Genomic DNA, 144,179 nt, shown 5'->3' on the forward strand with positions numbered 1-144,179 from the left:
AAAGAGTGGAAGAACGAGAAACAGCCATAGAAATGGAAGTAGATGATTTAAAAAAGAAATTAGAAGAATCTAATAAAAAAGTTAAAGAGACACAAGAGCTGTTAGCTCAGAAGATAGATATAATGGAAAATTATAATAGAAGAAACAATATAAAGATAGTGGGCCTTAAGGAAGATGAAGAAGGCAAGAATATGAGAGAATTTATAAAAGATTGGATCCCCAGGGTCCTAGGAAGACCAGAATTACAGGAAGAAATGGAAATAGAAAGGGCACACAGAACATTATCCCCTAAACCACAACCACAACAAAAACCAAGATCCATTTTAGTAAAATTCCTAAGATATACAACAAGAGAAAGTATATTGGAGAAAGCAATGAAGAAAATAAGAGAAGACAGAAAGCCACTGGAATACAAAGGTCAAAAATTTTTTTCTATCCAGATATAAGTTTTGAACTCCTGAAGAAGAGGAAGGAGTTTAATACAGCAAAAGCGATCTTATGGAAAAAAGGATATAAATTTATGCTAAAGTACCCAGCGGTACTTAAAATAGTTATTCCAGGGGAGCAAAACAGACTATTCTCGGATCCGGAGGAAGCACGAAAATTTGCAGAACAACTACAAAACAGACAGAGAGATGAAGACATGTAACGAGAGCAAAAATTACTACGAACTATATGTATGTGTGTATATTGGTATATATATATATATATATATGTGTGTGTGTGTATGATATATGTGTGTATGTGTAAAAGAAAATATATAGAGTATAGATAAGAATTAATAAGGGAAAGAAAGGGAACAGAGGAAGTAAGGAGGGAATTAAGAGAGTGACCTTTGTTGTTTATGGAAATTAAAATCTTTTCTGAGTGGGTGGGGAGGAGATACGGTCACTGCAAAATCAGTTGACGCTTGCAAATGAATTCGCAAATCCAAATGGAGAGGGGAGATGTGGTTGCCCGACAAGGGATAAAGGGCAGCTCAGGAAGGGGAGGGGATAGTGGGGTTAAAGAAATTTTAGATAGGAGAATAAGGGGAATCTTTGATGTTTTAGAAATGTTGTCTTATAAAGTGTTCAAAAAAAAAAGCAGAAATGGATAAGAAGGAAAGGTGATGATGAGGAAACGGAAAGGAAAGATAAACAAAGTATGAAATGGCTATGTTGAACTATATGACTTTAAATATTAATGGAATACATAACCAAATCAAAAGGAAGAAACTGTTAAATTTACTGAAAAAAGAAAAAATTGATATAGCATTCGTGCAAGAAACACACTTAACTGAAGTGGAGCACAAGAAATTAAAGATAGATTGGATAGGACATGTAACAGCAGCGTCATATAATTCAAAAGCTAGAGGAGTAGCTATATTAATTAGTAAAAATGTACCAATTAAAATAGAAGAGGAAATAATAGATCCAGCAGGGATGAAATGTTAGATATATTCAGAGTTTTGGAATTTACTCAATGTATATTCACCTAACGTCGAAGATCAAAAACTTATGCAAGATATTTTTTTGAAGATAGCAGACACGTATGGGAACATACTAATAGGAGGGGATTTCAACCTTAATTTGGATTCAAACATGGATAAAATTGGGAAAAAAATTAACAGAAAGAACAAAGTAACCAAATTTATAATTAAATCGATGCAAGAAATGCAACTTTTGGATATATGGAGGAAACAACACCCAAAGGAAAAAGAATATTCATATTATTCAGGTAGACATAAAACATACTCAAGAATAGACCTATTCCTGTTATCAGCTCGCATGCAAGACAGAGTAAGAAAAACAGAATATAAAGCTAGAATACTATCGGACCACTCACCCCTGATATTGACAATAGAGTTAGAGGACATCCCTCCAAGAATGTATAGATAGAGATTAAACTCCATGCTACTTAAAAGGCAGGATTTTAGAGAATTCATTGAAAGACAAATTAAAATGTACTTTGAAATAAATACGGAATCAGTGAAAGATAAGTTTATACTATTGGACACAATGAAAGCGTTCATCAGAGGGCAAATAATAAGTTATGTAACCAAGATGAAGAAGGACTACAATCAGGAAACAGAGCAGTTGGAAAGGGAAATAGCAAATATAGAAAAAGAATTAGCAATGAAGGAAGACACAAGTAACAGAAGAGAATTGGCAGATAAAAAAATAAAATATGAAACACTATAAACATATAAGGTGGAGAAGAACATAATGAAGACAAAACAGAAATATTATGAACTAGGAGAAAAATCGCACAAAATTCTAGCGTGGCAGCTTAAGACAGAACAAACTAAGAGAATGGTATTGGCATCAAGGAAAAAAGACAAACAAATCACATATAATCCAATGGAGATTAATAAAAACTTCAGAGAATTCTACGAACAATTGTACCAAACTGAAAACGAAGGGAAAGAAGACAAAATAGATGAATTTTTAACTAAAATTGAACTACCAAAATTACAAACAGAGGAACAAAATAAATTAACAGAACCATTTGAAATAGTAAAAATAAAAGAGATAATAAAAAAACTACCGAATAATAAAACACCAGGAGAGGATGGATTCCCAATAGAATTCTATAAAACATTTAAAGATTTATTAATTCCTCCCCTCCTGGAAGTAATCAACCAGATTGATAAAACACAAAGCTTACCAGATTCATGCAAAACAGCAATAATTACAGTAATACCAAAGACAGGGAAAGATCCACTCGCACCAGCGTCATATAGTCCAATATCTTTGCTTAACACAGATTATAAGATAATAGCTAAACTATTAGCAAACAGATTAGCAGACTATGTACCTAAAATGGTAAATCTAGACCAAACTGGATTTATTATAAAAAGACGGACAACAGACAATATTTGTAAATTTATTAACTTAATTCATGCAGTAGAAGGAAATAAAGCTCCAACAGTAGCAGTTGCTTTAGACACAGAGAAGGCCTTTGACAGAGTAGAATGGAATTATTTATTCAAAGTACTACAAAAAATTCAGCTTACCAGAGAAATATATGAATTGGATTAAAGCATTATATAAGGGGCCATTGGCGAAAGTGACAGTAAATGGATATATATCAAAACAATTTAACTTAAGCAGATCAACAAGGCAGGGATGCCCACTATCGCCCTTATTGTTCGCATTAGCCATAGAACCACTAGCAGAACTAATAAGAACAGAAAATAAAATAAAAGGGATAAAAATAAAAGACAAGGAATATAATATCAGTTTATTTGCAGATGACGTTATAGTATACTTAACAGAACCAGAAATATCAATAAAAGAATTACATAAGAAATTGAAGGAAAATGGAAAAGTGTCGGGATACAAGATTAATGCAAATAAAAGTGAAGCAATGCCAATGAATAATGCGGATTTCTCAAAATTTAAGAAAGAATCACCATTCAGATGGCAAATGCAAGCAATGCAATACTTAGGTATACAAATAAATAAAAACCTCGGCCATCTATATAAACTCAGTTATTATCCACTAATGAAAAAATTACAGGACGACTTAGAGCATTGGAAAGACTTACCACTAACACTAATAGGAAGGATAAACTGTATTAAAATGAACATTTTCCCAAGAATACAATACCTATTTCAGACAGAGAAATTCTTCAAGGAGTTAAAGAAAATTATAAGGAAATTTTTATGGAAAGGGGGGAAACCGAGGATAGCACTAGATAAATTAACAGAATGGTATAAACAAGGAGGCTTACAACTGCCAAACTTAAAAAATTATTATCGAGCCGCACAATTAAGATACCTATCAGATTTTTATCAAACAAGGGAAAAGCCAGATTGGACTAAATTAGAACTAGATAAAATAGGGGAGAAGATACCCGAACATATATTATATAAATGGGATGAAAAATTGGTACAATGCAGGAATTCTCCAATATTACATCATCTGCTCAATATTTGGAAGAAGATTCATGTAGAAAGGAATAAAACAAATTACCAACTACCAAAACTAATACTGACACAAAATCAGCTAGTCCCTTTTACAATAGATAACCTTTCCTTTAGAGAATGGGAGAAAAAAGGGATCAAAAGAATAGAAAATTGCTTTTCAGGAAATAAATTATTATCCTTTGAACAAATGAAGGATAAATATAATATAACTCACGATACAGTGTTGGCATACTACCAACTGAAATCCTACTTGAAGGACAAATTGGGAAGCAGTCTGAGGTTACCAGAGGGAAGTAATTTTGAATATGTGATTACAGACACAATGATAATCAAAAAATTTATAACAAACATGTATATTAAACTACAAGAAAAGGAGAATGAGGAAACAAATGGTAAAACTAAACAAAAATGGGAACAAGATCTAAACATAAAGATAAAGAAGGAAACATGGGAGAAGTTATGCTCAGGAACTATGAGAAATACAATAAATACGAGGTTACGTATGATACAATATAACTGGATACACAGGCTATATATTACACCTCAAAAGTTAAATAAATGGGACCCAAAAGTATCTGACAGATGTTTTCGCTGTAAAAAGGAAATGGGAACAACAATTCATGCAATCTGGACATGTGAGAAAGTGAAAAAATTTTGGGAAGATCTAAACCAGATATTAAATAAAATCACAAAAAGCAATATACCAAAAAACCCAGAGATCTTCCTCCTAAGTAACATAAAAAACAAAGAATTTGGACTTGATTTGGATGGTACACAAAAAAGATTTGTTATGATAGCCCTAGCTGTAGCAAAAAAATGTATTATGTCAACCTGGAAATTAGAAGATAACTTGAGAATACAACAATGGTATATAGAAATGAATAAATGTATTCCATTAGAAAAAATAACATACAATTTAAGAAATAATATTACAATATTTGAACAAATATGGGAGCCATACATGAAACACAATAGAGAAAACCTACCGGGGACATCTACCGCCTAAAATGACAGAAGGAGAACGGAATGAAAAGAATTGACTCAGTGGAATTTCTTGTTTGTTTTTATTGAGTGACAACATTGTTTGACGGGTTTAATGTATCTTAGATTCTGAACTTTAAATGAATGGGAGGGGAGGTAGGGAGGGTGGGATGGGAAGGGGGGGAGAAAACTACACTGTATATATTTGAAAAGGAAAATGTATGTATCTTGATCAATGTGGTTTATAGTGTGAAAAATAAAAAATTTAAAAAAAACAAAAAAAAATTAGACATGAGCAGAGAAATGGTGGATTAGAACATAGAACATTACAGAACACTACAGGTCCTTTGGCCCACAATGTTGTGCTGACCAATATTAATCTACTCCAGCTATTCTCAACAGGGGCTCTTTGGCCCACCTGGGGGCCACAGCACATTTATGTAAAACCTGTATTTTCTTTTCTTCTCGCGTTTTTTTAAGGGTGACAGCGTAGAAGTATTGTGGAGGCAGTTTAGGGATCACTTGTGCAGGGTTCAAGATAAGTTTGTCCCACTGGGACAAGAAAAAGATGGTAGGAAAAGGGAACCATGGCTGATGAAACAAGTCTGGCAACTAGTCAAGAGGAAGAAGGAAGCATACATTAGATATATGAAGCAAGAAACAGGAAGGGCTCATGAAAAGTATATGATAGCCAGGAAGGATCTTAAGAATTCCAGTCACACTTTCTGGATTGAATTCAATCTGCCATTTCTCTGCCCAACTCTGCATCATTTATATCCTGTTGTAACCTACAACAATCCACTACATCATTCACAACACCTCCAATCTTTGTGCTATCTGCAAATTTACTGACCCCCACCTCCACTTCATCCTGCGTCATTTATAAAAATCAGAGCGGGGGGTTGGAGGTGTCCCAGAACAGATCCCTGTAGACCACCCCTGATCACCAAACTTTAGTCTGAATATGTTCCATCTAACACCATCTTCTTTGGGTAAATTAATTCTGAATCCATGCAGTGAAGTTTCCATGGATCCCATGTCTCTTGACTTTCAGATTGAAGGTAGGGCAGTAAGTATTGTCCATGAGTTACTGCGAGGTTGGCTGGTCTGTAAGGTCAAATTATATGGGATCACGAGTGAACTAGTCAAATGGATACTGAATTGATTTGGTTGTAGGCATCAGAGGGGTATTCCGATTGGAGTGGTGTGAAATAGAAATCATTGTTGGGGCATGATTTCAAAGGATAATGTAGTTTGGATAGTGAGTAAGTTTGTGGATTGGTAATATGGACAGAGGTTAGCTGAGATTACAACAGGATCTCAATCAGTGGTTTTCAAACTGCCCCTCTAAACTCACTATGCCTTCAGTGCTCTGTGATTAGTAAGGGAATGTGGGCTGAGAAAAGGCAGATCGAATTTAACTTGGACAAGTGCAAAGTGTTGCATTTTGGTTGTTTAAACCAGGGCAGGGCTGAGACAATGCATGGTAGAGCTCAGGACAGGGTTTTAGTGTAGAGAGACAGAGGGGTACAGGTATATTTCCATGAGAGAAGTGATACTGGGAGATAGGGTAGTGAAGACAGTATTTGGGATGCTGGCCGTCATGAGTTAGGGCATTATGTACAAGAGTTGGGGTGTAATGATTGTGGACTTAAGAAGAGGAAATCTGGAAAACACAAATCAGTTCTCATTGAGGCATCAGTGATGGAAATTCTTGGGTGTCAACATCTCTGCAGATCTGTCCTGGAGCCTTCACATTGATGCAATCATAAAGAAGGCTCGAGGGGTTTAGATTTGGTATGCGTGGGCAGGGTGGGCTACAGCAGGGTGGGCTGGACAGTGTGATCAAGGAGAGCAGGGCGGGGAGGGTAAATGGGGTGGATGGGGAGTGGGGGGTGTAGAGAGGGTGCGGAGGGGTGATGAGGGGCGAGCGGGAAGGTTGTATTAGGGCGGGGAGGGCAAAATCAGGTGGGGAGGATGTAGTGTGGTGGAGAGGGGGTAGTGGGGAAGGGAGGATGTAGTGGGGTGGGGAGAGGTGGGTGCAAAGGGGTTGTGGGGAGGGGGTAGTGGGGAGGAGATGAGAGGGGTGGGGAAAGTTGTAGTGGGGAAGGGAGGGATTGGTGGGTGAGTGAGGGTGGAGGGAGGTGTGGGTGGATGGGGAGGAGTAGTGGGGAGAGTGAAGGACGGCAGGGGAACCAGCTAGCAGGTAACCCCTCCGGTGTGCGGCACTGCGGCACCGGGGACTCGCAGCGGAAACAGGCCGGCAGCGAAAGTCCCGCCCTCCTGACCGCTGGTTGGTGGCGACCTCACATGCCCAGAGTTGATTGGTTTCTCTTGTTGTTAATCAGGAGGAGAACTTGGCGGATCCGCGAAGTGAACGGCGTCGGGGAGACGGAGGTGAAGGTGGGTCCGGTCGGGGGAGTGTAGTCCAGGGGCCCATGGGTGCAGTGGTGTGGAGCCCATGGGTCAGGGGTGTGGGGCCCAGGGGTCAGGGATGAGGATCCCATGGGTGCGGGGGTCGGTGGTGTGGACTCCTTGGGTGCAGGGGGAGGTCGGGGGTGCGGAGCCCATGGGGGTCGGGGAAGCGGAGCCCATGGTGGTCGGGGAAGCGGAGCCCATGGGGGTCGGGGTAGCGGAGCCCATGGGGGTCGGGGGAGCGGAGCCCATGGGGGTCGGGGGAGCGGAGCCCATGGGGGTCGGGGGAGCGGAGCCCATGGGGGTCGGGGGAGCGGAGCCCATGGGGGTCGGGGGAGCGGAGCCCATGGGGGGTCGGGGGAGCGGAGCCCATGGGGGTCGGGGGAGCGGAGGACATTGGGGGTCGGGGGAGCGGAGGACATTGGGGGTCGGGGGAGCGGAGGACATTGGGGGTCGGGGGAGCGGAGGACATTGGGGGTCGGGGGAGCGGAGGACATTGGGGGTCGGGGGAGCGGAGGACATTGGGGGTCGGGGGAGCGGAGGACATTGGGGGTCGGGGGAGCGGAGGACATTGGGGGTCGGGGGAGCGGAGGACATTGGGGGTCGGGGGAGCGGAGGACATTGGGGGTCGGGGGAGCGGAGGACATTGGGGGTCGGGGGAGCGGAGGACATTGGGGGTCGGGGGAGCGGAGGACATTGGGGGTCGGGGGAGCGGAGGACATTGGGGGTCGGGGGAGCGGAGGACATTGGGGGTCGGGGGAGCGGAGGACATTGGGGGTCGGGGGAGCGGAGGACATTGGGGGTCGGGGGAGCGGAGGACATTGGGGGTCGGGGGAGCGGAGGACATTGGGGGTCGGGGGAGCGGAGGACATTGGGGGTCGGGGGAGCGGAGGACATTGGGGGTCGGGGGAGCGGAGGACATTGGGGGTCGGGGGAGCGGAGGACATTGGGGGTCGGGGGAGCGGAGGACATTGGGGGTGTGTGTGACTCCCATGTGTCTGGAGAGAGGGAGTAAAGCCCATGGATCTGGGAGAGTGTGGGGAGTGTGTTTGTGAAACCCAATGGTCTCGGGGGTCTCAGGGTGCGCGCGCAAAGCCCACGGGCCTGGTGCGGGTGCGTGCGGAGCCTGTGTATCTGGGGCACCTGGGGATGCGGTGCCCGTGAGGGAGGAGGAGAGGGTGACTGGGGAAAGGGGGCTTAGGGAATTATTAGGAGGGTCTTTTTTGGGGAAAGGGTTGGGATTGGGAGGTCCAGGTCTCAGGCAGGGAGAAGATGGGGTGGGTGGAGGGAAGAAAAGTCCTGGGGGGGATGTGGTTGATTGAGGAGGGGGTCCCAGAGGGAATGGGTATGGTGAGTGGAGGAGGGGGTCCCAGTGGGGATGGGTAGGGTAATGAGAGGAGGGGGTCCCGGGGGGGGATGGAAGAGGGTGGGTTGTTGGGCCTGGGTCTGTGAGAAAGGATGGGTATAGTATGGGAGATGCATGAGGTTGGGGAAGGCAGGCAGGCAGGCAGGGGAGAGAGGGTGAATTGCAAGACAGGTGGGCCTACTTTGGAATAGAGGATGCAGTTGCACTCTGCTGACCTGTTACCCAGCCTTCTGACTTGGCTGAAGGCTGAATTGCTTCTCCTCTAACTATTCCCAAACTTCTTAGCTCACGGAATTCTTTTGGGGAGCACTTGTAAATCATGGAACCCTGTAGTTTCGAACCTGAAGCTGACTGGAAGTAGAATGACATCAACTTGTGGTTCGAGTGTAGTTGAGTCTAATTTAAATTATTTTCTATAAAAAGTAGATAATCTGAGGCAGTATTTGCAAAATCCCATTTCTTCAGAATTTGATTCGTTTGTTTCAACTGAATATTAACCAAATTTCAAATATAAATATCTCCTAGACGCCAAATAGCCACCATTACCAACCTTCCAGAAGTGAGTTTCCAACCTGTCTCCAGCCACCACTGGCTGGATCTCTCAACACCTCTGATGTGGGTATCCACCTCGGCCCTGGCTGCCCGCAGGTGGAGCTCCTGATGCCTCTGATGAGGATTGGCATCCTGGGCCCTTCTTCCCACAGGCCCAAGCTTCCAACACTTCCATCACTAACCTCCGTCCCTGCTGACCAGGTGCTGGACCCTGACTGAAAACATGCATAGCCCCCAACGCCTCTATCAACACAGCTCCCGGACCTGACCAAAACCTTTACGGTACCCACACCAACTCCATTACCAGTTCTCACACCAACCTCACGAGAGGGAGGAGAGAGGGCGCAAGTGAGCAGGGGGAGAGAGCAAGCGAAAGGGTGGGGATGGGGGGGGGGTGCGGGGAAGGCAGTTTAAATTTTAAAAATGTGGCCAGCCTCGTGCCAAAGGAAATCCGAGTCTCATTGGTTGAAAATGGAGTCTTGAGGCCTTTTGTCTGCGTTGCTGACATCAGGCTAAGATGCCATTTTGTTCTGTTAGCGTCAAGGCAACTGTTTTGAAACACAGGTAAAAAGTAATTTAAATAAAAACAGTTATTACAAGTTTTAGTTATTGTCACCCATTTCTTCCACGGAACCCAGTTTGCCATATGTTACTCTAATTCTCTCTCTCTCTCTCTCTCTCTCTCTCAAGAGTTGAAGATTTTGGTACACCTTGCACAATGAATGTGGCGAAGGGTGGCTACAGAGTATTTTCAGCTAATTCAAATGCTGCCTGCACTGAACTAGCCAAGCGCATCACTGAGTAAGTGGCACTGATGCTGTTGATGTTGGGCAAAGATGAATCTACACAGAACTCGTTCGCATTCAATGAGAGCCCAGTTTCATTGAACGATGGCTGATTCTGTCTGGTTGCATTACTACCTGATTAATTGTGGGGAGTGGAAGTGGTTGCAGGAAATTTGTTTTGTGAATTTTCTTAAGTGCAATGCTTGGCAGAGGTGTCTCCAAATGGATAGTACTTGTTCGTTTTAAACTGACAGTTTCTATTTGTGGTTACTGGGAAGAGACTATATGCGGCATAAAACTAATTGATCAGTTAAGGGCATTAAAACTAAGGAACTTCAAACAGTTTTCTTCACAAAATTGTATTTGGCAAACTAACAAGATGAAGCATCCAGTACCTCGCACCCTCCCTTTTCAGGCTCATTAACAGTGAACTTCCTCCTGAGTTGGTGGCTTCACCCTAATTGAGGTATGACTACACCGTCTTGCATTCCAATTTTAAAAGGTATATCTTTGCCAAAGTTTTTCTGTTTGTCCAATCCAATGATTTTCAAACTACTCCCCCCACCCCCCCACCCCCCAAACTCACATTCCACCTGAAGCTGACTCTGATACCCCTGTTTCTTTGTATTCAAATATATATCAAGGTAATATTTAAACATAATGCCTCCAGGACCTTTTCAGGTTGAGTCCCAGAGCCCATAACTACCTGTATGCATTTTTTTCTCTTTATTTCTTCAATAAACTTTCAACCAAATTCTTCACATCTATGCTCTCTGGTTTTTGACCCATTTGCTAATGAATCCAAACTATTTTCTCTAACTCACTTAAAAAATCTGCTGGGCATGGATGAGTTAGGCCCTGTGCTTTATTTTTGACACCTCCCCTTTAGCCTTGTCCACTAGTCTGTAAGATCATAGCTACTCCATTTCTTGCCCAGATCTACCTTCTTTTACCAGTATCATCCATTTCTAGAAATAGGTTTTCAAATTTTTAGCTGCCCCTCAGCCTCAATTATTTTTTTGTAGTTGAATACAGATCGTGTTTATGTAAGGAGCAGGGTAAGAGAAGGAGATCAACTGGATGTCATGTTTTTTGAACTTCCAATGACAATTAATGTTATCATGTGCTACGAGAAGAGTTCACGGGATTGGATCGACACAGCATTTGGCAGGCAAAACACATTTGGGAATAATAGATCAAATTCAGATTGTTGAGCTGCAACAGAGACCCGTGCAAGGATCTCAGATATTTAAAATCCATATTAGTGTCTTAGATGAGCTATGGATGTATTGGAGCCAATTTTGCTGATATGCGGATAAGTAGATGGGAAGGCAGAGTGTGAGGAGGACCCAACATCTGCAGCAAAAGTCTGCTCAGGTAAGATATCAATAACCAGTCCAACACGCTCTTGGCAAATCTGGATCCAACCATAAGGACGTAGATTTTACAGCCTAGAGGCATTTTGGACCAGCAGAAGAGGAAAGTTGCAGTGCTGTAAATAAACATTATTATTTAATCCAAAAAAGTAGAGTACTGAGTAAACAGAAGTTGGTAGGGGGGTGGGGGGGGGGGTGGTTGGGTGGTGGACTCAGCAAGAGAGGAAAATTCCATGGAGACAAACTCTCAATAAGGGTCACAACCTGAACCTGAGACTGACCATCTCCATCCACGGATGCTGCCTGACACAATGAGTCCCTCGAGCCTCTCTGTTCATTTGGGATTCCAGCACCTGCTGGTTTTGTTTTTCTAAGACCCATTGGGAAATGGTGGGCAAATCATCCTATCGCTGATAACGTTCTGAGGTATAGTATGCAAATAAGGTGGCAGGTCATTGACGGTCATAGAAAGTAAAAGGCAGTCGACGTTTCAGGCCTGAGCCCTTCTTCAGAAGTGCCAAAAATCATGCAGATGCCTGAATAAAAAGGTGATGGGGTGGGGGTGGAGAAGAGGAGGAGCACCCGCTTCGGGTTAGCAAGTTCGAGGCAATAGGTGGCTGCAGGTTGGAGAGTGATGACTGATAGAAGGAAGGGTGTAGGGAGAGGGGGAGAGAGTTAATGGAAATTGATGCCATTTTGATGGGGAGAGCTGAGACGGAATACAAGGTGTTGTTCCTTCAATTTGTGAGTGACCTCAATTTGGCAGAGCACAAGGCCACATGTCAGAGTGGCAGTGGTGTGTGGAATTAAATTGTTGGTCATTGGGAAGTCCTCGCTCTTGCAGCAGACAGAGCAAAATTGCTCAACAAAGCGATTTCCTCAGTCTGTGTTGAGTCTGGTATCTTTCCCTGTCCTCTGCCCCCTCCCCCTATCAGTTTTCAGCTTCTTTCTCTTCTACCCTCCCACCTGCATCCACCTATTCCCTCTTGCCTGTTACCATATGTTCCTCCATCTTCCTTTCCCCATGCTCTTCAACTTCACTTCCTTTCTAAGTCCAGGATGCGTCTGATATCAGATTATCAGATTGCATGCTTAAAATGTCATTTTTTTCTTTTTCTCACTAAAAGTTGTGTCTCTACATGCTAACCTAAGTCAGTTTGTCTCTCTTCGTGTACTACCTGACCAGCTAAGTATTTCACGACTTTTCTGTTTTTGGTTAACGTAGGCTATTTAACTGGTTTGTTGCTAACTTTCAAAGTTGTAAAAAAAAGTTACCAGAAATTGGAAATAAAAACACAAAATGTTGAAAACTCTGCAAGTCGTGCACTATCTGTGGAAAGAGTTAACACTTCAGATCCAAGATCTTCCATCAGATCTGAATAGTTAAAGTTCACTGTTTGTGTGGACTATGCTGTTGAGTATTTCCAATCCTGGTGTGTGGGAGTAGCTAAAGGAGAAATGATTGTCATCTAATTTTTAGGAGAATGCCACTCCTTGTGCGTCATTTATGGTGCTGCGCCCTAACGCCAGTGGAGAATTGCAGTGCTATTAATAATAAACTTAGTGCTCAGTTAATTAGATCCCACCCATTTAGTTTCCTTGGGAGCAATTCAGCTTTTTAAGAAGAATGACTAAACTATGGAGCTGCCACCCTCCAAGCAATAAACTTTGCTTTTTAATTCAGTTCCGATTAATTTGAACTCGTTTGTGTGGTTGAAATGGTCTGTGCAATTTTATCCACTTGCCCACTTAAGATTTGATGCAATCATTGCCTGGAAGTTAATTTGAAAGAAGTTGTATCTTCGGGTATTGTTTGGCCTTGGGTCATAGATTGGTTGCTTTCCTTCCCATTTGCAACTGCTATCAGTTGCTTGAGTCTGAAGCTTTGATGGTTATGCAACTGTGGCCGCAATTTCAGCAGGTGTATTTCCAATCCCCCCAGCAAATTGGATACTAGGGTAGTGGGTTTATATAAAAAGGGGTGATGAGTCAGTTTACAGGAGGGAGATTGAAAAGTTGGCTGAATGGTGCACTAACAACAACCTTGCACTCAATGTCACCAAAACCAAGGAGCTGATTGTTGACTTCAGGAAGGGAAAACCAGAGGGATACAGTCCAGTGATCATTGGGGGAATCAGAGATGGAGATGGAGAGGGTGAGCAAAGTTCTTGGAAGTCACTATCTTGGAGGATCTTTCCTGGACCCAACACACTAATGGCTTTGTGAATAAAGCACATCAGCACCTCTACTTCCTCAGGAGATTGCGGAGGTTTGGTATGACATCAGAAACCCTGGCAAATTTCTACAGATGTGGACTGACTGCATCACGGTCTAGTAAGGAGCACCAATACTTCGGAGCATAAAGCCCTGCAAAAGGTAGTCGACACAGCCCAGGACATCACAGGCAAAACCCTCTTCACTATAGAGAATGTCTAGGGGGAAACGGTGCCGTCAGACGGCAGCAGCAATCATCAAGGATTAACACCACCCAGCACACGGTTTGTTCTCGCTGCTACCATCAGGAAAGAGGTATAGATGCCTCAAGACTTGCACCACCAGCTTCAGGAACAGCTGCAACCCCTCCACCATCAGACTCCTCAACAACAAACTCAATCAGGAACTCATTTAAGGATGCCTACTTTTGCACTTCATTGATTTTTTTCTCTCTCTATATTGTAGTTTGTTTACATTTCTTTATCTGTTTACATGTGTACGTTGAATCAGTTTTTTTTTGCACTGCCATTAAGTGGTAATTCTACCTTGCCCGCAGAGAAAAGAATTTCAGGGCAGTGTGTGATGTACTCTGACAATAAATCTGAAACTTTTTTGTTTCTTCAGGCGTCTTGGAGTTGAACTTGGCAAAGCTGTGGTTTACCAGGAGCCAAACCGTGGTAAGCACACATGCTGTGCACGTATATTCACGTGCACATTGGGATACAGATCTGTGCCTGATTTACATTGCAAAATGGGGATAGTTGTCTACCATCCCAGTATTTAGTGAAGTCCTGTTTTCTTGCTCTAGGAACTGTGGGTGATTTGTCTGTGCATGGCCTTTGAAGTTACCCTGCTTGTTTGGATGAGTTCCCAATCAGCCTGCCAGAAGTAGCTATTACATTGCTAAAACTAACCTTGGGGGCTTGAGTCCTTGTGCATCATGCTGTTTATCTGGCCTCCTGTAATGCTGTATTTTCCTTGCAAATGGGTGGCAGTAGTCATTAGTGGCTTGGACATCCGTTTTAGAATCCATGTTGCTTGCAAATGCCAAACAATGTCTCCTAAATTAAGCTTTGCTCAATCACAGGCGACACAAAGGCTGCATCTGCTGGGGTTTGGAGCACAAAGCAAACTGCTGGAAGAACTCTTGAGCAACATCCATCAAGGCCCTGAATCAGGGCTGTGACTAGAAAGACAGTGGTACAACAAGGAGAGGAGGAGGGGGTGTGATGGACAAATAGATGGGAGGAAGAGTAAAGGGGCTGGACAGATGAAGGCAATGTGAGGAGAGTGAAGATGGCGATGGTTGCTGGAGATGATCAATGGGGGCACAAAGGCCGCTAGTGCTGGCGTCTGATGGATCAGGAAAGTGACAATGGGAATTATTAGGTGAACGATGAAGGCAGATGGAACCGGGTGGGAGGAGACCCAGTGCCTGAAATGTGAGTATCAGCAGGGGGTTGAAAATGGATGATGGAGGGGGCTTGGGAAAGAGAACAAAAATGGGAGGTGAATCAGGAGGGAGGGGAGGTAAGGGTTACCTGTTGAAAAATTTAGTGTTCATACCTTTGGGTTGTAGACGACTTGGGCGGAACATGAGGTGGTGTTCCTCTAGTTTACATTGGACCTCACCCTGGCTGAGAGAGGGGCGGCGATGGAGATCACAGTGTGGGAAGAAGAAAGGAAGTTGAAATGGTAACTGTCCCGAAACATTGATGATCCTTCACTCCCATGGATGCTCCCTTCCTCTAGCAGATTTTGCTCTCTAGAATTTTGTTGGGGGACTGGAGTCTTCTGAGATACACAGGAAATATTTAAACATCTTGCAATGACTGTTCACCACAAATGATGCTTAAAGCTGACTGAACCAAGAACAAGCTTCCTCATCCAGCTCCTGCATTCACTCACTAAGAAGCCTCACATAACTGGAAAGTGTGGAAGAGGCAAGTAATACTGTCGTGAGGTGGGAGCATTGGTGTGGATGTGTTATCTGAGCTGGAAGGGTACAGCCACTTGTGCCTGGAGGTGGAGGAGGGAATAAGGGAATACTTTACTTCAGTGTTCATCAGAGAGAGGGACCTTGGTCAATGTGAGGTCATTGTAAAACAAGCTTGTGAGCTGGAACATGTTGAGGTTAAGAAGGAGGAATTGCTGGATCTTCTTTAGGATGGGTCCCCAGGACCAGACAAGATGTATTCCAGGTTTACTGCAGGAAGGGAGGGAAGATAACTGGGCCATTGGCAATGATCTTTGCATCTTCTTTGGCCACAGGAGAGGTACCAGAGGATAGGAGAATACAAAATGTGGTCCCCTTGTTTAAAAAAGGCAATAGGGAGAATCTTGGGAATTATTGATTAGAAAGTCTTGTGCCAGTGGTGGGCAAATTATTAGAGAAGATTCTTAGGGACAGGAAATATACACATTTGGAGAATTAGTCTTCTCAGGGATAGTCAGCATGCCTTTGTGAAGGTCGTGACTCATGAGTCTAATTGAGTTTTTGAGGATGTAACAAAAGGAATTGATGGTAGCTGTGATGTGTATGAATTTTAGTAAGGCATTTGACAAGGTCCCCCATGATGGACTGGTTCAAAAAGTCATGAAGCATCAGATTCATGTTACCTTGGATTCAGAATTGACTTCCCTGCAGAAAGCAATTGAAAGTAGTAGATGGAATGTATTCTCCCTGGAGTTAAGTAGTGTTCTGCAGGTACTCCCACTCTTTGTGATTTTTATTGATGACCTTGGTGAAGAAGTACTGGAATGGGTCAGTAAGTTTGCGGATGGCATGAAGGTTGGAGGAGTTGTGGATGGTGCTGAAGGTTGTGTCGGTTACAACAGGATATTGACACGTTGCAGAGTTGGGCAGAAAAGTGACAGATGGTGTTCAATCCAGATAAGTATGAGGTGATATTTTGGAAGGTCAAACTTGAAGGTAGAGAACATGGTTAATGGCAGGATTTTTAACTGTGGAAGAACAGAGGAACCTTGTGGTCCAAGTCCATAGATCTCTCAAGGTTACCGCGCAGGTTGATAGGGTAGTTAAGAAGGCTCATTAATTTGGAGATTGAGTTCAAGAGTCGTGCAGCTCCAGAAGATTGATTAGACCACCCTTGGAATGTTGTGTCCAGTTCTGGTTGCCTCATTACAGGAAGGATGTGAAACCTATGAAGAGGGAGCAGAGGAGATTTACCAGGATGTGGCCTGGATTGGAGAAAGTGTTTTGTGAGGCAAAGTTAACCAAGTTTTGTCTTTTCTCTTTGGAGTCAAGAAAGATGAGAGTTTACAAGATTATGAGAGACCAAGGCAGGGTGGACCAGCCAGTTCTCGGGGTGAGATGAGCAAACACCAGAGGATATTTGTACGAAGCGAGGGGAGGAAAGTTTAGAGGAGAAATCGGGGGTAAAAGTTTTACGCTGAGTTGTGGGTGCCTGGAATGCCTTGCCAGGGTTGGTGGTGGAGGCTGGAACAACAGGAGCATTCACGAGAGCAAGCACATGGATACAAGAAATATAGAGGGTTATTGGTGTGAGGTAGGGAAGGTTTAGTTTGTTGAGTAGGTTTATACAAGTTGGCACAACTTCATGAGCTGAAAGGCCTGTACTGTGCTGGAATTTTCTATGCTCTAGCAGTGAGTGAGACTTGCACAGCTGCTGTAGATAGCTGTGAGGAAACATTGCAGTTTTGGTATGGGAGGAAGGGGTTGGAGTAAATTTTGTGGAACCCTGAATCACTGGGTATTTGGGATGAGCAGGTCCGCTGCAGAGGTTTGGAAGTGAGGAGTGTTGTGCTGGAGATTTAGGGTGAATGTGAAGGAGTCCTTCACTGTGAATAGGAGATGAGGGTGAGCATGATGGTGTGGGGAGGGGCTCTGGTGATGAAGGTGCAACAATTAGGTGGTCTGGAGAGGACCGAGTGCTGTGTGATGGGGCCGAGGGTCCCCCTCAGCGCTGGGGCAGTGATGGTGGGATCTCCCCCAGGGCGGAGGCGGGGGCGAGGTCCCCTCCTGGTCCGAGGCAGCGGGAGTGAGGGTCTCTAGTGGGAGGGCCCCTGTGATGATGATGGTGGTGGGATGGATTAGTGGTACAAATGAGTACCAACTGTCAGTAGGGTGACAAAGAGGAAGTGCTGAAGGACTGCTTCACTGTTGAAGATGCCATCTTTCAGGTGTGATGTTAAACCAAGCCCTGTTTGCCTATTCAGGTGATTGTGGAAGATGCAACACAGCTAGAAGTGCAGTGGTGTTTCCCTGGACTTGTCTGTTCCCTCCATGTTGAGTTGCAGCTCTTTAGGGGTTTGCCATTGCCTTGCTTCCTGATGTCTCCAGTACGTCCTGACTACACAGAAACTAATGTGACCCTTGCACAGCGTGGAAGTGTTCGCAGCTTCTGGGAACTTGCAGCAACTCGAGAAGCAACTTTGCATGTGGTGTTGCAGTCAGCAGTGGCACTCACTGGTCTGTTGTCTTGGTGCGTTTGGGATTGGTATAAGGCAGTCCTGGGAAGGGCTTGATAGACCCAAAGACATTAGGTGATGGCTGTTCAGTGGCCATTCCCTGCCTGATAAGGCAGGGCTTTTTACACAAGAAGCCCAATTTCCTCTGAGGTTTATTGCTAATTCCTGATATTCATGCCAGTGGAAAAAGATTCACTTTGGACACAACCAGATCTTAAAACTCTGTTCCAAGGGGTGCGTTCCCTCCACAGTACTGGTCCCTCATCCTAGAACTATTAAAGCACTTCTGTCACCAGTTCCAAAGTACAGTGGCTAGGATTGGACTTTGTACTCCAGCAGAGGCATAATCCACAGATCCAGCTTAACCCTCTTGCTGTTGTTCAAACTTTCTCAACTTGTTTCCTTCAATGTATGTGATGTGTCTTCATCTGATGAAAATCTAACCATGATATTTACATTCTTTTACCTGGTGTGTAAGAAGTTCTGGGGGAAATGAATGCTGAGTTGCTGGATAATACATCAGTTTTCTGATTTCTACATTTGAATAGTTTTGTTAGTCCTCCAGTCCCTGTCCTCTCTTGTCAAGCTAGTTCACCCACCTTGTACACATCTCTGCCTGACTTTCAGTTTGCCTTGACCCCTTTTATTGGGCCCTTCATTTTAATTCGGGCAAATAGAACGTGCAAAGCGTAACAGTGCATTGAACAGCCATGCATCACCGCTCCTGACAGTGATTGTCAATATCACCGCAGTCTAGTTTTACTGGTGGCCAAGGCACGGAGCTGAGCTCCCCTGCTCTTCAAGGCAGACCTATGGACCCATAGGAATGAAGTTGCTGGCTTGAGTGTTTCATCTGAAAGATCCCACTGCCCATGAGGTGCTGCTGGGGTTTGTCACCACAACCTTCTGATTTGGACAAGTGCTTTCTGGCAAGATGTTTGAACAATGTGAATCTTTCTGGGCATTTTACTACAGTTGATTCAGGTTTGCAAGACACATAATTAATAATTATTGATCAGTAAATGAGGTTTCTGGTTTTCTCCTTGTGTCAATTTCCATTTTGTGCCAAGTGCCCCAGGAGCCCACTGTGCTGTCACAAGTAAATCACCTGGAATGCAGAGATCCAGTGCCTTGTGTATTCTATTGCTGTGCAGAGTCCTCAGACCCCATGGCAAGAAGTGTGCCTTTATGATGAAGGTCAAGGGAAAAAAAAAAGTACAAACTGCTCTGTTGTTTGCACTCGCTTTCAAAAGATCAATCCTTGGAGGATTGACTTGTTGGCATTGGATGTTGTAATTTTACTTAAAGCATTGTGACTAATGAGCATTAGTTTTCTTTGAAGGCTGGTACACTTGTGCTACAAGATTCAGTGGCAGGACTTGATTGGGAGAAACTTCCAGTGGGGTGCGTGGTCCACATTGGTAGACACACTGGAGTTGTTGGATAGATCCTAGGATTATATTATTTTTGGTGTATCACTGTTTAGCTCCAATTTATGGATCTTCGAATCTGATTTTTGCCTTGTGTCTCATAGAAACAAGAGTGGAAATAAAAGAATCTGTTCGTGGGCAGGATATTTTCATCATACAGACCATCTCACGGTAAGTGTGGCCCAGAACAGACTCAAACTTTTGAGGCCAGAATGCAGCAGGTGTGTTGCTTCTGCATGTTTATTGGGTGATGGTGAGAATGTCACGGGATGTTGGATCAGTGGTTAGTGCCCAAATTCTTGCCTTGTACAGCGGTACTCGTGTGGGAGCGTTCTCCTTCCAGGATTGGGCAGAGAATCACAGATATATCACATGGAAATGAACCCTTTGGCCTGGCTTGTCCATGCCAACCAAATTGCCCATCTGACTACATCTCATTTGCCTATACATGGCCCATATTCCTCTAAATCTTTTCTATCCATGTACCTATTCGAAAGAGGTGATTTTACCTGCCTCTACCATCTCTCAGACAGTTTGTCCATACATGTGCCACATTCTTTGAAGAAAAGACCCCTCAGGTCCCTTTTAACACTGCCCCTTCCCCACCACTGCCTTAAAGCCATGTCCTCCAGGTGTGAACTCTTCCCTGAGAAAAGACTGACTTCATATAATCCTTGTCCCTGCTGATTTTTAAAAACCTCTATAAAGTCACCTCTCAACCTCGTACACGCTTGGCAAATAACTTCTAGCCTATCCAGCTTCTGATAAACTCGATCTAATTTTAGTGTAATCTGTAAACTTAATAACAATGTCACCTACAATATTGTCCAATCATTAATACAAACGATGAACTAAAGGGGGCCCAGCATTAACCCCTGCGGAATACCCCTTGTCACAATGCTCTGTCCTCCTGCCAAACTAATTTTGTATCCAAGCCCTCTTCCTTTCCAGCAGTTCTATTTTAGATGGTTCTCTTCCCTTTTCCATTGCTTAGCCAAATCTAATGGTACAATGATTACTCTTCCCCAAGTTTATTCTCACTAACTTGTGGCCCACTTCCGGCACAACACCAGACATAGTGATACCTCCTGGCTCGGTCCAGGTATATAATGATCCAGCAAGTTTTCCTGAGCTCTTTAGAAATTTCTTTTTTTTAAGCATTATCCCAATTGATTTTTTTTACTACATTAGAATCCACAATATTACCACTCTGGGGTACTTGCACATCTGTGTAATTTGCCTGCGGATTTGCTGCTCTATCTCCTTTTCACTATATATTTCTTTGGCTTGGCTTCGCGGATGAAGATTTATGGAGGGGGTAAAAGTCCACGTCAGCTGCAGGCTCGATTGTGGCTGACAAGTCCGATGCGGGACAGGCAGACACGGTTGCAGCGGTTGCAGGGGAAAATTGGTTGGTTGGGGTTAGGTGTTGGGTTTTTCCTCCTTTGTCTTTTGTCAGTGAGGTGGGCTCTGCGGTCTTCTTCAAAGGAGGTTGCTGCCCGCCGAACTGAGGCGCCAAGGTGCATGGTTTGAGGCGATATCAGCCCACTGGTGGTGGTCAATGTGACAGGCACCAAGAGATTTCTTTAGGCAGTCCTTGTACCTCTTTGGTGCACCTCTGTCACGTTGGCCAGTGGAGAGCTCGCCATATAACACGATCTATCTATATTTTATTTTTTTAATATATATCAAGAGTGTCCTCATTTTACATTGCCCTCTTTGATCTAACATTGCCGCTTCCTTTTCTCCTCCTTGTCTCCCTGAATATTTAATCTGTTGATGAAGTGCCCAGTCCTCAATAATTCAAGCTGTATTTCTATTCTAGCCTTGTCCTGTTCCCACATGGTTGATAGAGTTTGGAGGTCACTGACCTCATTTACCACACGTTGGGTATATATCTACTTGTATTCTTATCATGTCGTTTGTTCCTGGTATTCCTTTCCCCCTTCCTGGTGTGTTCTACCTAATGCCATATTTGCCTTCTCTTGTACAACCCAAAACTTGTTTTAAATTTTAAAAAATATTTAAATTTAGAGATGCAGCATGGTAACAGGCCCAATCGACCCACGAGCCGTGCCGCCCAATTGCACCCAATTAACATTCAACCCGGTACATTTTGAAGGATGGGAAGAAACCGGAGCCCCTGGAGAAAACCCATGGAGACAAAAGGAGAACATACAAACTCCTTACAGACAGCTGTGAGATTCTAACCCCAGTCGCCAGCACTAACCGCATGTAAAACTGTGTTTTAGGACCTTATTTTTCCTTTGCATTTGTCTATGTTCCCTTTCCAGTTTAATGTTGACCAGTCGTGGTGGTCATGCAATTGAATGTCCTTGCAAAGATGCCATTTTGATGCAATCCAACCCTTTGGAATAGGCATCACTTTCCTCAGAAACAGGTGCAATAATCTGGTTTCCTTCCTACATTGTTAATCAATGTCCTCCATCGATGATTGTATGTGACAGGCAACATTCTGGATATACAGTGAAACCTCATTAGAACGCGATTCGTTAATCCACAGAATTGCTTATAGCGCTGGTGTCTTTGGACCCCAAACTGCTAAGGGGTGGGCTGATGACAATCAGCCCGCGACCTCCCTTCCCTCGCCTGACAGCCGCCCTCCCTGCTGCCCCTGCCCCCCCGGCGCGAGACCAGCCACACCGACGTCCTGCGCTGGCCGCCCCTGCATCTGTTCTGCAAGTCAGCTGTAATGCGGTATGAAATCTTGGACCCCAACTACCGTGTACTAAAGAGGTTTTACTGTAACTGCTTCCAAGGTCAGACTCTACATTTCCAATCCGAACACTTGAAACTCTGTCAGGTCTCGGCATCTGCTCTCCCTGAATCATAAATTATAGTTTCTGATGTTGCTGTAACTTTGAGCTTGCTCCCTTCTTCCAAAATACTCTGCACCCCTTGGCCATATCTTTTACCTTGGTGCCACGAAGACATCTCACCACAGTGAACAGCAGAAATGTTGATGGGTGCACCATCCATTGGACTTTCTCTAATTTTCTTCCTGTTTTCTCTCTGTGCAATTCCTTGCCCATTGTTGGTGTGATCTGGACTATGCTCATGCCAATATCTGTCACTCCAAGCATCGAAGGAGCAGTCTGAAAGAATGAGGAATAGTCGGTAGTAGTTTCTTGTACACAGGGTTAATACCAGAGGGATGGAACTGTTACTTCCTATTCATAACAGGATCAAAAGATAAACCAAACATCTTAAAGCCAATTAGTTCCACCTCCGTGCTCGAGCAACTCAGCAGGGCATGCAGCTTTCAGAAGAAGGGGCAGAGGGGGAAAGGAGACAGGGATGTGGAAAGAGGGAGACTCAAGGGAGGAGGGGTTAATAGAAATTTATGTTAAAGTCTTGAGGTAACATATCTTGGCAGGGAGAATGAGGAGAGACAATGCGGAATGAAGGGTAGTGTTCTGTAAGAGATATAGGAGTGGAGGGACCTGGGGAATGGGTGCACAATCCATTAAGAATGGCAATGCAAGTTTGGGAAGTGGCTCACCCACATACACATTCTGCAGTTTATCAGTAGAGGCATTGAAAATAAAATAAAGGAAATCATTCTGAACTGTAAATAATAATAATAATAATAATAATGTCCTAGCCTTGTAAAATATTGTGTTCAAGTCTGCTTCTACATTGTATGAAGAAGAGTTTTTTTCCAGGTAAGTTGTAGAGGCTGGAACTTGGGCTGAGTGGAGGTGTGGGTAGTGGGAGGCTGTCAAAAGTTTGGGTGCCAGAAGGTGACAGCTATAAAAAGGGAAAGTGAATGAAGAGTGACATGAGGAAAATCCTATGCAATGTATAGTTGGAATCTACTGGTCGACTCCATTGTGGGCAAGAGGAAATTGGTTAAATGGTGAAAAAAAAATTGCAAGGCAACAGAGCAAGGTTCAGAATAAAAATCTGAACTTGCACAGCGCGAGCAGCTGAAAGATGCCCAACAGCAGGGCTCTCAGCTGGAAGAAGAGGAAACCAACAGGAAAGGGAGTGATAAGAAAGAAAAACAGCAACAGGAAACCCAACAGATAACTAGCCCAGAAGAAGACCAACAACAAGAAGCTATGCAAAAAAACACCCAACAAAATGAGGCAAGTAGCTCAACAAGAAAGTCAGAAGAGACACAGAAACAAGGAAGAGAAGTAGAAGACACAAACACAGGTGCAGACACAGAAGAAGAAGAAAAAGAAGACCAAGCTCTACACAGGAATAGAAGGTAAAATAGATGGACAGTATATAGATTTAAAAACATTTCAAGAACAAATGAAAACATTAAAAGAATGGTTGACATTAGAATTTAGTGAAATGAAAAGAAAAATGAAAAGTACAGAAGAAAAAGTGAGTAGAATAGAGCTGGTCATGACAGGAATAGGGAAAAGATGAGAAAATGTGGAAGAATAAGAAATGGCTGTAGAAATGGAAGTGAATGACTTAAGAAAATTGGAAGACAGTGACAAAAAAGTTAAGGAGTTGTTAGCTCAGAAGATGGATATATTGGAAAACTATAGTAGGCGAAACAATATAAAGATAGTGAGCCTAAAGGAAGATGAAGGCGGCAAAAATATGAAACAATTTATAAAAGAATGGATCCCAAAGGTCCTGGGAATGCCAGAAATACAGGAAGGAATGGAAATAGAAAGGGCACACAGAACACTAGCCCCGAAACCACAGTCACAACAAAAACGAAGATCAGTTTTAAGTAGAATTTATGAGATACACGACAAGAGAAAATATATTGGAGAGGGCAAGGATTAAAATTAGAGAAGACAAAAAACCATTGGAATATAAGGGTCAAAAAATATTTTTTTACCCAGACATAAGTTTTGAACTCCTAAAGAAGAGGAATGGTGTTTAACACAGTAAAATCGATCCTATGGAAAAAAGGTTATAAATTTAAGATATCCAGCTGTGCTTAAAATAGTTATCCTGGGGGAGCAAAACTGACTGTTCTCGGATCCGGAGAAAGCACGAGAATTTGCAGAACACCTGCAGGACAAGGAGAGATGAAGAGATGTAACAAGAACGAAGAACAACGACAAACTACATATAAAGATGTAAAAATAATGTATAAGTAAAAACTAAAGAAGGGGAAGTAAGGGAGAGGGGAAAAAAGAAAAGGGGGTGAGTTTTGTTAAATGTGAAGATAAAAGTTTTCTGGAGGGGGTTTGGTGGGAGAGAATAACAGTCACTGCGAAATCAGTTGACGCTTGCGAGCGGGTTCGCAATCCGAATGGAGAGGGGAGTTGTGGTTGCCCGGCAAGGGATAAAGAGCAACTCAGAGGTGGGGGGGAAACAGGGTTAAGGGAATTTTAGATGTGGGAGTTGTTGAAGTATTTTATGTTTTCGAAGTGTTGTCATACATTGAGTTCAAAAAGGGAAAACTGAGATGAAAAGGGGGAAAGGTGGTGGTGAGGAAGCGGAAATGAGGTGTAAACAGAGTATGAGATGGCCATGTTGAACTATATGACTATAAATATTAATGGAATACATAACCAAATTAAAAAAAGAAGAGGCTATTACATTTAATGTAAAAAGAAAAAATAGATATAGCATTCGTGCAGGAAACACATTTAACGGAAGTGGAAGATAATAAATTAAGGAGAGACTAGGTAGGGCACGTAACGGCAGCATCATATAATTCAAAAGCCAGAGGTGTAGCTATATTAATCAATAAAAATGTACCAATCAAAATAGAGGAGGAAATAATAGATCAGCAGGGAAGTATGTAATGATAAAGTGTCAGATATATTCAGAATTCTGGAATTTGGTCAATATATATGCAGCTAATGAAGAGGATCAAAAGTTTATGTGAGTTTTTTTTGAAGATTGTAGATACGCAGGGGAATATACTGTTAGGAGGGGATTTTAACCTTAATTTGGACCCAAAGGTGGATAAAACTGGACAAAAGACTAGCAAAAAGAATAAAATGGCCAAATTTTTGGTTAAATCGATGCAGGAAACGCAACTTTTGGATATATAAAGGAGGCAACACCCAAAGGAGAAGGAATACTCATATTATTCGAGTAGACATAAAACATACTCAAGGATTGACATGTTCCTGTTGTCAGCCCATATCCAAGGGAGAGTTAGGAAAATGGAATATAAAGCTAGATTGCTATCTGATCATTCACCCCTGTTATTACCAATAGAACTGGAGGACATCCCACCAAGAACAGAAAGATGGAGGATAAACTCCATGCTACTTAAAAGACAGGAATTTAGAGAGTTTATTGAACGTCAAATTAAAATTTACTTTGAAATAAATACGGAATCAGTGAAAGACAAATTTATATTATGGGATGCAACGAAAGCCTTCATTAGAGGGCAGATAATAAGTTATGTAACTAAGTTGAAAAAGGACTACAATCGGGAAATAGAACAGTTGGAAAGGGAAATAGTAAGTACAGAAAAAGAACTAGCAATTGGGGAAGATACAACAAAAAGAAGAGGATTGGCGGACAAAAAAAATACGAAACATTACAAACGCATAAGGTGGAGAAGAACATAATGAAAATAAAGTAGAAGTATTACGAGTAGGAGAAAAAACCCACAAAATATTAGCCTGGCAACTTAAAATAGAACAAGCTAAAAGAACTGTATTGGCATCAAGGAAAAAGGACAATCATATTACATATAACCCAACAGAGATCAATGAAAACTTTAAGGAATTCTCTGAACAATTATACTGAACTGAGAACGAAGGGAAAGAAGACAAAATAGATGAGTTTTTAGCTAAAATTGAACTGCCGAAATTGCAAGAAGAGGAACAAAACAAACTGATGAAAAAGCTGCCTGGGGAGGATGGATTCCCAATAGAATTCTATAAAACATTTCAAGAGTTATTAATTCCTCCTCTCCTGGAAGTAATGAACCAGAGAGAAGAAACCGAGGATAGCGCTAAATAAATTAACAGAATGGTACAAACAAGGTGGTTTGCAGCCAGACTCATGTAAAACAGCAATAATTACAGTAATACCAAAGACTGGGAAAAATCCACTAACACCAGCATCATATAGACCAATATCTCTACTTAATTCAGATTATAAGATAATAGCAAAACTATTAGCAAACTGATTGGCCGACTGTGTACCGAAAATAGTAAAACAAGATCAAACTGGATTTATTAAGAAAAGACGAACAACGGACAATGTCTGTAAGTTCATTAATTTAATCCATGTAGGACAAGGAAATAAGATACCAACAGTGGCTGTTGCTTTAGATGCAGAAAAAGCCTTTGACAGGGTAGAATGGAATTATTTACTCAAAGTATTACAGAGGTTCAACCTACCAGAAAAATATATTAATTGGATTAAAACATTATATAAGGGGCCATTGGAGAAGGTGACAGTAAATGGATATGTATCAAACTAATTTAAATTGAGTAGGTCAACTAGGCAGGAATGTCCACTATCTCCCTCACTGTTCGCTTTAGCAATAGAACCATTGGCAGAACTGATAAGAACAGAAAATAAAATAAAAGGAATAAAAATAAAGGAGAAGGAGTATAAAATCAGTTTATTTGCAGATGACATCATAGTATACTTAACAGAACCAGAAATATCAATAAAAGAACTACATAAGAAATTGAAGGAATGTGGAGAAATATCGGGGTACAAGATCAACGCAAATAAAAGTGAAGCAATGCCAATGAATAATGCGGATTACACAGAGTTTAAAAAAGAATCACCATTTAAATGGCAAACACAAGCAATCCGATACCTAGGTATTAGATAATAATTTAGGCCACCAATACAAATTAAATTATCAGCCATTAATGAAGAAATTACAGGATGACTTAGAACATTGGAAAGAATTGCCACTAACATTGATAGGGAGAGTAAATTGCATTAAAATGAATTTCTTCCCAAGGATACAATACCTATTGTTTCAATCGTTACCAATTCGCTTAACAGAGAAATTCTTCAATGAACTAAAGAAAATAATAAGGAAATTCTTATGGAAAGGGGAGAAACCGAGGATAGCGCTAAATAAATTAACAGAATGGTACAAACAAGGTGGTTTGCAGCTACCAAACTTTAAAAATTATTATAGACCAGCACAATTAAGGTATCTATCAGATTTTTATCAAACAAGGGAAAAACCAGATTGGACCAAGGTAGAGCTAGATAAAATAGGGGAGAAGGTACCAGAACATATACTTTATAAGTGGGATGAAAAACTGGTGCAATATAGAAGTTCACCAGTACTGCACCATTTACTCAACATATGGAGAAGATTCACGTAAAAAGGAAAAAACAAATTACCAACTACCAAAATTATTATTGACGCAAAATCAACTAATCCCTTTCATAATAGATAACCTTTCCTTTAGAGAATGGGAGAGAAAAGGAATTAAAAGAATAGAAAATTGTTTTTTGGGAAATAATTTATTATCATTTGAACAAATGAAGTACAAATGTGGAATAACTCATGGTACAATGTTTGCATACCACCAATTGAAAACCTACTTAAAGGACAAATTGGGAAGCAGACTGAGATTACCAGAAAGAAGCAGCTTTGAATATGTGATTACAGAAACAATGATAATAAAAAGATTTATAACAAACATGTACATCAAGCTACAAGACAAGGAAAATGATGAAATAAGCTATAAACCCAAACAAAGGTGGGAAAAAGATTTAAACATAAAGATAAAAAATGAAATATGGGAAAAGTTATGCTCTGGAACTGAGAAAAATATAATAAACATGAGGTTATGCATGATACAATATAATTGGTTACATCACGCCCCAAAAGTTAAATAAATTATCCAACATTATCAGATAGCTGTTTTCGCTATAAGAAGGAAACGGGAACAACAGTACATGCAATTTGGGCATGTGAGAAAGTGAAAAAGTTTTGGGAAGATCTAAATCAGGTATTAAATAAAATCACAAAAAGCAACATACCAAAAAATCCAGAGATCTTTCTTCTAAGAAATATAAGAAGTAAAGAATTAGGCCTCAAACCAGATGAAGTGCAAAAAAGATTTATTATGATCACCTTAGCTGTAGCAAAAAAATGTATAATGTCAACTTGGAAATCAGAAGAGAGTCTGAGAGTACAGCAATGGTACATGGAAATGAATAAATGTATTCCATTGAAAAAAATTAACATATAACTTAAAAAATAAAGTCACATTATTTGAACAAATTTGGAAACCGTACATGGAACACAACAGAGAGGGCTTACCGTGGACCTCCACCTCCTAAAATGATAAAATGAGAAGAAGACAAAATGAACTGACCCAGTGTGTAAAAGTAGATGACACAATTTTCTTGTTTATTTTCATTATGTGATGACATTGTTTAATGGTTTTATTGTATTATATATGTTGAACGTTTAATGGGTTTGGAGGGGGGTGGGAAGGAGGGAGAGAAGGTAGGGGGGAAAAGGGAGAAAATGCCACTGTATATTTAAGAGGGAAATGTTTGTATTTTAATTGATATGGTTCATAGGGTGAAAAATAAATTTAAAAATTTTTAAAAATGGAAACCTGGAGTAGATTCTATGGGCTGAATGGCCTCTGCTGTAATCATTCTGTGATTTTCTACGATGCAGGCTACTTGCCCCTTGTATCTGTTCTGCTCTCAAGGTCACTGAGACGGATCTTTACCTCTGCCACTTCCCTGCACTAACCCCACATTCTCTTCATATCCGGAATCATCTATGTCAAACATGACTTTTTCCATAAATCGCATCCATCATTTTCCCTATTCCTTCTTTCTTTGTTGTAGATTCTAACTTTTTATTGATAATCCCATTTTCTTTCTCCAATTTTTCTTGAGTTGTGATTTCATTTGGTACCTTCTTGTGAGAGCCATTTTAGAATGGATGGAGGTTTGGAAGATGATAGCCAGTGGATCCACCATCTCCTTGGGGTTTGATTGATGGGTGAAAGGAGGAGCTTCATCTCCTGGTCAGGGTCCAGGATACAGCCTCCTTGATGCCCCACAGTAGCCCCAGACCTTGAGTTGAAGCATCAGCAGACACACAGAATCTGTGAGCACAATTGCTCATCCACCAATGAAAACAATGTCTTCCTTCTTAGAATCTGGTAAGTATCTTTTTTAAACTATTAAATAGCTATCAGCTTTCCTTCGTCTCCATTCTCTCTGAGGGCTTGTTTTGAATCAGGACGCCATCTCTTGACTCACTGTATCTCTGCTTAGTAAATTACGAATTCCTTACTCTGTCGACCTGATTTTTTTGCGACTCATTTTTAATTGTTAAACAAGTGGGCTGTGCGGTCGGTTCCTGTTGTTGGTCTTGCTGAAGTTGAATGAAAATGCCCTAGATGATGCCCTGAGTAGGCTCACGAATGTCTGTCTTGCAGGGATGTTAACACAGCCGTGATGGAATTGCTGATCATGGCCTACGCCTGTAAGACCTCGTGTGCCCGGAACATAATTGGGGTTATTCCCTACTTCCCCTACAGCAAGCAGTGTAAAATGAGGAAGAGGGGCTCCATTGTTTGCAAATTGCTTGCGTGTATGTTGGCCAAAGCAGGTGAGCAGATTCTGGGGCAAAAGGAAGTGTTGGGCACAAAGTATGTAGTGGCTTGGGTTTGTATTGCAGCGAGAGAGAGTAACAATCATGGTCATAACCTCGGGTGATCTCTGGAGGGGGTGAGGGGTTGTTGGGGGAAGATGGTAACAGGGCTTGATGAAGCATGAACTTTGCTACGCACTAATGAACTAGTACATAGCCAAGTTTGTCTCTAATTAATCTGTAAATTTGTTGACAGCACCACTGTTGGCTGAATTACGGGAAATAATGAATCCAAATACAGGATGGGGATTGAGAATCTGATTAGGTGGTGCCAAGACAACATCTTGCTCTCACATCGCCAAGATGCAGGAATGTTATTGTGGATTTTTGGAAGGAGAAGCTGGGAGACCTCACACCTATCCGCATTGATGAACAGAGTGGAGAGTGTTAGGATCTTCATGTTTCTGGGAGGTAATATTTCAGAAGACCTGTCCTGGAGTCATAGGGTCAAAAGAGGTAGAATCCTTATGGCTTGAGTGAAGAAATGGCATGGGTAAAAGGACACTAATAGCAGTTGTATGTAGGCCCCCAAAACAGCAGCCGGGAGGTGGATTACGAGTTACAGCTGGAAATAGAAAAAGTGTGTCAGAAAGAAAATGTCAAAATAATTATCGGAATGTTATCATGAAAGGGGATTAGGAAAGTCAGGAAGGTACTGGATCTCAGGAGAGAGAGTTTGTAGAATGTCTACGGGATGGCTTTTTGGAGCAGCTCGTCGATAAGTCCACCAGGGATCAGTGGTTTTAGATTGGGTGCTATGTAATGAACCTGAAGGAACTAAAGGTAATTCAATCTTCAGAAGTAGTGATCATAACATGATTGCATTCAGTTTCAAATTTGAAAAGGAGAAGCTGATATCAAGTGTATCAATATTTCAGTGGAACAAAGGAAATAACGGTGGTATGAGGGAGGAACTGGCCCAATTTGACTGGAAAAGTAAGCTAGATAGAGGGACGGCAGAGCAGAATTGGATAATATTTCTACAATAAGGAAAGTGCAGGATAGATAGATTCTGAAAAAAGAAAATTATGAATGGAAAAATAGCACAATTGTGACTAACGAGAGGTCAAGGCTAAAATAAAAACAAAAGGGAGGGCATATGAGGAAGAAAAAATTAGTGGAAAAACAGAGGACTGAGAAACTTGTAAAAGCTTACAGAAACTAAGAAAGTCATTAGGAAAGAGATAAATTATGAAAGGAAGTTGGCAAATAACAAACAAAAAGATACTGTTTTCAAAAAATATGAATAAAGGAGACACGGGTAGATATAGGACTGATTGAAAATGATGCTGGAGAAATTATAATGGGTAACAAAGGGATGGCCAAGGAACTAAATGAGTATTTTGCATCAGTCTTCACTGTGGAAGACATTAGTAATATACCTGATAGTCAGAGGTCTCAGGGAATAGAATTAAGTACAGTCTAGATTACCAGAGAGAGAATGCTTAGTAAGCTGAATGGACTGAAGGTAGATAAGTCTCCTGGAACAGATGAGGTGCACCCACAGGTTCTGAAGGAGGTGGCTTTAGAGATTGTGAAGGCGTTGGAAATGCTTTCCCAGGAGGCAAAAGACTCTGGCATGGTTCCGAGTACTGGAAGGTTGGAAATGTCGTACCACTGTTTAAGAAAGGAGAGAGGCAGAAAAAAGAAAATTACATGCCTATTAGCCTGACATCAGTAGTTGGAAAGTTATTGGAGTTGATCCTAAAGGATGACGTTATGAAATACCTAGGTGTAAACCAGCATGGTTTCATGAAGGGAAGATTCTGCCTGACCAACCTATTAGAATTTTTTTAGGTAATCTCAAGTAGGATGGACAAGGGAGAGGCTGTGAATGATGTGCATATGGATTTTCAAAAGGCCTTCAATAAGGAGCCGCATAAGAGGCTGCTTAATAAGATGAGAGCCCATGGAATTACAGGAATGATATTAGATTGGTTGGAGCATTGGCTGATAGGCAAAAAGCAAAGGGTGGGAATAAAGGGGTCCAGTTCTGGTTGGTTGCTGGTTACTAGTGGTGTTCCGTCAGGGTCAATGTTGAGGCCACTTCTTTTTACAATGTATATTGATGATTTAGATTATAAATTGAATGGTTTTGTGGCCAGGTTTGCAGATGACACCAAGAAAGATGGAGGAGAGGAAGTGTTGAAGAAACCGAAAGGTTGCAGAGAGACTTAAACAGTTTATGAGAGCGGGCAAAGAAATGGCAGATGAGATAGAATGTTGAGAAATGTACGGTTGTACATTTTGGAAGAGGAAATAAACAGGCAGATTATTTAGAAGGGGAGAAAGTTCATAAGTGCATAGGGACATCGGGGTCCTTGTGCAGGATACCCACCAGATTGGATCGGCAGTAAAGAAAGCGAATGCTATGTTTGGCATTTGTTTCAAGAGGAATAGTGTACAAGAGCAAAGAGGTGTTGATGAAGCTCCATGGGTAAGATATCATTTGGAGCACTGTGTGCAGTTTTGGCCCCTTTATCTTAGAAGGGATATACTGATGTTGGAGAGAGTACAGAGAACATTTACTAGAATTATTCCTGGAATGCAAGGGCTAACATGTGAGGAGCATTTATTGACTCTTGGACTGTATTTATTGGAGTGTAGAAGAATGAGAGAGGATCTCATAAGGCTTTTTCAGGTGCATTCTACGCTAAGAATGTGCCTGAAGAAGCAGAAGCGGCCCTTTAAATTGCCGTTCAGGTGGCAGTGTTTAAAGCGCAACGCTGGCCACCTGAAGGACACAGCTGCACAGGATGCGGCTCTGAGCCCACTCTGGCTCCTGCCTGGTGTCAGCTATGATCAGCACCTGACCCTTTAACATCTGCTTTCAGCCAGCTGCATTGAGGTGGCTGGGAGAGCCACTGAGCTGAGCTGATTATCCCTCTTGGAGGGAGGGTTATGTAGCTCACCTCAAGAGCGCCTCCTGCACATTCAGGTGGCCTCAAAACAGCTGCATATTGCCTAAACATGCGGCTTTACATGCGGGGCAATTGGCCACCTAAAAGTCCCTATAGAGACATTTTGAATGCTGAAAGAATTGGACAGAGATGTGAATAAGATGTTTCTGTTGGTGGGTGAATCCAGGACAAGAGAGACTTAGAATTGGAGGGTACCTATTTAAAACAGATTTCTTCAGCCAGAGGGTGGTGGGTTTGTGGAATTTGTTGCCACATACAGATGTGGAGGCTTGATCAATGGGGGAGTTTAAGGAAGGGATTAATAGGTATATAATTAGTCAGGGTATCAAAGGATATGGGCAATAGGCCAGAAATTGGAACTAGATGTGAGAATGGTTTAGATTTGTCATGGTGGCGGAGCAGACTTGATGGGCTGAATGGCCTACTTCTGTACCTTTATTTTTATATATATGTGGCTCACAAAATCTCGTGAGCCAAGTATAACAAGGCCTCTGTGAAGAAGGCACACCAATATTTTCCAAGAAGTTTGAGGAGATTTGGCATGGATGTATCATCTTGTGAAAAGTATACTGACTGGTTGTATCACAGCCTGGTTTGGGAATTCGAGTGCCCAGGAATGCAGAAAGTAGCAAACACAGCCAGATCCATTACAGGTGCCTACCTCCTGTTCATTGAGGACATCTATGTGAGGCACTGCCTCAAGAAGGCAGCCAATGTCAAAAGGGATCCCTATCACAACCTCGCTGTGGATCAGCACCTGTGGGTCCAAGAACTGTTTCTTTTCAATGGCTGACAGCCTCTGAGCCTCCCCTTGTTACACTCATCCTGGGTGGCTCTGATGCCACAAAGATCTGTTTGCACTATTGTAACGCCTGCCGATGGTAATTGGATATTTATTATCTGTCAATCTTTTGTATTTCGTGTAACTTGCACTTGATTATTCTATTGGAGTTTTTTTTTCCCTGTTGGGCTGCAGGATTATGGACAATGTGATAATGACAAATGAGTTGATTGTCAACTGCATTTCACAATGTACATATTCACCAAAATTCTGTGCAGCCACAGGTACATTGTTAACAAACACTCCAATGTTATATATTCAGTTAAGAGATAATATTACAAAAGATTGGTAGATAATAAATATTCTGTTACCATAGTGCAAGAAAAGAAGGTGACAATACAATGTGCAGGCAGCCTTCTGTGGTGTCTGAGCAGTCCATGATTACTGCAACAAGGGGAGCTTCAAGACATGATAGCTGTTGAAAAGAAATTGCTCTTCAACCAAGAGGTGCTGATCTTCAAGCATCTGTACCTTCTGGGAGGCACGGGTTCAAATTCGTCACTGTCCATAAGTCCATTCTCACTGTGTCTGAGTGGGTTTCCTCCCACATTCCAAAACTACAGGGTTCAAGGTGAATTGGGTGGCATGGGTTTTAGCCGTATCGGTTTCTATCGTGTTGTACATAAAATTTTAAATTCTTCTTGAACATAACAGTAAGAAGAGGTTGTGTCCAGGGTGTTGGAGACCCTTTGTTTTTGGCTGTCTTCTTGTGGCAGTACCTCACATGTCTTCAGTGGATGGGATGGACCTGGCAATGTTTGCCATCTTCTGTGTTCCTGAGGATTCAAATGACCATTATACAGTGTTTATGACAGTAAACTCGTGATCAGGTTTAATCTTTGTTATCTGTCAACTCATCATTGGATGTTAAAGGTTGTTTGTGGTGTTTCCAGGATTAACCCATATTATCACCATGGACCTTCATCAGAAGGAAATCCAAGGTTTCTTCAACATTCCTGTTGACAACCTTCGAGCGTCACCATTTCTACTGCAGTACATCCAGGATGAGGTGAGATTGTGGATTATCAAGTTTATTATCATCCGATTGCACAAGTACAACCCGACAAAACAGCGTTCTCTGATCCTCGGTGCAAAAACACGCAGGCACACAACCAGACATAACACACATACAGACAAACAATACATATGCAGGACAAATATTTTATCTATACAAATAAATCATTCAATGTTAGATTATGTTCCATCTGGCCACATTAGCTCTCCACTGCTAATGTCTGTTTTTAGATTAGTTTGAATGATTTGCAACTCAGGCCATAAGCAGCATAGCACAGAAACAGGCTCTTCTTCCTATCACAGGCAACAAAAATCCCAATACTGATCTCTGTGATGCACCATTGTCACATTTCTACCCTCCACTATTCCAACGATGAATCCCATTTATCCAACTTGCCTTGGATACCGTGTGCCATAATGTTCTGGAGTGGGTCTTTGTCAATATAGATTGCATCTACCTCTGTTTTCATCAATCTCTTTAGCTACCTCCTCCAAAACATTCAATTTCAATGAGTGAGGCATGCTTTCCCTTCACAAGGTCATGCTTGCCATTCCTGGTCAGTCCCTTTTAATATGCAAGAAAATGCTATCCCTGGGATTTCCCTATCACTGGTATGTAGCTATTCTGTATTTTTCATCTCTGGCTAATGAAAATACAAATTTCCATTTCAGGGGCCCTAGTTACTTCCTGGGATGATAAATCAACCTTGTGTTCCATGATGTCTAACACTACTTCTTAATGTTAGCTGCTGCACACCATCAGTGTACTCAATATCTTCCATGTCCTTGCTCACATCACCCAGCTCCACACAGAGATTACCCCTTTTACACACTCTTTCCCTGGCCACCCTCTTGCTCCTGGTATGGAATGTCTTGAAATTCTCCTTAATTTTTCTTGCTAAGGGTATTTCATTCCATCTCTGGCCTCTTAATCTCCTTAGTTCCATTCTCCTCAAAAATCACGATTTCCTTTGCCTGTCATGTACTTCCATTTTTTCCCCCTGATTTGTGCAATGTTTTTTTTTGTGCTGGAGGTAAACAATGTCATGAGACTTCCAGAAGCACTTTATAATACTCTGATATTCAGTTGTCGAATCTGGTTTCTTCTTTGCAGTCTTTCATTCTAAAGAAGGACGTGAATCCAAATGAATAATTTTCTCCCTCCACACTAATGATGTCTAATGTGTGTTTGGAATTTTTGGTTTGTATCAGATTCCCTTCTTGTGTTCAACACAAGAATGTGCCCTGTGCCCCATGATGTCTATACTGAACATTATGCAGAATTAAACTAAATCTCGATCAGATTATTCAAGGTGTTAAGGAGGTGATAGACAGGAGTTACAAGGGCACAATCACATGTAGGAGGCAGGAGATTCTGTATTTAAATGCATGCAGCGCAAGAAATAAAGTGGATGACCTTGTAGTACAGCTACAGATTGGCAGGTATGATGTTGTGGTCATCATGGAGTTGTGGCTAAAGGATGGATGTCATTGGGAGCTGAATGTCCAAAGATAATGTATCAAATGGTAAGGCAGTTAAGCAGAGGGGGCAGCATGGCTCTTTTGGTAAGAAAACAACATTAAATCATTAGAAAGAGGTCACATAGGATCAGAAGATACAGAATCATTGTGGATTGAGTTCAGAAATAGCAAGGGTAAAAGACACTGTTGGCTGTTATATACAGACCTCCAAACGGTAGCCAGGATGTGGACAATAAATTACAACAGCAAATAGAAAAGGCGTGTCAGAAGGGCAATGTTATGGAAGTCATGGGGGATTTTAACATGCAAGTAGATTGGGAAAGCCAGGTTGGACTGGATCTCAAACGAGAATTTGTAGGAAGCCTGCAAGATGGCTTTTTAGAGCAACTTGTTGATGAGTCCACCATGGGATCAGCTAAACTGGATTGGGTGATTAGAGAGCTCGGAGTAAAGCAACCATGAGGGGACAGTGATCTTAATATGATTGCTTTGAGATTCAGCAAGGAGAAACTGAAATCAGATGTGTTGGGATTTCAGTGGAGTAAAGGGAATTACAGTGGCATGAGAGAGGAACTGGCAAAAGTAGATTGGAAGGGGGCACTAGTCGGGAAGATAACAGAGCAGCAATAGATAGAGTTTCTGCAAGAAATGGGGAAGGTGCAAGATAAATACATACCAAAAAAAATGGGAAAAATGTTGCAATTGTGGCTGATGAGAACTCAAAGCCAATGTAAAAGCGAAAGAGAGAGCATACAAGGAAGCAAAAATTAGTGGGTAGCTCGAGGATTGGGAAGTTTTTAAAAACCTGCAGAAGGTAACTAAAAAATCCTAAGGAGGGAAAGATGAAGTGTGAAAGTAGGCTAGCAAAGCTTTGTATAGAAAGAGTAAAAGAGGGGTAAGGAAAGATGTAGGACCATTAAAAAAAATGGAGATATAATAAAGGAAGATCAGGAGATGACAGAGGAGCTGAATTAATATTTTGCATCAGTCTTCACCGGGGAAGACATTAGCAGTGTGCTAGATGTCGAAAGGCATCAGGGAAGGGAAGTGAGTGCAGTCATTATTTCAAGGAAGAAGATGTTCTGAAAGCTGAATGCTCTAAGGATGGATGTTTCCCAAACCAGATGGATTGTCCCCTCAGTTCTGAAAGAAGTAGTGCTAGATATTTTGGAGGCATTGGTAATGATCTTTCAGCAATTAGTAGATACTGGTATAGTCCCGGAGAACTGGAAAATAGCAAATGACACCCCACTATTCAAGAAAGGAGTGAGGCAGCAGAAATTATAGACTGGCTAGCCTAAAGATGTTGGAGTTGATTGTAAACGATGAGATTACAGCGTATTTGGAGACACATGACAAGACAGGCCAAAGCCAACTTGGTTTCTTTGACACACCTTTGGAATTCTTTGAAGAAGTGACCAGCAGGCTAGGTAAAGGAGATGCAGTGGATATTGTGTATTTGACAAGGTACCGTACATGAGGCTACTTATATTAACAAGACAAAGAGTCCATGGTATAACAGGAAACCTACTCACGTGGGGAGAGCATTGACTGATTGAAAAGAAGCAGAGAATTGGAATACAAGGATAATAGATGTACAGGTACCATCTGGCTGAATGAAAACCTGTTGATCCATACATCTGAAGCACTTCCTCTGTCCCAGCTCCTTGGCCATATATTGAACTCCATAATCTCCCATTCTTGCCTCACTGGAATGACAGATGGCACCAAAGTTGGAGGTGTTGTAGTTAGTGTAGAAGGTTGATGTAGGTACAACAGAATACAGACAGGATACAAAGTTGGGCAGAGAAGTGGCAGATGGAGTTCAATCCGGATAAGTGTGAGGTGATGCATTTTGGTTAAGGTCAAACTTGAAGGCAGATTACATGGTACATCTGTACAAAGTGAAGGGAGGAAAGATTAGGGTTAAGTTATTTACAGAGTTGTGGGTGCCTGGAGTACATTGCCAGGGATGGTGGTGGAGGTTGAAACATTAGGGGCATTTAAGAGACTTAGACAGGTACTTGAATGAAAGAAAAATAGGTTATAAGGTAGGGAGAGTTTTTTTTTGGTAGGTATATGTATGAGTTGGCACAACACATGGGCCGAAGGGCCTATACTGTGCTGTTATGTTCTATGGTTAATGGCAGGACTCTTAACAGTGTGGAAGAACAGAGGGATCTTGAGTTCCATATCCACACATCTCAGGTTGATAAGGTAATTGAGAAGGCTTATGGTATGCTGGCCTTCATTAGTCTGGGGATTAAGTTGGAGTCGAGAGGTAAAACTCTTGTTAGACCACATTTGAAATATTGTATTCAGTTCTGGTCACCTCATTACCGGTGCATTGTGTGCAGAAGAGGTTACCAGACTGGATTGGAGAACATGTCTTATGAGGCAAGGTTGGCAGAGCTAGGGTTTTTCTCTTTGGAGTGAAGAAGGATAAGAGGTGACTTCATAGAGATCTACAAGATTATGATAAGCATAGATAAGATGGACAGACAGCACCATTTTCCCAGGGTGGAAGTAGTAAACATCAGAAGACATCTGTACAAGGCGAGGGGAGGAAAGAGTAGGGGAGACTTTTAAACAGGAACTTGGATGCATGAAATATAGAGGATTGTGGGTTTGAGGGAGGAAAGATTTAGATGGTTGAGTAGGTTTGTATAAGTCAGCACAACATCGTGGGCTGAAAGGCCTGTTCTATGCTGTAATATTCTACATTTTATGTAATGTGTCACTGATAGTAATTCTGAGTTCATAAGTTATTTTTAACTGCCTACCTAGCTTTCAAATGATTCTCCAGGACTTTGGCACCAAATGACAATGGCAGAATGGGAGACAATGTGGACCACGGCATCTGGATGCTTACCTTCCCCTTTATAACATCCCTTGCCCATTCAGAGAAGCAATGCCAAGTTTTCTGTTTTAGAATTTTTTTTATTTGTTGTGGTCATTAAAAATTGTTGACTGCTTTATCATTCAGCAGTTCATTTTCCTTCATTTCTCTTCAAATCTATCTTTGTTTTAAATGCTCCTGCACATTTTCCCTTGGCTTCTTTTCAAACTGGAGGTACAGACACTCAATTCACAATGTAATTCTTCAATTCACTCACCCTAACAGGAAATGATGACCACCTTGTATATTGATCCTTCATTCTCCATCCACACAAGTTCCCTGAAGTTCAATCAATCAACCTAAATTAATAAGTGGAATCAGATTGTCGCCAGAAAACCTTTTCTAAAATCGGTAGAATAATCAAAACAAACAGTGCTGAACTGGTGGCCACCTTGTATATGATGCTCTAATCACTGCTAATTCCATCTACCTACATTCGTTCTGCATCAGTCCGCTCCTTTCCTATCCAAATCCCTTTTAATGTTGTTATTGTATCTGCCTCCATTACCTCTTTGGCAGCTCAGTCCAAATATTCATTCCCCTTTCTGTGGACAAACTTTCCCCTTGGATCTTAAAATTACTCTCTTCTCACCTTAAATCTGTGTTCTCTTGTTCGAGACTCCCCTGCCCTGGGGAAAAGAAAGATTTGAACCATCCTATCTATGCCTTCATAATTTTATAAACTTCCATAACATTACTCAGCCCTTTGCATTCCAATGAAAATAAACTCAGTCTTTCCAATCTTTTATTGCAACTAAAACATCCATTTCAGGTAACATCCTGATGAGTATCTTTTGAACTTCATTGCAACCACATCCTTCCTTGAGAGTGACAACCACAACTGTACAGGGTACATCTAACCAATATTTTGTACATATGTATATGATGTGCCAGCCAACTCAATGCCTTGGCCTCTGAATGCATGCGTACCGACTGCCGCCTTCAGTATCCTCCCTCTCTGTTGCCACGTTCAGGGAGCTCTGGAGTAACGCCCAAGGATCCTGACATTTCCACTACATGTCCCGCCAGTTTGACTTTCCAAAGTGCATTGTCTCACACTTGTCTGGGTTTGCCATAGCTCTGCCCAAATTTCCAGATGAACTTTGTTCTGCTATGTCTTGAAACAACTTTGTTTTTGTGGCGCCACCTATTTCTATCATCTGCAAACTTAGTGATCAGCCTGTCTACCGTCCGACAACAGAAGGTCCCCGTACCAATTATTGTGGTACAGACCTCAGATTCCAGATACTCTGGGTATCTGCGTCCGATGGTTCAGAAGCAGCAAAAGCAGCAGGCAGGTGGACAAATGTAATTTGGCCTTCAACCTTGCTGAGATTGATCAAGGCTTTGATGATACCATATTTAGGCCACTGTGCTTAGTTTTAGTCTCTGCATCTAACAGAGGGTGTCCTGGCTTCTAAATAGGATGCAGAATGTCTGGAATGATTCTTATGAGGAAGAGGTACTTTCACAAAGAAAGATCAAGACAGTTCTATTGATATTGATGAAGTGGAATGAGAGATTAAATTGGGTCATGAGAGGAGTTGACAGGGTGAAAGTAGAGAAATCATTTCTTCTGGAGATCCTGGAACTAGGACATATGGTGTAAGGAGCCAGGTATTCAACTCCACAATCTGAGGTTTCTTTACCCAGCTCTCAGTAGTGACTATGTGAAAAGATGCGTGGCACAGCTGACGATGGTCAGTCCTTGGATATCTTCAGAGTTGAAATTGTATCCTTTTGATGTAAAAGAAAGTGGGATCGGGGAACTGGGCAGGAAGTGATGGAGTTCACTCTAGTTTCACTGAATAGTGGAGCAGGTGCTCAGCTTGTGGCCACATTATGCTTTCATTTCTTTCTCTAAATCTGTACCCATCACCAATTTGTAGCGATTTCCTTCGACTTCACAGCCCATTTCATTTCCATGATAACCCCCGTTGCATGGTTGTTCTTTTACAGATTCAGGATTACAGGAATGCAATCATTGTTGCAAAGTCCCCTGCTGCTGCAAAGAGGTAAGAACAGTGGGCTGAGTGTCCACTTTCTTGGGCAGCTTGTTCCATATACTCACAGACTGTGTTTCTGACCCTTGTGATTTTGTAAATCTTGAAGTTCCCCTCTCACTCTCCCACACACCGGGAACAAATGTTTCAGCCTCTCACAACTGAAATGCACTAGTCCCAGAACAGTCTTGTGAATATTTTTCTGCATGCCTTTCAGCTTAATAATAAAGTGACCAGAATTGTGTCCAATAATCCAAGTGTGGTTAGGCACAGTTGTAACATAATAAACATATCTTAGTCAAGGCTCTGACTGAATAGAGGATTGAGGTTGGGAGGGTTTCTTTGTTGGTAGTTATATACAGGTCAGCACAACAAGGTGGGCCAAAGGGCCTGTACTGTGCTGTAATGTTTTGTGTTCTATATGGTCAACTATGCCAAATGCCTCCTTCAGCACCCTATAATTCTATAACTCCACCTACCTGTGTACTATTTTTTTTGCGCCTCTCTGTTTGACATTACTCTCCTGGGCTTTTCTGTTGACTGTTTTAACTTACTAAAATGCAACATCTCACATGGGTCCAAGTAAAATTTCTTTGCTTATTTTCCAAGTTCATCTAGATCCTGAAACTTTTGTTTGCTCGTGTCAAACAATGCCATTTCTGTCAGATATTGAGCAAATTGGCATTAATTAAAATGTTTGACTATAATGGTGAAGGAAAGTCATTATTGCAACAGGGGTAGGTTTTTAGTGTTTGATATCTGGGATGTGCTGCCAGAGGAGGTGGCAGAATCTGATTGTCATTGGATTTGAGGTTTTCAGTCACTTACATTGGTCAGACACAGAAGGGTATTCATATAAGTGGGCAAATAGATTGGTATGGACCAAGGGGGCTTACAGACCCATTTCTGGGCTGTGCCACTCTACCTCTGCAAGATCTTAATGTTGCTTACTGGGTTTGGATTGTGCTTCGTCGACCTTGGGTGTCATCCATCTGTAGGCGTGGCTGGAAGTGCACTCCTGCTATTGATGCAAGTTGCTTGCTATTGATGCAATTCTTTGTGCTTTTGATTTGAATTGGAGATGTGCTTCATGCTGTATACAGTAATGCTAAACCTGTCAAGATCTTCCTTTCAGAGCACAGTCGTATGCTGAAAGACTGCGGCTGGGCCTGGCAGTGATACACGGAGAAGCTCAGTATGCCGAGTACGACATGGCGGATGGTCGGCACTCACCTCCGGCTGTGAAGAACACAATGATCCATTCTGGCCTGGAATTGCCACGTAAGGAATACACGGGGCTGGAGTTTGCAGAAAGCCTGCCTCAAAGCAAATGGATGTGAGCGTGTTGGAACCACTCGCGTAGTATTGTCCAGCCTGTGTGTGAGATCAGTGGGGCACTATTTTGGCTTGGCTGTTGCCATTGCTAAATTTTGTGTGTTTTCTTCGGACACTGAATGGTTTGTGTGACTGCAGGTAAAATGTTTGCTTTTTTTTGTTAACTAACTTGCAAGGAGATGCTGTTCTACCAGTTCTTCAGCCTGAAAGTGCTGTGCTGCCAACTCGTGTGCTTGAATCCGTCATGTTGGTTTCAGCCTGTTTGTCCAAACTTTGCCCACTTATTGTCCTGTGTGCAGTTTTCCTGATTCTTGCCATCTCTCAAATGTTTTCAGTTTGCTTCTTTCCTGGACGTACTACTACTTGCACATATGCTTCCTTTACACAAAGATGCAAACACTTGCTCTCCATCAGCAATGCCAACCCCTGAGTGCACCTACCTACCTCCAATTGTCCTGTCACTCAGTTACATACACTCTCCTCCTTGTGCAAGTGCTTGTTCATGAACACCATTGTTCTCCACAGCTTTGTACTCTTTTCCTTTCTTCCATTCCTTTCCACTGTGACTGAGCTTGAAGGATTGTGCCCAGTTGTCCTGTTCTGAATAACAACACTGTGACACAGCCTTAACCAGTTAAATCATGGGAATTGCCAATACAATTTAAGGAAGTGCCAACTGACTCCACTCAAGGATGTTGGATCTCCTGAAAGTGGTTTGCTTGTGTGATTCTGCTGACCACTGACATGGACTGTTAGAGTTGTGGTGTACTGACAGGAGATTGAAGTGACAAGCCTACAGCTGACACGGAAATGTGTTGGATCTGGTTGCTTGACATTGCACAGTGCGGAGGGATGTGACGTCACTCTCACCCCTGGCTCTGGCAGGAGTCTCTAAGCAGCATCCTTTCCTATTAGTCCGAGAGTTATATTGATGTGTACCTTGTTCTGTTTTGTTTTATTAATTTATTCTGCCTTTTGTACATTTTATGCTTTTAGCTGTACATATGCTGCAAGTTCCGTTTCCTGGTATTGAGCTTCCAAGTACGAGAGTATAATTTTCCCTTATACTGACGCCGGCCGGAATCTGGGACAGTTTGTGATTGCGGCTTGTTAACTGCATGTGTGAATGGAAAAGGTCCCCCACAGGGGCTTGATTGTCAGCCTGGGAACAATATGAAACAGAACCTCTCTCTTGCTCCGAACTTCTTGAAATCCAGCATCATTACAGCATGATTGGCTTTTTAAAAAACATTTTTAAATAACAGGTAGAAAAGATTTCAGATGAGACACAGGGAATTTTGACCCTGGATGTAATGTCAGCAAAGTTGAAACACATGATAGTCTGGTGGAGTGGGGGGGGGGGCAGGGCCAGGTCTGAGGAGGGGGCAGGGTGAGGTCTGGGCAATTGGGGAGTTGTAGGGGGCAGGGCTAGGTCTGGGTGATTGGGGAGGAAAAGGGGGCAGGGTCAGGTCTAGGGAGGGGGCAGGGTGAGGTCTGGGTGATTGGGGAGTTGTAGGGGGCAGGGCTAGGTCTGAGTGATTGGGGAGGTGAAGGGGGCAGGGTCAGGTCTGGGCGATTGGAGGGGAGGTGTAGGGGCCAGGGCCAGGTCTGTGAGATTGGAAGGGGTGCAGGTCAGGTCTGGGCGAGGAGTGGGGGACAGGTTTAGGAAGAACTTTGTCATTTTGGGCATTGTGGATAGATGGGTACATGTGGGGAGCCTATTGTCCTGAGCACCTGCTGTTACTTAGTCGTGGTGTAGATCAAAGGTACGTATTGACTTTATTCTCTTCCCGGCTGTCATTGAGCTCACGTGCTATTGCAGTGCCTGGTATTAGTCGAGACTTTATATTTTGTACCATGGGGAACCTTTTGAACTCTCGGTTGCTGCAGTGATTCTCGCAAGGAATCAGTCCCATCTCCAGGCTAATTGCATTTAATTCTCGTTTTTGAGCCATCTGCCTGCTCCACAAGATAGTTGCCTTGGGAGGGGATGTTTATGCAAATATAAATATTGAAATGCTTGTTTGATGAGGGTGGGCAGAAACAGATGGGAGCCATGCTGTATCCAGTGAGCCTCACTCTTGTGTGGCACACCAGAGAACATGGGACCATTGCCCAACCACAACAGTAATGAATATTCGACTACTTTGATTTTTTTATCTGGATGTGAATGTAGATTTGATGAGGAAGTCTTCAGATGACATGGAAGTTGCTATTGTCGTGAATAGTGAGGAAGATTGTGTAAGGCCACAACTGGGTAGAGATCACAGGAAGGTTGGGAAGATCTGGGATTTAATCTCTAAATATGAGGTGATGCATTTGCGAGAGTTGAATCAGGATAGGGCATGCACATAGCAGAGCATGATAAAAATGTTAATGAATAGGTCCTTTTGTTTCACGTCCCTTAAAAGTAAGAAGTAAATAGGCTGGCGAAGAAGGCATTGTGGCATGTTTGCCAACGTAGTTTGCGCAGAGAATGTGAAAGTTCAGATGTTCTGTTGAAGATGAAAGGGGAAAGCTTGTAGTGTTTATTTTTACATTGTAATGGTTGCTGGAATGGGCTGCCTGGGGATGTGATGGAGCTAACTCTTCCCTGACCCACCTCACAGGCACATTCTCAAGGATGTGACATTTTTTAATCTGAGAGATTCTGACTCTACCCTATCAATCCCTTTCACAATTACTTAAACTTCTATTAGGTCTTCCCTGAAACTGTAGAGGGGAAAAAAAATATGTTCACCTCAAAATCAAGCAACACCCTGGTAAATCTCTTTTCTGCCATTTCCAAAGACTCCACATCCTTCCTGTAATGCAGTGACTGCAGTTGACCACATTACTCCAAGTGTGGCATAACCAAATCTTTACAGAGCTGCAACATGCCTTCATTACTGTCTAACTCAACGCCCCTACCAATGAAGATAAGCGTACCAAACATTTTCTTTACCACCCAATCAACTTGCATGGCCACTTCCACCAATCTTTGGGCTTCAACCCCCAGATTCCTCTAAACATCAATGATTTCAAGAGTCCAGGCATTAACTGTATACATTCCCCTTCCATTTGACCTCCCAAAGTGCAACATCTCATACAGTCCAGATTAAACGCCATCTGCTGATTCTCTGTATATCTGTAAAAGATCCTGCTATATTTTTGATCTAACACCACCCTCCTCCACCTGGCAGAACTTGTCCTCACTTTAAACAACTTTTCCTTTTAACTCGCCTCACTTCCTCCAAATTAAAGGAGTAGCCATGGGTCCTAGCTACTTCTGCCTGTTTGTGGGCTTTGTTTTTAATATAAGTATAAAATGTCTTTGGATTCTCTTTATTACTACTTACCAAGGATATTTCAGGCACTTTTGGCCTTCCAAATGGCCCGTTTGAATCCTTTCCTACAAACTTTGTTCTTCAAGGCCCTCTCTGATTCTAGCTTCCTAAACCTTTCACATGGATCCTTTCCCTCTTTTTGACAATTCCTGCTCAATAACAGCATCTTCTAATTCACCCCATAAGCTCTTGTCCAATAATGTTTACCTTCCCCCAATTCAGCTGTTCCCACAAGCTCCAGAAATGATCACTGTTCCCAAACTCCAGTCACCTGGCCAGGCTAATTTTCTAGTGCAAAGTCTATTTTGGTCTCTCTTCAAGTTGGACTATCCACATACTGCTTCATGATACTCTCTTGGGTTCCCAAACTAGGGAACCTCCTTGTGAGGAAGTTGCTTTTCCAGTTTGGGCATAATTGGTTCCTTTTTCATAAATCCCACCTTCCCTGGAAGAGAGTTCAGTGATCTATGTATTTGAAGCTCTCCTTCCTTTCTTAAAATCCTGGGTGGTAGTGAGGAAAGAACTTTGGTAATTGCAAGGTTCCTTGTCATTGTTCACTTTAACGATAGCTACTGCCATGCCCTCTTCATTCCTCTTGGTGGCCTCCTCAAATAACTGTATTAAATTTGTGCAAGACAGTTTCCCATGCATAAAGCCAGATCGGCTCTCTCTAATCCAAATGGAGATGGATCAATAAAGGCACCACATTAGCCACCCTCACCGGTAACTATCAATGATGGTAGAAATCCCTGCCTGTGCTCCCACAATTTCCTGAAGTACATTTCATGCATTCTGAGTCCTCCAGCATCCCCTCATCAGTAATGTGGACTCTCTAAAACGTCATTCTGTACTTCCCCAAACTCCCGAGCATCCATAGCTTTCTCCACAGTAAATACAGATAAGAAATATTTGTTTCACCCTTGCCTGTCTCCAGTGGCTACGCACTCAGTTCAAGTTTAATATCATCTAACAGCCGGACAAAGCAGCATTTGTCCGAACCACAGTGCACACACAATACACAGCACATACTAATCATATATGCAAAAAGATATAATAAAATAAATATCTGGAAATATTTTGGAATCATTTACCCGTTTCATTTCTAACAGACCCAAGGGCACAGAATACAGTTCATCAATTTCACAACCTGCGATAAGGAGCTTTTTCCCCAGTCTGATTTTGATGCTCTTGTATTTCCTTCCTGATGGTAATGGGTCAAAGATACTATGTGCTGGATGGTAGGAGTCCTCACTAATTCTTTGAGCCTATTTAAGCAATGTACCTAGTGAATATTATCAATAGAGAAAAGGGAGATCCCAGTGATCTTAGCCATTTTGATGACCCTCTGTATTGACTTCTGGTCTGATGCTTTGCAGCTACTGTCCCACACAATGATGCAGCCAGACAGGACGCTCTCAATTGTGCTGTAAAATGTTGGCAAGATGAGGGCTGATAGCCTTGTCCTCTTCAACCTCCTTAGAAAGTGTAGACATAGCTGCTGCGCCTTCCTGACAAATGAGGTGGTGTGAGTCCAGGATAGGATATACATTATATGCACACCAAGGAACTTTGAGCTCTCCATGATGGAGTATTGATGAGTCATGGAGAGTAATTGGCCTTCATCCTTCTGAAATCCACTGTCATTTCCTTTGTCTTGTCCATGTTGAGATTCAGGTTGTCGTTCTTGCCCCATTTGATGCGCTTCCCAACCTCCCCTCTGTAAGCCGACTCATCATTGTTGCGATGAGACCAACACTGCCGTATCATCCACAAACTTGATTCCCTTTGAACCGCATCTGGGCAATGCCGTCATGAGTCAACACAGAAGACTGCATTGATTCTTAAGGGCCCCTCATCTCTCCCTGGTAACCTTTTTTTTGAATACTTTTAATTTTGTGGTCAAACATGTATCAAGAAATAACCATTACTTAAATGCATAAATTGAAAAAAATTAATGGTAAAAGTTGTCCATATTGGCAAACTACCCCATCCCCTCCCCCCCCCCCCCCCCCCAGCAAAACCCCAAAATAAAAATGGAAAGGAAAGAAAAAGAAAATAGATAAAAAGAGAAGAAACAAAAAAGCAGGAAAAGGGGAGAAACTGTCAGAATCTGGAATCCATTTCAGAGGATCTAATTCCTTTTCTTGCCTAGATCTCAAATAGGGGAAAGATCCAGGATGTAGAACTCAGGAACAGGATAAGTATTCCCTAAGTATTCAACTCTGTGTTCTGCAAGTAAGGCTGCCATAGCTGCAAAAACATGTTATACTTCCTTAGATTCTGTAATTTTCTCCAGGGGAGCACAACTGTGCATTTCCGCATTTCATCAGGCTAAATCCAGAAAGGAATCAGACTTAGAAGTAGCCACAATACATCTCCTAGCCACCACCAATGCAATTTTAAGAAATTCTAATTGATAGTTTGGCAGCCTCGTTTGGGGTCTTGCGTCCGCAGAATTTCTGAGGAGAAGCAATTCTGGACTTTGTGGCAATTGTTTCCCAACAATCTGGTCTAATAAAATTCTTACATTTTCCCAAAAAGGTTTCACTTTAGAACATGACCAGGTGGAATGTAAAAAGGTTCCCCTTCACCTCATCTAAAACATGTATCCAATATATTAGAATTTAATTTATGTAATTTCTATGGGGTAAGATATAGCTGATGCAAAAAATTATATTACACCAATCTGTATCTTGCATTAATTGTATTGGTTGTGCAGTCCTGACGAAAATCAGTCCAATCTTACCACCAATACTAAAATTCAAGCCTGATTCTAATCTTTGTTTTGATATATAACTCCTGCTTGAGAGTTCACGACTGAAGTAAGGAATACATTGCAGATGTAAACTTCCTTGTTTCCCTTTTTGAATCAAAATCTTCATTTCACTACATTCTGGTAACGTCATGGCCAGTCCAAATTCATCTCTGATAAAAGTTCTTTATTGAAAATAGCAGAAGATTGTGTTGTTAAGAATATTATATCTTTTTTAACTGTTCAAATGACATTAGTTGCCCTTGCACATAACAATCTTCCACAAACCTTATCCCTTTACCGGGACCATGTATGTAAAATTTTTTAAAGAATTCATCTATTTTGAGTCGAGAGCATTTTTGAAGCTATTTCTCCCTTTCCAATTAAATTATTCAACGTACCAAATATTCAAAATGTGGTTTGTTAAAAGTTCTTATTTTTCACCAGAAATAGATTTAGTATCCCATTTATATGAGATCTTCTGCTATTCTCTCTGACTTTGTACTGTTCAATTTCCACCCATGAAGGCTTGCATCTTCCATCAAAGAGGGATGTGACAAATTTCATCTGGGCCACCCAATAGTAATATTTAAAATTTGGGAATGACAAACCCCCTCACCCCTCCCCCCCTATGATATTTCCAAGTTAATTTTTCCATGGAGACTCTGACTAACTTACCTTTGCAAAGAAACTTCCTAACTAATTTATTCAAATTTTGGAAAAAAAATTCTGTGTAATGGTATTTGAAGAGACTGAAAAAGGTACTGTGCATGCAGGAATAAATTCATTTTAACACAATTAACTCTTCCAATCAAAGTTATCTGAAGAGTTATCCATTTATTTAAATCTTCAACTTAAGCAAGGGGAGGTGGTTCATTTTGTATAAAAGTTTCAAGTCATTATCCTTTTTGATCCGCAAATGCTTAATCTCATTCTTCAGCCTTCTAAATTGCGTATTTCTTTAAAAATTTGTATAATCCCCATCAATTAACGACATAATCTCACTTGTATTCCAATTTATTTTATACCCAGAAACCCTCCTGTAGTCTTCCAGTTGTAAATTCAATTTTGCAAAGAAGTTTCTAGTTCTGTCAGATATATTAATACATCATCTGCAAACAGACTGATTTTTATATCCATCTTGGTTGATCCTGAACCCCCTAATGTCTGGATCTCATCAAATAATTTCCGTCAAAGGTTCTATAGCCTATACGAAAAGAATCAGAGATAATGGACATCCTTGTCTGCTAGAGATACTTGCCCATTTATCACAACTCTGGCCTTAGGTTCGTTATATAGGGCTCGAATCCAATTTATAAAGTTTTGACCTAATCCAAATCTTTCCAGCACTTCAAATAAAAAATCCTACCCCAGTCTATCAAAAGCCTTTTCTGCATCCAAGGCAACTGCCACACCTAAGTCTCCACTTTTCTGGCCAAGTCAATTATACTAAGAAATCTACTTCCATTGTCCGGTGATTGACTTTTCTTAACAAGTCTTGTTTGATCCTTATTTATCAATTTTGACAAAAATCTCACTAATTTGTTTACTAAAGCTTTGGCTAGTATTTTAGTCTGTATTTAACAATGAAACAGTCATCATATAGACAAATTTCTATGGATCTCTATCATTTTTTGGGAATTACTGTTATTATTGCTGTTGAGAAAGAGTCCAGCAGGGAATGTGATCCAACCACTTGATTTACTATCTCCGTAAATAGAGCCATTAACAAGTCCTTAAATTCTTTATGGCATTTTGTGAGAAACCATCCTTGCTGGGAGATTATTAACGTGCAGTGAATTCAATGCCTCCTTTATCTCCAATTGAGTAAAAGATGCATTGAGTTCCATCTGCTCTACCAAGTCCAAATTTGGGAAGACCAATTGTGACAAAGAATCATTTATTTTATTAATATCTCCTTAAAATCCTAATTTGTATAATTTGGAAAATAATAATTTCAAATCCTTATTAATTTCCTGTGTCTTATAAGAGATTCTATTGGCTTCTTTCAATTGCATTAAATGTTCTAGAGACCTGCTCTGTTTTCAGTTGCCAAGATAGGACATCGTGAGCTTTCTCCCCCAGCGTGTAGTACCTTTGTTTTTTTCTCATTATTGCTTTCTCTATATTGTAAGTTTGTAACGTATTATACTCAAGCTTTTTATTAATAAGTACTCTTAGTTTCTATTCTGAGCTCCTCAACTGCAGGTCCTTTTCCAAATGATGTATCTCGTTCCAATTTATCTAATCCCCTCATGTATTCTTTTTTAGTTCTCGAAGTATAACTAATTATTCAACCCCTTAAATAAGATTTTAAGGTATCCCATTTCATAAATTTATTGGCAGTAGAATGACAGTCTCACAGAAGATCCCAATATTTCTTCTTATAAAGTCACAAAATTCAGATTTTCTCAACAACAATGTATTGAAACACCATCTATATACCTTGTCCTGCTTATCAGGCATAGTAGTTGATAATAATAGAGGTGAAGGGTCTGACAAAACTCTTGGCTCGTACTCAATTTCCATTATTCTATCCTGCAAAATATGGGCTGATAGTAAAAATAAATTTATTCTGGAGCACGAATCATTCTACTGGAGTAAAAGGAATAGTCTCTTTGTCTTGTATGTAATTTCCTCCAGGCATCCACTAAATTCAGCTCTCTCGTTGAAACTAAGGTGGCTCTAGCTATCCTTTCCCTAGCCACTGCTCTTGTTGTTTTGTCCAGAACGGGATCCAGACAAGAATTAAAATCCCCTGCCACTATTTTGATTTGCATCTGCCAATAAAGTTTCCTTTAAAAACTTTTCATCTACATTTGGGGCTTATAGATTTATCAGGGTCCAAGATTCAGAGTATATCGGACAGTATACCTTCACATACATACTTGCTGGGTCATTTACAACATTCTGTCTTACAACTGGAAGATTCTTCTTTATTAAGATCACCACTCCCTTTGCTTTAGAATTGAAGGATGATGCTGCAAACTGGCTTACCCAGGCCTTTTTTAATTTATGATGTTCCTTATCAAGTAAATGTGTTTCTTGAAGGAAGGCCAGTTCTGCTCCCATTTTCTTAATAAGCAAATATTCTCTTCCTTTTCACAGGGTTGTTTAAACCATTAAGATTAATACTAACATACTTTACCACATTTCCCATTATCACAGATAATTGTTATATTGATTTTTGTTGTCCTTTGTCCAATCTATCTATCCACTCTCCCTCCCCCAGAGATCAAAATTTCCTTTTATTCCACTGCTGGACCAAAATCTGCTAACAGTTCCTATAGAAAAAGATGGAATAGAAGAGTATATAGAAATAAAAAGATATAGATATTTTCATATCTATAAAAAAAATCAAATCAAAACTTAAATCCGCCCTATAAGTGTTGAGAGATGAGCTCAAAACACTACCCAACTTACTATCATGGGTTGTGACTAACGCACAAGTACACATCTGGTGTGACAAAGACAAACCCTGACCTCCCCCACCCCAATCTCCTGGAAATTAATATTATACAAATATTAATTTTGTTCCTTATTTAATGTTTCCAATATATTGCAATAATTACATACAAATGTAAAAATAACATTTTATTGCCATCTTCTGTTCTGTCATCCCTCAAATTCTGGCAGTTGATTAACAAAGTCTGTAGCACGTTTTCACCATTTGGTATCATGATCTTCGGGCTGGCAGGATGACGTAAAACAAAGTCATAACCCTTTTTCCATAAAGGATTCTTTATAGGGTTAAACTCCTGTCAACGTCTCAAGAGCGATGCATTGATGACCAGGTGGAAGAAAAGCTTTCCCCCACCCCTTTCATATTCAAGCGGTGCCCCCCTCCCCTTTCCTTTGCTTCATTGGCCACTGCTCTAAGAATTTTCTCATGATCCTGAAATCATAAACATTTAATTAACAAGGAATAGGGCTTCTGGCCTGGAAAGGTAGGGGGATGGGAGGGGGCAGCATAAGTGATCTGTACGCTCTCTCTATTTCAATGTTGTCTCCCACTTGTTCCAAAATTCTAGGTAGCCAGTTTTGAAAAGATGTAGCGAGTCAGCATCTTCAATGCCTTCCTTAAGGCCAACAATTTTAACATTATTTCTCCAACTAAAATTTTCTAGAACATTGACTTTTGTCCCAAAAATCTGACTTTTTCCTGGTCCCAGGTGCTAACATCTTCGTCCAAACTGGTTTCTTTATCCATTACTTTACATTTCTCTTCAACATTAACTCTTTCATTTAGCAACTCTATAGCCTCTTCCATCTTCATTATTACTTTTAAAATATTAAGTTTCTTATTTGTATTTTTCTCTTTTCTATCCAAAGCTTTTAAAACATCATCAAAATTATGTCTTGACTTAACTTTCTTTGCATTTTTTTTCTCCATTGCCCTGGCAGCTTCTTTTTCTTCTACTGAAGTTAATTTTTCCAAACTCTCATTGGAGTTGCCATTTTGTGATGACTCCTCTTCCTCGATTAGTTTGGACTTCTGCAGTCGATCTGTTGAGTCGCACATGTGCATAATAATGCACCTGTTCGTTGAGTCAAGGGTTCCCCTGCAATTGCTTCCATCACCAACACCATTGACATCGTAGCACTGGAACCAGGAAGAGATGTTTCCATTTGGGAGGTAGGGCAAACTTCATCCCCAGGCTTCTAACTGTGCGAGGGCCTTTGCTCCCTTGTTACTTCCTTCTGCCAATGTGTTCCAGAGGCTGCCAGGTGCATCTTGTTCTTCTTTGATCCCATTAATAAATAAGTTCAGCTATTGTTTCAGCAAAGAAGGTTATTAAAAAATTAATAAATTAAACCTGTTTTTTTACATATTCCTGGAGGCCTGAGAGTTCAATCTGATCTCTCACCACATCACGTGACTCCTCCCTGGTAACCCTTTTGCTCTTAATATAGTTATAGAATTTCTTGGCTTTGGCAGACAAGATAGAATCCTATCTTGTTTTCCCTTTCTGCTATCCTGATTTCCCTCTTGAGTGTACTCCTGCATCCCCTATATCTCTCAAGGGATTCATGATCCTAGCTGACATGCATTGGTTTTTTTTCATGACTAAAGGTTTAAAATACTGGTTAGATAGCAATTGGAGTATTGTGAGCAGTTCTAGCTGTTACACTATAGAGAGATTTAACGGCGCTAAATGGAGTGCTGGGGTGACAGATTACAGGATTTTAGTGTGGGGAGAGATTAGATGTGCTAGATGTGTTTATCTGTGAACAAAGCAAATGGATTGAGGGCGCAGGTACTTCTGAGTTGCTGCATGTCATTCATGGGAGCTCACCCCTGTGGAATTCACAAATCACTACCAACATTCTGGAATAGGGGATCAACATTTCAGTCATAAAATTAGTGCGAAAAAGTAATACCACACCCCCCACACACACAATGGAACTGTGTATAAGATTGAGAGGCATAGGTGGAGCAGATGATCAGAATCATTTTCCCATGGTAGGGTATTGATACCATAGGATTAAGGTGAACAGGTGATCTGTGATTGATAACCATGTGCGAGGAAGTGGAATCCATTACAATTGCTAAGTTTGGGAAAGTTTGACAGGCATTTAAATCTTATAAGTGTAGAAGGGTATAATGTCATTGGGCAAAAGGTTCAGCATAGATACAATGGGACAGAGAGCCTGTTTGTGTTTTACACGCTTGATGGAGACTAAGCCTTCAAGACACTGAGGCTACAATTTTTTTTTTAATGTCAATCTAGTGACAAGTCCTAGTGATGTACTTCTGTTGGAGGGTGATTGAGTGTCTGAGAACTGTCCAGTAAGAGAGAAGAGCTTCCTCTAACCTGTGGCCTTTCGCACATATCTTGCTCCTGCTTTTCTGGTGTTGTGATTGGTGATTTATTGCATGTTTCAAACACTGTGCAGGACTGGATTATTTCACTTTCACCGCTGCTGGCTGTGATTTCACCCGTCGATTCTGAGGCAAATGAAAATTCATCCAAGTTCCTTAAAGATGAGGATATGGGTTGAGATTTGGAAGAGTCAGGGGAATAGAGGGACTCCCCAGTCCTGGAGCCCTTCCAGTGCCGCACAGTTTCTCAACTCATTGTTTCAAACCCATCGAGTTCCGGAGAAGTGGTTGACCAAGCCTTTTCCTTCAACTGAGCCCGCTGGGTTTGGCAATAATGAAGCTTTGTCTGTGTGAATCCCAAACACAGCAAAGTCTGGAGCCGTCCCAGAGCGATTGCTGGGTGTTGAATGCTTGGTGTTTTATTTTAAAGGTGGTGAGAGCTTTGGGGCAATTTAAACTAGTTTCTTGCAGTTGTGCCAGAGAAGCACAAGATGTGTTAGCTGAGGAGACCACTCCATCCTTGTTACCAAGGGAAGAAAGCCAGAGGTTCTGATGCTTTGTCAGTGCATTGGGTGGCGTGGGTCTCAGTTAATACATGCTGTGTCCCACTCTGGTATGCTGGAGTTGAATAAAATGCACATTCTACAACTGGCAGTTCACTAGGACACTAGAACTTGTCCTTTCATGTTTAGATCTTCTCTGTAATCTACATTCACTGCAAATGATAGCGTTTTAAATAATAAATAAATATTGAGATTATAGGGTGAAAATTGTATGGCAGAAAATAGATAAGGAAGTATGAGGACTAAAAAGGGCTTTAAAATGAGGTTAGCAAATCTAGTAAGGAGAATCCCAAGGCATAGATTTCATAGATTGTTTTAAAAACGAGGAGCAAGAGGATAATTAGGGAAAGGGTAGGTCCACTTGAGGAAAAAGGAGGAAATTGATCACTGGAGCCAGAGTAAGCTGGAGAGGCCCTAAATGAGAAGGTTTCATTGGTCTTCAAGTAGAAGACAAGGAGGATAGTGAGTTTGGTATGTTGTCAACGTAGAGGACGGTGTGTTGGGTGTCTTGAAAAATATTCAGATGGATAAGTTCCATTACCTTGAATATCCAGGATACTGAATAGGGCCAGGAAGGGGATTGTTGGAGAATTGGCAGAGATCTTTGAGTCACTTCAGCCTCGGGTAAGGTCCCAGAGGAATGAAGCATCTCCAGTTTTGTGCCCTTGTTTGAGAAGGGCAATGGAGATCAACTGGGAAATTCTCGGTCAGTGGTAGGAAAATTGCACAGGGTTCTTAAAGACAGCGTTTAGAAAAGTGCAGATTTGGGATTATCAGCAGGACGTGGCAAGGAAAGTCCGTTTCTCACATTTGATCAAATATTTTGAGGTAATGAAGATGATTGATGAGGGCAAGGCAGTGAACTTCAAGAACAGTATGTTCCTGTTAGATTGAAGGCTGAGGCTGATGGGATTAGAGAAACTTGACATGTCAGAAGACAGCTGATTAGGTCTAGTCAATGTGGCTTTGCGCATGGGAAATTACTCTCACAAATTGAGTATTTTGAAGAGATCATCAAGGGGGAAGGATATTGGATGTTGCCTACATGGACTTGAGTCAAGCCTTTGACAAGGTTGTGATGGTGGAATGATCCAGACAGGTGAGCTTGCTATTTGGATACAAAATTGGCTTGCTGCATGGAGTCAAGAGTGTGGTAGTTGTGTTGTTTTTTTCAGATTGGAGGCCTGTGTCCAGAGGTGTATCATAAGGATCTCACCTATATTATACTTGGATGACAGTGCTGTTAGTAATTTTGCAAATTACACAAAATGTGATAGTACAGTGGTCATTGTGGAAGATGATCTAAGTTTACCATAGGATCTAGACTACTGGATGGACAAATAGGTCAAGGGAGATGGAACTTAACGAGGTGTTGCAGTTTGATAGGTCAGACCAGGACAGGATTTGCACATTGAATGGTAGGGCACTGGGGAGTATTGTAGAACAAAGATGTAGGGAGACAGGCACGGTTCTCTGAAAGGTAAATAGGGTGGTGAAGAAGGCATCTGGTGAGCTTTCCTTCATTGGTCAGGGCATTGAATACAGGAGCATGGATGTGATGTTACAATTGTTAAAGCTATTGGTGAGACCACACTTGAAATATTGTGTATAGTTCTGGTTGCCCAATCAGATTTAATTAGGGTGGAAAGGGTGCAGAAAAAAATTCAAAAATATTACCAGGACTAGAGGACTTTAGTTATAAGGAGAGGTTGAATCGGCTGGGTCTTCAATAGCTGGAGCACTGGAGGCTGAGGGGAAACCTCAAAGGTTTATAAAATCATGAGGGACATAGATGAGGCAAACAGTAAGTCCTCTTTTTATCCCTATATAGGGGAGTCTAAAACTATAGGACGTAGATTTGAGGTGAGAGGGGAAAGATGTACTGGGCACCCAAGATACCTTTTTCCACGCAAAAGGTAGTGGCTCTGTGAAACAAGAGGAAGTGGAAGGGTACAACCACATCATTTAAAACAACTTGACATGGGATAGAAGAGGTTTAGAGGGATATGGGCCTAACCTGGTGAAATGGGACTTGCTTAGTGGTCTACTGGGTTAGCATGGATGTTGGGCTGAAAGGCCTGTATCATTCTGCCTCAGGACGTAATTCACTCCACTGCCATCCCCATTCTTCACCACAGCCTGCAATCTCTTGTACAACTTGCCCTTATTGCCTGTTATTTGTGGAATGAAATGAAGTCCAAAAGATGCTGCCGACACAAAATGTGCCTTTTCTTTGACTCCAATTTGATCAAAAGACTGATGTTGTGGACTTGTATTTCATAAACGCAACATTCCTGATGTATGTAACTGGTCTCTTTCCATTGCACAGTGATGATGCCCAAGGAAAAGCCTCCCATCACTGTGGTTGGAGATGTTGGTGGAAGAATAGCCATCATTGTGGTAAGGAGGCAATTCCACAGTTTGCTGTCATTGGCTATTGCTCTAAATTTCTTGTGTCCCTCAAATGGTTGTAAAAACTTCTATTTAGCCTGTGCTGTTAATTTTTAGTTTTAAAGTAATTAATCCTGTTTATTGAAGTCCAATCATAATGTTTAATGAGCTCATTGTGTGGGACCCACAGCTGAGCCTTGGTTGGAAGGGCTTGCTTTTCCCATCCTGGAGCATCCCCAAGTCCTGTCCAGTAAATGTGTTCTTTGTATAATCACCGTGATAGGGGCAGCATTATTCAAGACAAGGTGGAGATTTTAAAATTTAGACATAGAGGACAGTCGCAGGCCATTTCATCCATGAGATGATTGTGGGCTTCAGGAGGACCAGGAACAACCACCCTCCACTACACATCAACTCTGTTGTAGAGAGAGTGGAGAACTCCAATTCCTTGGAGTTCACTTAACTGGTGACCTATCATGGATATTCAACATCTCCTCACTTGTCAGGAAGGTGCAACTGCACTTTCTGAGAAAACTGAAGTGGGCAAGGCTACTGGACACCATTATGTCAACCTTCTACAGGAGCTCTATTGAGAGCATCCTAGCCACCTGCATCACAGTGTGGTACAGTTGCTGCAGTGAAATGGATTGGAGGTTAATCCACAGGACCATAAGAGTGGCAGAGAGGATCACTGGAGTCTCCATCCACCACCACCCCCCCCCCCCAACAAATTGAAGTGATCAACTGAGATCCAAAGAGGGCATGCAAAATCATTGAGGGCCCCTTCCACCCCGCACACAGCATCTTTTAGCTGCTCCTGTCGGGGAAAAGATACAGGAGAATCAGAGCCAGCTCCACCAGGCTGAGGAACAGCTTCTTCCCACGGGGCAGTGAGAACGACCAAAAGAACTGCTCACACTAATCACCTGAGACTCTCATTTGCACAAAACCATATTTATTTATTATTTGCATTGATGAAATACTTCTTCTGCTTATGTATTATTTCTCTGTATGTGTGTTATGTCCGGTTCTGTATCTGCATGTCTTTGTACCGAGGCTCAGTGAGCTCTGTTTCTTCAGATTGTACTTGTACAATCAGATAACAATAAACTTGACTCAACTGGTGTGTGCTGTTCATGAAGAACAAATACAGTTCAAAAAGAAGACTGGTAAAGGGTCTGAGGGGAAGCGAGTAGGCAAAAAGGCACTTGGGGCATTGGTCTGCGTACAGTTGGCATGGGGTCGTGGACAGGCAGGGTCAGCGCGGGGTGGGGTCCCTGCTGATGTTGATTCCAGTGGTTTGTATTCACAGGATGACATTATTGATGACGTTGATGGCTTTGTGGCAGCTGCTGATATTCTGAAGGAGAGAGGTGCTTACAAGATCTACGTGATGGCCACTCATGGTCTCCTCTCTGCCGATGCCCCTTGTTTGATAGAAGAGTCGGCAATTAATGAGGTATTAACGTTACCAGGTCTGGTGTTATAAATGAAAGGACCTTGTTTTGTTGAGGGTGGTGAACAAGACAGTTGAGATTGGTGGAGGTTCCAAGGACGGTTGAGATGAGATAGAAGCAGGAAGGTTGTTTCCACTGGCAGATGAGATGAAAACAGGGGAACTGATGAACTCTTTTCAGCCAATGGAAAGGGAAATGGTGAGGAATTCCAGTCCTTGGAGATGAAAGGGATGTGGCAGTCCCAGTCAGGATTAACTACACACACACCGCCTCAAGCTTTAGGGAAGTAGATTTCAGATGGAGATGAGGGAGGGGGATCTGCTTCTCCCAGAGAGAAGTGAAGCTGTGGAATACGCTGACCATGGGAGAGAGTTTTTTGCATGGTCGGAGAATTAGGGTTCTGGGCTGATAGGTAGAGCTGAGTCCACTGCCAGATCAGCCTTAATCATACTGATTGCTGGCAGATTTGGCAGGCCAGAGAGCCGACTCCTGCTCCGATTACTCATGCTCTCATGGAGGGGCTGCCCCAGGATCAAATCTTGAAGGGTCCTGGAGGCTCTCACGACATGCAAATCGCTAGATGAGCTTCAAGGGGTAGAAAGCAACAGGGTTGTGACTTTGTGCCTGATGTTGTGGAGAAATATGTAAAACTGATCAGGGAGACTTCAAAGACAAAAGGTACTGTATCACAAGTTGTTAAGCACTTTTTTTCATTTTGGGGAGGTGCACGGTGTCCTTTATCCTCTTGGTGTTGCCATTTTTTGTCCAATACTTTAACCTCACATTTGTTTGGAAGATCAGCCCAAATGTTGACCTCCCTCCCTGTGCCCTCTGCTCCCAACACTTACAGGTCTGATAGATTTATCATTGTGTAAACATGTCTTTTGCGATTTTAAACCCTCCTTTTTCCCCCTGCCAGGTGGTTGTAACAAATACTATTCCTCATGAAGTTCAGAAACTTCAGTGCCCCAAGATCAAAACAGTCGATGTCAGTATGATCCTGTCTGAAGCCATTCGACGCATCCACAATGGGGAATCCATGTCATACCTGTTCCGCAACATTACTGTTGATGACTAACCCCTTACAAGCATCTCCTGAAGTGGGAAAGTGTACAGAGGTAATGACTTGAGAAGGGCTGTAATGAGGCAAAGTCTGTCTGGTGCTGCAGAGCCTGTCAATTGTTGCCATTGTTCCAGTATAGATCATCTGTGCTGAGGAATGTGCTGCTTTCAAACAGGGCATTTTAAATCATTCCTGCAATGTCATTTAATTCTGTAAATCACTGCTGGATGACTGTTTGAAAGCGGTAAATTAACAGTTAATTGAGTTACGCACTCTTACTGCACAAGACCACTTCAAGCAAGTCACCCCGCAGTGTCACGGAAGGACGAGTGAAACTGCACCCGGCATTTTTTTCTCTGAACTATTTGACAGCACCATTGATGGTGCTAGTTTGGTTGTCATTTATCTAATTAAACTATCATGATTACCAAAGAATTATCTGTAGGTGTGCTTGCTTTTACATAGTGCATTATTTTCAGAAAATGCTGGAAATCTACCGCTGGTCAGACAGCATCTGTGGAGCCACCTACACCATTGACAACTTCTACAGATGTACCATCGAAAGTTTCCTCTTGGTGCATTACTGTGTGGTATGGGGACTGCTCCCAAGGCCTCCAGAAACTGTAGAAACACTGGAGTAAAACACTAAGGTCTGCAGACACTGAAGTAAAAACACAATACTGGAGAAACCCAGCAGGTCAAACAGTGTATATAGTAAAGATAAAGATACATAACCAACGTTTCGGGCTTGATCCCTTCATCAAGGTATGAGCAAAATGTAGGCAGGGGCCAGAACAAAATGGTGATGAGGGAAGAATCACAGTCCCATAGGCAGGAGGTACTAGGTGGATAAGGGAGGGAGGGCACAACACCAAGCAGGGGGAGGAAGGATGGCTCTGAATGGAGAAAGAAAGGTGGAGAGCTGGAGGAAAGAAGACAGTGGGATGGAGAAGAGGGAGAACAAGGAGTAGGCTAGCAGAAACTGGAGAAGTCTTTGTTAATGCCATCCAGTTGGAGCATGCCCAGATGGAATATTAGGTGTTGCTCTTCCAATTTACGGGTGGCCTTTGTTTGGTAGTACAAGTCCATGTCAGCACGAGAGTGGGGTGCAGAATTGTAATGGTTGGCCACCGAGCGATCCCCATCATTTGTGCGGATAGAGCAAAGGTGCTCAGCGAACCAATCTCCCAGTCTGTGTCCAGCCTTTCTGATGTAGAGAGGGCTGAATGCAGTAGATGACTCCCACAGATTCACAAGTGAACACTTGTGCCACACCTCCACCCTCACCAACATTCGGGGCACCAAACAGTCCATCCAAGTGAAGCTTTGCTACATAAAGGACTCTGTTTGACCTGCAGTTTTCCCAGCTTTGTGCTTTTACTTCTGCAGAAACATGCAGCATGGAACAGGCCTTTTGGCCCATCTTCTTGATCAGCCAGGGCATTAGAGGTCATGAGGATAAGGCTGGGCAGTGGGGCCAATGGGGGGGGGAATGGATCAGCTCATGATTAAATGGCAGGGCAGACTTGATGGGCTGAATGGCCTATTTCTATTCCTATTGTCCAGCTCATCCTTTGCCCATTTGTCATGGTCTTAACAATGGACTATGCGCAATTATCTGTATTTGGTCCAATCCCTTCCAACCCTTCCCATTTGCCCTCTGGTTGAAGAAACTTTTCCTTCCCTTTGTTCCAAAGGGATATCCTTTTGTGGCTGTGCCCTTGGTCCCAGACTCTCACACCACTGGAAAAATCCTCTCCTCTACTCAGCTATTTCAATATTTGCTTTATAATATTGCGTTCACTTCTAAGTTTTCCTCTAGAAGTCATTTCAGAGAATGATCAACCTTCCTTCCTCATGTCACTCTTAAATCTCACCCCTCCCACTCAAAATTTATGCCCATCAGTTTAGGTTCCCCTGCCGGGGGAAAAAGACTGTCCATCAACCTCATAAACCATCTAAAAGACTGTTTTCGGCTTCCTACGCTCCAGGGAGAAAAGTCCCAGCTGACCCATTCTCTTCTTGCTCCTCGCCCTCCATATGTGGTGTGGAGGTAGTAGACTCCTGTAGTGACTGACTCTGGTCCACCCACTTCGACGCAATGACCAAGAATGTGCTCTGGGACCTTTACTCTGGGAACATTTGGTGTAATGTGGAGTATGTCCGTAGCTCTGGAAGGGGATTGGACAAATTTGAGTTGACAAATCTGGAGCACTGGAAACCAAGGAGCAGAGATAAACCTGAGTTTATGAGAGGCATTGCTTGGTAGTTGCAATCTTTTTACCAGAGGACATGGGTTTAGGCTGAGGGCTGGTGGGGGTAACAGATGTGTGGAATACTGTTTTTATACAAAGTGATGGGTGCTGGGAACAGGCTGCTAGAAGTGTAGATTTTATCTAAAATAGAAGCATGTAACAAGCTTCCAGATTGATGAGGAAGAAGGATATCTATCAGGTGCAAGCAGCAAACTTTAACTTTGGCATTACTTTTATTATGGTGGGCTGGTTCCTGCTACACCATAACCCCATCTTATTGTTCACAAAATAAACTAACTCGAATGAAACCTGGTAACTTTATTGTGACTCTCTTCTGCATTCCTATTTTTATTTTATTTACACCACGGGAGCAGTTGATTCTGGCCCTTTAAACCCATGCCGCCCAATTAACCTACCCCCCCCCCAGCACGTATCGAACACTGGGAGGAAACCGGAGCCCCCTGGGAAAACTCACACAGACGTGGAGCGAATACAAACTCCTTACAGACCACACAGGATTCTAACCCAGTCCCAATCGCTGGTGCTTTAACCTCTATGCCAACTGTGCTTTCCAAATTCCCCAGCTCTCGTCCTCGAGTCTCTGACTCTTCCAATTAGCCACCACAATACCCGACTGTAATGCCGCACATTATCCTCCTGTGTGGCTGTCGGGTGGCCATCTGAAACGGGAAAAGTCGGCCAAGAGGTCTACTCACCCTACCCTTCTCCAGGTGGTATAATATCCTGCTGGAGTATTCCCCATTGCAGCTTTCAAGTGCCTAGCAGCGGGCAGGCTGACTGTCAGCTGGCGACCCGCTAACAGCCACGCGACCCACTAACAGCCTCCCACCCCGCTGCGGATACCGACCCGCCCCGCTGTGGATACCGACCCGCCCCGCTGCGGATACCGACCCTCCCCGCTGCGGATACCGACCCGCCCCGCTGCGGATACCGACCCTCCCCGCTGCGGATACCGACCCTCCCCGCTGCGGATACCGACCCTCCCCGCTGCGGATACCGACCCGCCCCGCTGCGGATACCGACCCGCCCCGCTGCGGAAACCGACCCTCCCCGCTGCGGATACCGACCCTCCCCGCTGCGGATACCGACCCTCCCCGCTGCGGATACCGACCCGCCCCACTGCGGATACCGACCCGCCCCGCTGCGGATACCGACCCTCCCCGCTGCGGATACCGACCCACCCCGCTGCGGATACCGACCCTCCCCGCTGCGGATACCGACCCTCCCCGCTGCGGATACCGACCCTCCCCGCTGCGGATACCGACCCACCCCGCTGCCTGACAGTCCCCTGACATGGAACTAGGGGGCTGGGGCACGCACACAAAATCCTGCTAAATTTAAAAGGTGAGAGCTTTTGAGGTCAGGATTCTCGGGAACGGCCGCCCCAGCCCCGTTCTCCCCCGCCGACCGCACCAGCCCCAGACAGTGAGGAGTGGGGCTGTCAGCCTGTTGCCTCTCCTCGCGCTCCACGACTTCGTCTCGTGCCCGCGGCATTCATCGCGTCCTTCGTTGCGCGGCAACGCGTGCTCGCTGCCGGAGATTGGCCGGCGGACTGCGGCTGCGCCCCGGACCAATGGGCGCGCAGCGCGCATTGGGGGGGCGCGCCAGTTGACAATGGGACGGTGGCCATGGAGACGGGCGGCGCGCGGGAACGGCGGCGAGTGGGTGGATGAACTGATGGCGGTTACCCTCAGCCTGTACGAGCTGGCCGACCTGAGCATCGGCCACCCCGAGCCGGGTGTGGTGAACTTCGCCGCGCTGCACTCGCTGCTGCACGCCTTGCTGCGGCACCTGGGCATCCAGCAGGTGCAAACGGAGCAGCGGCCGGAGCTGTTGGCCGGGCCCGGGGAGTTGGGCACCGGGGTAACCGAGCGCGGGGCGGCCGAGCCCCCGGCCACCGGCAGCAGCATTGAGCCCGCGGTCCCCGGCCCCGGGCCCTACCGCCGGCTGGAGCAGAAGCTGTGGGACGTGGAGCGGCAGGTGCAGGAGCTGAGCCGCTTGCCCAGCGCCTTGGAGCTGCTACAGCGCAGCCGGCACGACGGCAAGGCGGTGAGCGACGTTTGGAACCTGCTGCAGCTCCGCAAGAACACCGAGGTCAACCGCGAAGGCCTGGACAAGGTGGGCACAAGGACCTCCGCGGATCCCCGGACCCGCCGCCCGTCGGGGATGGGGGTGATTCCACCCTTGGTCTATATGTCACTCAACTTACAGCTTCACCATCCCCCGGTCTCACTTCTCCCGGGACCTGACCCCAGGTCTGGCCCCCAGCCCAGTTGAGATCCCCATATAACACAGGACCAGGCCCTTCAGCCCAACTCTACATGGCTTTCCCATTTCCCATTCTCTAGCAGGGCTATATTGTTGAGAAAACTATCTTGGACACATTTAATAATTTAGGCTCGATCCAAGCCCTTTGTGATGTGAGACTTCTGGTCCACATGAGAGAAGTTGAAATTGCCCACTATTACAACCCTGTTCTTCAATTTCCCTTTATTTTTGCTACTCTATTTCCTGCTGACTGCTGAGGGCCCTTAAATGTGATTGTATTCCTTCTTATTTTAGAGTTCCATCCATACAGAGTTGGTGGATGATCGTACAAAGCTGTCTCGGTATGGTTTCCACTCCTATGTCCTCTGGCTCGTCTGCTACACAGAAATTTTGGTTCACTCCCCTGCCAGATTACTTTAAACACTCCCGATTATCATTATCTTTCCCCCCCCTCCCTCCCTCCCAAGATATTGGTCCCTCTCCAATGCTGCTTTAACCTGTCTCTCTTATACACATCCCTTCTTCCTTGGAAGAAGTGCTCCAAGAATTTGTAGCCGTCACTCTTGCACAACTCCTTAGCCAGCTCCTTAGCTGTGCTATCTTTCCTTGCGATTTCATGGGATGGGGAGCAATCCTGAGGTTACAGTTTGAGAGTTCTGCCTTTTAACTTGCAACCTCCTCCTTCCAGGACTTCTTCTCTCTTCCTGTCTATCATTGGTACCAAAATTGACCATGTACTCTGGCTATTCAGCAACACACTCCACCCCCCACTTCAAAATGCCCTGAGCCCAGTCTGACATCCTTAACCCTGGTACCAGGGAGGGAATACACTATCTTGAAGTCTAACTTGCCTGTCTGTGCCTGTGATGAAAGAGTCCCCTTTCACTGTGCATAAACACAATCTGCAAGAGGAAATCTGTGAGTGGAGCACCATCAGTGGCCGAAACTCTTCATCTTAATGAAGGATGTTGGCTAGCCTGAATCATTGACCATTTGTCTTCTCCCACAGATGCTACTCAACCCACTGAGTTCCACCTGCAGGTTGTGTTTGGCTCCCCCCGTTCAAAGCATGGCGTGTAAATTGGGCAACACTGACTCGCAAGCCAAAACACCTGTTACTGTGCTGTATGTCTAAATTTAAATTGAACTTGCAGGGTTCATAGGAGGTAAAAATATATTACCAATGTTTTAGGTCTGAGCCCTTCGTCAAGGAATAAGCAAAGAACAGAAAGGTTGCAGAATAAAGATAAAGTTGGCTGTGGGAGAATTGGATATGATGAAAGGCGAGGTGAGAATTGATTTGGCTCTGTGGAAGGAGACAGAGGGGAAAGGTGACGGGGAAAGAAGGGGAGAGGGGGCGTTAAAGGAAAATGGAGAGGTCGATGTTAATTCCCTCCGTTGGAGGATGCCCAGATGGAGGATGAGGTGTACCTGCAATTTGTAAGTGGTCTGTTGATCAGATGTTGGCAAAGCCCTTGTGCATATGGGAGGTCTCTTTGTACCTGTGCATTCTCTGTGCAAGGACAATGGCTATTGAGTTTTTTTCAGTAACAGTAGGTACACAAAGCAGATTGAGCTGTTTGGACATGTTTAGTAAAATGACTCATTGCAACCTTGGGTCACTGCACACTGAAGGGTCTGTAACTCAACAGCTAAGCAACCATGGCCAAACACTGCCCTGTTCCACACACCCAACAGATAACCATCTTGGTAAGTTGAATGTTCTGAGAGTCTGTGTCTTGCTTCACTGCTTCGTAATCTTTCCATGGAGATGAGAGAGGAAGGGCAGTTGGTTTGGGAAAATTTCACAGATAGTTGTTGGAACAGCAGTGTAAAAATAGAAGGAGATTTCAACTCCCTCACAGTGACAGGAACTGCTGCTGTGCCAGGGAGTGCATTGACAGGGACCACCACAGTGAGAGGGAGTGCGATGATGGGGATTTCCATGCTGACAGGGACCATCACAGTGAGAGGGACTGTGGTGATGGGGACCTCTGCTTTGACAGGGACCGCATTGACAGGGTCCACCGCAGTGAGAGGGACCGCATTAACAGGGACCTCATTGATAGAGACCACCACAGTGAGAGGGACCGTGGTGACGAGGACTGCTGCTTTGACAGGACCACCACAGTGAGAGGGACTGTGGTGACAGGACAGCTGCTTTGACAGGGACTACCAAAGTGAGAGGGACCACGGTGAAGGGGTCTTTTGCTTTATCCTATTGTTCCAGCCTCCATCACCACCCCCAGAAATGCATTCCGGGCACCCACTACTTCCTATGTTAAAACTTACCACTGACAGCTCTAAACTTTCCTTCACTCACCTTAACAGATGTCCTCTCAATAAGCCATTGCTCCCCTGGGAAAAAAGTGCTGGCTGAACATCCGAACTATATCCGTCATAATCTTACATACTCTCACTGTCACTCCAAAGAGAAACCCCTGCTTGCTCCACCTTTCATCATAAGATATCCAGGAAGTATCCTGGTAAACATCCTCTCCAAAGCATCCACGTTTACTATAATAATGCAATCAAAACTGAACTCAATACTCAAGTGGACGACCCAGAGTTTTATAGAGCTACAAATTTACCTCACAGCTCTCAAACTCAATCCCCCGAATGATGGCCAATCTTAACCACCCTTATCAACTTGGTCAGACGGGACATTTTTCGTGGTGTATAAGAGGCTGAGGGCTAACCTTGCAGAGGTGTATAAAATGAGGTGAATAGTTAATCTTTTTCCCACAGTAGTAGAGACTAAACCCTTATGCACGCCCCCCCCCCCCTTTCAGGTGTGAGAGTATAAAATCTAATCTGAGGGGCAAATTTTTTCACACTAGATGAAGGTGTGGCCTGTGGACTGTCAGTGGGGAAGTGAGGTGAAGTGATTATCTGGATTTCTAACCTTCAACGTCACTTCAAGATGAGAAGGCATCGTTGACCAACAACTGGCTGTGCTGGGTTCTGCATCTGTCATAGTTTGGGGAGTGGGTTGAGGAATGAGGATATTGTCAAGGTGCAGCCTATGACCTATGACCCCAGTGTTGGTTGTCTTCCAGGCAATGTCCATGATGGAAGAGGTGATGCAAGAGATGAATTATATGAAGAAATTCAAAAATAATATTGAAGATCGCATTAAAGACATTGATAAAAATATAGATTCGGTAAGTCGAGTGTGAAGCCACTTCATCCTGAGGCCATAGACATCTCCCCTCCACCCGACCACTTGTGTATGGGCTATGGGAGAGCCCCTCTCTCACCCTCCCACCTGATGCACCGGATCCTTCAAGATAGAGATTGTTCTCTCGAGACACTGCCTCTTGAGGATGTCCATGGTGGAATGAAAACTGATGTCTGTGATGTTGCAACTCTCTGTAGCCTTTTCTTGTCCTGTGCATTACCACCTCCACACCAGACAGTGATACAACTAGCCAAAATGCTCTTCATTAGAACTCGCAAGAGTCTTTGGTGACATACCAAATCTCTTCAAACTCCTCACAAAGTATAGCTGCTGGTGAACCTTTCACTTGTTCCCCATTATATGTGCCCAGTATGGTTTTCAAATTGTTCAATATCCACTCTCACCTCTCTTTTGCTCTTTAAATATCTGAAAAAATTTTACTCGTTCTCTTTTGTGTAATGTGAATTTTTTGTCAAGGTGACCAAGAGGATTAATGTGTGCAGTGCGGTTGACATCTCTACGAACTTTAGCAATGCCTTTGATAGGACTTTCCCCCCGCCCCCCGCCCCCCCCCCCCATGGGTAAGCTGGTCAGGAAGGTTCTGGAGTAAGCTGACGAATCGGATTTGGGTTGGTAGGAGGGTTGAAAAGGTGGGAGCAGAGAGTTATGCTGCAGGGAATCGTGCTGGGTCCACTGTTGTTTTTCATCTAGATCAGTTGTTCTCAACCTTTTTCTTTTCACTCACATACCACTTTAACTATTCCCTCTGCCATCGGTGCTCTATGATTAGTAAGGGATTGCTTAAGGTGCAATGTGGGTGAAAAGGAAAAGTTTGAAAACCACTGTTTTCATTGTACCTTATTGACTCGTTATGTGCACATTTTCAGTACTCCAAAGGAAATGGGCCAATGACATTTTCTCAAGCAAAATATTTCAGTAACAATTGGGTCTAGAGCAGTGATTGTCAACCTTCCCTTCCCTCTCACATCCCACCTTAAGCAATCCCTTACTAATCAGACCACCGATGGCAGAGGGAATACTTAAAGTGGTATGTGAGTGGCAAGAATTAGGTTGAGAACCACTGATCTAGATGAATCATTTCCCTTAGTATTACATAGTTGCTTGAAAGTGGTGACACAGCTAGTAAAGAAGGCATTAACAATGCATGCCTTTGTTGACCAGGGCTTTGAGAAGACCTGGGATGTCAAGTTATGAGTCAACAAGATGATGGTGTCACTACACTTCAAGTATTCTGTGCAGTACCATACCCACTCTATGGAAAGGATGTGACTGATCTAGAGTGTACTGAGAAGTTCCTGTTTTGTACTCTTCCCTGCTCCTGTGCTGCACGGTTCCATTGGATATCAGAGCAGAAGTAGGGCATTCAGCCCATCAAGTCTGCTCCACCATTCCATCATGAGCTGATCCAGTCTCCCACCCAGCCTTAAATACACCCAGCTTTCTCTTCTTTCTCAATCTTTGCCTTAAATACACCCAATGACCTGGCCTCCACAGCCGCCTGTGATAGCAAATTCCAGAGGTTCACCACTCTCTGACTAAAGAAATTCCTCTGCTTTTAATGGGTGCCCTTCAATCCTGAAGTTGTGCCCTCTTGTTCTAGACTCACCTACCATGGGAAACAACTTTGCCACATCTACTCTGTCCAAGCCTTGCAACATTCAAAATGCTTCTATGAGGTCACCCTCATTCATCTAAACAGTCCAAGAACCATCAAGCATTCCTCATACACTAATCCCTTCATTCCAAGAATCATTCTTGTAAATCTTTTCTGAACCTTCTCCAATGTCAGGACACCCTTCCTTAAATAAGGAGCCCAAAATTGTACCCCATATTTCGAGTGAGGCCTCACCATTACCTTATAAAGCCTCAACATCATATCCCTGCTCTTATATTCTATTCCTCTGGACATGAACTTCAGGAACTGAGTTACATGGAAAGGTTAAACAGGTTAGGACTTTATTTCCTGGACTGTAGAAGAATGAGGGGAGAATTGATTGAAGTATTTAAAACTATGAGGGGGATCGATAAAGTAAATGTAGATAGGCTTTTTCCACTGAGGGGAGGTGAGATACAACCCAGAGGACATGGATTAAGAGTGAAATGAGAAAAGTTTAGGGGGAACTTCTTCACATAGAGTATGGTGGGAGTGTGGAACAAGTTTCCAGCTGAAGTGGTAAATATGGGCTCAATTTTAACATTTAAGAAGAATTTGGATAGGTACATGGATGGGAAAGATATGGAGGGCTATGGACTGGGTGCAGGTCAGTGGGTCTAGGCAACAAAAAAATGGTTCGGCACAGATTAGAAAGGCCTGTGCTGTAATGCTGTATGATTCTATGAATGCCAATATCGCATTAATTTTCTACAACACTGACTCATCCCGGAGTTTAATCTTTAGGGTAGTCTGCATGAGGACTCCCAAGTCCCTTTGCAACTCTGAATTTTGAAGTTTCTTCCCATCCAAAAAATTGTTTGCCCATTTATTTTTTTTCTACCAAAGTGCATGACCGTACACTTTCTGACATTGTATATCATTTTCCATTTCTCTGTTCATTCTGTGTTACACGGTTCTCTACTCCTGTGTTGCATGATTCCATAAAACCATAATATATAGGAGCAGAAGTAGCCCATTCATCCCATTGAGTCTGCCCTGCTATTCATTCCATCATGAACTGATCCCTGAGGAGTCACGTGATGGAGTAGTGGCCAGTCAGGGAATTCCAGCCCTCTCCGGAAAAGTTGAAAAAAAACGCACAAAACACAAAGGTACAAGAATAAAAATTAAAACAAAGTAAAAGTAAAGGTGAGAAGAAAATGGCAGCGAAGAGAGAAAAGTCGAAAGCAACGGGAAGAAGAGAAGAAGAAAGAACGTCGGAAGAAGAAGGTGAAGGCCTTACCTGTCCGAGGAGGCCTGCCGCGGAGAGAGAAGCCCACTCCCTAAGGTCGGTGGAAGTCCCGAGCTCGGGACTACAAAAATGGCTCGCGGAGCCGAGTAAAAGTGCGCAACCGCACATGAAAAAAAACACACCGACGGGAGGGGGGAACAGCTGAGGAGTCGATCTCCACAGCTGAGAGTGACAGCTGCAACACAGCAACAGGAAGAGAACACAGAAAACAACGAGAACAAGAAAGAAGAGAGCAAAAAGAAAACAAGGAAACAACAGATGGCCAACCCAGAGGAAGAAGAAGAACATAGAGAAATGGAAAAAGAAGGGAAAGGCAGGACAATGGATATATATTTTTTTAAAGAATATATGGAATCAGTAAAAGAATGGCAATTACAAGAATTTAATGAAATAAAAAGAAGAATTAAGAGTGCAGAAGAAAAAATGTATAAAATAGAGATGGTCATATCAGAGATAGGAAAAAGAGTGGACAATGTGGAAGAACGAGAAATAATCGTAGAACTGGAAGTAGAGGACTTAAAAGAAAAATTAGAAGAATCTAATAAAAAAGTTAGAGGCACAAGAGCTGTTAGCTCAGAAGATAGATATAATGGAAAACTATAATAGAAGAAATAATATAAAGATAGTGTGCCTTAAGGAAGATGAAGAAGGCAAGAATATGAGAGAATTTATAAAAGATTGGATCCCCAGGGTCCTAGGAAGACCAGAATTACAGGAAGAAATGGAAATAGAGAGGGCACATAGAACACTAGACCCGAAACCACAGCCGCAGCAAAAACCAAGATCCATTTTAGTAAAATTCTTAAGATATACAACAAGAGAAAATATATTGGAGAAAGCAATGAAGAAAATAAGAGAAGACAAAAAGCCACTGGAATACAAAGGTCAAAAATTTTTTTTTATCCAGACATAAGTTTTGAACTCCTGAAGAAGAGGAAGGAGTTCAATACAGCAAAAACGATCCTATGGAAAAAAAGATATAAATTTATGTTAAAGTACCCAGCGGTACTTAAAATAGTTATTCCAGGGCAACAAAACAGACTATTCACGGATCCGGAGGAAGCACGAAAATTTGCAGAACAACTACAAAACAAGCAGAGAGATGAAGATATGTAATGAGAGTAAAAATGACCACAAACTATATGTATGTGTATATATGGGTGTATATATATATATATACCTATATATATAGTGTATGTAAATATGTGTGTACATGAGTGTATCCGTATTTAGAGGAAAATATATAGAGTATAGATAAGAATTAATAAGGGAATGAAAGGGAACAGAGGAAATAAGGAGGGAATTAAAAGAGTGACCTTTGTTATATATGAAAATTGAAAACTTTTCCGGGGGGGGGCTGGGTGGGGAGGAGTTACGGTCACTGCAAAATCAGTTGACGCTTGCGAGTGAATTCGCAAATCCAAATGGAGAGGGGAGATGTGGTTGCCCGACAAGGGATAAAGGGCAACTCAGGAGGGGGAGGGGAGAATGGGGTTAAAGAAATTTTAGATAGGAGAATAAGGGAAATGTTTGATGTTTTAGAAATGTTGTCTTATAAAGTGTTCAAAACAAGAAAGCAGAAATGGATAAGAAGGAAAGGGAAGATAAACAACGTATGAAATGGCTACGTTGAACTATATGACTTGAAATATTAACGGAATACATAACCAAATCAAAAGGAAGAAACTGTTAAATTTACTGAAAAAAGAAAAAATTGATATAGCATTCGTGCAAGAAACACATTTAACTGAAATGGAGCATAAGAAATTAAAGAGAGATTGAGTAGGACATGTAACAGCAGCGTCATATAATTCAAAAGCTAGAGGAGTAGCTATATTAATAAGTAAAAATGTACCAATTAAAATAGAAGAAGAAATAATAGATCCAGCAGGGAGATATGTAATGATAAAATGTCAGATATATTCAGAGTTTTGGAATTTACTCACCTAACGAAGAAGATCAAAAATTTATGCAAGATATTTTTTAAAGATAGCAGACACGCAAGGGAATATATTAATAGGAGGGTATTTCAACCTTAATTTGGATTCAAATATGGATAAAACTGGGAAAAAAATTAACAGAAAGAACAAAGTAACCAAATTTATAATTAAATCGATGCAAGAAATGCAACTTTTGGATATATGGAGGAAACAACACCCAAAGGAAATGGAATATTCATATTATTCGGGTAGACATAAAACATACTCAAGAATAGATCTATTCCTGTTGTCAGCTCGTATGCAAGACAGAGTAAGAAAAACAGAATATAAAGCTAGAATATTATCGGACGATTCACCCTTGATATTGACAATAGAGTTAGAGGACATCCCTCCAAGAATGTATAGATGGAGATTAAACTCCATGCTACTTAAAAGGCAGGATTTTAGAGAATTAATTGAAAGACAAATTAAAATGTACTTTGAAATAAATACCGAATCAGTGAAAGATAAGTTTATACTATGGGACGCAATGAAAGCGTTCATCAGAGGGCAAATAATAAGTTATGTAACCAAGATGAAGAAGGACTATAATCAGGAAACAGAGCAGTTGGAAAGGGAAATAGTAAATATAGATAAAGAATTGGCAATGAAGGAAGACACAACTAAAAGAAGAGAATTGGCAGATAAAAAAATAAAATATGAAACACAACAAACATATAAGGTGGAGAAGAACATAATGAAGACAAAACAGAAATATTATGAACTAGGGGAAAAAACACACAAAATTCTAGCATGGCAGCTTAAGACAGAACAAACTAAGAGAATAGTATTGGCATCAAGGAAAAAAAAAGAAAATCACATATAATCCAACAGAGATTAATGAAAACTTCAGAGAATTCTATGAACAATTATACCAAACTGAAAACGAAGGGAAAGAAGACAAAATAGATGAATTTTTGACTAAAATTGAACTACCAAAATTACAAATAGAGGAACAAAATAAATTAACAGAACCATTTGAAATAGTAGAAATACAAGAGATAATAAAAAAACTACTAAATAATAAAACACCAGGAGAGGATGGATTCCCAATAGAATTCTATAAAACATTTAAAGATTTATTAATTCCTCCCCTCCTGGAAGTAATCAACCAGACTAACAAAACACAAAGCTTACCAGATTCATGCAAAACAGCAATAATTACAGTAATACCAAAGACAGGGAAAGATCCACTCGCACCAGCGTCATATAGACCAATATCATTACTTAACACAGATTATAAGATAATAGCTAAACTATTAGCAAACAGATTAGCCGATTATGTACCTAAAATGGTAAATCTAGACCAAACTGGATTTATTAAAAAAAGATGAACAACAGACAATATTTGTAAATTTATTAACTTAATTCATGCAGTAGAAGGGAGTAAAGTGCCAACAGTAGCAGTTGCTTTAGAAACAAAGAAGGCCTTTGACAGAGTGGAATGGAATTATTTATTCAAAGTATTGCAAAAATTCAGTTTACCCGAGAAGTATATTAATTGGATTCTCTTCTCTTTGGCTTGGCTTCGCGGACGAAGATTTATGGAGGGGGTAAAAGTCCACGTCAGCTGCAGGCTCGTTTGTGGCTGACAAGTCCGATGCGGGACAGGCAGACACGGTTGCAGCGGCTGCAGGGGAAAATTGGTTGGTTGGGGTTGGGTGTGGGGTTTTTCCTCCTTTGCCTTTTGTCAGTGAGGTGGGCTCTGCGGTCTTCTTCAAAGGAGGTTGCTGCCCGCCAAACTGTGAGGCACGGTTTGAAGCGATATCAGCCCACTGGCGGTGGTCAATGTGGCAGGCACCAAGAGATTTCTTTAGGCAGTCCTTGTACCTTTTCTTTGGTGCACCTCTGTCACGGTGGCCAGTGGAGAGCTCGCCATATAACACGATCTTGGGAAGGCGATGGTCCTCCATTCTGGAGACGTGACCCACCCAGTGCAGCTGGATCTTCAGCAGCGTGGACTCGACAGCATCGAGACAGCATTAATTGGATTAAAGCATGATATAAGGGGCCATTGGCGAAAGAGACAGTAAATGGATATATATCAAAGCAATTTAATTTAAGCAGATCAACAAGGCAGGGGTGCCCACCATCACCCTTATTGTTCGCGTTAGCTATAGAACCACTAGCAGAATTGATAAGAACAGAAAATAAAATAAAAGGGATAAAAATAAAAGACAAGGAATATAAAATCAGTTTATTTGCAGATGATGTTATAGTATACTTAACAGAACCAGAATTGTCAATAAAAGAATTACATAAGAAATTGAAGGAATATGGAGAAGTGTCGGGTTACAAGATTAATGCAAATAAAAGTGAAGCAATGCCAATGAATAATGCGGATTTCTCAAAATTTAAGAAGGAATCACCATTCAGATGGCAAATGCAAGCAATAAGATACCTAGGTATACAAATAAATAAAAACCTCGGCCATCTATATAAACTAAATTATTATTATTCTCTAATGAAAACATTACAGGACGATTTAGAGCATTGGAAAGATTTACCACTAACACTAATAGGAAGGATAAACTATATTAAAATGAACATTTTCCCAAGGATACAATACCTATTTCAGGCATTGCCAATACACTTGACAGAGAAATTCTTCAAGGAGTTAAAGAAAATAATAAGGAAATTTTTATGGAAAGGGGGGAAACTGAGGATAGCACTAGATAAATTAACAGAATGGTATAAACAAGGAGGCTTACAACTGCCAAACTTTAAAAATTATTATAGAGCCGCACAATTAAGATACCTATCAGATTTTTATCAAACAAGGGAAAAACCAGATTGGACTAGATTAGAACTAGATAAAATAGGGGAGAAGATACCTGAACATATATTATATATATGGGATGAAAAATTGGTACAACGTAGGAGTTCTCCAGTATTACATCATCTGCTCAATATTTGGAAGAAGATTCATGTAGAAAGGAATAAAACAAATTACCAATTACCAAAACTAATACTGACGCAAAATCAGTTAATCCCTTTTACAATAGATAACCTTTCCTTTAGAGAATGGGAGAAAAAAGGGATCAAAAGAATGGAAAATTGCTTTTCAGGAAATAAATTATTATCCTTTGAACAAATGAAGGATAAATATAATATAACTCAAGATACAGTGTTGGCATACTACCAACTGAGATCCTACCTGAAGGACAAATTGGGAAGCAGTCTGAGGTTACCAGAGGGAAGTAATTTTGAATATGTGATTACAGATACAATGATAATCAAAAAATTTATAACAAATATGTATATTAAACTGCAAGAAAAGGAGAATGAGGAAACAAATGGTAAAACTAAACAAAAATGGGAACAAGATTTAAATATAAAGATAAAGAAGGAAACATAGGAGAAGTTATGCTCTGGAACGATGAGAAATACAATAAACACAAGGTTACGTATGATACAATATAACTGGATACACAGGCTATACATTACACCTCAAAAGTTAAATAAATGGGACCCAACAGTATCAGACAGATGTTTTCATTGTAAAAAAGAAATGGGAACAACAATTCATGCAATCTGGACATGTGAGAAAGTTGAAAAATTTTGGCAAGATCTAAACCAGATATTAAATAAAATTACAGAAAACAATATACCAAAAAATCCAGAGATCTTCCTCCTAAGTAACATAAAAAACAAAGAATTTGGACTTGATTTGGATGGTGCACAAAAAAGATTTGTTATGATAGGCCTAGCTGTAGCAAAAAAATATATTATGTCAGCCTGGAAATTAGAAGATAACTTGAGAATACAACAATGGTATATAGAAATGAATAAATGTATTCCATTAGAAAAAATAGCATATAATTTAAGAAATAATATTGAAATATTTGAACAAATATGGGAGCCATACATGAAACACAATAGAGAAAACCTACCGGGGACATCTACCACCTAAAATAAGGAAAGGAGAAGGAAATGAAAAGAATTGACTTAGTGGAATTTCTTGTTTATTTTTATTGAATGACAACATTGTTTGACGGGTTTAATGTATCTTAGATTCTGTACTTTAAATGAATGGGGAGGGAGGTAGGGAGGGTGGAATGGGAGGAGGGGGGGGGAGAAAATGACACTCTATATATTTGAAAAGGAAAATGTATATATCTTGGTCAATGTGGTTTATGGTGTGAAAAATAAAAATTTTTTTTAAAAATGAACTGATCCCTTCTCCCTTTCAACCCACTCCCCTATTTCTCCCCATAACCTTTGATAGCCTGAGTATTCAGATCCCTATCAATCTCTGTCTTAAATTCACCCAACGTCTTGGTAGCAAATTCTTTGAGATTCTGGCTGAAGAAATTCCTCTGCATCTCTGTTTTAAATGGGTGCCCTTCAATCTTGAAGTCACCATGGCATGAGTATGTGGATTATAATGGGAGCTGATGCCTGATGAAGCTAGAATATCGTTTCTCTTCCATCTTGACCTTTTGTCCTCATCTCTCTTCAATCCATTGTTGTCTAATTTACCTTTTGTGTTTCAGGTCACAAATCAAATGGCCTCAGTTAACGAGATTCTGGTGAGACCCACACTCATTTCACATTTCTGTCTAACAATGAATTAGTGATGTGATTCATCAGCACTGAAATCTGAGCATTTTTTCACTGATGCATAGAGTTACATAGCATGGAAACGGCCTGTCTCCTAATTCCTGCCTTTACTGATTACAGAAGGTGACCCTGTGAGCAGGAGCCACAGGGCAGGGGTAGGGGTCACGGGGTAGGGTCAGGGGGCAGGTGTAGGGTTACAGGGAGGGGGTAGGGTCAGGGGCGATGTAGGGTTACAGGGGAATGGTAGGGTCAGGGGCAGGTGTAGGGACACAGGACAGTGTGTTTAGGATGAGATATACTATCTGTAACTGTGTAAAGGGACTCTGAACTGATTACCGGTGATATGGGTAACTGCCTGTAGCATTGTGACAGGTGTCAGTGACGGCTTCCATCAACTCCTGTGCTTGATTAGACGAAGAACTCAGGCCGACAGTAAATCTGTGAACTGATCAGTGTGTGAAACTCGTCCTTCATAGCAGTGATGGTGTGGGTAAAAGGGATGTTGAGTGTCTGCAATTTAACTTGATTGCTGTTCACTGCTGTGCTTTCTAGAATAAAACTTCTGAACATCTGGAGCAATTCGTCAGTTGGAAGGCCCTCCAGAACACTCTTGTTGATGCATCTGCCGATTCTCCACGTGAAGTAAAGAGCGTTTGGAAATCTTTATTAAACTGCGCTGGTTAACAATGACTTATTGCTGACATGTATGTTTTTATTCTGTTGAGCAGGCAGAACCATCTTGGACAAGCCAAGTTCTCACACCAGATCTTGAAGTCAAGTCTGCTGACATCAGCCAGGCAACTGGAACCACTGATGAAATGTCCAATGAAGTATTTATGCCCCAACAGACACCAAGTCCAACTCAGCCTGTGCACAGGATCGACCAGCCCTCTGAATTACATCATCCTTCTGGCAAACAGAAGAGAACTGCCTCGTCCACGTTGACTAGAGAGAGAGCTGAGCTTTATCCTGATACCATATCTGCTCTTCAACGCATCCGTCGTGCATCTGACAACCAGCCTTTGTTAGATCAGCGTGTGTCTGCCCTCGAGAAAGCCTTCTCAGAATTAGGTGAGTTTTAGAGCAGTTTATAGTTTGGGCACCTTGAGTGTGTGATATGGAATAACTGGAAGTTCCATGTATTCTATTGCAGTGTGAGGCTGGTAAGTGTCTAACTCTCACTGACTTGAGGGCTACTTAGGAATGACTCTGTGAATATTACATGCATGTCTGTAAAGATAGGTTGTACAATTCTTTCCACATGGTCCAGTTGTGGTCAAGGTCATGTGGAGACGACTGAACTGAGTGGACTGCAACAAGTGATCAAGGCCCACAACAGGTGCAGAAATAGAGAAATTATTGGAGAAGATTCTTAGGGATAGGATCTATTCACATCTGGAAAAGCACAGACATTCAGGATGGTCAGCCTGGCTGTGTGCAGGGGTTGGTCTCATCTTACAAATGAGTTTTTTAAGGAGGTAACAAAGATAATGGATCAGACCAATGGATTTTGTCAATATAAACTCCAGTAAAGAATTTGACAAGGTCCCTCATAGTAGACTAATCTGGAAGATTGAGATTCATGGTGACTTGGTGTGACAGAGACTGCTGATGGAGAACTGTGACCCATATTCCTCAGGGATCCGTACTAGGACCTCTCGTTTTTGATGTATGTAAACGATGCAGACAAAAAATGTAACTGGACTGATTTTTAAGTTTGCAGATGACAAACACATTTGTAGGGTTGTGATAGTGAAGGGTTTCAAAGGATTTAGTTGTAGAGAGCACAAGTTTGAGAGGGAAGAGTTTAAAAGAAATTTATGGGTAAGTTTTTTTTTACACTGAGTGAAAGTAGTCCAGAACACACTACTGGGAAAGGAGTTGAAAGTAGCATTGAATTGGCAGGGATGGTGGGATAGAGACCTTGTGCAGATGGGAGTAATTTAACTTGGCATCGTGGCTGGCACTTGAGATGTACTCTTCCATGTTGAAACAAACACTTGGTTTACTGTGAATGAGCAGAAAGGTTTGCAGTGTCCTGATTGTGGATTGAATCGAGTTGGCAGATTGACCATTCACTTTTCCACTGTTAGGCACAGAGATGTCGCTTGCATGTGTGCCTCAACCTTGCCTGGTGTGCATCAGCGAAGAATTTAGTCTCATCTGAGGATTCTGCTGTGATTTGGCAGCATCCTCCCACCTGCCCTGTCTCAGCTATCCAATGACACTGAAACAGGCTGCAGAGTTCTCTCAACACTCTTGTTAACTTGCTCTAATGGGGATGGGGGCTGATTAGCACAAGTGCAGGGATATTGGGCTGAGAGTGAATGAGGAGGCTGCCCTCTCCAGGGACGGTGAGACAAAGGCTGGGCAATGGAAACGTGGGTTCCATGCCTCTCTGCAGTAAATGCCCACCCACACCCCTCCCAAGGAGAGGCCAATGCTCATTTTTATCGTTATCTGTGCGTCGGCTTCCCCCACTTTTCAGGGTGGGATCCGGGAGGGGCTGGGGAGTGAGGTGGGAGGGGTATCAGTATCTTGAATGGTTAATTGTTTTGGATTTGACCCATCAAGCTGGAGCAGCAGATGGTGAAGAGGGGAAGGGAAGAGGCAGTGAGAGTGAAGATCATGACACGGTGAGTGTGCTTACCTGAGAATCTGCAGCAACACTTCTCCCACAGCTTGCCTTCTCAACATATCCGTGCCCAGAAACTGGTGCTGTGTGAAAGCACAGTGTCTCGTTCCTGCCCCCATCAACAAAACTAACAAAGAGGCAATCTCAGCACCAAGAGCCAAGTGCCAACCCTGGGGAGAACTAGACACCTGATGAAATCCATTACAAAAGTAACTAAAGGACCCAACAAGAAGCCATTCAGCACCTCTCCAACGTGTGGCATGGGAACAAGGAGGGAGGAGGTGTATGAGAACAGGGAGGGGGAATGTATGGGAACAGGGAGGGGGAGTGTATGGGAACAAGGAGAAGATGTATGGGGACACCACAGTTTAGGACTCATATATCACGTTGGGAACAACCTCCTTCCACCCCCACATCACAGGCCTGGGCTGGGATACTCTAAGAGGGACGGTAGAGGGATGAGAAGCATTAGGCAGATGGGGTGATCAGAACAGGATCAGGGGCCCCACAGGGTCATTGGGCTGAGGGTAACGAGCAGGGGTAGGTGGCTGCATGAGAGTGGAATGCAGGGGAGGGGTACGCAGGGCTTGGGGTGCAGAGGGAGGGGTACATAAAGGTTGGGATGCAGAGGGAGGAGTATGCAGGGGTTGGGGTGCAGTGAGGTTTTGTGAGTGGGTGGTTCTGGGAGGGGTGAGGTTTGGTGGGGGGTTTAATTCAGGGTGCAGTGAGGTTTGGTGGGTGGGGTGGTGGGATAGGTTTTGTGGAGGGTTCTGGGTGGAGTGCGGCGAGGTTGGTGGATGGAGGACTTGGGGGGTTACTGGGTGGGGTGGGGTGAGGTTTGGTGGGGGGTTCCGGGTGGAGTAAGGTTTGTTAGGGAGGGGATTTGTTCAGGGTGCAGTGAGGTTTGGTGGGGAGGGGGTTACTGGGTGGGGTGAGGTTTGATGGGTGGGTATTCTGGATGGGATGAGGTTTGGTGAGGGTTTTTTCAGGATGGGGTAAGGTTTTGTGGAGTGGGGTTACTGGGTGGGCTGTGGTGTGGGATTCATGACCAGTTGGGTATTGAGTTATGGGGAACACTGCCAGGAGATAGGAGTGGGAGCTGCCTTTGAACTATGTTCTTTGCTCAGCCTCCAGATGTAGCTGAAGATGTGAAGGCAGGCAATGATGTGAGGGCTGAAATTTCAGATCTCAGGTAAGCCCACACTGGGAGCAGGACAGGGTCAAAGGCAGATGTGCCAAAGATCGAGTTTTAACTCCTGGAACTACTGCCCTGAACTGAGCTCTCTACCCTACCCATTCCAGTTCAAGGCCATCCAACTCATAGCAGGAAAACAGGCTGTTCGGCCCAACTTGTCCATGCAGACTGAGTTGTCCAGCTGAGCTGGTCCCATTTGTCTGCATGCACCCCATATTGCTGTATACCTTTCCAGTCCATGTATTCTGTGTAAATGTCTCACATGTACCTGACCTAACCTATAATGCTTTCTCTGGCAGTTCGTTCTACACATCCACCACCCTCTGTGCAAAGGTTGCCCCTTGGGTCCTCTTTAAATCTTTTCCTCTCTCATCACAGAGATGGGACTTTTCTCTTTGAAGCATAGAAGGATAAGAGGAGACTTAATAGAGGTCTACAAGATTATGAGAGGCATAAATAGGGTGGACAGCCAGCACCTGTTTCCCAGGGTAGGAATAGCAAACACCAGAGGATATGAATACAAAGAGAAGGGAGGGAAGTTTAGGGGAGATATCAGGGGTTGTGTGTGCCAGGAATGCTTTGCCAGGGCTGAAACATTAGGGACATTTAAGAGACTCTTGGACAGGCACGTGAAAGTAAGAAAAATAGAGGGTTACAGGGTAGGGAGGGTTTAATACTTTTATTTGAGGAATATATGGGTTGGCATAACATCAGTTCTAAGCCCTCTAGTTTTAACTCACATCCCTGGGAAAAAGACCATTTACTTTATCAATGTCATGTGATTTTATAAGTCACCATGAGGTCATCCAACAGCCTCCCACACTCTAGGGAACAAAGTCCTGGCCTATCCAGCCTATCCCACCTCAGGCCCTCTGCTGACACTCTCGTTCATCTTTTCTGTACGCTTCCCAACTTGATGACATCCTTCCTTTCACACATTGACCAGAACTGCGGACAGTCTTCCAAGTATGGTCTCCCCAATGACCTGTACATTTGTAATATGGCATCCTAACTCATGTACTCAGCACCTCACCAATGAAGGCAAGTGTGCGAAATGCTGCCTTCACCATTTTCAGGGAAGTATATACATGCACTCCAGGGCCCAACAACTTACTATTGCCAGTGCTGCCTTCTCTGATTTTACTAAAATGCAACAACAGACTTAAATTCCATCTGCCATTTCTTGACTCATTTTCCCAGTTGATCTCAATCATGCTGTAATCTTCATTGACTCTCACTGGTGCCGTCCACAAAGGTGCTATGTTGCTTTATATCGTTAATAAAGGTGACATCACACCATTGGCCACAGGCCTCCAGGGTGAATGACACCCTCCACCTTCACCCTCCGTGACCCACTATCAAACCCACTCTGTATCCAACTGGTCAGCTCCCCATGCATCCTGTGCAAACTGGACCAGCCTACCACGTGGAACCTTCTCAAAGACCATGTTTAAAGTCCATGAAGACAGCATCCACTGTTAGGCCCTTGTCCATCCTTGTCTTTTTAAGCAACACAAATATGTGAGACATGATTTTCCACGTACAAATCCTTTGGTATCTATTCCAACTCATTCCTTGTCTTTCCAAATTCTGTCCTTTAGAATCCCCTCCAGGACCTTTCCCACCACTGATCTGAGCCTCAGCTGCCTGACATTGCAGCCTTTCTTAAATAAAGACACATCAGTCCCCTCCAGTCTTCTGGCACCATACCCGCACCTAACAATAATTGAAGTATCTCCGCCAGGGCCCCTGCAATTTCTCCCCACAATCTCCTACACCATACAGCCAGGTCTTGGGGATTTATCCATCTTTGTGCTGTTAGACTACAGGCTCTTTAATAATGTGGATATGTTCCAAGACAGAAGTTTTCATTTCTTTTTATTCCTTATCTCCAATGACCTTCTCCACAGTGAATGCAGATGAGAAATATTCATTTAATACTTGCCCCATATCAAGGACGCCAATCCTCGATGAGATCTATCTCTCCCTAGTTACCCTTTCACTCCTGATACACTTGGAATCTTTTGGGATTCTCATTGTCTGCCAAGGCAAACTCTTTCTCTCTTTTCCCTCCCAATTTCCCTCTTCAGTGAACTCTGATAGTGATTCAGTGGAACCCAGAGAGAAGACTCTTGGATTTGGGCTCTGTATGTGTACACTGCCTTGGTGGGGAGGATGGATGCAAGCTCACATTGGGAGCACCACCATCTGTGAGCCATGGGGAGGCAATATCAGCAACACCTGGGAACAAACGACCTCTGATCTTTCTTGTCAGAGACATGGTGAAGAACATTGATGAAGAATTGCATGAACTGCGGAGATTCCAACCGAGCAGTACTGAACCAGGAGGAGAAGTGCAGCAGCAGGTCAGAGAGACAGCATCGAGGGAGTGGGGTGGTCCCGGGGTTGGGTCAGGCACCTTTGCATGCTGGTGGGGGATGGGACCGGGTGAGGGTAGTACCAGAGAGGAGTGGTCCTGGGTAAAGGCCGTCGTGAGTTCTGAAATCTGGGGAGTAAGGTAGCCCTGGGGTTAGGAGGGTGCCACATCAAAAGTCCCTGCTCCTGATCACTGGCAATTCAATCCAGAAAATTACCTTGCCATCTATCCACACATGAATCACCAGCAAGGAGATGGTGCTGTTGATGGTCCTATCAATTCTCAAATTCGCTGACGCTGGGTGAGTTTCACCAAAGCCTCTCGGCTCCAGACCCCATCACAGTCAGGGCAGTGAGCAACGGCCTTGTCAATAACGTCCATATCCTGCAAACAAGAGGAGCAATCAGCTGAAACTGCAGTCTCTGACTACGTAACAGGCTCCAGGAGTAATCACCAGGGTTCCTCTGTCCAGGAACAAGGGGAGAGACGCAGGGTGGTTTCCAGACTGAGTCCTTGTGCCTGGCTGAGCTCCCAGTGTGTAGCAGATATCAGTGTCACAGCCAACTGGTATACTGTTAGTGCTGGCTGCTCTAATGCCAGTTTGACATAAGGGTAAGAGTACTGTGCAGCATGGCAACAGACCCAACTTGCCCAGATCAACCATGTTCACGACCTGGGCTAGTTAGTCCCAGTGGTCTGTGTTTGGCCCACATCCTCTAACCTTTCCAGATATCTTCTATACTTTGCTTGTGCCTGTCTCTAGTACTTCCTCCGGCAGCTATGTATCTACCTCCCTCTGTGGAAAAAGGTGTCTGTAGATCTTTACCCTTTCATAAGTCTATGCCATCTAAATTTGTCCATCCCTCATGATTTTATAATGACACACCTCTGTTCTGGACATCCAGGGAGAAAAGTCCCAACGTATTAAGTCTCCCAGGACCAGTAACATTTCAGACCTAGTACAACCCTGGAGTACCCAAATCTGCATCTGGACCAGGAGGTGTGCTCGCAGATCTGGATCTGGACCTCGAGATGTGCTCCCAGACCAAGGCTGGTGGATTTTGACTCCATTCATCACGAGAACAGATCCTCTGCCAAGTGTAACATGAATCTGTTTCCTTCACAGTTGGACATGTTAGGATCTGTCCTAGAAAAAATCATGAGCTCTTCTTGTGCCCTGCTGGGGATGAGCCTTGGCTTGGAGACAAAGTCGACGTGTCCTGTCTGCAGTTTGGACGTCAGTCAGGACGCTAGCAACCTGTGCCAGCGATTCCAGAAACTGCAAGAAACAGTGAACGCCCTGGTCGACTCAACCGGGGAGGGGACTAAGGTACAACAACAGAGGGGACTGATTCCTGTGTGAATTCCTGTCAAAGGGCCCAGGCCCAAAACATTGGTTACTCTTTACTTTCCATGGATGTTGCATTACCTGCTGAGTTTCTGCAGGACCCTTTTTGCAGCTCCTCGGACTTTATTCCAAGTTTATGGGTCTCCTTCCCCTTTGAAGCAGTCGTTTTGGTTTCCTCCGTACTTCTTTCCTTCTGACTACATAAAAACATAAAAAATATTAATATTACATGAGATCAAAGAAAACCAGGCTTTCACTGAAATATGCTATGGTCCCCAGTGTGTGTGTGTGGGGAGGGGAGGGGGTGGGCTTGTATATTGTACTTGACCCCAGCATTGGCAAATTTTCTAGTTTAACTCTTGTGTAAATTGAATTACCCATTCCCACCCTGACCCCTCACCACCCCTACCTCTCCCTGCTGCCCTGCCTCCCCAGCACCCTGCCATAGCACAACTTCCTGTCCCCCTCCCCTTCTACCCCATTCCACTTCCTGGCCTCCTCTCACCCCCACTCCCCGAGCCCCTCCCCTCCACTCCCTGTGCCCACAATTGTCTCTGCACTGATGTGCTTGTCCCCACATTACAGGATGGTGTGGTCAAGGGTAGGTTACAGGCTCACATCCAGCAGCTTCAGGCAGAGTGTGAGAAGCTCAACCATACCACCATCCAGCTGTTGGAAGACGACCGGCTGCAGCAGAGGAACATCAAGGTGGGTATCCACCCTGTGCCAGGCCAAGCCCTATGTCTCTGAGGAACATCGAGGTGGGCCTCCATCCTCCACCAGCCCAAAATGCGTGTCCCAAGGAACATTGAGGTTGGTTCCCACCCTACAACACCCTCCTGATACCCATGTCCAGGCCCTTTCTGATGCACAGCTCCTTGCTGCTCAGGTCCCATCTCAGAGGGTCTCCCCTCCCCCACTATCCCACCACCAGAAATCCTGCTTAGGATCTGAACTAACCCCACCCCTCCGGGGCTGTGATCCACTCTACTCTCCACGACCCTGCCTTCCTGAAGCCCCCTTCTCACCATAGTCTGCCACTGCACAGCAGCGTGTGTTCCACTCACACCTACCCCTTCCTCTCCCATCGCTGGGTCTACAGTGGCCACCACTTCCTCTCATCACATCCCTTGATCACCACCACCTTCTCTCTTCCACCCTCTCCCCTGACCCTCCTCCTTGTCTGCTCTCCATTCTCAGTCCAGTCTCTAACCTTTCCTCTTGTATTTCAGTCTCTGTTTGACTCGTTGAGCCGCCTGGAAACAAAATGTGGAGAAGCGGTGAGTGGCACATGGTGTAGCCAGAGAAGTGGGTGAGTGGCACATGGTGTAGGTGGGGCTGTGATTGAGTGGCGGAGGTGTAGGCGGGGCCGTGGGTGAGTGGCGCATGGTGTAGTTGGGGCTGAGGGTGAGTGACATGGGTGTGGGTGAGGTATGGGTGAGGGCAATGGGATTGGGGAGAGGGTCAGATTGTAGGGGAGTGCCGGGTGTGGGTGGTGCTGTGGAGTGTGGATGGGGCTGTGGGTGAGTGATGGATGGTATGGGCAGGGCTGTGGATGAGTGATTGGGGTGGGGTGCATAGTGGCTGCTGACAGAGAGTGGCTCCCCAACCAGAGCATCAGCCAGCTGCAGTTCGATGCTGTCACGGATCAGATGAATAAGATGATCCAGGGGCTGCTGAACAAGATCTGTGCCCAGGAGAAGGATTGGAACTGTGTCCTGGAGCAACTCATCAAACAGATGGAGTGCAAGGTAAACCCTCTCCCTCTGACCTTCCTCCTTCCGTCCTTCCCCACTCCCCCTCCTTCCGTCCTTCCCCACTCCCCCTCCTTCCGTCCTTCCCCACTCCCCCTATTTCCATCCTTCCCCAACCCCCCCATTTCTGTCCTTCCCCAACCCGCCCACTTCTGTCCTTCCCCAACCCCCCCACTTCCGTCCTTCCCCCAACCCCCCCACTTCCGTCCTTCCCCCAACCCCCCCACTTCCATCCTTCCCCAACCCCCCCACTTCCATCCTTCCCCAACCCCCCCACTTCCATCCTTCCCCAACCCCCCCTACCCGTCCTTCCCCAACCCCTCCACTTCTGTCTTTCCCCACCCCCCTACACTTCTGTCCTTCCCCAACCCCCCCCACTTCCGTCCTTCCCCCAACCCCCCCCACTTCCATCCTTCCCCAACCCCCCACTTCCATCCTTCCCCAACCCCCCCACTTCCATCCTTCCCCAACCCCCCCACTTCCATCCTTCTCCAACCCCCCCCCACCCGTCCTTCCCCAACCCCTCCACTTCCATCCTTCCCCAACCCCCCCACTTCCATCCTTTCCCAACCCCCTCACTTCCGTCCTTCCCCAACCCCCCCACCTGTCCTTCCCCAACCCCCCACCTTCTGTCCTTCCCCAACCCCCCCCCACTTCATCCTTCCCCAACCCCCCCACTTCCGTCCCCCAACCCCCCCACTTCCATCCTTCCCCAACCTCCCCACTTCCGTCCTTCCCCAACCCCCCCACTTCTGTCCTTCCCCACCCCCCCACTTCCCCAAACCCCCCACTTCCCCGACCCCCCCACTGTCCTTTTGCCCTTCCCGTCGTGTGGAGTCCAGAGCAGGACACAGTTCACCAAGAGCAGTCTTGCCAATGTGTTGTACAACCTGACATCCCACTGAATTGTGAAATAGATTCCGTTGGGCCCTGGAAACTTTCCTGAGATTACCCTTCCCAGTTCAACCCCCGCCAAGGCTCAGGTGACAAAGGGCTTGCTTTGTTTCTGTAGCTCGACCGGATTGAGTTGGATCCATTAAAGAAACAGCTGGAAGATCGATGGAAGTCAATTCGCAGACAGCTGCAGAGTCAGCGTGGCATCGAGCAGGATGGGGCAGCAGGGCTGAGGAAGTGAGTGGCCCCCCTGACCTCTTATGTGCCACACAACCTCCAACTCCCCCACCCCCATATGTGGCACACAATCTCTGCATCATCTCAAGGCACGTCCCCTCCCCCAATCCAACTCTCCTTCCCTACCCCCATCCTCACCACCTCTCCCTCTAATGTTTTTCCCTAATGCCAGCCACAGCCCCCTCCCCACCCCCTCGCCCAACATTTGCAGCAGCGAGCCCCACCCTGACCCCTCCTGTCACTAGTCCAAGGTGGGTGATGATTTGGTGTACTGGTGCTGGGCTCGGGAGTCACTGCCCACTATCCCCTCACGCCCATTCTCTCTCTGACAGGCAGCTGATCAGCCATTTCCACTGCCTATCCTGTGACCGGCCACTGGACATCAAGCTGCCATGTTCTCCGTGAGTACAGCCTTCCTGCTTCATCCCCCAGAGAACTAACACTGCCAGGATGGAGGGTCTCCAAAAGGGTACCCAGGTCAATTCCTCACCTCCACTGCTGTCTGTGTGGAGTTTACACGCTCTCCCTGTCACTGGGTGCTCCGGTTTCCTCCCACATCCCAGGGATGAATCGGTTGGTTTGGAGCTGTGAACCTCAGACTCTGGGGGATTTTGATTGGATGGACATTGATGATGGACCAAAGGGCTGTATGTCTCTCTGACTGTAAACTGCCCTGATCTGTGGGAATGGGAGGATCTAGGGGTTGCAGGATGTGGTGACAATACAATGGGATTGCTGTTGATTTAATGTAAAAATGCAGAACAAAACTTGCAAAGTGAACAATGGCCCATGTGATGAGCTTGAAGGGTACATGGTTCCCTGGAAGTGCTGTCATGGGTAGGCATGTGGAGGTGGAACAATTCACCACTGATTTGTTCTTTGTGGGCTCACCCACTGCCAACAGAAGAGTAGGTCTAGTGAAGCAGCCGCTGGGGAGAGGAACTGATTGAGGGCGAGTACCGGGTTTGAGGGACTTTGGTTCAGGTTTCAGACAAGGATGGAGCAGGGGGTCAGGTAAGAAGAGTAAGGACCTCAGCTTTCCTGATAGTGCAGCTCAGCTTGGACGGAAGAGGGGGGGTTGGAGAGGTCAGTCAGGGCAGAGGTTTGGTCCTTTTGCATCAGCAGGACATCAGGGAGACTTCTCGCAGCCCCGGGCACTACATCTGTGGGAAGTGCATTCAGCTACAGCTCCTCAACAAACATGTGAAGAAATTGGAGGAAAGAATTCTGGATCATCCAGAAGGGAGAGGAAGTCATAGACTGCAGCTGTAGTGACGTGGTCTCACTAAAGTCCAGGCTGCCGGTAGTTGGTGATCTCTGGGAAAAGTAAAGGGAGAAAGCAGACAATGCAGAGTTCCCCTGTGGCCACTGCCCTCGATAACAAGTAGACACTTTGGATACTGCTGGGTGGGGTGGGGGGTGGTGATCTGTCAGAGGGGAGCACTGACGTGGGGTATCCAGGTGGGATGGAGCAGTGCAGAGGGCACTAACGTGGGATGGGACAGTGTGGTGGTTATTGCATGGGGTATCCAGGTGGAACGGGGCTGGAGCTTTGGTAAATGTCAGGATGTGCCTGAATCAGAGTATTTGACAGCATTCCTTCTCTCCCTCTGCAGGAGTGTCATCACCCTCCCCTTGCCAAGTTACATGACCAATGCTCACCGGCCACAGCGATCAGACACTGATCCATCACGGCGCAGAACTAAGGGGTAAGTAACGGCTGGCTGCCTGTTCCCTCTGCCCTTGTTCAGTCACATTCCCCCCCCCCCCCCCCCCCACTGCCCAGCTGTGAGGACATTGGGAAAGATTATGATTAACCTGAAGTGATTCCTGAGGCAGTGCCCAAATTTTGTCTGCAGTAGAGCTGGTGTGTTACTTCACGGCATACAGAGTTTACTGAAGCCAGCATGTCATTGAAAGGGCTATCTAGTGTTCATAAGAACATTAAAAAAACAGGAGAAGGAGTGGGTCATCTGGCTCATTGCGCCTGCTCCGCCATTCAATGAGATCATGTCTGATCTGATGATAGGCTCATTTACACCTGCCTTTTCCCCATATCCCTTAATTCTCCTACTATGTAAAAATATATCTTAAATACATTTACTGAAGTTGCCTCCACTGCACCAATGGTCAGCTAATTCCACAGATTCATGACCCTCTGAGAAAAGAAGTTCCTCCTCATCTCTGTCCTAAATCTGCTACCCTGAATCTTTTTTTAAAAATTTTTTAATAACTTTTTTATTTTTCACACTGTGAACCATATCAACCAAAATATGTACAAACGTTTCTCATTAAATTTACACAGTGGTCTTTTCTCCCCTTTTTTTTCCCCCCTTTCCCTCCCTCCCCTCTACCCACCCAGCTCCAAAACCCATAAATATTCAACATATACAATACAATAAAACCATAAAATAATATTTTCACACAAAGGAAAATAAACAAGAAAAATGCATCATCTATCTAGTCATTTTGACTTATCATTTTCATTCTCATTTTAGGGGATGGAGGTCGTAGGCAAGCTCTCTCTGATATGTTCCATGTATGGTTCCCAAATTTGTTCACACATTGTGATTTTATTTTTTAAATTATGTTATTTTTTTCCAATGGAATACATTTATTCATTTCCATGTACCATTGCTGTATACTCATGCACTCTTCCATTTATCAAGTTGACATTATACATTTTTTTTGCTATCGCTAAGGCTATCATAATGAATTTTTTTCACTTTATCCAATTTTCGGCCTAATTCTCTACTTCTTATGTTACTTAAAAGAAATATCTCTGGTTTTTTGGTCTGTTATTTTTTGTAATTTTATTTAGTATCTGATTTAATTCTTCCCAAAACATATTTACTTTCGTACATGCCCAAGTTTCATGTAATGTCGTTCCCATTTCCTTCTTACAGTGAAAACATCTATCCGATAATGTTGAATCCCAGTTTTTTAATTTTTGAGGAGTGATATATATACCCTGTGTAACCAATTCTACTGTATCATGCGTAACCTTGTGTTTATTGTATTCTTCATAGTTCCAGAACATAACTTTTCTCAATCTTCATTTTTTTATCTTTAGGATCTAATCCTTTTCCCACTTCTGCTTAGGTTTATAGCTTATTTCATTTTCCTTATCTTGCAGCTTAATGTACATGTTGGTTATAAATCTTTTGATTATCATTGTGTCGGTAATCACATATTCAAAGCTGCTTCCTTAAGGTAATCTCAAGCTGTTTCCCAATTTATCCTTTAAATAAGCTTTCAGTTGATGATATGCAAATATTGTACCATGAGTTATTCCATATTTGTACTTCAACTGTTCAAATGTTAATAAATTATTTCCCAAAAAACAGTTTTCTATTCTTTTGATTCCTTTTCTCTCCCATTCTCTAAAGGGACAACCTTTTTGTCTATTGTAAAAGGGATTGGTGGATTTGCGGCAATAGAAATTTTGGTATTTGATAATTCATTTTTTTTCTTTTCTAAGTGGATCTTCTTCCATGTATTAAGTAAATGATGCAGTACTGGTGAGTTTTTATATTGCACCAGCTTTTCATCCCACTTATAAAGTATATGTTCCGGTACCTTTTCCCCTATTTTATCTAGTTCTTTCTTAGTCCAGTCTGGTTTTTCCCATGTCTGGTAAAAATCTGATAAATACCTTAATTGTGCAGCTTTATAATAATTTCTAAAATTTGGTAACTGTAAACCACCTTGATTATACCTCTCTGCTAATTTATCTAACGCTACCCTTGGATTCTTCCCTTTCCACAAGAATTTCCTTATTATTTTCTTTAGTTCCTTAAAGAATTTTTCTGTTAAGGGAATTGGTAATGTTTGAAATAAGTATTGTATCCTTGGGAACACATTCATTTTAATGCAGTTTACCCTCCCTATCAAAGTTAGTGGTAATTCTTCCTGTAATTTCTTTATTAGTGGCTGATAATTTAGTTTGTACCAGTGGCTTAAGTTATTATCTAACCTGATCCCTAGGTATCGGATTGCATGTGCTTGCCATTTAAATGGTGATTCTTTTTTAAATTCTGTATAGTCTACGTTACTCATTGGCATCACTTCACTTTTATTTGCGTTGATCTTGTACCCCGATATTTCTCCATATTCCTTCAATTTCTTATGTAATTCTTTTACTGATACCTCTGGTTCTGAAAGGTATACTATGATGTCATTTGCAAATAAACTGATTTTATACTCCTTCTCCTTTATTTTTATCCCTTTTATTTTATTTTCTATTCTTATCAGTTCTGCAAAGGTTCTATTCCTAAGGCGAACAATGAGGGGGGATAGTGGACATCCCAGTCTAGTTTATCTATTTAATTTAAAGTGACTCGATACATATCCATTTACTGTTACATTCGCCAACGGTTCATTATACAATGCTTTAATCCAATTTATATATTTTATGGTAGATTAAACTTCTGTAATACTTTAAATAAGTAATTCCACTCTACTCTGTCAAAGGCTTTTTCTGCGTCTAGAGCAACAGCCACTGTTGGTTTCTTATTTCCTTGAACTGCATGGATTAGATTAATAAGTTTGCAGACATTGTCCAGTGTTCGTCTTTTCTTAATAAATCCAGTTTGATCTTGTTTTACTATTTTAGGTACACAATCGGCCAATCGGTTTGCTAATAATTTTGCTATTATCTTATAGTCTGAGTTAAGTAGAGATATTGGTCTATATGATGCTGGTGTTAATGGATCCTTCCCTGTCTTTGGTATTACTGTAATTATTGCTGTCTTACATGAATCTGGCAAGTTTTGTGTTTCTTCCATCTGGTTCATTACTTCCAGGAGAGGAGGAATTAATAACTCTTTAAATGTTTTATAAAATTCTATTGGAAATCCGTCCTCTTCTGGTGTTTTATTGTTCGGCAGCATTTTTAATATATCCTGTACTTCCTCTATTTCAAATGGTTTTATCAGTTTGTTTTGTTCCTCTTCTTGCAATTTCAGCAGTTCAATTTTAGCTAAAAATTCCTCTATTTTATCATCTTTCCCCTCATTCTCAGTTTGATACAATTGTTCATAAAATTCCTTAAAATTTTCATTAATCTCTGTTGGATTAATATGTCATTTGTTTGTTCTTTTTCCTTGATGCCAGTATCATTCTTTTAGCTTGTTCTGTTTTAAGTTGCCAAGCTAATATTTTGTTTTTTTCCCCATTTCAAAATACTTTTGCTTTGTTTTCATTATGTTCTTCTCTATCTTGTACATTTGTAATGTTTCGTATTTAATTTTTTTGTCTGCCAATTCTCTCCTTTTCGCTTAATCATCCCTTTTTACTAATTCCTTTTCTGTACTTTCCAACTGCTCTATTTCCCAATTGTAATCCTTTTTCATCTTAGTCACATAACTTATAATCTTCCCTCTAATGAAGGCTTTCATTGCATCCCATAATATAAATTTGTCTTTCACTGATCCTGTGTTTATTTCAAAATATGCTTTAATTTGGCATTCAATAAACTCTCTAAATTCTTGCCTTTTAAGTAGCATGGAGTTTAACCTCCATCTATATGTTCTTGGTGGGATGTCCTCCAGTTCTATTTCTAATAACAGGGGTGAATGATCTGATAGTAGTCTAGCTTTATACTCAGTTTTCCTAACTCTCCCTTGTATATGGGCCGACAACAAAAACATATGAATCCTTGAGTATGTTTTATGCCTACTCAAATAATATGAATATTCCTTCTCTCTTGGATGTTGCCTCCTCCATATATCCATAAGTTTCATTTCCTGTATTGATTTAACCATAAATTTGGCTACTTTATTCTTTTTGCTTGTCTTTTGTCCAGTTTTATCCAACATTGGATCCAAATTAAGGTTAAAATCCCCTCCTATCAATATATTTCCTTGTGTATCTGCAATCTTCAAAAAAATATCCTGCATAAACTTTTGATCCTCATTAGGTGCATATATATTGAGCAAATTCCAAAATTCTGAGTATATCTGACACTTTATCATTACATACCTCTGCTGGATCTATTATTTCCTCCTCTATTTTGATTGGTACATTTTTGTTAACTAATTTGGCTACACCTCTAGCTTTTGAATTATATTATCCTGCCACTACGTGTCCTACCCAGTCTCTCTTTAATTTGTTATGGTCCACTTCAGTTAGATGAGTTTCCTGCACAAATGCTATGTCTATTTTGTCTTTCTTCAATAAATTTAGTAGCCTCTTCCTTTTAATTTGGTTATGTATTCCATTAATGTTTATAGTCATATAGTTCAACGTGGCCATCTTATATCTTGCTTACACCTCCTCGCCACCTCCATCCCCCTTTATCCCATTTTCATCTCTTAGTTTTCCCTTATTAAACTCAATGTATGACAACACATTTAAAACATAAAATACCCCAACAATTCCCACACTCAATAATACCTTAACCCCAAATGCTCCCCTCCCTCTCTGAGTTGCCCCTTATCCCTTGCCGGGCAACCACCACTCCCCTTTCCATTTGGATTCCGATCTTGCTCACATGCATCAACTGATTTTGCAGTGACAATTATTCCCTCTCCCACCAGCCCCCCAGAAAACACTTTTTTTTACATATATAACAAAGCTCTCACTTTTTTTAACCCCTTTACTTCCTTCCTTCCCTTCTTTTTTCCCTCTTTAGTTCTTCGCATATACATTGTTTTTACATCTTTATATATATTTAATCGCTGTTCTTCATTCTTGTTACATCTCTTCATCTCTTCTTCTGTCCTGCAAACATTCTCCAAATTCTTATGCTTCCTCCGGATCCGAGAACAGTCTGTTTTGCTCCCTGGGTATAAATATTTTAAGCATGGCTGGATGACTTAACATGAATTTATAACCTTTTTTCCATAAAATCCTTTTCGCTGTTTTAAACTCCTTCTTCCTCTTTAAGAGTTCAAAACTTATATAACCACAGATTTCACCTCCCTCTGGGAAAAGCAGTTTCTTTTCATCTCAGTCCTATATCTACTTCCTTGAATCTCTTTTTCAAAATCTATTTATTGAGCATCAAAAAAATTGAGCTCCTACTTTTTAAAAAAAAACAAAAATCAACACACATATACACAAATGTTCATATTCACCCTCAGGTATACAGCCGGAGCCCCACCCCACCTTTGCTGACAGTATCATCCGTATATTACCAATTGCACTGGTATAACCGTCTCACAGTTAGTCTTTTACTCCAAAAGCACTCTTAATTCAGAGAAAAAAAAACACATGAAGGGTTGCCATTTGTGGATTAATTTTGTGGACCCTCTTAATGTGTATTTGATTTTCTCCAGTTTAACAAAGTGTCTGGGTAAAAAAATATTTTTTGACCCTTGTATTCCAATGGCTTATTATCTTCTCTAACTTTATTCCTTGCCCGCTCCAGTATATTTTTTCTTGTCATATATCTCAAAAATTTTACTAAGATGGATCTTGGTTTTTGATGTGTCTGCGGTTTCGGAGCTAGTACTCTGTGTGCCCTTTCTATTTCCATTTCTGTTGTTCCCAGGACCTTCGGGATCCATCCTTTTATAAATTCCTTCATGCCTGCGTCTTCTTCACCCTCTTTCAGGCCCACTATTTTTATGTTGCTTCGCCTACTATAATTTTCCAACATATCAATTTTCTGAGATAACAACTCTTGTGTCTCTAATTTTTTTGTCACTTTCTTCCAATTTTTCTCTTAAGTCATTCACTTCCATTTCTACAGCCGTTTCCCGCTCTTCCACATTCTCTTCTCTTTTCCCTATTTCTGTCATTACCAGTTCTAACCTTTGCATTTTATCTTCTGTTCTTTTCATTTTCCTTTTAATTGCATTAAACTCTAATGACAACCATTCTTTTAGTGATCTCATTTGTTCTTCAAAAAAGACTTTATCTATATTCTGTTCATCAGTTTTACCTTTTATTTCTCTCTATCCATCAGTCTTACCTCCTATTTCTCTGTGAAGATCTTGGTCTTCTTCTTCCTCTTCTTCTGTGTCTGTATCTGTGTTTGTGTCATCTTCTTCTCTTCTTTATGTCTGTGTCTCTTCTGTTTTTCCTGATGAGCTGCTTGTATCTCTTTGTCGGGCCTCTTCTTGCTGGGACTCTTGTTGTTGGTCCTCCCCTCCTGGGCTGTCGTCTGTTGTGTTTCCTGACGTTGATCTTCTTGTCGGTCTTCCCTTCGTCTGTCTTCCATGTCTGTTTCGTCGCTCCCTATTCTGCTGTCTTCTTTATCCTCCAGCTGAGATCCCTGGTGTCGGGCGTCCTTCAGCTGCTCGCTCTGTGACAGCCCACTCCTCTACTGAGCCCCCCTCCCGCCGGTGTCCTCCTTCTCCTTTGATTGCGCACTGCTCATGTGCGACTCCTCACGCATGCGCAGTTGCGCACTTTTGTTTGGCTCCAAGAACCATTTTTGTAGGGCACCGGCTGGTGGGTCATGACTCTGTAGGGCAGGCGCTGACCTCGAGGGTCGGGTGCTCCTCGTCACCACAGCGTCCTGTTCCTTCCAGCAAGTAAGGCCTTCTTCTTTCTTCTCCAGCAACTATTTTACTTTTTTACCAGTTGTTCTTACTTTCTCCTTCTTGGAAGTCATCTTCTTTCTCTTTGTATCTTTATCTTCTATTTCTTATACTTTATTTTTGTTATGCTTTGTTTTTTCCTAACTTTTTTCCTATTTTCCTGGAGAGGGCTGGTTTTCCCGACTGGCTACTACTCCATCATGTGACTCCTCTCTGCTACCCTGAATCTTGAAGCTATGTCCCCTAGTTCTGGCCTATGGAAACAACTTATCTACCTCTATCTTATCTATGCCTTTCATAATTTTATGTTTTTATAAGATCCCCTCTCATTCTTCTGAACTCCAGCAAGTACAGTCCTAGACAATTCATTCTCTCCTCAGGCTACACCCTCATCACTGGAATCAACCTGGTGAACATAATCTGCATCACGTGCAAAGCCAGTACCTTTACAGTTGCAATTCACAGTGAGGCAGCTTTGCACTGCCCCACACTGCTTGAACACCAGTGGGTACAACAAGCAGCACCCACACTGAGTGTCAGCACTGGGATGAACGTAAACAAGGAGCAAGAGTTCACCACTCACCCTGCTGTCCTCTAATCCCTGACCTGACTTCATCTTCCACTCCTTATCCTCACAGCCCTTCATTTATCAAGTCTCTCTCCCCACTCATAAAAAATATTCACTAACTGCTTCCACTGGCCTCTGAGGAGGAAAGTTTCAATCTTCATAGAAAACTCTCCAAGACTTTTAAATGAGTTACTCCTTGTTTTCAAACAGCAACCCATGATTACAGAAACTCCACACCAATCCTGCAGTGAATCCCTCAGTCAGGTGCATCACACACGTCCGACCCAGCAGGTACAAGACCACCTTCCCTCACCTTTCTTCCCAAAGCAACACAGAGGTATTCATTCTTGAACTTTTTCTTAACCACAGAACGTTACAGTACAGAAAACAGCCCTTTCAACCCTTCTAGTCTGTGCTGAACCATTTTTCTGCCTAGCCCCACTGACCTGCACCCAGTCCATAGCCCTCCACATCTCTCCCATCCATGTACCTATCCAAATTCTTCTTAAATGTTAAAATTGAGCCTGTATTCACCACTTCAGCTGGAAGTTCGTTCCATACTCCCACCACTCTCTGAGTGAAGAAGTTCCCCCTAAACTTTTCCCCTTTCATCCTTAACCTATGTTGTCTGATTTGTATTTCAAAAGAAGCCTACCTATATTTACTTTGTCTATACCCTTCATAATTTTTAAATACCTCAATCAAATCTCCCCTCATTCTTCTGTATTCCAGGGAATAAAGTCCTGACCTGCTTAATCTTTCTTTCCCTGTAACTCAGTTCCTAAAGTCTGGACAACTTTCTAGTAAATCTTATCTGCACTTTTCTATCTTATTGATACCTTTCCTGTAGTTAGGTGATCAAAACTGCACACAATACTCCAAATTTGGACTCAAGATTTAACATAATTCCACACTGCAGATATGACCTGCTCTCTGCAATGTCCAATACCACACAATAATAACCTCACTTCTCCTGTTCCTCCTGCCAGAACATCTTGGCTTTTGTCATTTCTTTCAGTAGCTTTGTGGGACATGACGTAGTATACTCTGATACCTCTGCAGTCTCTCCACTGCCAGAGGAGCCTATAGGAGCGGCTACAATTACAACAAAAATCAACTCCCATAAAGACCACGACTGCACTTTCTCAAACCCTGTCCCATGCATGGAAGGAAAATGGAGAAATCCTGCACAGGCAAGGCCCCTCAACTCTTTCTCTGCTATATTGATAACTACATCGGGGCTGCCTTGTGGATCCACAATAAGCTCATCAACTTCATTCAACTTCCACCCTGATCTCAAACTCACCTGGTCCAACAACACTCTCTCCTTCCTGGATCTCTGTCTCCATCTCGTAAGACAAGCTTTCCACTGACATATATTACAAGCCAACCAAATCACACAACTACCTTGACGACACTTCCTCACACTCTGACCCCTGCAAGGATTCTATTCCCTTCTCTCAATTTCTCTATCTCCACCATATCTGTTCCCAGGATGAGGCCTTCCAGTACATCGGAAATGTTTGTCGTCTTCCACAAACATGACTTCCCCTCCACCATCATCAACTCAGCTCTCACCTGCATCTCTTCCATTTCCTACACATCTGCCCTGGCCCCCTCTGCCCCCAGACGCAACAAACACAGGATTCCCCTTATCCTCATCTACCACCCTGCCAGCCTCCACATCCAACACATTATCCTCCAGAATTTCCGGCACTTTCAACAGGACCCCAGTTAATCACCCTTCCCCTGTGGCCACAGGAGGTGCCACACTTGCACCCACACCTCCTCCCTTACCACAGTCCAGGGTCTCAAACAGGCCTTTCAAGTAAAGCAAAAAAATCACTTGAGTATCCACAGGATGCTCCCTTTGTATATCGGACAGACTGGGAGATTGCATCGCCGAGCCCCTTCACTCTGTCTGCACCAGTGACAGAGACCTCCCAGTAGCCAATCATTTCAGTTCTGCATCACACTCCCTCACTCACATTTCTGTCCATGGCCTCATGCACTATCCTAGCAAGACCATCTGTAAATTGAAGGAACACCACCTGATTTTTCCATCTGGGTGTTCTCTAGTCAGATGGCATTAACATCAACTTTTACAGTGTCTGCTAACCTGCTCTCCCTCCCTTCCCATCCCTTTCTCTTCTTTCCCTCAGCTCACAACCCCCTTCCCTCTCCATTCACAGAGCCATCCCCATTTGCTGCTGTGCCCTCCATTTCTTCTCCACCTATTACCTCCTGCCTGTGGGACAGTGCTCCACTGCCCACATCTCCCCCTTACCTTTTTATTTGGATGCTTGCCTATATTTTGCTCATACCTTGATGAAGGGCTCAAGCCCAAAATGTCAGATATGAATCTTTATCTTTGCTATATAAAGTGTACTGTTTGACCTGCTGAGTTTTTCCAGCATTGTGTTTTTACTTCGACCACGGTGTCTGCAGACTTTGAAGGGCCTGTTCCGTGTGTGACTATGAGAGTTTTGTACTTCCCATGTTTACTCCCCAAGTCCCCACGATGACTCCATCAGCTTGGCTCCCAGTGCCCGTCTCCCTTTCCTGTCTATCTCTACAGTACCAGCATATATAACCATATAACATATAACAATTACAGTACGGAAACAGGCCATAATTGACTCTTCTAGTCCGCACTGATTTATATGAACTCCACTAGTTCCACCTACTGCTCCCTGCCCATATTCTTCCAACCCCCTCTTCTGGAAGGACATTCCACTCAGCCACCACAAGCTTAACGTTGGAGTAATTGTAAAGGGAGACGGGGAGAGAGCAGAGGAACTGAATTAATATGTTGGATCAGTCGTGGAAGAGAAGTAGGTGCAGTCAAGATCATGAGAGAGAAGGTACAGTACTGGGGAAGCTAAATGGTCTCAGGGTAGACAAGTCTCCTGGACCAGATGGAATGCACGATGCTACCCAGAAAACAGGCCTATGGGTGCCACTCTGTCTCATCCCACTGTTCTGTTCTCTCCTGCTCTCTCTCCAGTTCCAGCATCTGTGGTGTTTTGCTCTCGATTCGGCATTTAATGAAATGGGGCAGTGATTGGGAGCTCCTGACTTCGATTTAGATGCAGAATGGGCAATGCGGAGGTGGTTGTGTCCCACGCTCACTCTGCCTTGCGATTTGGTGAGGACCAGGGTGTTAATTCCATCTCTCCTGTTGACAGTTGGACGGCAGACAGGACCCACAATCGCTCACAGTTGGAGCGAAACCTCTCACACATGCAACAGCTGCACAGCAGTCTCTGTAGGCAGATAGACAGGGTGCAGAACCACTTTAAAGGATCAGTCAAGGCAGTCAGTCCATTCGTGAGGCCCCTGCTGCAGATAGGCTGTCCAATCGCATCAGCACCACCTCGTAAAGCCTATGAGAGTATCATCAAATCGTGAGTATGTAGTCAGTAACACAGCAGTGATGGGATTGATCCGGCAGTACAGAGGGAGAAAGCCCTCCCCACCCCTCACTGTCTGCCCCCACCCCCACTGCTTCACTGAGCATCCCCACCCCTCCTCAGCCTCCTATCCCTCCAAAACCCTCACTGGCCAACCCCCACCCTCCCCTCAACCCTCCCCACTCTTCACTGACCACCCCTCCCCCTCCCACCTTTCACTAATTACCCCCATCCCTTACTAGCCACCTTATCTCTCCCAACCTCCATCCCTCCCCTCTCCTCACAATGACCACTCCCCTTGCCCCTCCCTCACTAGTTTGGGGTCTGCCGGAGGGTTGGGGCCATGGAGCATGAGAAAGGAATTGCTCCTCCAGAGATCAGGAGAATCTACTTCTATGACCTCTACAAGGGGAGAATATGGAGGCTGCAATCTGCCCAGAGGAAGAGTGTTGGGTGGGTGTGGGTTGAAAGGTTTGGCCACAAATAACTGGCAGAGAGGAGATCTCTGTGTCCTCTCCTGGCACTGGTGAGGTCCTAGAGAAACAGAAAGGTCAACGTTTAGGAGGGGCCGTAGGGACAAGCCAGGGAATTACGGGCTGATTTATGTCCAGCGTAATTGTTGAGGTGGAGCAGGAGATGCTGACTTCATGGTCTTCACTAAAGTTTTTGATAATACGTCTCCTGCTTGGCCAGTCCAGGTCACATGGATGGAAGGGATATGGACTAAGTTCAGGTCAGTTGGACTAAACAGAAAGACAGTTCAGCACAGACTAGAAGAGCCAAAGGGCCTGTTATGTTCTAAGGTGCTCAGATGCTGAGTACAAAAGTCATTTTGCAAATGTATGAGACGTGGGCAAGGTCACGTTTGGGGTATTGGGTGCGATTCTGCTCAGTGTGTCATCAGCAGAAAGTGGAGGCTCTGCAGAGCAAGCAGAACAGGTTGACCAGGAGTCAACCATCCATCCTGTCAAGCCTGCTCTGCCATGCAACAGATCAAGGCTGACTAGGCCGTGGGCTTGGCTCCACCTAACCATCTTCTATTCTTCAGAAAATTATTCAGGAAGCTGCATGGATTCGAGAACCCAAGCTATAAGGAGTGGTTGGACTGACAATCATGGTGGCTGAAGGGTATCCTAATGGAGGTTTATAACATTGTTAAAGGTATCAATAGGACCGACAATTGGAATCTTTAATCAGGTTGAAAGCGTGAAATGCCAAATTTGAGGTGAAAAGTTGAAAGTGAGTATGGTGGGTGCCTGGAATAGGGAAGGAAGAGGAAGCAGATATCTTGGTGATGTTTAAGAGATATTTAGACAAAATGAGCAGACAGGGGGTGGAAGGATGTGGGAGGTGAGGAGTCAGGTGGGTGGAGGGATATTGGCCGTGAGCAGTCAGGGAGTGGAGGGATACAGACAGTGAGCAGTTAGATGATGAAGGGATACGGACAGTGAGCAGTCAGATGGTGGACGGATACAAACAGTGAGCAGTCAGGGAGGTGGAGGGATATGGTCGATGAGCAGTCAGGGTGTGGAGGGATATGGATGGTGAACAGTCGGGGTGGAAAGATATGGACAGTGAGCATTTAAGGCGAGTGGAGGGATATGAGCGGTGAGCAGTCGGGGTACAGTGATACAGACAGTGAGCACTCGGGTGGAGGGATACTGATGGTGTGTGGGCAGGGGGGTGGAGGGATACAGGCAGTGAGCAGATGGAAGTGGGCAGGAGGTGGAGGGATACGGATGGTGAATGGGAGTTAGTTTAGACTGGCATCATGGTTGGTACAGGCATGATGGGTGAAGGGTCTGTTTCTGTGAGGTGCCATGGTTTCTTCAGGAGGGGATCTGGGGAAAGGAGTCACGTGATGGAGTAGTGGCCGGTCAGGGAATTCCTGCCCTCTCCGGAAAAGTTGAAAAAAAAACACACAAAACACAAAGGTACAAGAATAAAAATTAAAACAAAGTAAAGGTAAAGGTGAGAAGAAAATGGCAGCGAAGAGAGAAAAGTCGAAAGCAACGGGAAGAAGAGAAGAAGAAAGAACGTCGGAAGAAGAAGGTGAAGGCCTTACCTGTCCGAGAAGGCCCGCCGCGGAGAGAGAAGCCCGCTCCCTAAGGTCGGTGGAAGTCCCGAGCTCGGGACTACAAAAATGGCTCGCGGAGCCGAGTAAAAGTGCGCAACCGCGCATGAAAAAAAACACACTGACGGGAGGGGGGAACAGCTGAGAGTGACAGCTGCAACACAGCAACAGGAAGAGAACACAGAAAACAACGAGAACAAGAAAGAAGAGAGAAAAAAGAAAACAAGGAAACAACAGATGGCCAACCCAGAGGAAGAAGAAGAAGAAAAACATAGAGAAATGGAAGAAGAAGGGAAAGGCAGGACAATGGATATTTTTTTTAAAGAATATATGGAATAAGTAAAAGAATGGCAATTACAAGAATTTAATAAAATAAAAAGAAGAATTAAGAGTGCAGAAGAAAAAATGAATAAAATAGAGATGGTCATATCAGAGATTGGAAAAAGAGTGGAGAATGTGGAAGAACGAGAAATAATCGTAGAAATGGAAGTAGAGGACTTAAAAGAGAAATTAGAAGAACCTAATAAAAAAGTTAGAGGCACAAGAGCTGTTAGCTCAGAAGATAGATATAATGGAAAACTATAATAGAAGAAATAATATAAAGATAGTGGGCCTTAAGGAAGATGAAGAAGGCAAGAATATGAGAGAATTTATAAAAGATTGGATCCCCAGGCTCCTAGGAAGACCAGAATTACAGGAAGAAATGGAAATAGAGAGGGCACATAGAACACTAGCCCCGAAACCACAACCGCAGCAAAAACCAAGATGCATTTTAGTAAAATTCTTAAGATATGCAACAAGAGAAAATATATTGGAGTAAGCAATGAAGAAAGTAAGAGAAGACAAAAAGCCACTGGAATATAAAGGTCAAAAAATTTTTTTCTATCCAGACATAAGTTTTGAACTCCTGAAGAACAGGAAGGAGTTCAATACAGCAAAAACGATCCTATGGAAAAAAGGATATAAATTTATGTTAAAGTACCCAGCGGTACTTAAAATAGTTATTCCAGGGCAACAAAACAGACTATTCTTGGATCCGGAGGAAGCACGAAAATTGCAGAACAACTACAAAACAAGCAGAGAGATGAAGACATGTAATGAGAGTAAAAATGACCACAAACTATATGTATGTGTGTATATGGGTATATACATATATATATATATATATATAGATGTGTATATATATGTGTGTACATGAGTGCATCCGTATTTAGAGGAAAATATATAGAGTACAGATAAGAATTAATAAGGGAATGAAAGGGAACAGAGGAAATAAGGAGGGATTTAAAAGAGTGACCTTTGTCATATATGAAAATTGAAATCTTTTCCGGAGGGGGGGCTGGGTGGGGAGGAGTTACGGTCACTACAAAATCAGTTGACGCTTGCGAGTGAATTCGCAAATCCAAATGAAGAGGGGAGATGTGGTTGCCCGACAAGGGATAAAGGGCAACTCAGGAAGGGGAGGGAATAGTGGGGTTAAAGAAGTTTTAGATAGAATTAGGTAAATGTTTGATGTTTTAGAAATGTTGTCTTATAAAGTGTTCAAAACAAGAAAGCAGAAATGGATAAGAAGGAAAGGTGATGATGAGGAAACGGAAAGGGAAGATAAACAAAGTATGAAATGGCTACGTTGAACTATATGACTTTAAATATTAACGGAATACATAACCAAATCAAAAGGAAGAAACTGCTAAATTTACTGAAAAAAGAAAAAATTGATATAGCATTCGTGCAAGAAACACATTTAACTGAAATGGAGCATAAGAAATTAAAGAGAGATTGGGTAGGACATGTAACAGCAGCGTCATATAATTCAAAAGCTAGAGGAATAGCTATATTAATCAGTAAAAATGTACCAATTAAAATAGAAGAGGAAATAATAGATCCAGCAGGGAGATATGTAATGATAAAATGTCAGATATATTCAGAGTTTTGGAATTTACTCAATGTATATTCACCTAACGAAGAAGATCAAAAGTTTATGCAAGATTTTTTTTGAAGATAGCAGACACGCAAGGGAACATATTAATAGGAGGGGATTTCAACCTTAATTTGGATTCAAATATGGATAAAACTGGGAAAAAAATTAACAGAAAGAATACAGTAACCAAATTTATAATTAAATCAATGCAAGAAATGCAACTTTTGGATATATGGAGGAAACAACACCCAAAGGAAAAGGAATATTCATATTACTCGGCTAGACATAAAACATGCTCAAGAATAGACCTATTCCTGTTATCAGCTCGTATGCAAGACAGAGTAAGAAAAACAGAATATAAAGCTAGAATATTATCGGACGATTCACCCTTGATATTGACAATAGAGTTAGAGGACATCCCTCCAAGAATGTATAGATGGAGATTAAACTCCATGCTACTTAAAAGGCAGGATTTTAGAGAATTCATTGAAAGACAAATTAAAATGTACTTTGAAATAAGTAAGGAATCATGAAAGATAAATTTATACTATGGGACGCAATGAAAGCGTTCATCAGAGGGCAAATAATAAGTTATGTAACCAAGATGAAGAAGGACTACAATCAGGAAACAGAGCAGTTGGAAAGGGAAATAGTAAATATAGAAAAAGAATTAGCAATGAAGGAAGACACAAGTAACAGAAGAGAATTGGCAGATAAAAAAATAAAATATGAAACACTATAAACATATAAGGTGGAGAAGAACATAATGAAGACAAAACAGAAATATTATGAACTAGGGGAAAAAACGCACAAAATTCTAGCATGGCAGCTTAAGACAGAACAAGCTAAGAGAATGGTATTGGCATCAAGGAAAAAAGACAAGCAAATCACATATAATCCAATGGAGATTAATGAAAACTTCAGAGAATTCTATGAACGATTATACCAAACTGAAAATGAAGGGAAAGAAGACAAAATAGATGAATTTTTAACTAAAATTGAACTACCAAAATTACAAATAGAGGAACAAAATAAATTAACAGAACCATTTGAAATAGTAGAAATACAAGAGATAATAAAAAAAAACTACCAAATAATAAAACACCAGGAGAGGATGGATTCCCAATAGAATTCTATAAAACATTTAAAGATTTATTAATTCCTCCCCTCCTGGAAGTAATCAACCAGACTGACAAAACACAAAGCTTACCAGATTCATGCAAAACAGCAATAATTACAGTAATACCAAAGACAGGGAAAGATCCACTCACACCAGCGTCATATCAATCAATATCATTACTTAACACAGATTATAAGATAATAGCTAAACTATTAGCAAAGAGATTAGCAGATTATGTACCTAAAATGGTAAATCTAGACCAAACTGGATTTATTAAAAAAAGACGGACAACAGACAATATTTGAAAATGTATTAACTTAATTCATGCAGTAGAAGGGAGTAAAGCGCCAACAGTAGCAGTTGCTTTAGACGCAGAGAAGGCCTTTGACAGAGTAGAATGGAAATTATTTATTATTTATTCAAAGTATTGCAAAAATTCAGTTTACCAGAGAAGTATATTAATTGGATTAAAGCATTATATAAGGGGCCATTGGCGATAGTGACAGTAAATGGATATATATCAAAGCAATTTAATTTAAGCAGATCAACAAGGCAAGGGTGCCCACCATCACCCTTATTGTTCGCGTTAGCTATAGAACCACTAGCAGAATTGATAAGAACAGAAAATAAAATAAAAGGGATAAAAATAAAAGACAAGGAATATAAAATCAGTTTATTTGCAGATGATGTTATAGTATACTTAACAGAACCAGAATTATCAATAAAAAAATTACATAAGAAATTGAAGGAATATGGAGAAGTGTCGGGTTACAAGATTAACGCAAATAAAAATGAAGCAATGCCAATGAATAATGCGGATTTCTCAAAATTTAAGAAGGAATCACCATTCAGATGGCAAACGCAAGCAATAAGATACCTAGGTATACAAATAAATAAAAACCTCGGCCATCTATATAAACTCAATTATTATCCACTAATGAAAAAATTACAGGACGATTTAGAGCATTGGAAAGATTTACCACTAACACTAATAGGAAGGATAAACTGTATTAAGATGAACATTTTCCCAAGGATACAATACCTATTTCAGGCATTGCCAATACACTTGACGGAGAAATTCTTCAAGGAGTTAAAGAAAATAATAAGGAAATTTTTATGGAAAGGGGGGAAACCGAGGATAGCACTCGATAAATTAACAGAATGGTATAAACAAGGAGGCTTACAACTGCCAAACTTTAAAAATTATTATAGAGCCGCACAATTAAGATACCTATCAGATTTTTACCAAACAAGGGAAAAGCCAGATTGGACTAGATTAGAACTAGATAAAATAGGGGAAAAGATACCTGAACATATATTATATAAATGGGATGAAAAATTGGTACAACGTAGGAGTTCTCCAGTATTACATCATCTGCTCAATATTTGGAAGAAGATTCATGTAGAAAGGAATAAAACAAATTACCAATTACCAAAACTAATATTGACACAAAATCAGTTAATCCCTTTTACAATAGATAACTTTTCCTTTAGAGAATGGGAGAAAAAAGGGATCAAAAGAATAGAAAATTGTTTTTCAGGTAATAAATTACTATCCTTTGAACAAATGAAGGATAAATATAATATAACTCAAGATACAGTGTTAGCATACCACCAACTGAGATCCTACTTGAAGGACAAATTGGGAAGCAGTCTGAGGTTACCAGAGGGAAGTAATTTTGAATATGTGATTACAGATACAATGATAATCAAAAGATTTACAACAAATATGTATATTAAACTGCAAGAAAAGGAGAATGAGGAAACAAATGGTAAAACTAAACAAAAATGGGAACAAGATTTAAATATAAAGATAAAGAAGGAAACATGGGACTATGAGAAATACAATAAACAAGAGGTTACGTATGATACAATATAACTGGATACACAGGCTATATATTACACCTCAAAAGTTAAATAAATGGGACCCAACAGTATCTGACAGATGTTTCCTTTGTAAAAAAAGAAGTGGGAACCACAATTTATGCAATCTGGACATGTGAGAAAGTGGAAAAATTTTGGGAAGATCTAAACCAGATATTAAATAAAATTACAGAAAACAATATACCAAAAAACCCAGAGATCTTCCTCCTAAGTAACATAAAAAACAAAGAATTTGGACTTGATTTGGATGGTGCACAAAAAAGATTTGTTATGATAGCTCTAGCTGTAGCAAAAAAATGTATTATGTCAACTTGGAAATTAGAAGATAACTTGAGAATACAACAATGGTATATAGAAATGAATAAATTATTCCATTAGAAAAAATAACATATAATTTAAGTAATAATATTGAAATATTTGAACAAATATGGGAGCCATACATGAAACACAATAGAGAAAACCTACCGGGGACATCTACCACCTAAAATAACGAAAGGGGAAGGAAATGAAAAGAATTGACTCAGTGGAATTTCTTGTTTATTTTTATTGAATGACAACATTGTTTGACTGGTTTAATGTATCTTAGATTCTGTACTCTAAATCAATGGGGGTGGAGGTAGGGAGGGTGGGATGGGAGGAGGGAGGGGGGGAGAAAATGACACTGTATATATTTGAAAAGAAAAATGTATGTATCTTGGTCAATGTGGTTTATGGTGTGAAAAATAAAAAAATTTTAAAAAAGTAGGGGATCTGGAATTGTTCCCCACAGAGGCTGTCAATGAATTTTTGGAAAAGGAGACACAAAGGATCTGGGTTGTGGGGAGAGAGAGGAATCTGTTGCTGAGTCAGGGTTGGGCTCCATTGGGCAATCATATAGCTGAAGGGCTGAATGACGTCCATCTGGTTCTTCACAATGGTCCTAAATGGCTGGGCTGAGGATGGGGAATGGCATGAGTGGGGGAGGGTTGGCCAAAGTGCACACGGAGATGTTGTTCTCTGAGGTTAATGATTGGGCGACAGCGGGTGTGAGTGGTTTTGGGAAGGCTCTCTGAGGGTGCAGGAGCAGAGGGAAGAGATACAGGAATATCAGAGAAAACACCACCAGGCTGCGGAAACAACTTCTTCCCACGGGCAGTGAGATGCTGAATGACCAAAGGAACTCTCATGTACAAAACAATATTTATTTATTTTTATAGGTATGATACTTGTCCTGCGTATGTATTGTTTGTGTGTATGACTGTTGTGTCTGGTTGTGTGTCTGTGTGTTTTGTACCGAGGACAGGAGAGCACTGTTTCGTTAGGTGGTACTTGTACAGATGACAATAAATTTGACTTGAGTTGACATCAATTGTCAGTTGACAAGAAGGCTGACGGGCTGGGCGGTCAGAGGGTTCAGGGTGATGTCCAGAGGGTCCCAGGGAGGAGAAGGTTGTGGATGGTATTGAGTTGATAGCGTAGTCGGGACCCCAGGAGTGTTGCCAGATGGGAGGGGTAAGAAGGTGGGTCATGGTTGGGAGTTCCACAGCTGCGGTCACAATGCAGAATCGGTGAAGGTTCGGTGAGGAGTTTACTGAAAGGGCAGTGTGTCTGTTCCACTGGATGGGTGGATGGGGTGAGGTGAACATCAGACAATGTGTGATCTTTCATTCCACAAGTCTGGAAAAGTGACATTGAGGAAATCACGGTGAAGAGGTTGGAAAGGTGATGCCAAAACTATCTGTTGAACTTTGACCTCTGCTCTTTGCTTCCTTACAGAGAACGAATCACTGAGCTGATTGAGAATTTCCCAACCACAGCCCGTAGTTGTGGAGGTAGCCACACGCTGACCTCTGCTCACTATCGACGGTGTCCAAAGCTGTACGAACCTTATCCCATCTCTGCACTGAACCAGGAGCACTCGACAAAGGTTTGTAGCAAATTGGGGAGCACACCGACTCGCCTGACTCAAGGCATGGCTGCAGCTCCTGGCTCAAGAGCAAGGTGTCAGAGTCACAGAGCCGTTATGTAACAATGGGGAGAACTCCCATTATGTAGAACGTAGAAATATACACCATGGTACTGACCCAATAACCCATGGATGGCTGTACCTGGCAGCATCATGCTGGCTAAATCAGACAACTGCACTTATGAAGAAATGGTTGGGATCTGATGTCATGCCTGGACTGAGACATTCCTGTGTGTTTAGTTCAGCACAGACCAGATGGGTCAAAGGGCTTGTTTTTGTACTGTAGTGTTCTCTGGTTATCAATGCATCAGTATCCTTTGGGGACAACTGTTCACTGCCTGGATGCAGATGGGCCATGGGTATCTGGCATTTGAAGGAAGGGATATGAATATTCTGGTTTGCTGTCCCAAAAGTCGAGGGAACACTGGGATTTCCTAACTGGGCATGCCCCCACCCCCGTATCTTCCCAAGCAGGTGTGCACCCACCCTTATCGGCAGCCTCAGTCTGCATGCCTTGGGCATTTGTGAACCCCTGTCAGACCCTCCCCCAACCACTGTGCTGACTGGGGGTATGTTGATGGAGCTAGTTTAACAGGTGTATGTTCTGCAGCTGCAGGATGACTCCCCAACAGTGAGCGGCGACGTGACGGGACCCAGGGGAAGATCCAGCTGCCGGCTGCCCTCCATCACAGGGAAAGATGGTGAGTCCGAACCCACTGCCAGTGCATCCCTGCCGTGTCCTTCCCTCAATTATACCCGTCCCTGCCATTTTCCCCCTTGGTTATACCCATCTCTGCCGTGTTCCCCCTCAGTTATATCTGACCCTGCCGTGTTCCCCTCAGTTATATCTGACCCTGCCGTGTTCCCCCTGTTTTTCTGATCCTTCCATGTCCCCCTCAGTTATATCTGACCCTGCCATGTACCCCCTTGGTTATACCCATCTCTGCCGTGTTCCCCCTCAGTTATATCTGACCCTGCCATGTTCCCCTCAGTTATATCTGACCCTGCCGTGTTCCCCCGCAGTTATATCTGATCCTTCCATGTCCCCCTCAATTATATCTGACCCTGTCGTGTTCCCCTCAGTTATACCCGTCCCTGCCGTGTTCACCTTCCCTCTTGGTTATATCCATCTCTGCCGAATTCCCTCTTGGTTATACTCCCTGCCATGTTCACCTCCCCCCTCAGTGCTACCTGGGCTCTGCCTCTCACCACACACCCCCACAGCCATGCCAGGGCTGCCCCCACTGGAAAGTTGCAGGAAGGATTCACGGATGTTACTGGGACTGGGGTGGCGGAGACTGACGGACAGACTGCTTAGGCCTGGCAGTGCACACTCTCCTCTCCACCTGGGTCCTCTCTCACGTTGCTCGCGCTCAGTTCTCCTCCCCTCACCCTTGTTCTCTGCTGCAGGGTCCAAGTGCAAGCCAGCCCACTGCCCCTCTCAGAGGGTGTCTGCCACCAAACTGTGCTCTAGCCGATCACCAAGCGCACACTTCCCCACAGTGGTGGGGTCAGGTAAGGAACTGTACAGGTACTGGCAGCCTGGAGCACCAGCCCCAGATCCCATGGCACCCATCCAGACCTTGTCCCATCTGCAGACACTGGGCCTCCAGTCCTTCCTGGGCAGTGTGACCTTGAGGGAGACCAGCTGACAATAGGCTGTATGGAGGTGTAAGCAGAGAGTGGGCTTACTCACTGAGCCATGGGGATGGTTGGATTTCTCAGGAACTCCCAAAACAGACAGAGGCTTTGGAATATGTGAGAATGTAGCAATGATTCCCCACGCCAGGAACGATTTTGGGGATTCTTGTTTGAGGAGTAATTTATCAGATTGGACCCAAACTCCAGAGCTTGGAAAGTCAGCTGAGATGAACTTTATAAAGGGCCCAGGGTGTTGAGCTGTATGAAACATGGAAGTCTGCAGATGCAGAGATAGAGTAAAAACAGAGAAATGCTGGAGGAACTCAGCAGGTCTCACAGTGTCCAAAGGAGATAAAGTTATATATCTGACATTTCGGGCCTGAGCCCTTCTTCAAGGTATGTAAAAAGCAGGCAGGCATCTCAATAAAGACTTAGAGGGAAAGTGGGAAGAATGGCAGGGTGAAGTGAGTCCAGACCAACAGACACAAGATGTTAATTGGAAAAAGTGAGAATTGGTTTTGGCTCTGTGAAGAGAGAGACAGAACTGGGGGAAAGGAAACAGTGAAGATGATGGAGGGATGGAGTTTAATGGAAACTGGAGGTCAATATTAATGCCCTCCTATTGGAGGGTTCCCTATCGGAAGATCAGGTGTTGTTCCTCCCGTTTACGGGTGGACTCAGTCTGGCAGTACATTAGATCATGGATAGATATGTCAGCAAGAAAATGGGATGAGGAATTGAAATGGGTGGCCACCCATTTTTAAAGGGCCTTGGTGTGTCTGGAAGTGTGCTTCCTGCTGCAGGGCAGGCCCTGTTTTCTGTTGATGGGGTTTGTAGCTGACGTCCATTCCCCACAGAGTACATGGCCAGGTTGAGCACAAGATTGCTGCAGGACAATGGCTGCTGTTCACAAAGGCACGAGCTTGGGGTAGAGAGTAGGGCCATTCCCGAACCCTACCTGTTGATTTTGACACCAGGCCATAAATGACGAGGCCAGCATTTACTATCCTGGAGTACTATCCTGTTGCATTGTTTGTTAGCCCACAACTCCACCAACATCTGTCATTTATTTTAAATTTAGAGATGCTGCTCGGTAACAGTCCCTTCCAGCCCATGAGCCCATGCCACCCAATTACACCCAATTGACCTGCAACCCTGGTATGTTTCAAATGGTGGTAGGAAACCGGATCACCCAGGGAAAACCCACGCACAGGGAGAACGTACAAACTCCTTACAGACAGTGCGGGATTTGAACCCTGGTCCCGATCGCTGACGCTGTATCAACATTGCGCTAACTGCCATGCCAACCATGCTGCCTGCTTTCATACAGGTCTTTTGTACATATCACAAGCATGAAACATGAAAGTCTGCAGATACTGTGATTGTGGTAAAAAACACATTGACATGCTAGAGGGACTCAGCTGGTCTTTCAGTGTCCATAGGAGACAAAGATATATTACCGATGTTTTGGACCTCAACCCTTCTTCAACCGCAGGTCCCTGTGGAGCACAGGGTTCTGGCTCAGCTAACAGTTTTCTTCCACGATCCTGTATTCTGTGGGCCAGCCACGTCCAAGTCCAGACATGAACTCACCGTGAGGGACCTTTCAAACACCATACAACGTCCACTGCCCCACCCTCACAGCCATCTTTGTCACTCCCTCAAAACACAACCATCAAGCCACACTGACTTCCTATGTAAATCCTGTCCAAAAATGTCCCTGAGCTGAGGCTCAATGAGCTGTAATCTCGTGGATCATCTGTTTCCTTTGCTTGATGGTCGAGGAGCTGATATAGCAGCTGGCATTGAATCACCCAGGTAATGGCTGGGGTTCAATAGGGTCTTGACCCCATAGACAGGGATTCATCAGGTCGAGGTCAGAGGTCAATTGGGATTGTGACCCTGCAACCAGGGATTCATCAGGTCACAGCTAGAGGTCAGAGGGGTTGTGACCTTGCAGCCAGGTTGTTCATCAGGTCATGGCCAGGAGTCAGTGGGATTGTGACCCTGCACCCAGGGGTTGGTTGGCTGATGTTGTTGGGGTCGTGATCCCGGCCGGCGGGGGGCACTAACTCTTTCTCTTGCTCGGTCTAGGCCCAGCCTTCACTGATTGCTGTTCATCTGTGCTGGAGAGGGATTGCTGTGGTTCCATGGAGCCAGTGGCTGCCTGTCCCTGCTCTGGCCGCACACTCACCAGCCAGCCGTGCCCTTCACTAGACCCCGCCTCTGAACCACTGGGGCCTCGACTTGAGAACCACCAGCTCCTGGCGCCTGTCAGCACCGCAAATATTTAACCTTTTATCAATATATGTGGAAATGTTCTGTAACTGATGCCCTTGGTGCTTCTATGTCTGGCTTTGGGGTGGGGAGGTGATGTGTTTCTGGGCCCAGGGATGTTTGGAGAGAGGGGATGGAGGGGTTGGTTACCCTGAGCCCGAGGGGAGGGGAGGGAGTGTACTGGGCCCAGGGGGGGAGTGGTCCCTGGGACCGGGGGGCATAGATGGTTACTCTGGGCCTGGAGAGGCAGTTATCCTGAGCCCAGGGGGCATGGAGGTCGGTTACCCTGGGCCCAGGGACATTCGGGGCAAAGATGTGTGGTGGAGTGGCACGGAGCAGGGGGTGATACCAAGGGGTCAGATAGACACGTCCCCCATACGCTGGTTGGAGAGACATGACACAATGTTGCCAATGTCAGTCTTGCCACAGGATCCAGGGCCTGGAGGAGACTGGACCTGGTCTCTGACCCACTAACAGTGCCTCACAGTTCTTACTCTGATTGATATGGGCTGCTGCAGATTAGAGTGACTGCTGACCACAACACGAGTGACTGCCCACAGTGATCACTGACCACAAAATGTGACTGACCACCCATACTGATTGACCAACCAACCCCTCTGAACCTCTCCATTTCACAGTGTGACCACACTGAGCACCCACATTGAGTGACCTGGGTCTGTCCCAGTAATTCTGCAACAGACCAAAGATGTTATGTCCCTCGAGGATTTATTCCCACTTTTATCACATTTTCTATATTGAAATATCAGCCAATATCTTTTTATTCAAAAGAATTTTGCTTCTTTTGAACAATTGAAACCCAAATTTAAACTTCCTAATAGAATTTTTTAGATATTTACAAGTTAGACATTTTGTTCAGTCGAAGCTTTCTGATTTTCCTTGAAACTGAGAAAAAAATATTATTGTTTTATTTTTTGATTTGCAATTCTCCCAGTGTAAATTAATATCAATTATTTATAATAATTTAAGAAGAGCCTCATAAACTGGGATTAAGAATGATTGAGAATGTGATCAGACCAAGATTGGATCTTCATTTTATGCACGACATTTAAGGTAGTGCATAGGATACACATGTTCAAAGTCAAATTATCTCATTTTTATGCAGATGTTGATCCACTCTGCGATAAGTGTAAAATCTTTGAAGCTTCATTGTTCTGGGAGTACTCTCATTTAGAAAAATTTTGTCAAGATATTTTTCAAACTTTATCAATGATTCTAAAGATCAAATTTGAACCATACCTTTTCATTGCTTTGTTTTTTCTTGACCAACCCAAGAGAGAATTTTAGCTTTTACCTCGTTGATAGCTAGGCAAGCAATTTTCATAAAATGGAAAGATAACTCTCCACCCACTCATGCTCAGTGGTTACATGATATGTCCTGCTTAAGCTTGGAGAAAATTAGACACTGTAGTGGCGGAAAATTAGACACTGTAGACACTGCTCCTGCAATAACACAGATGGGTTGAGCTCAGTGAGCAGACTAGTTTATTGCAGGCTGCTGGGCTGCACTTATACTCCCAGCCCGGACCTGGCTGAGAACCGCACTGGAGAGCGCTGATGTCACCCAGGCGTCACGTGGTCCCCAAGCGCAGGTTTCTGAGCCCCAAGCTGGAAGGAAGGGAAATCCCCAACGGCGCCATTTTTGCCAGCTGCCCCACCGCGTGGCTTGCAAGTGGGTCCGGTTCGCCTGCCTTGTGGTGAGTCACCATACAGTCCCGCCCCTCTCAAGAACTGGTGCCAATGTCCTTTTTTGCCAGGCGGCCTCGCTTCTTGGGCTGGGCAACGACCACGGGCTCGGTGGAATCAAGTCTGTCCATGGGCGGCAGGCATAGTCCAGCATGAACGTCGAGCTGGAACCCTGTATGGCCCCTCATACAATTGCTGCAGAGATGCCACGGTCGGGCCCCGCTGAACAAAAACGAACTCTGCAGAATGCAGCTCACCAGGAACGTGAGCCGGGTGGATGCCATGCCTGGGTGGCGGTGGGGATTCAAAGGAGTCCAAGCGTGCCCTGAGGTGAGGAAGTAGTTCATGCGGTGACCGCTGGGGATTGTAAGGTGTGTTGACAAACTCACCAGGTAGTGCCAGCGGCGCACCGTAGACCAGCTCAGCTGATGATGCTTGCAGATCTTCCTTGGGAGTGGAGCGTATGCCCAGGAGCACCCAAGGCAGTTCGTCCGTCCAGTCGGGTCCGGTGAGGTGGGCCATGAGTGCCGACTTGAGGCGATGTAGATGTTCCACCAGTCCATTGGCCTGCAGGTGGTAGGCGCCATGGTGCGGTGTAGCTGGATCCCCAACCTGTTGGCAAGTTGTGCCCAGAGTGCAGATGTGAACTGGGCGCCCTGATCACTGGTGAGGTGAGCCGGGGCGCCGAACCAGGCAACCCAACCATGCAACAGTGCTTGGGAGCAGGAGTCAGTGGAAGTGTCTGGCATCGGGATCGCCTCAGGCCAGCGAGTGTTGCGGTTCACCACCGTAAACAGGTAACAGTTGCCCCGGGAAATGGGAAGGAGCCCAACGATGTCCACGTGAATGTGGCTGAACCGTTCCTGTTCATGCTCGAACTCCAGTATGGACGCTCTGGTGTGCCTGTGCACCTTGGACGTCTGGCAATGGGTGGATGTTCTGGCCCAGCCCGCAATCTGCTTCCGCAGCCCATGCCATACAAACCGTTCTGCCACCATCCGGACCGTGGACCTGATGGACGGATGTGAAAGGTTGTGGATGTGACGGAAGACCTGCCTGCCCAACTGCTAGGGAACCACTGGCCATGGGGTGCCCAAGGAGATATCGCACAGAATGGTGCCTTTGCCGCTTGGAGTCGGGAGGTCTCAGAACCGCAGGCCGGTGATGGCGGTCTTGAAGGCCCTCGTTTCCTTATCAGCTTCCTGGTCCCAGACGAGCTGGTCAAAGACAAGGCCAGGCGTCAGCGCGCAGATGGCCGGTCGCGAGAGTGCATCGGCAACCACATTGTCCTTCCCTGCCTTGTGCCGAATGTCAGTGGTAAACTCCACCTGGGTGAGGGGTTTGTGGTCTGTGAAAATGGTAAAAGTCTTCCCCTCCAAAAAATAGCGAAAATGCTGCAATGTCAGGTACATGCCCAGTAACTCCCGGTCGAAAGCACTATACTTGCATTCCGATGGGTGAAGCAGGCGGCTGAAGAATGCCAGTGGTTTCCAATGTCCATTCACCTGCTGCTCCAGGACGGCACAGACGGCTGTGGCAGAGGCATCGACAGAGAGTGCCACATGCAGGTCGGTGTGCAGGTGGACAAGCACGGCGGCCTTCGCCATGGTGTCCTTGGTGGCCTCGAATGTGGTGCAGGCTTCTGGGTTCCAAGCGAGCGTCTTGTGCTGGGCTGCAATGAGGGCGAACAGCAGGTGCAGGATGCGCGCAGCTCCCGGAATGAAGCGGTTGTAAAAGTTGACCATAACCCACGAACTCCTGCAGCCCCTTGAGGATGTCCGGGCGTGGGAAATCCCTGATAGCGGTAACCTTCACAGTGGCGGGTGTGGCTCCTTCGGCCGTGATGGTGTGGCCCAGGAACTGCATGGACTCTTTCCCGAACTGGCACTTGGCCAGGTTGATGGTAAGACTGAAGTCGGCCAGCCGGGAGAAAAGGGCATGTAGGTGGGCCTTGTGTTGCACCCGGTCCTTGCTGGTGATGAGGATGTTGACCAAATAAATAAAGACGAAATCTAAGTCCCTGTCCACAGAGTCGATGAGGCACTGGAAGGTCTGAGTGGCGTTCTTGAGCTCGAATGGCATGCGCAGGAATGCGAACAAACCAAAGGGGGTGATGATGGCCGTCTTGGTCTTCAGGGTGCACCAGATCAACCTTGGAGAAGACCCTCAAGACGTGCAGGTTGGTCGTAAAGTCCTGGATGTGAGGTATGGGGTAACAGTCAGGAATGGTTGCCACGTTGAGCCATCGATAGTCTCTGCAGGGATACCAGCCGCCGGAGGCTTTCGGGACCAGGTGGAGCGGGAGGCGTATGGGCTGTCAGACCGTTGAATGATCCCCAGCTCCCACAGGTGCGAAAACTCTTTCGCTACCTGGAGCTTGTCAGGCAGGAGCCGCTGTGCCTTGGCGTGAACCGGCTGGCCCTGGGTGGAGATGTGGTGGAACACCCCGTGGCGCGGCAAGGGAACGGAGAACTTTGGCTTGAGCAGAGTCTGGATCTCGTCTCTGGGTGTGCTAATCATGGCCATCTGCGGTTGCTCCGAGCAGCCGGCATTGAGGCGAATGGCCTGGAAGGTACGGGCGTCCACCAGGCACCTACCTCAAATGTCCACCAGAAGCCCATGTGCGAGGAGGAACTCTGCACCCAGGATGGCAGTCGGAAGGGACGAGACAGTGAACCTCCACGCGAAATTCCGTTGGTCAATCTGGAAGTGGACTGTCTTGTCTCCATACATCCGGATTGCTGTTGCGTTGGCCACACGGAGGGGAGGTCCACGAGGTCGGTTCCTGGATTCAATGGCCGTGGCTGGGATGACGCTGATCTGGTCTCCAGTGTCAATGAGGAACTGCCGGCCGCTGACTGAGTCCTGCAGGTAGAGAGGGCTGTGTCCTTGGCCAGCTACCGCAGCCATTAACAGCAGCCAGCCTGGCCGTTGCCCTGGAACAAGCAGGGCTGACGACACTTTCGGGACTTGGCTCACCAGCGCTGGTTGTAGAAGCAAAGGCCTGAAGCGGATGCTGCGGCCTTGGTTTTGCTCTTGGGGGCCCCTGAAGGGGCTGGGTGCTCTACCGCAGCGCTAGGGGCGGGCTTGGCGTGGTTGTGCCCATTCCTCGTGACTTGCTGGACCACTGAGCCTTCTGAGAATCGTGCAAGCCATACCTCTTGGGCCTTCTGGGTGACCTTCCTCAGGTCAGTGAAGCTCTCCTGAACCAGCAGCGGGCGGATGTCCCTGGGCATATGTTCAACGAAGATGTGCTCAAAAAGTGAGCAGTTGGTGTGCTCACCCATGAGCATGAGCATCTCGTCCATCAGTTCCATCGGGGACCTGTCCCCCAGGGCATCGAGGTGCAGCACCCGAGTGACACGCTGGTGTCTGGATAGTCTGAGGGACCTGGTAAGCACTCGTTTGATGGTCTCGTACTTGTCCTTGGTGGGTGGGTGCTGAACAAGGTGCAGCACGCGTCTGGCAGTGGCCTGGTCCAGGACAGCGACCACATGGTAGAATTTGGTCGTGTCGGTCGAAATCTGGCGGAAGTGAAACTGGGCCTCCGTGTGGCTGAACCAGGTCTCCGGCTCCTGAACCCAGAATTCAGGCAGTTTTATGGCTATAGCGCTGATCCCAGGCTCGCTCATGATGTGTTCAAAGACGTTTGAACCAGTCGGGGTCACCAATTTGTAGCGGCGACTACACTGCTCCTGCAATAACACACACAACCAGACGGGTTGAGCTCAGTGAGCAGACTAGTTTATTGCAGGCTGCTGAGCTGCACTTATACTCCCAGCCCGGACTTGGCTGAGAACCGCGCTGAAGGTGCTGACATCACCCGGGCATCACGTTGTCCCCAAGCGTGGGTTTTCTGAGCCCCAAGCTGGAAGGAAGGGAAACCCCCCCCAACGGCGCCATTTTGGCTGGCTCCCCCGCCACGTGGCTTACAAGCGGGGCCAGTTCGCCTGCCTTGTGGTGAGCCGCCACAATACAACATTAAGTATATAAAGTTTCAATTTGACAAGATGTGGGGCCCATTCATAAATTACTATAATAATTGGAAGATTTAAGGTCTGGTTGCTCCGGAGACACTCTGGTATCTGAAGGTCACTATTCAATCCATATTTTTACAATTCTACAAGCTAACCTTGGTTAGAGGGAGGGATTTTTTTTGTTAACTAGTCAATGCAAGTTTAAATATGGTTTACCATGGGTCACATCATTAGTTAAGATAGAATCTATCCTTTGTTTATATAAAGGAATTGTTAATTTTGTCTGATCTATTTTCTATCCAAAATTATACTGTGGTATATTATGAGAAAGGGATAAACTGTTAAATACCATATTTATAGAATTTGATCTCTTAAAGAAACAAGTCAAATAAACAATTGTGGATCGGCTTTTGATTTACATTAAATGTTTAATATGTGATATGTATATGATATTACCTGTCCTTTGTTACTCCTTAAGATGACTTTGCATGTAGGAATTATATTATTAAATTTTTTTTAAAAATAGCAAAATTACTGATCGAGCATTTAATTAATTTGAAGACATATTTATTGACTGACGGTAAAAAAAAATGTCATGCTGTGATGTGGTGTCTGTTAAGGGGTACCTGCTCCTGGACAACAGCTGCCAATTGCAAGGGGCGGTCAGTCGGGCCGTTCCAAAACCCCGATCTATCCGCAAATAGTAAGGCCGGCATTAATTGCCCTGGGGACGTTGGGGTGAAGAGGGAGAGGGAGGGGGTGGGATGGAAACTTCCTCCTCGGATTCTGCATCAAGGCCTCTGACCTCATCAGGTTTTTCTGATAAGAGGTGACGATTCCAGTGCATCTGGGGAGAGCTCAGAGACCCCTGGTATGTTTGCAGTGTTCCCCGTCATGAAGGGTCCCTCTGTCCCGTGGACGGGTCTGTCTGTCCTGGGGATGGGTCTGTTTGTCCTGGGGACGGGTCTGTCCCGCAGGTGGGTAGGAGGAAGCTCTGTCTCGGGGGTGGGGACAGCCCAGGATCGCCTGTCCGGAAATATTCCGGGAGGTCACGAGAAATGTCCCAGCCGCGCCATTCGCTGCATTTCTGCTGCATCGTTGCAGTGACCGCTGCAGAGTTGCTGATGCAGCGTCGCTGCCTGTTTCTGCAGCTCCTCCTCCTGCGCCGGCGGCAGTGATTGCAGAGGCGGAGGTTGAGCCGAGAACACGGGACATCACCCCGCCGACAGCCTGCTGGCGCCCACCTTCATCCGTTTTCATCGCCGGGATCATCCGCACCGGAGCGGCGGCGGGGACGTGCCGACCGGGAGACATCTGCCCACCGGCCGCTTCCCTCGGTCCAGAATGGGAGCCCTGAGCAGCCGGCGAGACGCGGGGGCCGAGGAGCTGGACACCCCGCCCGGCTCCGTCTACCGCTATCCACCGAAATCCGGTAAGGAGAAGCGCACAGACCCGGCAGAGGAGGCGGAGAGAACGGGATCCATCAAACCGGGTGATCTGTTGTACTGTGATCTTGGGTGATTGCAGGTGTGATTTGTTACACTTTAAGCTGTTAGACTGAGAATGTAGGAATGTACCTCCAGGTAATCTGTTACACTGACCCTGGGTGTGATCTGTTACACTGTAGCCCCCAGGTATGATCTGCTCCACTATGATTCCCAGATGATCTGTTACACTGTAACCCCAGGTGATCTATTACACTGTGACCCCAGGTAGTCTGTTACATTGTTACCTCAGGTGATCTGTTACACTGTGACCCTAGGTGATCTGTTACACAGCTGCCAGGTGATTGTTGCACTGTAGCCCCAAATGATCTGTTACACTGCGACCGGGTGATCATTAACACTTTAGCCCTGCGACCTGATACACTGTAACCAGTTGATCTGTAACACTGTGACTGGATGATTAGTTACACTGTGATCTGTCATACTGTGACCAGGTATTGAACCAGCTCAAAAAGTCAGTAATATATCTCTCTCCCCTTGCTCCACCCCTCCCTTGCCCTGCCTCCCCTCCCCCACCTTCCCTCTCCTCGCCTTTTCTCCCCCTTCACCCCCTCTTCTGGTCATTTCGTTCTCCTCACTCTCACACCTCTCTCCTCACCTGAATCGCACCCCTCTGCTCACCATGCCAGTCTCTGTCTCCCAAAGTAGGGCATCTGGAACTAGAGGGCATAGTTTAACAGTGAGAGGGGAAAAGTTGAAGAGGGACCTGCGGAGCATTTGTGTGCAACCAGCTGCCGGAGGGAGTGCTGGAGGCTGGGCCAGCGATCGGTACGGGTGGAGGGAGTGCTGGAGGCTAGGCCAGCGATGGGTTCGGGTGGAGGGAGTGCTGGAGGCTGGGTCAGTGATCAGTATCGGCACAGTAAGTGTGGGAAGGGTATGGGCCGAAGGCTGGCAGCGAAGTCCATTTGGATAGCATGGACAATTGGGCCCTAGGGCCTGTTTCCATTCCTGTAGAGCTCGGGGCCCAAGACCTCTAACTCTTGTTACCCCAAGGTCAGTTACTGGATCTGTTACTCCAGGTCATTTACCCTGTCAGTTACCCTGGGTCAGTTATCAATGTTGCCCTGTGGAACAGTAGGGTGTGGACGATTGCAGTGAAGGTCCGCAGGCTTTCCAAATACACTCAATGTCTCCAACTCTGCTCATGAGCCATTCTAATCACTCTGATCCACTCCACTGTGATTATGTTGATCCATCTCTCCTGCCTGTTTTCCCTCTGACATTGGCTGCTCAACCTTTGACCTTTCTGTGTCCTCCAATGATCATTTGTCTTCTGACCCTTAATGTTTGTCCCCCCCCCCCATCCCTGCCTGTTTGTCCCCCCGTCCTTGCCTGTTTGGCCCCCCGTGTCCCTACCTGTTTGCCACCCTGTGTCCCTACATGTTTGCCCCCGTCCCTGCCTGTTTGTCCCCCCATCCCTGCCTGTTTGCCCCCCCGTGTCCCTACCTGTTTGCCCCCCATCCCTGCCTGTTTGTCCCCCGACCCTGCCTGTTTGCCCCCCCCGTGTCCCTGCCTGTTTGCCCCCCCGTGTCCCTACCTGTTTGCCCCCCTGTGTCCCTACCTGTTTGCCCCCCCATCCCTGCCTGTTTGTCCCCCCGTCCCTGCCTGTTTTCCCCCCTGTGTCCCTACCTGTTTGCCCCCCCATCCCTGCCTGTTGGTCCCCCCGTCCCTGCCTGTTTGCCCCCCTCCGTGTCCCTACCTGTTTGCCCCACCTGTGTCCCTACCTGTTTTCCCCCCATCCCTGCCTGTTTGTCCCCCCGTCCCTGCCTGTTTGCTCCCCCCCTGTGTCCCTACCTGTTTGCCCCCCCCCATCCCTGCCTGTTTCCCCCCCCTCTGGTCCATGCCTGTTTCCCCCCCCCCATCCCTATCTGTTTGCCCTCTGACCCTAACAGTCTTATTCCCTTTCAGGAAATTATTTTGCCAGCCATTTCATCATGGGTGGACAAACCTTTGACTCTGCCCATCCTGAAGGCTACCTGTTTGGAGAGAACTCTGACCTGAACTTCTTGGGATCTCACCCAGTCATCGTACGTACAGCAGCCTCAAAATTTCTACTTCTCGTAGGATTTCTGCATATTCTCTCTCTTGAGATCCAGTCCCAACCTGGTTGGCTTCATTTACTTGCATGTTGAAATCCTCCATGACTTCTGTCATGCCTTTTCTATCTTCTGTTGTAATTTGTTGTCCACATTCCGTCCGGCTCCAGTTTAATGATCTGTATATAACTGCCAACATGGTCCTTTTTACCCTTGCCGTTACTTAATTCAACCCATAATGATTCTATATCCCTGGATTACCACCGTCTTATTGTTGGGAGTCACTGGATTACTGCTGGGTTATCACTGGGAGGGGGAGAGCATGGCATCAGGGGTGGGAGGGAAGGATTAGGGGAGGGGGAGGGGAGGGACTTAGGAGCAGATGGGCTGGGCTGATGATCAATGTCTCCTCGTCCCACAGTTCCCCTATGCTGCTCCCCCTCCTCAGGACCCCGTCAAGACTTTGCGAAGCTTGATCAGTATTCGAAAGGACACACTCCGTCTGGTGAGGTGTGAGAGGAGGTTGGTGACTACAGTAATGCAGGTCACAGGGTTAGGGACTGCAAGGCAATGTTAGTCTAAGGTCTACATGGGGAGGGGGGATGAACATGGTGGGGAGATGCGTCAGAGAGCAAGAGAGCACAAAACGGGGCCACTTGGCCCACACATGCATGCTGGCCTGCCTGAGCACTTGACCTGTAGCCTTGTGTGTTCTTGAAACACGACTCAACCAACAGAGGTAGTCCGGGGCAAGCAACATCACTGATGGAAGAGGAACTTACTCCGGATGGGTCAGTGGGGACTCCACCCCCTCATTCCTAGACAAGCCTGCAGGGATTCGACACTGGTTCTAGTCCTGCAGGGATTCCGCCCCCCCATTCCCAGATGGGTCTGTGGGGATTGGATACTGTTTCTGGGTCTGTGGGGATTTGACACTGATCCCAGTCCTGTGGGGATTGGATCCCATTCCTGGACAGATGCTGGGTTAATTCCCAGCAGGACAGAGCCATAGGGGATTAGGAGGGCCTGCAGGGACAGGGGGATATTGGGATGGGAGTGGAGGGTAGGATGGTTGGCTCTGTCCGGAATATGGGCTGACTTTGTGATGGCTGCTATGCTTCATCACTGCCTTGTCACCCATCAGGTGCCGGGAGGAGCTGCAGACGCCCACGGATGAGACCACTGCAGAAGAGACCCCTGACTCCAACATCTCCTATAATGTGGAATTCACCTTTGATGCTGATGCACAGGTGGCAATAACCATCTACTACCAGGCCATGGAGGAGTTCCTGGACGGCTGTGCTAGGTGTGTCCAACACCTCCGGTGTGGGGGAGACCCCAGTGTGGAGCTGGGATCCCCCCGGTGTGGGTGAGACCCGGAGAGGGGTGAAGCTACTGGTGTGAGGATGGGACCCCTGGTGTGGGGGAGAACCCTCGAATAACTCCCCCTCCTTGTGAGGGTCAATGGGCCTAGAGGTGTGGGGGTCCAGGGGTCAGGGAACCAGGAGGGCAAGGGTCTGAGGGGTGGCGGTCCTTTAGGAGTAGGGTGTTCAGAGCAGGGAAGGGTCCAGGGAACAGGAGTGGTGGGGGCGGGGGTGGGGTCAGGGGATCAAGGAGTTTGGGAGCAGGGTCCAAGGGACAGGGATCCAAGCATCCTGGGGTGGGGCAGGGATCCGGGGGGTGTCGGAGGACCAGGAATCCTCAGAGAGAGGAGGTCTGGGATTTTGGGGGGGGGGAGGGGGGTGGAGGGCAGGGTTCTGGAGGGAGAGTCAGGGGTCCAGTGGGAGTCCTGGGATTGGGGGGCAGTGGTCCGGAAGGGGCGGGATCCAGGGGGGCAGGGGTTCAGAGAGGAAAAGGGTCCATGGATCTGTCGAGATGGGTCCGGGGCAGCAGGGATCCGGGTGGGGCAGGGGTCGGAGGACTTCCACTGGCATCTCCCTGCTCCATGATATCCCTAAGCCGCTGCATCCCCACAGCTACACGTCGAAAGACAGCTCACTGCAGTCGGAGACGGTGCGGTACAAGCGTGGCGTGTGCCAACACTTCTGTCTACCAACGCACACCATTGACCCGTCGGACTGGATGGATGAGGAGGTGGGTGGGGGTCTCTATAGGACTGTGGAGGTGGGTGGGGGTGTCCCTGTCAGACTGGATGGATGAGGAGGTGAATGGGGGTCTCTGATGGACTGGATGGATGAGGTGGTGTGTTCTGCCCACTGGTCCCACAGCCCAGACGTCCATGTACACATACTGGCTGTCTGGCTCCTCCCCCTGGTGCCGACCAGACTGGCAAAGCTGCCAGTCCCACCCCCGATCTATGGGCCTCACCCTCCCCACCCCGATATGTGGGAGGATCACCCACACTGATCTTCCCCACCCCCACCCCACTCTGTGGCTTCACACAAACAATGAAGAACCATGGGACCAGGCAGGTTGGGGTCTTTGGGGGACTGACAGGATCTGTGGGGAGTAGATGAGGGATCGGGAGAGGATTAGTGGTCAGTGGGGGACAGACAGGGTTGATGGGGACAGACAGGGGGGGTGGGGGGTTAAGGGGTCAGAATTGGTGGTGATGGACAGGGTTCAGGGGAATATGGGTATATGGGGAGTGGACAGGGGTCAGGGCATCATCCAAGGGGGAGGTCAGGGTCTGTGTGGAGAGGACAGGGTCCAAGAGGGAGGGTCAGGGTCCAAGGGGGACAGATGGGGTTTATGTGGAGTGGACGGGGGGGAGGTCAGAGGGGGTTGGGGTCCATGGGGGATGGACAGGGTCCATGTAGCATGGATAGGGTCCACGTTGGGTGGGTGGGGGGATGTGGATGGACAATTTGGATCAGGACTCCTTCCCATCACAGACCTGTCCCAATGCAGACTGGAGGCATTGGGAGGGAAAGGGATAGTTTCTGGGCAGCCCACACTGTCGGATATGGAGATGTGGGACCATTCCCTGGTTCATTGATGATGTGCTGTGGACACACACAGTGAGAGAGGGAGATTTTACCTGCTGGAATGTGACGTACTGTAGGGCAGAGGTTTTGGATGTAGGAGGGTTTAATGGGGACACGTGGGGTTAGTTAGATGTAAAATGGAAGGTCTTGGAGTGGTACATACCACAGTGGGGTGTTTGAAATCATGGTTAGCATAGGCAGAGGGGCTGAATGGCTTGTGTCTGTGTTGGATAATTGGATGTTCTGGCTTTCCCATTGCTCCTCACCCTCTCAGTCCAACCCAGTCTCTCCACCAGTGGTCCACAGGCCAGGGGTCAGTGAGGGGTCTGAACCACGTTGGAGAGAGCTGGATGTGGTCACCGAGTGCTCACTGACTCCATCGCATCTCTCTGCAGCTGGCCTGTAATGCCGATAGTACTGTCTACCCGATGGTGATCCACGCCGTGGTGGATGAAGGCGAGGGTAAGGAGAGTAGGAGGGCCTATCAGCCACTGGCGTAACCGTCACCGATGGCCGGCACCATCATTGTCTCCCACTGTCACTGACTGCCATTACCATCACTGTCACCCACCATTGTCAACATAGAACAGTACAGTACAGGCCCCTTGGCCCTCGATGTTGAGCCAATCCATATATTCCTTAAAAAAATACAAAACCCTCCCCACCCCATAACTCTCTATTTTTATTTCATCCAAGTACTTGTCTGAGTCTCTAAATGCCCCCAATGTTTCAGCCTCCACCATCTCTAGCAATGTATTCCAGGCACCCAGAACTCTCAGAGTAAAAACTTACCCCCTAAACTTTTCCCCCCACCACTCCTGTTTGTACATAGGTCCTCTGGTGTTTGCTACTCGCACCCTGAGAAACAGGTGCTGGCTGTCCACCCTCTCATAATCTTGTAAACCTCCACCTAATCTCCTCTCATCCTTTTACGCTCCAAAGAAAAAAGTTACAGCTCTGCTAACCTTGCCTCATAAGACTTATTTTTCAATCCAGGCAACATCCTGGTAAATCTCCTCTGCACCCTCTCCATAGCTTCCAGATCCTTCCTGTAATGAAGTGACCAGAATGGAACACCATCTAAGTGTGGACTTACCAGAGATTTGTAGAGTTGCAGTATGACCTCCCTACTCCTGAACTCAACTCAATCGCCTTATTAATGAAACCCAGAAACCCATAGGCCTTCTTAACTATACTGTCAACCTGCATGGCAACTTTGAGGGATGTATGGATTTGGGCACCAAGGTCCCTCTGTTCATTCACACTCTTAAGTAACTAACCATTAACCCTGTACTCAGCCTTCTGGTTTGTCCTTCCAAAATACATCACCTCACACTTATTGAACTCCATCTGCCACTTTTCTGCCCAACTCTACATCTTGTAACCTTTAACAACCTTCAGCTCCATCCAAAACTTGTCCAACCTTCATATCATCAATAAACTTACTGACCCATCCCTCTGCTTCTTCGTCCAAATCATTTATAAAAATCACAAAGAGCAGGGATCCCAGAACAGATCCTTGCGATACTCCACTAGTCACTGACCTCCAGGAAGAATCATTTCCTTCCATTACTACTCTCTGAAAGCCAATTTTTTTATCCATACAGTCAAGGTTCCACAGATCCCATGCCTCAAGACTTTCTGAACGAGGCTCTCATAGTGGACCTTGTCAAATGCCTTACTAAAATCGATGTAGACCACATCTACCACCTTACCCTCATCAATTTATTTTGTTACCTTCTCAAAAAACTCAATTAGGCTCATGAGGCATGACATTCCCTTCACAAAGCCATGATGACTATCCTTGGTAGACTGGACTTCTCTAAGTGTTCAGAGATCCTAGCCTTAAGAATCCTCTCCAACAGTTTGCACACCACTGATGCAAGAGACCAACTAGTTATAATTTCCAGGATTCTTCGTTTCCTTTTTTTTTAAACAAGAGGACTACATTTCCCATTCTCCCATCCTCCAGCACCTCCCCTGCAGCCAAAGAAGATTCAAAGATCATAGTTACTTCCCCAGCTACCTGTTCCTGCGTTTCCCACAGCAACCTGGGGTACATCACATCCCGCCCAAGGGACTTACTAATCTTAATGTTTTTAAGAAGATACAACACTTCCTCTTCCTTAATCTCAACCTGTCCAGCACACAAGCCTGTTCTATTCTGACCTCACCCTGATCAATGTACTTTTCTCTTAAACCCTGAAGCAAAGTATTCATTTAGGACCTCCCCAACCTCCGCCTCCAGGCACATGTTGCCTCCTTTATCCTTTAGCCCAGCCTCTGCACCCAAGATGTGACCACTACGGCTTGTCCCTAGTAGTTTGTCCCCCCAACAGTATCCAAAACAGTATATTTGCTTGAGGGGAATAGCCACATGGGTGCTCTGCACTGTCTCCCTCTTCCCCTTCCCTCTCCTAACAGTCACTCAGCTACCTGTCTCCTGACCTTTGGGGGTGACTGTCCTCCCTATCACTGACTCTGCCTCCTGAATGATCTGGAGTTCATCCAGCTCTAGCTCCAGTTCCCTAACTCGGTCTCCCAAGAGCTGCAGCTGGATGCACCTCTTGCAGGTGTCAGGGACAATTGTGCTGTACCAGATTTCCCACTTCCGGCTCTTGGAACAATCCCTGCCCTACCTGCTGTCTCCATTAACTCTTGCACCATCACCCACTGTCACCCGCTACCCTTCACCCACCATCACCCATTACCCACAGTCACCGTCACTCACCATCATTGTCACCCTTTACCCACCATCACCCACCGGTCACCCATCATCCACCTGTCACTCATCACCCACCATCACTCCATCACTGTGGGGGAGATGGGTGGGGTCCATAGGGCTTGATGTAGGGGGTGGGAGTTGGGGCAATGAAGCAGGGGCACTGGGAGCTGCCCACCAACCAGCTGATCACCCACTCTCTGTCACCTTCACAGAACACCTCGGCCACTCCCATGTCCTGCTCAACACCTTCGACAAGGTGGGTGCCTTAAACACAGCCTGGGGTGGTCCCAACACTGGAGGAGGTCTGACACCGGGACAGGGGGTTCGACACTAGGGAGGGACGACACTGGAGGGGAGGCCAGTCTGGGGTGAGGGCGGGGGATCTGACCCTGGGGCAAGGAGGGTAGGGGTAGGGGTAGGGGAGAGGGAGATACCCGGGGGGGGGGGGGGGCAGTGATACTGGGCAGGGGGCTGGGGTGTCTTTGACCAGATTTCCAAAGGGTAATGTTCCCCACCACACTGTGCCTCCATGTGCGGGGATGTGTGATTTCCCCCTCCATCTCCCCACAGAACGCTGACGGCAACTGTTCGGTGAAGCCGCTGAAACAGAAACAAGTAGTGAGTCACCCCTTCCATCACTCCTCCCTTCCTTCCCTCACTCCTCTCTCCCCTCACTCCTCCCTCCCTTCCCTCACTCCTCCCTTCCCTCACTCCTCCCTTCCCTCACTCCTCCCTTCCCTCACTCCTCCCTTCCCTCACTCCCTTCCGTCCTCCCTCCCCTCCTCCCTCCCTTCCCTCCTCCCTCCCTTCCCTCTCTCCTCCCTCCCCTCCCTCCTCCCTCTCTCTCCTCCCTCTCTCTCCTCCCTCTCTCTCCTCCCTCTCTCCTCCCTCTCTCTCTCCTCCCTCTCTCTCTCCTCCCTCTCTCTCCCTCTCTCTCTCTCCACCCTATCTCTCTCTCCTCCCTCTTCCCTCTCTCTCCTTCCCTCTCTCCCCCTCACTCTTTCCCTCCCTCTTTCCCCTCCTCCCTCTCTCCCCTCCCCCCTCCATGTAGTTAACCTCTCTCTCTTTGTCCCAACAGGTGGATGGTGTTAGTTACCTGCTGCAGGAAATCTATGGAATTGAGAATAAATACAACGGCCTGCAGTGTAAGGTTGGAGATTTCAGTCCCTCGGTTGCCTGTTCTCTCTCCGTTCCTCGTCGCCTCACCTCATGCATCACCATTCCGATGCACTGACCATGCTTTCTCTCCAGGTTCCCAGCGATGAACTGAGTGACAACAGTGCAGAGTGTGTGGTGTGTCTCTCCGATATCCGTGATACCCTCATCCTGCCCTGCCGTCACCTGTGCCTCTGCAACGCCTGCGCGGACACCCTGAGATACCAGGCCAACAACTGTCCCATCTGCCGTTTGCGTAAGATCCCATCACCCTCCCTACTCAGGGCTGCTAGTCCTGATGCTCTCCTTTTCCCTCCCACACTCTCCTCCTTACACTCTCCCCTTCCCTCTCTCCATCTCTTTCCCTCCTTCCCACAAACTCTCTCCCTTCTTTGCTTTCTTCCCTCTCACCCTCCCACCATCTCAGCTCTCCCTCTCTCCCTCCCAATCACCTTCTCTCTTACACCAACCCTCACTTTCCCATTCTCTCACTCTCTGTTACACATACTCTCATACTTTTCCCCTCCCTCCTCCTCTCCCTCTCATTCATTCTCTTTTCCTCTCGCACACATTCTCTCCCTCCCTCCCTCGTATACTCTCCCTCATTTCCCTCACCCTCCCTCCCCAACTCACTCCTTCAATCACTCTCTCACTCACACCCTCTTTCCATCTCCCTGACCTGCCCCCCTCTCTCTCACAGTCGCTCTCTCTCACTCACTCAGACTCCCTCTTTTTTTCTTCCCTCCTCCCTCTCTCTCAGCATTCCGTGCACTTCTGCAGATAAGAGCCATGAGGAAGAAGGTGGATCCCCTGCCACCAGACCACCCTGACCCAGTCATTGCCTCCCACCTGCCTGTGTCTGACGATCAGCCAGTGAGTGTTGGTTTTTGACCGTATGGCCACATCTCTGTGAAGGGAAGTAGGGAGACCATAGGCCCTCAGACCTGTCCCACCATTCCCCGAGATCACGGCTGATCCACCTATTCGTCAACATCTTCCTGTTTGCCCCACCGTCCCCTCTCCCCTGCCATTGCAATCTCTCCGTCTCCCCGACTCCATGTCCAGAACCTAGGAACACCTCCCTTCCTCCCCACCCCTTCCCTCCCATGTCATTCTCAGATCTGGGCTTCAAGGGGGCCACCTCCTGATGGACATCAATCCCTCAATCTGGAAGCACACAGAGGTCACTGTTGGAGAACATCAGGGTGCCCAGTACTCCCCCTGGGGTCACTCCCCACTGCAGACACTCTCCCTGCTGCCCCACACCAACAGTTCTGTCCTGGATCACTGGCCTCGCTGCTCTCTCTGTTTGACTACACTGTTTGTCTGCGACACAATCAGATCGGCCTCACTCTGACCACTGGTGACACCGTGAGGCCGAGCCCACCTTCAGTGCCATGGTAGGGGGTTACCGCTGGTAAATTGTCTTGCCGTTCTAGTCATCTGACCACATTCCCCGAGGGTATGAAGTGGTATCGCTGCTGGAAGCACTGAACGGCCCCCTCTCCCCTCCCTCGGCACCCCCTATGCACCCGGTCAGAGATGGCAGCGCACCCTGCCCAAAGCCCTCTCGTGGACCAGAGGAACAGACTCCTTCGCAGGGCTCCTCGTCACCACTCGACCAAGGCACTGAGGTCTGCACTGGGCTCCAAGCAAAGGAGAGTGAGTCAAGGTGGGTGAAATAATCCCCCCAACCTCTAACCCCTCTCCCCCCTCACTCCCACTCTCACCCTTTTTCCTCTCCCCTTCACCGTTTCCCCTCTCACCCTCCCACTATCACCTCTCCTTCCCTCCTCTCTCCCCCTCACCATCCCCTCCCCCTCACCCTCCCTCCATTCAGCCCTCTTCCCCATGCCCTCGAATCCTCTCACCCTCTGCCTCCCAGCCCTCACTTGTCCTCTCTGTACCACACTCTCTTCTCCTCTTTGCATTTTCTCTCCATCTCGCCCCCGCTTATGATTGCTTCCGACCCCTCCCTATATCCTTCCAGTGGATTCACGACAGTCCTCCTCCTTCCCAAGGCCAGTCTCGCAGAATTCCTTGGTGCTGGTGGACAAGGAAGAAGGAAGGTGCAGGAGTGAAGGGGACATCCCAGGAGTTCTGCAGGGACATTTTCAAGAAGTGGAGGTAACGTCCCCACTGTCTGATGGATTCATATCATCCATACTCTGACCCTGGGTAGCCCCCACCCTGACTTTAGGTAACCAGTAACTTCTGACCCCCCTCCACCTTGTCCCCAGGATGAGTATTGAATGTGGGAAGTGGCCTTAGGGGATAACCTTTGACCCTGTGTTGCCAGGATACCGGAATGACCCCCGAGAGTGAGAATGTGACCCTGTCGTCGCCGGGAGTGATGGAGCCCTCATCCCACTCGCCGACCGTTCTGTCCTCCAGCATCACCTCACCTGAAGGTGCGTGGCCCAGGCCGTGATCTACTCATGTCGAACCATGCTGAACTGTGTCGAACTGCTCCAAATCACTCTGAACCATGCCGAATTGTGCTAAACCACTCATAACTGTGTCGAACCTCTTCGCACTGCTCATAACTATGTTGAACCAGTCCGAACTACATTAAACAGCTCCAAACCATGCTGAACTGTATGGAACTGTGCCAACACATGCCAAACTGTGCTGACGCATGTCAAACCACGCTGAGCCATGCCAAATTGTGCCAAACTGCTCTGAACCATGCCACACATGAACACATATGCACATGGATATACACTCACAGATGCACGCACACACACCTCGAAAAAAAACAACTTATACATACGGCTGCTCTTCATCGACTACAGCTCGGCCTTCAACACCTCAGTGCTGGTCAAGAAGCTACAAACTCTGGGCCTCTGCACTCACGTCTGCAACAGGATCCTTCCTCATTGGAAGATCACAGTCAGTATGAATTGGGAACAACACCTCCTCCTCACTGACTCACAACACAGGCGCAACTCAAGGCTGTGTGCTTAGCCCACTGCTCTACTCATTATTACACCCACGACTATGTGGCCGGGCACACACAGTTATCACCAGAATCACAGAGAGAGATCAGCTCGCTCGTTAAATAGGATCACCAGCAATCTTGCACTCAACATTAGCCAAACCAAGGAGATGATTGTGGACTTCTGGAGGAAGTCAGGGGAACATGACCCAGTCCTCATTGAGGACTCAGTAGTGGAAAGGATCAAGAACTTCAAACTCCTGGGTTTTAAAATCTTTGACAATGTCCTGGAGCCTCGATATCAATGCAATCACGAAGAAGGCTCGCCAGCGGCTATACTTTGAGAGGTGTTTGAGGATATTCGGTATATCGCCGAAGACTCCTGTAAACTTCTACAGGTGTACCGTGGAGAGCATTCTGGCTGGTTGCATCACTGAGGGTTGTTAACTCAGCCTGCGACATCACGGGCACCAGACCTCACTCCATCGAGGACATCTACATGAGGCGATGTCTTAAAAAACCCAGCTTCTATCCTCAAAGACCCCCACCACCCAGACCATGCCGCCTTCACTCTGCTACCATCATGGAAAAAGTACAGGAGCATAAAAACGAGCACTCAGCGGCATAAGGACAGCTTCTTCCCTGCTGCCATCAGGTTTCTGAATAATCAATGAACCAAAGACACTGCCTTTTTGTGCATTTTTAAAAATTTATTGTTGAAAAAGTGATTTATATGAATGTTTGCACTATGACACTGTCGCAAAACACCAAATTTCATGACTTGTTCATGACAATAAATTCTGATTCTGGTACACACGCACACACGGCAGGTCAGTCTCTCACACACACACAGCAGGTCAGTCACACACACATACAGCAGGTCAGTCACACACACACACACAGCAGGTCAGTCACACACACACAGCAGGTCAGTCACACACACACAGCAGGTCAGTCACACACACACAGCAGGTCAGTCACACACACGCAGCAGGTCAGTCTCTCACACACACACACACACACACCCCACAAAGCCTGCATTTGTTTGGTCCCTCCATCTCACTCACTTTCTCTCTCTCTCTCCCCTCCATCTCTCTGTTCAATCCCTCTCCCAATCTCCCCCCAGACCCCAGCAGCCTGACCCCATCCGTGATGTCGATGGCCTCCTTTCAGCTCAGCACTGACACCATGTCCTCAATGTCGGGCTCTTACTCATTCCATGACGATGGCAGCCTGGCAGAGTGTGATCCCACACAACACCCAACACTGTTGTCCGTGGAGGAGCAGGAGGTGGGGGGGGGGGTAGTGGGGAGGGAGGAGGAGGGTGAGTAGAGGTGGAAAGTGGGGGAAGAGTAGAAGGGTGGTGAGGGTAAGGAGTAGGGAGAAAAGTGGGGTGTGGGGTAGGGTAGATGTAGGGGTGGTGAGAGGGATAGGGATGGGGGAATGTACAGGTGGGGTAGGGATGAGGGGTGTAGAGTGGGATTTTGTGGAGGTGATGGGGAGTGGATATGGGGGATGTAGGGGGGTGGGGAGATGTGGTGGGGGGGTGGGGTATGAGGGGGCCCAAGGAGACACTGAGGTAGGAGCTCTGAGGGCATACGTGGGAATGGCTGTTGTGGGTGTGCTGCACTAACGCCACTCTCCATGTTTCCAGGGTAATGCGGTTGCCAAGGACCCCCACAGGGATACTGTCCAGGACTCTCGTCTCCATGGTAACCACCTCCCCCGCCCCAGTTCCAGAAGGTTGTGGGTTGGTCACACACGCATGTCCTGTGTGCGGATTTGTGTTCCTGTCCATACCAGGCTGGTATGGTGTCTGAGGGAGGGCCAGAGTCACCGTGATGGACGTGGGCGGCACCACATTCGGGTCCGTGTTCTCGGGGTCCGGCTCATGGTCACCAGCAACTCGCACATCGACCATTCACCCACCGGCTTACAGTCACCAGTACTCACCCACTTGCTCATGGTCACCGGTACTCACCCATTGGCATCTCCCGACACCGGACCCTGATACTGGTCCCCGGACCCCGACACCAACACCCATGTCCAATCATGCACTCCAGCGCTGAATCACTGCCTGCCCCACGTGTCCAGCTACCCTGTGTCTTCAACTGCCCCACATTTAGGGCTGCCTCACTGTCTACTGTGTTCCCATACACAGGCTGGTGGGATCGTAGAGCTCTCACTCCCGTATGTGACAACAACAACGAGCTGCCTAGGATGGCCACACTGGACAACGACCCCTGTCTGGAGGGGACTGCAGCCGGTGAGTGGACCTCCCTCATCTGCCATGATTTGAGCCTTTCCGCAGCCCGTCCCCATGACACCTGAACCCCCTTCGCCAATTCCCTCAACACCCAGACTCCATCCGCCCATCCCCATGACACCCAGACCTCCTCCGCCCGTCCTCCAACTGGCCGGACCACCTCTTCCCCTCGCCATACTGACCAGATCCCCCTTCACCTGTTCCCATGCTGGCCAGACCCTCTGCCTTTCCCTCTGACACCCCTCCACGTGTCCCAACAACATCCTGACCCCCTCCGCCCATGGGGTATGGGGAATGTGGGTTTGAGGTGAGGGTGTGGGGGGGGGTATCTGTGTGGGGGCTGGGGGGATGAGTTAGATGGGGGCTGGTGTGTGTCTAAGAGTTGGAGGGTGTTTGTTGAAATGGGTGGGGTTAGGGCAGGGGGTGTGTGTAAGGGGTGGGGTTGGGACAGGGGATGTGTGCAGGGGTGGGGGTCGTGTATAGGGGTGGGGTTCTGCGGAGTGGCTGAGGCAGGGCTCGTCTGGACATGTGAATACGCTGGTTACTTTGCCATCTCCCTCAGGACCAGCCGTCTGTGATGACAGGTCCAACCCATGGCCCCCTGTCTCCCACAACACAGAGCAGGAGCAAGCAGCGGACCCCAGCCCCATGTATGGACCCCTGGCTATGTGATGAGGCACTGGATTCAGCGGGGATGGCTTGGACCCCATCTGTCCACCCTGAAACCCCTCCCCACCCATCAGTGCTCAGCCCCCATGACACTACACCTCTCCCCTCCCTGCTACACCTCTCCCTTCCCTCACTCTCCCCTCCCTACCTCTGTATCTCTTTCTCCCCCTCACACTCCCTTCGCTACCTCTCCCTCCCCTCCCTCACCTTCTCGCTGCACCTCTGTCCCCTTCCTTACTCACTCCCACCCCTGTACCTCCTACACTCCCTCTCACTCTTTTCCCTCACTGTCCCTCTCTCACTACATCACTCCCACTCTCTCACTATCCTTTCCCTCCTTAATTCACCCCTCCCTATCTTTCCCTGCTCTGCCCCTCACCCTCCCCTACCCCTATCTCTCCCTCCCTTTCCCCTCTCTCCCTCTTGCACTCTCCCCCTCCTGTTCCGTCCCTTGCTCCCACTCACCCTCCCCTCCCCGTTGCTCTGTTCCACACTGACTGTGACCTCCTGGCATGAGGTAAAATGATGACTCTGTGTGTTATGGACCTTGCACCCCTCCCACCAGTTGAACATGTGCAATCTCGTTCTGAGGTGTTTGTTGGATCTCAGTTTCACCAGTAATCCCCGATCCCACAGTAAACACTGTGGTGTTCAGAATAGGACTGATGGGTTCAAAGAGAATCAAGCCAGGACATGTGTTATGAACAAACAGTGGTCTTTATTTATAAAGGGGAATTCACAAAATGGACACACTGACAGACTTAACGTACACAGCACCAGGCATGGTATACTCAGAAACAAGTGTTTAACCTATTCAGCACCCACCACCCACAGGCACAGTATACCACTTAAGAAATAAAGGAGTATGCACACACATAAACCTGGTCTCCCATTGTAGACCCTGCTCAGGATCCGGGATGGTCCCATTGCAGTTGGCCCTCTGGAGCTCCCTACAGCCTGAGGCTCAGCAGTGATCACAACTAACAAGTACGTACATGTAAACCTGGTTTCCAGCATCGACCATGGCTGGAGATCAGGAATGGGCTCATTGGAGTCAGCCCTCCTGAGCTACCTGCAGTCTGGGCTTGAGGGATTGTTTGAAGGTAGCAGCAAACAAAGAGAGAGGGAGCATGTGCTCGGCTTTTTCAATCCAGTACTCATCCATGTGATCTGTGAGGACCGATCATGTGTCAGCCTCACCTGTGGGCATCTCTAACCCTCTGTAAGCAGGTGATGGGTCTTCTGACCAGGCTCCAGACATAGAGGCCACATGACCCTCCTCAATCCATACTCCTACCAGGTTCCAGTGGGAGAGGCCATGTGACGCTTCTCAATCCACACTCCGACCAGGTTCCAGACGGAGAGGCCACGTGACCATCCTCAAATCACACCTACCATGTTCCAGACGGAGAGGCCATGTAACCCTCCTCAATCCACACTCCTACCAGGTTCCAGATGGAGAGACCATGTGACCCTCCTCAATCCACACTCCTACCAGGTTCTAGATGGAGAGGCCATGTGACCCTCCTCAATCCACACTACACCACCACATACCCAGAAGTGTCCGGTTACCATATACAGCACGGAAACAGGCCATGTCGGCCCTTCAAGTCCATACTGGTTCACTTGAAGGTTGTTATCTGGAATGAGCTATGTTGGAGGTGGAGAAGAAGCAGTAAGCCAAGATCTGGTCAGGGTCCTGAGGGATCTGGAATGAATGCACACAGGTGGGATTGGTGTAGACAGATAGATACTATACATTTTGCTGATTCTACCTCCCCTATATTGCAGTAAACATAACACAGAGGTTCCTGTGTGTAAAGATGAACCATTTATTGTCAATAGTCTACACAGGGACAGGCCTCACGGCCCGAGGGTCTGTGCCCAAAATGATGAACACACCAAAGCTCTGCTGCCTTCACCTGATAGATATCCCTCTATCCCCTTGCATCCATGTGTCTGATAAGTTTCTTAAACATTACTGTGGCATGTGCTTCTAATACCACTCCTGTCACCCTAGCAGGGAGGTAAAACATTTCCCTTCAGCTACTCCCACACAGCTCTCCATAACCACGTCCTCTAACATTTCCACCCTGGGAAAAGATTCTGACTCTCCACCCAATCAAAGCCTGCCATAATTTTATAAACCTCTTATCTGGTCTCCCCTCAGCCTCGATGCTCCAGAGAAAATGATCCACCCTCTCCTGCTAACTCATACCCTCTAAATCAGACAACTTCTGATACCTTTCCAAAGCCCCCACTCTGTCTTGTAATGGGGTGACCAGAATTGCATTCAGTATTCCAGCCAACCCAGTTTTATTATAAAACCATAGAACACTACACCACAGAGAAAAAAAAGGCCCTTTTGGACCATCTAGATTGTGCCAAACAATTCTGCCTGGTTCCACTGGCCTTGCACCCAGACCATATCACTCCATACCTCTCCCATCTATGTCCCAGTCCAATTTTTTGTTAAATATCAAAATTGAGCTGCCTTCCCCACTTCAGCTGGCAGCTCGTTCCATGGCCCCACTGCTCCTTGTGAAGAAGTTCCCCCAAAACTTTCACTCTGAACCCATGTCCTCTGGTTTGTATTTCACCTACCCTCAGTGCAAAAAGCCCATCTACATTTACTCTGTCTATCCCTCTCTATCAAATCTCCCCTCATTCTTCTACACTCCAAGGAAATAAAAGTTCTAACCTGTTACTCGGTTCCTGAAGTCCAGGCAACATCCTAGTAAATCTCTGCAACTCTTTCAATCTTATTGATATCTTTCCTGTAGTTAGGTGACCAAAACAATCCTCCAATAGCTTACACAACGTTACCATAATGTCCCAACTCCTGTATTCAATAAACAGAAAAGTCTGTCGAGCAATACACAAAAGTGCTGGAGGATCGCAGCATCGATAGGAAGCAAAGGGGGAGAACCTGAGGCCTTCATCGTTATGAGCAGAAAGGCAGGTGCCTGAATAAAATGGTGGGGGCTGCAGGTGATAGGTGGATATGGGTGGGAGGGGGTTGCTCTGAATGGAGAGGAAATGGGGGGCTGGAGAAAAGGAGACGGGGGATAGGGACAGAGAGGGAGAGGGCTAACCAAGACTAGAGAACTCTGAGTGGAGAACCAAATGGCTACTCCATCTTTTATAGTCCACAAATCATTGTGTCATTTGCAAACCTAGTAACACCCCCACATTGATTCCTTTGGAACACCACTGGTCACAGGTCTCCAGTCCAAATAACATTCTTCCACCACACCCCCTGACTTCTGCAGGCCGACCAACTCATCCTGCATCCCATGCACCTGTGCCTTCTGGACCAGTCTACCATGAGGGACCATGTCAGATGCTTTACCAAAGTCATTGTAGACAACATCCATTGCCCCAGCCTCATCAACCACCTTTGCCACCTCCTCAATAAGCTCAATCAAATTGGGATGCAAAGCCATGTTGACTCTCCCTAATCAGGCCATGCCTTTGTAAATGTCCCTGTTTCCTTTCCATTGGTCCCCCATCACTGCTGAGAGGTTCAATAGCCTATAATTTACTGAATGATCCCTATTTCTTGAACAAAGGTACAACATTGGTAACTCTCCAGTCCTCTGGGACCTCTCCTGTCACTAATGAGAATGGTGAAACCTTAGTCGAGGCCCCAGCAATCTCTTCACATGCCTCTTAATGACCAGGATGTATGCCATCAGACTCGGGGAACATTCACCTTAATGCTTCACAAAGGAACCAGAATCACCTCTTTCTGCATCTCAAAATGCCCTAACACAAGAGCATTCTCCACATGATGCTTCTTATCACTGTCCACGTCCTTCTCCTTGGTAAACACCGATGTATCATTCAGTACCCTCCACGCACTAATTCCCTCCATGGTTCTTGAGGAGGGTCATCTTCTTTAATCCTCCTTACCAAGGACATTTCATGCCTCTTTGGGCTACTTCCTGCAATCTTTAGATTTATCCAGGGCCCTGTCTCTCACTTCCTGAGCCTTACATGTGCTCCCTGTTTTCATTCTTGACTAAACCTGTCTTGTCATCCTGACCTTTCCACCCCTGTCCTTCCTCCACGCTGAAACACACTTCTCCTGGATTAGCTGTTCCTCCAACAACTCCCACACACTGGTTGTGGGTTGAACAATAGCAGCTGCTCCCAATTAACTACCCCCCTCATTCTCACTGCAGGATGCCATCACTTGCCCTCCCCCCAGTTCAGTATTTTCCAACAAGCAACTCATTCATAAATCACTGAAAATTGAAGGAATTGTGATCACTCTTACCAAAATGCTCTCCGTTGCAACTCTGATCACCTGGCCACTCATTGGCCAGTACAAGATCCAGCATGGCACCTCTTGGCAGGACCACCTAAAAGTTGCCACAAGGAATTCACCTGGGTGCAGTTAACAAACTCTGCCCCATATTTTAATGTTACAACTCTACAAGTCTCTGGTGAGACCACACTGGGAATATTGTGTTCAGTTCTAGTTACCTCATTACAGGAAGGATGTGGAGAAGGTGCAGAGGATGTTTCTTGGATTGGAAAACATGTCTTATGAGGCAAGGTTGGCAGAGCTGAGGCTCTTTTGAGTGAAGAAGGATGAGAAATGACTATAGGTCTATAAGATTCTGAGAGGTATAGATAAGGTAGACACCAGTGCCTTTTTCCCAGGGTGGATATCTGAACAAGGTGAAGGGAGAAAAGTTTAAGGGAAACATTAGGGGTAATTTATTTTTACACAGAGTAGTGGGGGCTGAGAATGCATTGCCAGGGGTGATGGTGGAAGCTGGAACAATAGGGACGTTAAAAGTCTCATACAGGCACATGGATGCATGAAAAATAGAGAGTTATGGGTGTGAAAGAGGGAAGGGTTAGATTGGTGAGCAGTTTTATATAGGTCAGTAAAACATTGTGGGCTGAAGGGCCTGTACTGTAATGTTTTATATAGACTTCTTGCACAAAGGACTTACCAGTCAATATTATGGAAATTAAAATCTCCAACTATGACAACTGTGTTGCCTTGATATCTACATACCTGTCCACCCATTTCCCTGTAGTCACTGCGTGGCCTGTAGTATATTCCTGTCAGAGTATTGGCATCTTTATGCACACTGCCTCAGTGGATACGTCCTTGCTGAGTGCAGCTGTGACATTCGCCAGTGCAGGTAAACAAGGAATCTGCCAGAAAACTAGTACATGGATGATGCTTGAACTGCTGAGTTCCTCTCGCCCCTTGTCTATTGTACACTCTCCAGTGACCCTGTAGATCACACCTGTCAAACTCAGGCCCGCGGGCCAAATTTGGCCCGTGATATAATTATATTTGGCCCGCAAGATCATATCAAATATGTATTAGAGCTGGCCCGCTGGCTGCCGCGCCAGTATAGCGCATGCACAACTAATACTACAAATCCCAGAATGCTTTGCAAATGCGTTGGCGTCAGCCCGCTAATCGCCCCCACCTCCTCTTTACTTTCATCAGCATTTGCGACCTGTTGCCCAACTCACACGTAATAAACCCCTTACGAAAAATGGCCAAACGAAAGACAGAAAACAGGACCTTTCAAGACAGGTGGGAGGCAGACTATATGTTCATCATTTTAAAAGACAAACCTGTTTGTCATCGAAGCAAGTTGTTATTTTTTTGACTTATTGGCTTGTGAAAAAAAATACATTTAAAAGGAGCTTAAAGGCTAAATAGCGCCTTTGGAAGACTACACAAAAGAGTCTGGATAAACAACCAACTGAAAAACCTCACAAAGATTTGCGTATACAGAGCCGTTGTCATACCCACACTCCTGTTCGGCTCCGAATCATGGGTCTTCTACCGGCATCACCTACGGCTCCTAGAATCCTTCCACCAGCGTTGTCTCCGCTCCATCCTCAACATTCATTGGAGTGACTTCATCCCTAACATCGAAGTACTGGAGATGGCAGAGGCCGACAGCATCGAATCCACACTGCTGAAGTGTGGTTCGTCACCAGAATGGAGGACCATCGCCTTCCCAAGATCATGTTATATGGCGAGCTCTCCACTCGCCACCGTGACAGAGGTGCACTAAAGAAGAGGTACAAGGACTGCCTAAAGAAATCTCTTGGTGATATCGCCTCAAACCGTGCATCTTGGTGCCTCACAGTTCGGCGGGCAGCAACCTCCTTTGAAGAAGACCGCAGAGCCCACCTCACTGACAAAAGACAAATGAGGAAAAACCCAACACCCAACCCCAACCAACCAATTTTCCCTTGCAACCGCTGCAACCGTGTCTGCCTGTCCCGCATCGGACTTGTCAGCCACAAATGAGCCTGCAGCTGACATGGACATTACCCCTCCATAAATCTTCGTCCGCGAAGCCAAGCCAAAGAAAGAAAGGCTATAGAGAAATATTATTTATTGAATATTTTATTTCTCATTTGTTAATGCTTCTTCTGGAAAGAGTTTAACCAAAACTATTATTAAACACATATTTTAATAAGAAAAAGTTTAACATTACATATGTTGAAAGAAGAGAAAACATGCAGATGTTGTTGAAAATTTTCAACGACTTAGTTCAAGTTTTTAATTTTAGCCCTCTGTGAATTTGAGTTTGACACCCCTGCTGTAGATTATCTACCTGGTAACTTGGAACCCCTGTGAGGGGGGATGACCTACCAGGAAAAAGTCACAGCAGAGAAGGGAAATGAAGAGAAAAGGAGTTTGCCATTGATAGGGGATACAATGGTCAGAGAGAATACCAGGAGATTAAAGGATCAAGATCCCAGATGCTGTGTTCCATCCTGAGTGCCCAGGTTAGGTTAGCTTTCTTAAACTGGGAGGGCATGGAGCCAGAAGTCATAGAACACAATGGCACCAATGATGTAGGTAGGAGATGGGATGAGGTCCTGCAAAATAATCTTAGGGAGTTAGGAATCAAGATGAAAGGTAGGACCTCCAGGACAGTGATGTCCGGATTACTACCAGCTCCATATTGCAGTGGTAGGAATAGGAGGATCAAGCACATGAACATGATCAGTTGGTGCAGGAGAGTGTGGTTCAGATTTTTAAATGTTGGGATCTCCAGGGATAAAGGTGACCCATACAAGGTGACCCTTGAACCAGGAGGGGGACCAGCATTCTGACAGGAAGACTCACCCAGAAGGGTATAAAGTAGTCGAGTATGCTGGAATGAGTGTGTCCCCACCAAACCATTCAGGATTTTCCCCCAACCAGAGGCCCTGGATTAAAATCCAGAACCTGCTGAGACCCAGATCACAGGCATTTAAGTCTAGAGATCCAGATCAATATAGAAGGAGCAGGTATGACCTGAAAAAAGCTATCTTCCAGGCGAAGTGGAGATTCCGGATGAAAAATGGAAACAACAAGGGACACCCGACAACTGTGGCAGGGCCTAAATGCCATAACCTGCTACAAAACCAAATCCAGTAAGGTAGCAAACGGCTACCCATAGGAACTCAATTCTTTCTACGCCTGATTTGACAACCGTAACATCAAAAAAACCACCCCTCCTCACCCTCAAGTGTCCTGATGATCCCATCCTGTCCATATTGGAGGATGATGTACATGCTGCCTTCAGGAGAGTGAAGACGAGGAAAGCATCCTGCCCGGCTGGAGAACCTGGCTGAGTATTAAAAATCTATGCTGACCAACTTTTAACAATGTATTCAATATCTCATTCTAGCTGGGTGTGGTACTCACCTGTTTCAAACAGTCATCAATCATACCACTGCCCGAGAAGTGTAGTAATAACCCACCTTAATGACCATCAGCCAGTAGCACTTATATCAACAGTGATGACATGTTTTGAAAGGGTAGTGTTGAAGTATATCAGTTCCTGTCTGAGCGGTGACATGGATAGTTCCAGTTCGCCTTTCATAACAACAAATCTGCAGCAGATGCCATCTCACTGGCTCTACAAAAAGCTCTGGAACACCTAGATAGTAAAGTTACATTCATCATGATGCTCTTTATTGACAACATTTTGGCATTTAACACCATCATCCCTTCAAAACTGATCAGTAAACTCCAAGACCTGGGACTCAACACCCCACTGTGTAATTGGATCATGGATTTCCTCACCTCCAGACCATAATCATTGAGGATTGGCAAGAACATCTCCTCCTCAAATCTCCATCAGTTCTGGAGCACCATAGAGCTGTGTTTTAGCCCCCTGCTCTACTCACTTTACACCTATGTCTGTGTGGCTCAGTATAATAATAGCACCATCTACAAATTTACTGATGATACTATTGTAGTGGGCTGTATAAAGAATGAGTCAGCTTTCAGGGGAGATTGAAAACTTGGCTGAATGGTGCACTAACAACAAACTTGCACTCAATGTCACCTAATCTATGGAGCTGATTGTTGACTTCAGGAAAGGAAAGCCAGAGGTTTACAATCCAGTGATTATTGGGTGATCAGAGGTGGAGAGGGTGAGCAAATTTAAGTTATTGGAAGTCACTATCTTGGAGAATATTTCCTGGACACAACACACTAAAGGCATCATGAAGAATGCATGTCACATAGAACTTCTCCAGTATTACACCATCTCCTCAATATATGGAAGAAGATTCATGTAGAAAGAAATAAAACAAATTATCAAATACCAAAACTAATATTGACGCAAAATAAGCTACTCCCTTTCACAATAGACAACCTTTCCTTTAGAAAATGGGAAAAAAAAGGGATTAAAAGAATAGAAAATTGTTTTTCAGGAAGTAGATTCTTATCCTTTGAACAAATGAGAGATAAGTACAATATAACTGGAGATACAGCGCTGGCATATTACCAACTGAGATCCTACTTGAAAGATAAATTAGGAAGCAATTTGAGTTTACCAGAGGGAAGTAACCTTGAATATGTGATTACAGATACAATGTTAATCAAAAGATTTATAACAAATATGTATATTAAACTGCAAGAAAAGGAGAATGAGGAAACAAATGGTAAAACTAAACAAAAATGGGAACAAGATTTAAATATAAAGATAAAAAAGGAAACATGGGAGAAATTATGTTCTGGAACAATGAGAAATACAATAAATACGAGGCTGCGTATGATACAATATAATTGGTTACACAGACTATACATTACACCGCAAAAGTTAAATAAATGGGACCCAACAGTATCTAATAGATGTTTTCGATGTAAAAAAGAAAGGGGAACAACAATTCATGCAATCTGGACATGTGAGAGAGTAGAAAAATTTTGGGATGATCTCAATCAGATATTAAATAAAATAACAGAAAACAATATACCAAAGAATCCAGAGATCTTTCTCCTAAGTAACATAAAAAATAAAGAATTTGGAATTGACTTGGAAGATGCACAAAAAAGATTTGTTAAGATAGCCCTAGCCGTAGCAAA

At 44.8% G+C, this 144,179-nt stretch overlaps 3 protein-coding genes across 8 annotated transcripts; all 3 read left to right on the top strand.

Annotated features, from left to right (window-relative positions):
• Positions 1–7,198: 7,198 nt before the first annotated feature.
• On the top strand, positions 7,199–60,364 carry LOC138759367 (phosphoribosyl pyrophosphate synthase-associated protein 1). 5 transcript variants are annotated; one of them, XM_069929623.1, is made up of 12 exons: positions 7,199–7,298; positions 9,919–10,029; positions 14,228–14,280; positions 19,590–19,656; positions 29,844–30,016; positions 34,714–34,829; positions 41,175–41,230; positions 42,354–42,499; positions 43,550–43,594; positions 57,348–57,418; positions 58,722–58,868; positions 59,786–60,364. In XM_069929623.1, the coding sequence occupies exons 2-12, from the start codon at positions 9,947–9,949 to the stop codon at positions 59,942–59,944; spliced, it is 1,116 nt and encodes a 371-aa protein (XP_069785724.1). In that variant the 5' UTR covers positions 7,199–7,298; positions 9,919–9,946; the 3' UTR covers positions 59,945–60,364. The 5 variants fall into 5 exon arrangements, with proteins under 5 accessions (XP_069785724.1, XP_069785726.1, XP_069785725.1 ...); XM_069929621.1 differs by lacking the exon at positions 7,199–7,298 and adding an exon at positions 9,657–9,792; XM_069929624.1 differs by lacking the exons at positions 7,199–7,298; positions 58,722–58,868 and adding an exon at positions 9,653–9,792.
• A 47-nt stretch (positions 60,365–60,411) lies between these two features.
• On the top strand, positions 60,412–112,945 carry LOC138756899 (uncharacterized). The gene is made up of 22 exons (XM_069923291.1): positions 60,412–60,519; positions 63,027–63,488; positions 63,550–64,323; positions 67,533–67,637; positions 77,057–77,092; positions 77,676–77,765; positions 77,852–78,194; positions 79,698–79,759; positions 80,886–80,950; positions 83,229–83,319; positions 84,457–84,660; positions 85,264–85,386; positions 85,911–85,958; positions 86,292–86,429; positions 87,445–87,563; positions 87,896–87,964; positions 89,180–89,272; positions 99,809–100,027; positions 108,788–108,938; positions 109,588–109,678; positions 110,388–110,492; positions 112,713–112,945. The coding sequence occupies exons 1-22, from the start codon at positions 60,412–60,414 to the stop codon at positions 112,910–112,912; spliced, it is 3,696 nt and encodes a 1,231-aa protein (XP_069779392.1). The 3' UTR covers positions 112,913–112,945.
• Positions 112,946–119,733: 6,788 nt separating this feature from the next.
• Positions 119,734–137,814, top strand: rnf157 (ring finger protein 157). 2 transcript variants are annotated; one of them, XM_069929628.1, is made up of 18 exons: positions 119,734–120,008; positions 121,990–122,108; positions 122,539–122,639; positions 123,262–123,423; positions 124,094–124,211; positions 125,461–125,527; positions 128,003–128,046; positions 128,361–128,408; positions 128,869–128,940; positions 129,042–129,201; positions 129,706–129,818; positions 130,385–130,617; positions 130,967–131,072; positions 131,245–131,356; positions 133,010–133,173; positions 133,538–133,595; positions 134,045–134,149; positions 135,717–137,814. In XM_069929628.1, exons 1-18 carry the CDS (start codon positions 119,921–119,923, stop codon positions 135,800–135,802), a joined length of 1,956 nt encoding a protein of 651 aa, XP_069785729.1. In that variant the 5' UTR covers positions 119,734–119,920; the 3' UTR covers positions 135,803–137,814. The 2 variants fall into 2 exon arrangements, with proteins under 2 accessions (XP_069785729.1, XP_069785727.1); XM_069929626.1 differs by having other exon boundaries at positions 134,712–135,808.
• Positions 137,815–144,179: the final 6,365 nt, after the last annotated feature.

This window comes from Narcine bancroftii, chromosome 3 (genome assembly GCF_036971445.1).
Source record: "Narcine bancroftii isolate sNarBan1 chromosome 3, sNarBan1.hap1, whole genome shotgun sequence".
Taxonomy (NCBI): domain Eukaryota; kingdom Metazoa; phylum Chordata; class Chondrichthyes; order Torpediniformes; family Narcinidae; genus Narcine; species Narcine bancroftii.

Coding starts and splice junctions, on each gene's coding strand:
- LOC138759367 (XM_069929621.1), top strand. CDS start 9,746: ATGCCATTTTGTTCTGTTAGCGTCAAGGCAACTGTTTTGAAACACAG. Junction 10,030..14,227: donor CTAGCCAAGCGCATCACTGA/GTAAGTGGCACT, acceptor TTGTTTCTTCAG/GCGTCTTGGAGTTGAACTTG. Junction 41,231..42,353: donor TCCCCTGCTGCTGCAAAGAG/GTAAGAACAGTG, acceptor TCTTCCTTTCAG/AGCACAGTCGTATGCTGAAA.
- rnf157 (XM_069929626.1), top strand. CDS start 119,921: ATGGGAGCCCTGAGCAGCCGGCGAGACGCGGGGGCCGAGGAGCTGGAC. Junction 120,009..121,989: donor CCGCTATCCACCGAAATCCG/GTAAGGAGAAGC, acceptor ATTCCCTTTCAG/GAAATTATTTTGCCAGCCAT. Junction 128,409..128,868: donor CGCTGAAACAGAAACAAGTA/GTGAGTCACCCC, acceptor TTGTCCCAACAG/GTGGATGGTGTTAGTTACCT.
- LOC138756899 (XM_069923291.1), top strand. CDS start 60,412: ATGCTGGAAATCTACCGCTGGTCAGACAGCATCTGTGGAGCCACCTAC. Junction 79,760..80,885: donor AGAGTGAAGATCATGACACG/GTGAGTGTGCTT, acceptor TTCTTTGCTCAG/CCTCCAGATGTAGCTGAAGA. Junction 100,028..108,787: donor TATGAGAGTATCATCAAATC/GTGAGTATGTAG, acceptor GCTTCCTTACAG/AGAACGAATCACTGAGCTGA.